The sequence below is a fragment of the Jaculus jaculus genome, chromosome 3, assembly GCF_020740685.1.
Source record: "Jaculus jaculus isolate mJacJac1 chromosome 3, mJacJac1.mat.Y.cur, whole genome shotgun sequence".
Taxonomy (NCBI): domain Eukaryota; kingdom Metazoa; phylum Chordata; class Mammalia; order Rodentia; family Dipodidae; genus Jaculus; species Jaculus jaculus.
In genome coordinates this window covers 97,869,992-98,014,170 of record NC_059104.1, presented here as the reverse complement: position 1 = coordinate 98,014,170, position 144,179 = coordinate 97,869,992, and the positions used below count along the sequence as shown (strand labels likewise).

At 41.9% G+C, this 144,179-nt stretch overlaps 1 protein-coding gene, 3 long non-coding RNA genes and 2 pseudogenes across 4 annotated transcripts; 4 read left to right on the top strand and 2 right to left on the bottom strand.

The window, feature by feature from the left end:
- Nucleotides 1-5,324: 5,324 nt before the first annotated feature.
- Nucleotides 5,325-6,785, bottom strand: LOC123459290. Its single transcript, XR_006636194.1, has 2 exons — nucleotides 6,606-6,785; nucleotides 5,325-5,567 (listed from the first exon to the last, which is right to left on the bottom strand). It is a non-coding gene; the product is annotated as an uncharacterized LOC123459290 (long non-coding RNA).
- A 38,656-nt stretch (nucleotides 6,786-45,441) lies between these two features.
- Nucleotides 45,442-55,175, top strand: LOC123459451 (annotated as a pseudogene).
- An 821-nt stretch (nucleotides 55,176-55,996) lies between these two features.
- Nucleotides 55,997-58,173, top strand: LOC123459525 (annotated as a pseudogene).
- Nucleotides 58,174-73,797: 15,624 nt separating this feature from the next.
- LOC123459377 lies at nucleotides 73,798-76,864 on the top strand. Its single transcript, XR_006636260.1, has 4 exons — nucleotides 73,798-73,866; nucleotides 74,328-74,355; nucleotides 76,405-76,445; nucleotides 76,846-76,864. It is a non-coding gene; the product is annotated as an uncharacterized LOC123459377 (long non-coding RNA).
- A 1,418-nt stretch (nucleotides 76,865-78,282) lies between these two features.
- On the top strand, nucleotides 78,283-125,313 carry LOC123459450. The gene is made up of 30 exons (XM_045146072.1): nucleotides 78,283-78,345; nucleotides 78,436-78,497; nucleotides 78,950-78,974; nucleotides 82,369-82,390; nucleotides 83,707-83,774; nucleotides 84,500-84,524; nucleotides 84,726-84,766; nucleotides 85,167-85,188; nucleotides 85,447-85,494; nucleotides 88,841-88,905; nucleotides 89,720-89,744; nucleotides 93,891-93,962; nucleotides 94,847-94,914; nucleotides 95,374-95,398; nucleotides 99,277-99,332; nucleotides 99,799-99,823; nucleotides 104,740-104,804; nucleotides 105,648-105,672; nucleotides 108,761-108,832; nucleotides 109,667-109,707; nucleotides 110,373-110,394; nucleotides 112,228-112,298; nucleotides 112,756-112,780; nucleotides 114,562-114,626; nucleotides 115,439-115,463; nucleotides 118,544-118,615; nucleotides 119,494-119,549; nucleotides 122,827-122,867; nucleotides 123,304-123,325; nucleotides 125,151-125,313. The coding sequence occupies exons 1-30, from the start codon at nucleotides 78,283-78,285 to the stop codon at nucleotides 125,310-125,312; spliced, it is 1,476 nt and encodes a 491-aa protein (XP_045002007.1). The 3' UTR covers nucleotide 125,313.
- Nucleotides 125,314-137,413: 12,100 nt separating this feature from the next.
- On the bottom strand, nucleotides 137,414-138,574 carry LOC123459376. Its single transcript, XR_006636259.1, has 2 exons — nucleotides 138,520-138,574; nucleotides 137,414-137,656 (listed from the first exon to the last, which is right to left on the bottom strand). It is a non-coding gene; the product is annotated as an uncharacterized LOC123459376 (long non-coding RNA).
- Between the last annotated feature and the right edge of the window lie 5,605 nt (nucleotides 138,575-144,179).

The following is a 144,179-nucleotide window of genomic DNA, read 5'->3' as shown; positions in this document are numbered from 1 at the left end:
TGGAGGGGAGGGTAAGTGTTGGGGTGAGGGACACAATACTGTGCCCAAATGGCAATAGTACCATATAATTCTCTGTCCTAAAAGACAGACTAAATGGCTTAACCTTCATCATGTCCTTAGAGGGAACGCCTGAAATCACAGGTCCCTGGAGACAGTATGATGAAGAGTAACCTTAGTCTTCTCCTATTTCTCTCTCTCTCTCCTGTTCTATTCCTTTTCTCTGTCACTTTTATATTACCTATTTTTTTTTTTTTTTGTCCTTCTCTTCCTTGGCGCTGACCTGTAACTCCCAGGAATAGCATGTGGTTAACATCCACAATGAGCTATTGATCAGAGAGACCTACAAGGTTTCCCAACAGATAGATTTCTGTCAGAGTACTTGATGACCCACCAAAGGTTAGTGGTAAGACCCTACTGCTGAACATGCTACATGCTATTGGTATGGAACATGGAGTGACCTGGCTGGAATCTGGGAGAGAGTCAGTCTCTGGACAGTTAGCTTGTCTATTGCCAGAAGGTGCTACATGAGCAACTGGGAGAAAATGACCAGTATCTCTCCCAACAACTTACGGTCTAAGCTACTCAGCAGCAACCAACGTGACGTGATGCTCACACAAGCGCAATAGTGGCACACAGCCATGGTGGGTAATGTACTGCTCTCGAGTTGGCTAAGTGATCTGCTCAGTGGAATGGAACCCATAGGTGCAGCTGGGAAACAAGTTAGAAATATGTTCCCCAAACAAGCCTGCTTTCCATTACCAAGCTCCCACCAATCGTGGCTACAAGAGGGCCTACACCTATTAAATTCTCTCTAAAAATCATAATGGTTATCCCGTTTATATGGTGCTGACTTCACTCTCCATTGGAGAATTTACTTGTCTTTTTCACGTGGATGCAGATCCTGAGGACAGAATCAGCACTTCACACCTCACCAAGGCCCCAGCTGAACCCAAGAGTAATTGGCAAAATGAGCAAGAGTGTTCCTTTCTTGGAGAACTTGGGCAAGCATAAGGGTGAAGGAGATAGTCAGAACATTCAACTCCTACCACACCAGATATCCAGAGACACAGAGGCTCCCAAGACCTCATCACTGAAGTAGACCTATAATGAACCCAACATGGCTCAGGGAAATTTGGGGAAGAGGGGGCGAAAAGATTGTTAGAGCCACATGTTGGGATATTATGCACAGAGACATTGCCTCTTACCCATAACTGATGACTAACCCCACAATGCACGATCCACACAACCCAGCAAGAAGGGTCCCTATAGAGTGGGAATGACAGGGAGGAGGCTAACGATGGTATGAACATCGCTGTATACATAACGAATAAAAGAAAAAGAAAAAGTGCCGGGCGTGGTGGTGCACGCCTTTAATCCCAGCACTCGGGAGGCAGAGGTCAGAGGATCACCATGAGTTCAAGGCCACCCTGAGACTACAGAGTTAATTCCAGGTCAGCCTGGGCCAGAGTGAGACCCTACCTCCAAAAAAAAAAAATAAATAAAATAAAATAAAATAAAAATAAAAATAAAAAATAAAAAAAAGAAAAAGAAAAAAGGAATGGGGTTCAGGAATGGAGATGGCGGCTCATGGGTTAAGATGCTTGCCTAAAAAGCCTAAAGACCCAGGTTTGAGTCCAAGTACCCACATAAAGCCAGATGTACAAGGTGGCTCATGTGTCTGAAGTTAGTTTACAGTGCCTAGAGGTCCTGGCATGCCCCTTTTTCACTGAGTGCCCCTAATTTTATACTTGGCCTCATTATAAGCATTAACCTGGACTTTGACAACCTCTCAACCTTCAGGTTGAGACCTGTGACCCGTACTTCTCTCTCCTGTCTTTGAGCTGCTATAGTGTCTTGTTCTAGGTCATTTTTTCCCGTTTGTATTTCACTGAGTGTATCCGCAAAGGATGTGTTCAATGTGTTTGTATTTTTCTCAGCATAATATAAGTGGGGTGGGGCAGTTTTAAATCATATGAGAGAGATTTGAAGTAGACTGGGATTGCAAATGCATGCCCACACAGTGAAATTGTCCCAGCAGCCTGATAGCAGGTGGCAGAGATGGACCCTGTTCTGCATGGCTGAAGGCAAAGCCAGGCAAAAAAAGCCAGAACATGCCTGGGTCTCATACAACTGCTCATCATTGCTACAGTCTGGCAGGCCTTGAACTTGTGACCCTCCTGCCTTAGCTCCTAAAGAGCTGGGGTTTCAAGCCTGTGTCTGATTTCTGCACTGGGTGCCCCATGGTCATGCTCTTGGCAGTTGCTTCCATGAAACTGTAGCCTCTTACTAAATGTTGAAAAGTTTTGCATTTGTTATTGACCCCAATTTATTTTTTGCAACAAATTGCGGGTGCTCCTGGGGAAGGCTTGCTTTCCATGGACTTCCTTTGCATGACCATGCTGAGTGCCACCCATGGCAAGTTAAAAGCACCACACTTTGTCAACTGAGGAGGAAATGGGATGTATGAGCAAGCAAAAGAAACCAAGCTAAGCGTAGTGGCACACACGTTTAATCCCAGTACTCCGGAGGCAGAGATAGGAGGATCACCATGAGTTTGAGGCCGACCTGAGGGCTACATAGGTAAGTCTAATTCAGCCTGGACCAGAGTGAGACCCTACCTCAAAAAAAAGAAAAGAAAAGAAAGAAAGAAAGAAAAAGAAAAAAGAAAGAGGGAAAGCGAGAAAGAAAAGAAAGAGAAATCAAAGGGCAACATAGCCAAGAGGCCACTACAAAGTCAAAAGTGTATGCTGCATTCAGCCATCAGGTGAAGGCAAGCCCCTGAGGGAAAGCCTCACTGGAGTAGGAGCAAGGCACCCAAGTTCTAGGTTATGGCTAGGGAATGTAAGCACCACTCACTTTCTAGAACCCTGTTTGGCATTTGACAGAATCTTGAGACTGAGTGACTGGTCTTAAGGATACACTGTATCTTTATACATTGTATTATTCTAGTTTTCTTTGACAAAAACTCATAATACTAATTTTATTGTGTTGATTTTGGAAGGGATAGAAAGGATCAGGGGCTATGAAGAATGTAAGTTTGAGCAGAGGGCCATCTGTTTTAATCCAAGAGGCTTGAACATGTTAAAATCTTGGTAAGAAGATGTGGATAGCAAGATTAAGAATTTGAAGAATGATTAAGAGAGAAAAGGATAAAATTACAAATGCACGCAGGAGGGTTTGCCTTCGTGTGGAGCAACAACTTTTTTGAGATAGGGTTTAGCTATGCAGCTCAGGCTATGCTTTAACCTGCAATCCTCCTACCTTGGCTTTCCTGAGTCAAGGAAAGACTTGTCTTTTGCAGAAAGGAGAACAAAGAGAAGTAACTACATTTGTGGTGGTTTGATTCAGGTGTCCCCCATAAACTTAGGTGTTCTGAAAGCTAGGTTCCTAGCTGATGGAGATGTGGGAATTAATGCCTCCTGGAGGGAGTGTATTGTTGGGGGCCGGCTTATGAGTATTAAAGCCAGTTTTCCCTTGCCAGTGTTTGGCACACCCTCCTGTTTCTATTGTCCATCTTATGTTGGCCAGGGGGTGATGTCCACCCTCTGCTCATGCCATCGATTCCCCCTGCCATCGTGAATCTTCCCGTCGAGCCTGTAAGCCAAAATAAATCTTTTTCCCAGAAGCTATTCTTGGTTGGGTGATTTCTACCAGCAATGTGAACCGGACTGCAATAACATTTGTTTAAAAGGGGAAGTGCTGAGTGTGGTAGTACACACTTGTGGTCCTAGCACTTGGGAGGTGGGGACATGAGGAACAAGTGTTCAAGGCCAGCCTTGGGTACATGAGACCTTTTCTCAAAACACTAAGAATAAACCACTCAGAGAAATAAAAAACAACAAAAAGGGAGATATGTTTATCCAGGCTGCAGAGCAGAAATATAAAGAGATCACACATGGTGATATTTCTTTTGTGTGTGTGGGTGTTTATGTGGTATGGTGTGGGTGTACTGTCATGTGGCACCTCACACACTCACTTGTGTCAGGAGACACTTGCTGCAGTGGCTGGAGTGCAATAGCTCTGCAGCACACGTCTATCCAGTCTATGTTTTGAGCCAGTTTCTTGCAGATTCCAACACTTGCAGGACTTTGACAATGCTTGGGTCTCCTCTGTGGGAATGGGTTACGGCTGTGCATGACTATGTCCACCTGTTTACATGGGATCTGGAGAGTCCAACTCTGGCTGTCTCGGGCATCCTAAGGCCTGCATGCTTGCACAGATGTGCAAATTAACTGACCTTCATTTTTTAAAAATATGATCTCAAGGACTCATGTTTGACTCTCCATGTCCCATGTACTCCCAATGCACATTCACACAAGCATGCAAGGTTGCACATGCACACAGGGTGGTGCACACATCTGGAGTTTCATTGCAGTGGCTGGAGGTCCTGGCATATCAACTCTACCTCTCTCTCCTCCTCTCTCACATACAAAGGGCATTCAGGTGGGCTAGCCTCAAATTTAAAAGAAAACAAACAAACAAACAACCTTTTGAGCTTCAGTTTTGGAAGGTTTTTGTAAGCCTTTATGACTAGTCAGAAAATTAGCCTCTTCTGAGCAAGGGTTGCTTGGAAGCTTCATTTTTACTATTTGTTCTTCCATCTCTTTCCCTTAACCCTCCTGCCCATTCTCCCTACACCTCTACTTGTTTATTGTTATTTTAGCTTTTTATTTTATTCCATTTGAGGGAGAGAGGAAGAAAGGGAAAGAGAGGCATATAAGGATAGAATGGACATGCCAGGCCCTTCAGCTGCTGTAAATGAACTCCAGACAGATGTGTCACCTTGTACATCTGGCTTACATGGGTCATGGGGGATTGAAACGGGGTCCTTTGGCTTCACAAGCAAGCACCCTAACTGTGAAGCCACCTCTCCAGCCCTGTTTCTTGTTGTTTATAATCTGTATATGTTAAGAATAGCAAGTAACACTTGTAATCCAACACTGAGGATGCAGTAGTATCAAGGTTATCTTCAGCTGCATAAAAATTTGTAACTAGTGTGGCTACATGAGACACTGTCTACAAAAGGAGCTAATTTCATGCCCCTCTTTAATCTAGATTCTACATGTATGAGAAAATGTTCAGTATGTGTCTTAGGGGGGCTGGATTATTTTGCTACACATGATCATCTACAGTTCTATCCATTTCCCTGTAAATAGCATGGTTTTATTCTTCTTTATGGCTAAATAATACTTCATTGTACATACATACCACATTTTCATTATTCATACTCCCATCTTTGGGCACCCAGGCTAATTCTATAATTTGGCTAGTATTACAATAAAAATGAGTGTACAGTTGGAACCTAAGACTTTCTGATGCTAGAGTTACTTTTCTTTGTGCAAGATTTTATTAAATGTCTTTACAGAGCAATATCCAGCCTCCAGCTGCAGTGGTCAAGACCTTGCTATTATGTAGGAACTGGCTGAGACATGGCTGAGAAGGGAGCTGTGGGAAGGATCTCATCTTTGGGTTCCACGATGGTCATGCGGTCAGACAGGGGCTTCTTATGGGCAATCTTGCCACTGGGGTCCCAGAGCAGCATGTCCTCACTTTGATGCCCAGCACACCTAGTGGACAAAATGATGACCCAGCTGGGTTTCATAGGCCTCCACTACACACCAGGACAGGATGAGCAGTAGCTTATTAAGAAGCTCCACTGGATCTGGAACCTTCTCAGACAAATACCTCTATCTCAATCAAGGAATAGGCACTTTTTTTTTTTGGGGGGGGGTTCGAGGTAGGGTCTCACTCTGGTCCAGGCTGACCTGGAATTATCTGTGTAGTCTCAGGGTGGCCTTGAACTCACGGCGATCCTCCTACCTCTGCCTCCCGAGTGCTGGGATTAAAGGCGTGCCCGGCTTGGAATAGGCACTTTTACTAAAGGTGGCAATACTCAGCACCCCAGGACCTGGCACTGACAAGGACCATGAGCAGGATATGTCAACACCATGTCATTATGGAAGTAAGGTTAATTCCTTAGCCACCAAATGATACCACCTGTCAAAGAACTAGCAAATTCTGGAATCGTGTGACTTTGTGTGTGTGTGTGTGTGTGTGTGTGCGTGTGTGTGTGTGTGTGTATGCATGTGCTTGTGCACACACTCATTTTGGAGCAGAAGGGTATTAATACAGCATTCTCTCTAGAGAACTATCATTGTGGCATAGCACTAATACTAATCACTGGTTTGTAAAACATAGGAGGCACTGATCATAAAATTTGTCCATGAGCTCTGTCTGATCATTCTACTCTTTTGTATCCAAGCCAATGTATACCTGGCTAGCATGGCTATGAAAGGCACTTTTTGTTTTGTTTTGTTTTTCAATGTAGGGCTTCATTGTAGCCCAGGCTGACCTAGAATTCACTATGTAATCTCATGGGAGCCTCGAATTCACAGTGGTCCTCCTACCTCTGGATCCCAAGTGCTGGGATTAAAAACTGTGCAGCACCAACCCTAGCCTGAATAAAGGTACTTTTATGAGGTAATACTCTGTAATGTGATATTTCCATTCCTGGCATGAGTACATACTAAGTCCTGGATGCCCTCCAGAAATGGACAAAGCTATTGAGCACCATGTCTACTTAATGGTTAAAGGCATTTGCTTACAAAGTCTGTTGGCCTGGGTTCCATTTCCCAATGCTGATATAAAGCCAGCTACATAGTGGTACATGTCTGGAGTTCACTTGCAGCAGCAGGAGGCCCATTTTCTGTCTAAAATACATGAAAACAAAGTGTAGTCAGAGGAAGGGATGATGGAGAAGGGGGGTGGGAGGAGGGTTAGTCAAAATTTATGTTATTTGTTGTAATGTTATTTATTCGAGATAATTTGAACTTCTATCAGTTTTCCCCCCATTATGGGAGACATGAAAACGCCCAGATATGTTTAGTTCATTGCTAACCAGCAGGTGGCAGTCTAGGATTAAGAGCTGTTTTTCTCTTGGTGTTAGAATGAATTTGCCCTCCAAGTAGTTGGTTTAACTCCCTGTGTTGAGCCCAGCTCATTTGTTGCTACAGTATTTGCCCATCATGCACAATACCTTGAGTTTGGTCCCCAACACTGCATAGAGCCACAAAAAGTTAGCTGTGATCATACACACTTGGAAAGTGGGGTCAGGGAAAGACCAGAAGTTCAAGGTCATCCTGGACCATATAGCAAGTTTGAGGCCATCCCAGGTTACATGAGACCCTGGCTTGGAGGGTGCAGGGAATTAAAAATAAGACTCAGGGCTGGAGAGACGGCTTAGCGGTTAAGGCATTTGCCTGCAAAGCCAAATGACCCTGGTTCAATTCCCCAGGACCCTCGTAAGGCAGAATAACAAGGGGGTGCATGCATCTGGAGTTCCTTTGGAGTGGCTAGAGGCCCTGATGTGCCCATTCTCTCTTTCCCTCTCTCTGTCTCTTTCTCAAACAAATGAATAAAAAGAAAAATTAAAGTTTTAATGAATAAGACTCAAGGGTTACCCCTCAATTTCTCTATAATATTTTTGACTTATTTTCCCACATCCATTTTTATTTAGCAATGCTTGTTGAATTTATTGAGTAGGTGAGTTCACTGTGCACATTATTTCTAATGTGGCCACCCTAAGTCTACATAGTGAATTCCAGGTCAGCCTGAAGTAGAGTGAGACCCTACATCAAAAAAAGAAAGCAGGTTAAGATGGCGGCGTAGGTACCACGCCAAAGCAGCCTAGGGGGGAAAGAGACCAAAAAAACTCAGCAAAATACACACTTTTACTAAAAAGTGAGGTGTATAGGAAATTGAGGCGGCAGCGGAGAAGTAGAAGAGTTCCAGAGCATCCAGAGCCTGCACAGGCGGGAACAGCGGCTCCGGGGCGGCTCGGCCACCCGCCGCAGCCGCGGAGCGGCAGAAAGCCGCTGGACTCTCGGCTCGAGCCGCAGGACAAGCCAGGTGCGGGATTATCCCCTCACACCGCGCTCTCCGCAACTCGGGAAACGTGAGGGGAGAGCAGCAGCGAGCAACGGAGGGAAGAGCAGACCGCGAGGTAGAAGCACACGTGGAACAGCAAGACAACCAGAGCAGCCGCGGCTCCCTCCCCTCCCCCACCACCTGAACCCAGCTCCAGTGAACACAGCAGCGGCCCGGGACCCGGCCACGCCAACTTGGGCTGACAGCAGGACCCAAGCAGGAGCAGACTTTGGCAGCAACTTCAGCGGCTCCAGCACCGGTACCAGTGGCCCCAGCAGCAGCGGACCCAGGAGCAGCAGCGGCGGCAGATCCCGCAGCAGCGGCTTCGGGGGGAGCAGCGGCGGTGGACACGGCAGCGGCAGCTTCAGCAGCGGGGTTGGCTCTGGTGGTGGCAGCTACAACAGCAGCAGAGGCAGCAGCAGCGGCTCAGTTTGCCCCGTAGGAAAAGCAAGTGCCTAGCTCCAGAAATCAGAACAGCAGCCCTACGACCCAGGCAGCAACTTGACTGAGACCACAATCACCCAAGGTAACTGGGATTGCACCAGGGAAGGGTCTCACTTGGTCACAAGCTGACTTGGATACCTCAACAGACCAGAAATCTAAACCTCTTTGTTGATAGAGGATCTGGTCATTATAATAACTACTCTTGCATACATACTCGGGGCTGTTTTTGATTGAATGTGTACAGTGTTTAGTTAAATTTTAGAATCTACCAGTATTTTATTCCACTCAGCCTGCTTGAATACTCCTATAGCAGGGAAACTCAACCCCTAAGAACATCTTTGTAGATACTCTGAGAGTCTTAAGAGCCACACCTAATACCTTAAGGTCCTACCCTGAAAATATATTACATCAAATCAATTGATACAGCTAAGAATACACAGCTAGCTAGAAAACCCAAGCATTAACTTAATCCAAGATGCAAAAATATATACATTATAACACAAGAAACACTAAAAACCAAGACGATATAAATCCACCTAAAAGTATTAATGCATCAGAAATGTCCTCCAGTGAGAAAGAGTTAGAGGAAATGCCTGAGAAAGAGTTCAAAAGAATAATTATAAATATGTTCAAAGAGGTCAAAGAACACATGAAAACAATCAAAGAAGAAATCAAAGAGGAAATCAAAGAGGAAATCAAAGGAATCAAAGAAGAGGCAGGACACCAATTTAATGAAAAAAAGAAGGCAATACAAGACATAAATAGGGAAATAGAAATAATAAAGAAAAACCAGTCAGAATTACTAGCAATGAAGAACACAGTTAATGAAATAAAAAACTCTGTAGAAAATCTCACCAGTAGGATGGATGAGGGAGAGGACAGAATATCTAAGCTAGAAGATCAGGTGGCAGACCTAATGCAGTCCAACAAAGAGAAAGACAAACTTATAGAAAAGTATGAGTGGGAATTTCAAGATATTCGGGACACTATGAAAAGATCCAATATAAGAATTCAGGGCATAGTAGAAGGAGAAGAACTCCACTCCAGAGGCATAGTAGGCATCTTCAACAAAATCATAGAGGAAAATTTTCCCCAAATTGGGAAAGAGGTGCCAATACAGATACAGGAAGCCTTTAGAACCCCAGCCAGACAAAACCCAGAAAGAATCTCTCCTCGCCACATTATACTCAAACTTCCAAACACACAAACCAAAGAAAAAATATTGAAAGCAGTTAGAGAGAAAAATCAAGTTACCTACAAAAGCAAGCCCATCAGGATTACAGCAGATTATTCAACACAAACTTTTAAAGCCAGAAGGGCTTGGAGTGATATATTCCAAGTTCTGAAAGATAACAACTGTCAACCAAGGTTACTTTATCCTGCAAAGTTATCCATCCAAATAGATGGAGAAATAAAGACATTCCATGACAAAAGCAGGTTAAAGGAGTATCTGAAGACAAAACCAGCTCTACAGAAAATACTTGATAGAATCCTCCATGCTGAACAAAAGGAAAAGCACACATATAAGGAACCTAGAAAAAACCAGCTATACTCAAATACCAGTTAACAGAAGAGAGCACAGGTAGAACAAGTAACACACACACACACACACACACACAAATGGCAAACATAAATACACACCTTTCAATAATATCTCTTAACATCAACGGTCTCAATGCCCCAACGAAAAGACATAGATTTGTAGACTGGGTTTAAAAGCAGGATCCTACAATTTGTTGTCTCCAAGAAACTCACCTTTCTACAAAGGATAGACATTATCTTAGGGTGAAAGGTTGGAAGATGGTGTTTCAAGCAAATGGGCCTAGAAAACAAGCAGGGGTTGCTATCCTAATATCAGACAGGGTAGACTTTAGTCCGACGTTAGTCAAAAAAGATAAGGAAGGTCACTTTATATTGATTAAGGGCACACTCCAACAGGAGGACATTACAATCCTAAACATATATGCACCTAACATGGGGGCTCCCAAATTCGTCAAACAAACACTATTAGAACTAAGGTCACAGATAACAACAAACACAGTCGTGGTGGGTGACTTTAACACCCCACTCTCATCAATTGACAGGTCATCCAGGGAAAGAATAAACAGAGAGGCATCTGGACTAAATGAGGTCATAGAAGGAATGGACCTAACAGATATATACAGGACATTTCATCCAAAGGCTGCAGAATATACATTCTTTTCAGCAGCACATGGAACATTCTCTAAAATAGACCATATATTAGGACACAAAGCAAATCTTAACAAATTCAGGAAAATTGAAATAATTCCTTGCATTCTATCTGACCACAATGGAATTAAACTACAAATCAGTAGCAAGAAAGGCTATAGAGCATACACAAAATCATGGAAACTAAACAATACACTACTAAATGATGAGTGGGTCAATGAAGAAATCAAAAAGGAAATCAAAAAATTTATAGAGTCAAATGATAATGAGAACACAACATACCAAAATCTCTGGGACACAATGAAGGCAGTTCTAAGAGGTAAATTTATAGCCTTAAGTGCCTATATTAAGAAATTAGAAAGGTCGCAAGTAAACGACCTAATGCTTTGCCTTAAAGCCTTGGAAAAAGAAGAACAAGGCAAACCAAAAAGTAGTAGACGGGAAGAAATAATAAAGATTAGGGCAGAAATTAATGAAATAGAAACAAAAAGAACAATCCAAAGAATTAATGAAACAAAGAGTTGGTTCTTTGAGAGGATAAACAAGATTGATAAACCCTTAGCAAATCTGACCAAAAGAAAGAGAGAAGAGACACAAATTAATAAAATCAGAGATGAACAAGGTAACATCACAACAGATTCCAGAGAAATTCAAAAAATTATAGGGACATACTATAAAAGCATATACTCCACAAAGTATGAAAATCTGAAAGAAATGGATGATTTCCTTGATCTATATGACCTACCTAAATTAAATCAAAATGAGATTAATCACTTAAATAGACCTATAACAAACATGGAGATCCGAGCAGTTATCAATAATCTCCCAACTAAAAAAAGCCCAGGCCCGGATGGATTCACTGCTGAATTTTACCAGACTTTTAAGGAAGAGCTAACACCATTGCTTCTTAAGCTTTTCCAGGAAATAGAAAAAGAAGGAATCCTACCAAACTCCTTCTATGTGGCCAGCATCACCCTGATACCAAAACCAGGCAAAGATAGAACAAAAAAAGAAAATTACAGACCAATCTCCCTCATGAACATAGATGCAAAAATTCTCAACAAAATATTGGCAAACAGAATACAAGAGTATATCAAAAAGATCATTCACCCTGACCAAGTAGGCTTTATCCCAGAGATGCAGGGATGGTTCAACATACGCAAATCTATAAATGTAATACATTACATAAATGGGTTGAAGGACAAAAATCACATGATCTCATTAGATGCAGAGAAAGCATTTGACAAAATCCAACATCCCTTCATGATAAAAGTCCTACAGAGACTGGGAATAGAAGGAACATATCTCAATATAATAAAGGCTATTTATGACAAGCCTACAGCCAACATATTACTAAATGGGGAAAAACTGGAAGCTTTTCCACTAAAATCAGGAACAAGACAAGGGTGTCCACTGTCTCCACTTCTATTTAATATAGTTTTGGAAGTCTTAGCCATAGCAATAAGGCAAGAGACACACATAAAAGGGATACAAATTGGAAAGGAAGAAATCAAGTTATCATTATTTGCAGATGACATGATTCTATACATAAAGGACCCTAAAGACTCTACTAGCAAGCTGTTAGAGCTGATCAAAACCTACAGCAATGTAGCAGGATACAAAATAAATACACAGAAATCAGTAGCCTTCGTATATGCTAACAACAAACACACAGAGGATGAAATCAGAGAATCACTCCCATTCACAATTGCATCAAAAAAAATAAAATACCTTGGAATAAACCTAACTAAGGAAGTAAAGAATCTATACAATGAGAACTTTAAGACACTCAAGCGAGAAATTGCAGAAGACACTAGAAAGTGGAGAAACATCCCTTGTTCCTGGCTTGGAAGAATCAATATCGTGAAAATGGCAATCTTACCTAAAGCAATCTACACATTTAATGCAATCCCTATCAAAATTCCAAAGGCTTTCTTCATGGAAATAGAAAAAACAATCCAAAAATTCATTTGGAATCATAAAAAACCTCGAATATCTAAAATAATACTGAGCAACAAAAAAGAGGCTGGTGGTATCACCATACCTGATTTTAACCTATACTACAGAGCCATAGTAACAAAAACAGCATGGTACTGGCACAAAAACAGACTTGTAGATCAGTGGAACAGAATAGAGGACCCAGATGTAAGCCCAAGTAGCTATAGCCACCTGATATTCGATAAAAATGCCAAAAATACTCATTGGAGAAGAGACAGCCTCTTCAGCAAATGGTGTTTTGAAAACTGGATAAATATCTGCAGAAGGATGAAAATAGATTCTTCTCTCTCGCCATGCACAAGAATTAAGTCCAAATGGATTAAAGACCTTAACATCAGACCGGAAACTTTGAAACTGCTAGAGGAAAAAGTAGGGGAAACCCTTCAACATATTGGTCTTGGCAAAGACTTTCTGAATACAACCCCAATTGCTCAGGCAATAAAACCACAGATTAACCACTGGGACCTAATGAAATTACAAAGATTTTGCACCGCAAAGGACACAGTGAAAAAAGCAAAGAGGCAACCTACAGAATGGGAAAAAATCTTCGCCAGCTATATATCTGATAGAGGATTAATATCTAGGATATACAAAGAACTCAAAAAGTTAACTAATAAGGAATGAAACAAGCCAATCAAAAAATGGGCTATGGAGCTAAATAGAGAGTTCTCAAAGGAAGAAATACGAATGGCATATAAGCACCTAAAAAAATGTTCTACGTCACTAGTCATCAGGGAAATGCAGATTAAAACTACATTGAGATTCCATCTCACTCCTGTCAGATTGGCCACCATCATGAAAACAAATGATCGTAAATGTTGGCGGGGATGTGGAAAAAAAGGAACCCTTCTGCACTGCTGGTGGGAATGCAATCTGGTCCAGCCATTGTGGAAAACAGTGTGGAGGTTCCTAAAGCAGCTAGAGATTGATCTACCATATGACCCAGCTATAGCGCTCCTAGGCATATATCCAAAGGACTCATCTCATTTCCTTAGAAGTACATGCTCAACCATGTTTATTGCTGCTCAATTTATAATAGCTGGGAAATGGAACCAGCCTAGATGTCCCTCAACAGATCAGTGGATAATGAAGATGTGGTACATTTATACAATGGAGTTCTACTCAGCGGTAAAGAAAAATGAAGTTATGAAATTTGCAGAAAAATGGATGGACCTGGAAAGTATTATACTAAGTCAGGTAACCCAGGCCCAGAAAGCCAAGCGCCACATGTTCTCCCTCATATGGGGATCCTAGCTACAGATGACTGGGCATCTGTGTGAGAATGAAAATACTTAGTAGCAGAGGCCAGTAAGTTGAAAAGGAGACATAAAGGGTGGAGAAAGGAAGGGAGGAGGATACTTAATAGGTTGATATTGTATATATGTAATTACAATGATTGTAGTGGGGAGGTAATATGATTGAGAATGGAATTTCAAACGGGAAAGTGTGGGGGTGGGGAGGGAGGGAATTACCATGGGATATATTTTATAATCATGGAAAATGTTAATAAAAATTAAAAAAAAAAAAAAAGAAAAAAGAAAAAAAAAAAAAAGAAATTAGAAAGGTCGCAAGTAAAAGATCTAATGCTTCGCCTTAAAGCCTTGGAAAAAGAAGAACAAGGCAAACCAAAAAGTAGTAGACGGGAAGAAATAATAAAAATTAGGGCAGAAATTAATGAAATAGAAACAAAAAGAACAATCCAAAGAATTAATGAAACAAAGAGTTGGTTCTTTGAAAGGATAAACAAGATTGATAAACCCTTAGCAAATCTGACCAAAAGAAAGAGAGAAGAGACACAAATTAATAAAATCAGAGATGAACAAGGTAACATCACAACAGATTCCAGAGAAATTCAAAAAATTATAGGGACATACTATAAAAGCATATATTCCACAAAGTATGAAAATCTGAAAGAAATGGATGATTTCCTTGATCTATATGACCTACCTAAATTAAATCAAAATGAGATTAATCACTTAAATAGACCTATAACAAACATGGAGATCCGAGCAGTTATCAATAATCTCCCAACTAAAAAAAGCCCAGGCCCGGATGGATTCACTGCTGAATTTTACCAGACTTTTTTTTTTTTTTTTAAATTATTTATTTATTTATTTGAGAGTGACAGACACAGAGAGAAAGACAGATAGAGGGAGAGAGAGAGAATGGGCGCGCCAGGGCTTCCAGCCTCTGCAAACGAACTCCAGATGCGTGCGCCCCCTTGTGCATCTGGCTAACGTGGGACCTGGGGAACCGAGCCTTGAACCGGGGTCCTTAGGCTTCACAGGCAAGCGCTTAACCGCTAAGCCATCTCTCCAGCCCAAATTTTACCAGACTTTTAAGGTAGAGCTAACACCATTGCTTCTTAAGCTTTTCCAGGAAATAGAAAAAGAAGGAATCCTACCAAACTCCTTCTATGAGGCCAGCATCACCCTGATACCAAAACCAGGCAAAGATAGAACAAAAAAAGAAAATTACAGACCAATCTCCCTCATGAACATAGATGCAAAAATTCTCAACAAAATATTGGCAAACAGAATACAAGAGTATATCAAAACATTCACCCTGACCAAGTAGGCTTTATCCCAGAGATGCAGGGATGGTTCAACATACGCAAATCTATAAATGTAATACATTACATAAATGGGTTGAAGGACAAAAATCACATGATCATCTAATTAGATGCAGAGAAAGCATTTGACAAAATCCAACATCCCTTCATGATAAAAGTCCTACAGAGACTGGGAATAGAAGGAACATATCTCAATATAATAAAGGCTATTTATGACAAGCCTACAGCCAACATATTACTAAATGGGGAAAAACTGGAAGCTTTTCCACTAAAATCAGGAACAAGACAAGGGTGTCCACTGTCTCCACTTCTATTTAATATAGTTTTGGAAGTCTTAGCCATAGCAATAAGGCAAGAGACACACATAAAAGGGATACAAATTGGAAAGGAAGAAATCAAGTTATCATTATTTGCAGATGACATGATTCTATACATAAAGGACCCTAAAGACTCTACTAGCAAGCTGTTAGAGCTGATCAAAACCTACAGCAATGTAGCAGGATACAAAATAAATACACAGAAATCAGTAGCCTTCGTATATGCTAACAACAAACACACAGAGGATGAAATCAGAGAATCACTCCCATTCACAATTGCATCAAAAAAAATAAAATACCTTGGAATAAACCTAACTAAGGAAGTAAAGAATCTATACAATGAGAACTTTAAGACACTCAAGCGAGAAATTGCAGAAGACACTAGAAAGTGGAGAAACATCCCTTGTTCCTGGCTTGGAAGAATCAATATCGTGAAAATGGCAATCTTACCTAAAGCAATCTACACATTTAATGCAATCCCTATCAAAATTCCAAAGGCTTTCTTCATGGAAATAGAAAAAACAATCCAAAAATTCATTTGGAATCACAAAAAAACCTCGAATATCTAAAATAATACTGAGCAACAAAAAAGAGGCTGGTGGTATCACCATACCTGATTTTAACCTATACTACAGAGCCATAGTAACAAAAACAGCATGGTACTGGCATAAAAACAGACATATAGATCAGTGGAACAGAATAGAGGACCCAGATGTAAGCCCAAGTAGCTATAGCCACCTGATATTCGATAAAAATGCCAAAAATACTCATTGGAGAAGAGACAGCCTCTTCAGCAAATGGTGTTTTGAAAACTGGATAAATATCTGCAGAAGGATGAAAATAGATTCTTCTCTCTCGGCATGCACAAGAATTAAGTCCAAATGGATTAAAGACCTTAACATCAGACCGGAAACTTTGAAACTGCTAGAGGAAAAAGTAGGGGAAACCCTTCAACATATTGGTCTTGGCAAAGACTTTCTGAATACAACCCCAATTGCTCAGGCAATAAAACCACAGATTAACCACTGGGACCTAATGAAATTACAAAGATTTTGCACCGCAAAGGACACAGTGAAAAAAGCAAAGAGGCAACCTACAGAATGGGAAAAAATCTTCGCCAGCTATATATCTGATAGAGGATTAATATCTAGGATATACAAAGAACTCAAAAAGTTAACCAATAAGGAATCAAACAAGCCAATCAAAAAATGGGCTAAGGAGCTAAATAGAGAGTTCTCAAAGGAAGAAATACGAATGGCATATAAGAACCTAAAAAAATGTTCTACGTCACTAGTCATCAGGGAAATGCAGATTAAAACTACATTGAGATTCCATCTCACTCCTGTCAGATTGGCCACCATCATGAAAACAAATGATCATAAATGTTGGCGGGGATGTGGAAAAAAAGGAACCCTTCTGCACTGCTGGTGGGAATGCAATCTGGTCCAGCCATTGTGGAAAACAGTGTGGAGGTTCCTAAAGCAGCTAGAGATTGATCTACCATATGACCCAGCTATAGCACTCCTAGGCATATATCCAAAGGACTCATCTCATTTCCTTACAAGTACATGCTCAACCATGTTTATTGCTGCTCAATTTATAATAGCTGGGAAATGGAACCAGCCTAGATGTCCCTCAACAGATGAGTGGATAATGAAGATGTGGTACATTTATACAATGGAGTTCTACTCAGCGGAAAAGAAAAATGAAGTTATGAAATTTGCAGAAAAATGGATGGACCTGGAAAGTATTATAGTAAGTCAGGTAACCCAGGCCCAGAAAGCCAAGCGCCACATGTTCTCTCTCATATGGGGATCAGCTACAGATGACTGGGCTTCTGTGTGAGAATGAAAATACTTAGTAGCAGAGGCCAGTAAGTTAAAAAGGAGACATAAAGGGTGGAGAAAGGAAGGGAGGAGGATACTTAATAGGTTGATATTGTATATATGTAATTACAATGATTGTAATGGGGAGGTAATATGATTGAGAATGGAATTTCAAATGGGAAAGTGTGGGGGTGGGGAGGGAGGGAATTACCATGGGATATATTTTATAATCATGGAAAATGTTAATAAAAATTAAAAAAAAAAAAAAAAAAGCAGAACAAAACAAAAATAGGAGGCACTCTCCATGATATAGGACTGGGAATAGACTTTCTCAACAAAACCCCAGTAGCCCAGGAAATTAAACAAGCACTCAACCAATGGGATCTCATGAAGCTAATAAGCTTTTGCACATCCAACATACCATAAGCAGAGCCAATAGATTACCTGCTAAATGGGAGAAAATCTTTGCTAACTATACCACAGACTGAAGCCTAATAATCTAGAATCTACAAAGAACTCAAAAAACTAAACAATAAAAAATCAAACAACCCACTCCAAAAGTGGGGCAGAGGACTAAGTAGGGAGTTCTCAGAGGAAGAATTACAAATGGCTAACACACAATGAAGAAAATGTTCAGTATCTCTAACCATTAGGGAAATGCAAATTAAAACAATTATGAAGCCGGGTGTGGTGGTGCATGCCTTTAATCCCAGCACTACAGAGGCAGAAGTAGAAGGGTTGCCGTGAGTTTGAGGCCACCCTGAGACTCCATAGTGAATTCCAGGTCAGTCTGGGCTAGAGTGAGACCCTACCCCAAAAAACCAAAAAGTAAATAATAAATAAAACAAAACAACTCCCCCAAACAACAACAACAACAAGACAACTGTGAGATTCCACCTTGCCCTTGTAAGGATAACAAATATTAAAAAATTAAATGAAAACAAATGTTGGCAAGGATGTGGAAAAATAGCAACACTCATTCATTGTTGGGAATTTAAGCTAGTACAACCACTATGTTGCCAAGCGCTTTTGGCTGCATTTAAGTTAATATGTCCTTGTGACAGTTTCATATGTTAAAAAATAATACTCATTTTTAATTCTTTAACCAAAGTCAGTCTTTTCTTTCGCTTTGAAAATTCAATGCTAATTTCATATGTATAAAAAGACTTTGGTTTTGAAATCAATCCAATGACACTTCTATTTTCTCCCATGAAAACCATAAAATGGGCGGTGGTGGGGTATCACAAGCTACTTTGCCACAAGAAGCAAACCCAATACATGAATGGTGGGTCCAATCCAAGTGAAGGCTTAACACAAAAGTGACTGAGAGTTTTTCAAGTATCGCAAGTAGAAACAAGTGTGGGAAGAATTACAGTTACTCATCAAAGAGAAAATTCTGCAAAAGGCATGCTGTCATAAATCAACAGATTTGCTACATGAATTCAATCTGCATAAGAAATTCAACTGTAATTTAATAAGAATTTTTTTAAAAAAGCTTTTTATTCATTCCTATTGTATTGATGGATACATTATTAATTCAAATAATGAATTTTAAAAAGTATTTAGCCAGGCATGGTGGCACATGCCTTTAATCCCAGCACTTGGGAGGCAGAGGTAGGAGGATCACCATGAGTTCGAGGCCACCCTGAAATGACATAGTAAATTCCAGGTCAGCCTAGTCCAGTGTGAGACCCTACCCCGAACTCTCCGCCCCACCTGAATGTATCTATTTTCAAGCAGAGATGTAGAGAAAAAGAAGGCAAAGAAAATGGGCATGTGAGGGCCTCCAGGTGCTGCAAACAAACTTCAGATGCATGTGTCACTATGCATCTGGCTTTATGTGGGTACTAGAGAATCGCGCTAAGGTCATCAGGCTTTGCAACTAAGTGCCTTAGCTGCTGAGCCATGTCTCCAGCCCTCAAATAATGACTTTTTTTGGGGGGGGGGGGCGTGTTTCAAGGTAGGTTCTTGCTCTTGATGAAATGTTTTAATAAGGTGAAGGCAGGAGGGTCTGGAGTTCTAGGCTAGCTTCTTCTACATAGTGAGTTACAGCCCAGTCTGACCAGCCTTAGACTCTATATCTCTGTCTTTCAAATAAACAAAAACTGACCATTATCTCCTCCTCTTTCAGCTTCTCTCTCTCTCCCCCTCTTCTCTTTCATCTATCGCTTTTATATCACTTATATTTTTCTTCCTTCTCTTCTTGGACGCTGACCTGTAACCCCAGGTACCAGCAGGTGGTTATCACACACATTGAGCTTTTGATCACAGAGACATACAAGGTCTCCCAAAAGACAGACAGATAGATATATGCCAGAACACCATAGGTTAGTGGCAAGACCCGACTGCAAAAGACACCGTACACTGTTGGTATGTATCATGGAGTGACATTGCTGGAAGCTGGAAGACAGTCAGTCCCCAGACAGTGCATCTAGTGCTGAAAGGTACTAACTTGAGCAGCTGGAGGATAATGACCAATATCTGCCCAAACAACACATGGTCTAACCTACTTAGCAGCAAACAACATGATGGGAGGCTCATACAAGTATAAAAGAATACAGACAGGAAGAATAAAAGGAAGCTGAGCTGGGAATCATAGGATGGGATCAGTGCATTCCTTGTGAAGCACTGGAATTCAGAAAGGTCGTGGTCAGAAAGTCAGAACAAACTGGGTGTGATGGCGCAGGTCTTTAATCCTAGCGTTTAGGATTAAAGATCTGGAATTCAAGATCTTCATCAGCTACATAGCAAGTTCAAATCCAGCCTGGGCTACACAAGACCCTGTCTCAAAAAGTAAATAGGAAAAAAAAAAAAAAAGAGGGGGGAAGGAGGGAGAGAAGGAAAAGAGTGAAAGACGAGCAAAATTTGAGTCTTGGAAACTGGGCCATCTAGGTGCAAGGTGGGACTGTGCTGCTAAGTGATTGGTAAGTAATAAGGTTTGGAAGAAGGAAGAATGCTAATAGTCATGAATCGGGTGATGAAGTCACAAAAGACGCTATAAGCCTGGCACAGTGCGCTGTAGTCCCAGCTTCTTGGAAGGCTAAGGCAGGAGGATCACTTGAGCACAAGAGTTTGTAGCCCGTCTGAGCAGTAGACTGAGACCCAAAGCCAAAGGACCCAGGTATGATTCCTCAGGATCCACGTACGCCAGATGCACTAGGGGGCAAATGCATCTAGAGTTCATATACAGAGGCTACAGGCCCTAGCATGGCCATTCTCTTTCTCTAAAATAAAACAAAAGTCAAAAGACTGAGAAGGAAAGTGTAACATTTAGTTTTTTATTTGTTTGAAAGAGACAGAGAGTGAAAGAGGCAGACAGAAAGAGAGGATGGGCGTGTCAGGGCCTCAAGCCACTGCAAAGAAATTCCAGACGCATTTGTACCTTTGTGCATCTGGCTTACGTGGATCCTGAGGAATCAGACCGTGGTCCTTAGGCTTCAGAGGCAAACTCCTTAACTGCTAAGCCATTTCCCCAGTCTAGGAAAAAAAATTTTTTTTTTTAAAAAAGGCTGGGTGTGGTGGCACATACTTGTATTCCCAACCCTCAGGAGGCAGAGGTAGGAGGATCACTATGAGGTCAAGGACACCCTAAGATTACATCATGAATTCCAGGTCAGCTGGGGCTAGAGTGAGATACTACCTCAAAAGAACAACCAACCAAAAAAAAAGCCATGGTAGTATACCCCTTTAATCCCAGCACTTAGGAGGCAGAGGTAGGTAGACAGGCATGAGTTCAAGGCCACCCTGATACTGCATAGTGAGTTCCAGGTTAGCCTGGACTATACTGAAACCCTACCTCAAAAAAAAAAAAAAAGTCAAAAATAAGCTGGGTGTGATGGTACATGAGAAGGGGAGGCAGGAGAATCAAGGGGTTCAAGAGAAGCCTGCGCTCCATAGGCAGTTCAAAGCAGTACCAGAAAAAAAAAAAAATCTGTTGTAATAATTAGAGGCCAGAACAAAATAAAAGCCTCTCTATATAAATAAATTAGGTCTGGAGAGATGGCTTAGTGGTTAAGGCACATGCCTGTGAAGCCTAAGGACCCATGTTTGATTCTCCAGGTCACATGTAAGGCAGATACACAAGGTGGCCCATGCATCTGAAGTTAGTTTGCAGTGGCTGGAGGCCCTGGCGTGCCCATTCTCTCTGTCTCTCTCTCCTTCTCTCTGTCTCAAATAAATAAGTAGATAGATGATAGACAGACAGACAGATAGATAGATAGATAGATAGATAGAAAGATAGATAGATGACAGATAGACAGATAAGATACATACATACATACAAACTAAAACTGGGTCTGGGGAGATGGCACAGTGGTTAAAGGTTCTTCTTTGCAAAAGCTGTCAGCCCAGGTTCAGTTCCCCAAGACCCATAGAAATCTAGAATACAGGGTTGGGCAGATGGCTTAATGGTTAAAGCACTTGCCTGCTAAGCCTACAGAGCCAGGTTGATTCCCTAGTACCCATGTAATCCAGATGCACAAGGTGGTGCATGTGTCTCGATTTTGTTTGCAGTGATTAGAGATTAGATTAGTGATTAGATGCCATGCCCTTTATCTCTGCCTTGTGTCCCTCTCCCCCCAATTAATGAAAATTTCAAAAAGGAAGCTAGGTCTGGAGAGATGGCTTGCAGTTAAGGCACTTGCCTGCAAAGCCAAAGGACCCTGGTTTGATTGACAAGGAGGCGCATGTGTCTGAAGTTTGCAGTGGCTGGAGGCCCTGGTGTGCCCTTTTTCTCTCCCCCTCTCACTGCCTCTTTCTCTCTCAAATAAATAATTAAAAATAAAGTTTAAAACAATAAAAAAAAAAAATGGCTGAGAGTAGTGACACACTCCTTTAATCCCAGCAGAGACAAAAAGGTAAGAAGATTGCCATGAGTTTGAGGCCACCTTGAGACCACATAGAGTATTCCAGGTCGGCAAGGAGTAGAGCAAGACCTTTCAGTAACAGTAATACACATACACACACTACAATGTCTGTTTTAATGCATTTTTCCTTCTGGTTGTTCTAGGTAGGGTGTCCACTGTAGCTCAAGCTGACCTGGAATTCACTATGTAGTCTCAGGGTGGCCTGGAACTCACAGAGATCTCTCTGCCACAGCCTCCCAAGTGCTGGAATTAAAGGTGTGTGATACCATGCCTGGCTGTGTTAACATAGCCTAATGAAAAAGTACTTTCCAATCTTTAAGTCAATTTACTTAGTAGAAAACACTGTTTAGACTTTTTAAAATTATTTATTGGAATGTATGTGTATATATGACCCTGTGTACAGATGTTCAGTTGTGTAGCACACATGCCACAGTGCACATTTGGAGGTCAGAGGAGAACTGTGTCTGCTCTCAATAGTCCACCTCATTTGAGGAAGGATTTCTCTCCTCTTGCTTTGCTGTGTTCTTTCTGCTGTGCTCCCTGAGAGTTAACAGAAAATTCTATTTTCACTTCCCAGCTCAGTTTGGATGCCAGGACTACAGAAGACCACACACCAGCTTCTGACTTTGTACATGGGTCTGAGGATCATACTGGGGTACCCAGGCTTGAATAGTATTTTAGCCACTGAACCTGTCCTTACCCCCACTATTTAGATGTTTATAAATCTCTAAAGGATGGACCTTAATTTTCCCTGCCTACTTTTGCATTTAATCAATTGCAAAAGAGTTTATGAAGTATATGAAGAAAAGTACAGTACCTAAATTAGAAAGGTAGGGAGTACAGTTTTTTAATAGTTTTTGAACTATTTAATTCTGTACTATGGATTTTTGAAAATACTACTCTAAAACTTATCAAGTGATGTTTCTTAAGGCTTAGTTACATAGTAGAATCGGAAACAGCATACAAGAACTTTTTGTGCTGCTATGTTAAAATCTGTTCAATTTTTCTTGTTTTTTGTTTTTCAAGATAGGGATTCATTCTAGTCCAGGCTGACCTGGAGTTCACTATGTAATCTCAGGATGGCCTTGAACTCATGGCACTCCTCTAACATCTGCCCCCAGAGTGCTGGGCTTAAAGGTGTGGGCCACTGCCCTGCTTGAAATCTGTTAAATTTTAAGAGTGTATTTTTGTGTACTGGAGATTGAACCTGGGGCCTCACATATGCTAGCATGTACTATACAGATGACATATATCCCAAACTTATTACTTAATTTTGAGATGGGTTATCTCTTCTTTATTCATTTATTTGAGAGAGAATAGACATGCCAGGAACTCCAGACACATGTGCTTCTTTGTACATCTGATTTTATGTGGGTGTTCAGGAATTGAAACTGGGCCATTAGTCTTTGCAAGCAAGTGCTTTTTACCACTGAACCGTATCTTCAGTTCCAAGACAAGGTCTCTCTGTGTTGATCAGACTGGCTTAAGGTGATTTCATAGCTCAGGCAGGCCTTGAACTTGAAATCCTCCAGCCACACCTTTACAGATAGCTAGCATTATAGCAAGCCTGACCAAAATCTAGGTTTTTTGCAGCAGCAAAAGGCTTTGGTGTGCCTATTCTCTTCCTCTCCCACCCTCCTTGCAAATAAACAAATAAAAATATTACACTATATTAAAAAGCTAGCCCCTTATTCAAACAAAACTCAGCTATTACCATGGCAATCTAGCTGGAAACCCTTGCCACTATGGAGGCTGGGTCAGGCTGGGCGTAGTAGTGCACATCTTTAATCCCAGCACTCAAGAGGTGGAAGTCTAGGATTGCTATGTGAGGCCACCCTGAGACTCCATAGTGAATTCCTAGTCATTCTGGGATAGAGCAAGACCCTACCAAAAGATTTAAAAAAAAAAAAAAAGCCAAGATTGGTGGCACATGCCTTTAATCCCAGCACTCAGGAGGCAGAGGTAGGAGGATCACTGTGAGTTTGAGGCCAGGCTGAGACTACATAGTGAATCCTGGGCAGAGCAAGAACATACCAAAAATTTAAAAGAAAAAAAAATAAGAGAGACTGGGTTAGCTGTTTGCACTGGGAACTTGAGGTTTGTGGCCCTAGCTTAACAGAGTTAGTCAGCTCACACTCCTGCTGCTGCTGTTGCCAAGGAGGTGATGGTCGGCCTTTGCTCTACCACCTTTCACCTGCCGTCAGAAGCTTACCCTAGAGAGGATAAGCCAAAGTAAATCCTTTCCCCCATCAACTGTTTTGGGTTGTTTCTTTTCTCTCAATTTTATTAAACATTTTCCATGATTATAAAAAATATCCCATGGCTGGAGAGATGGCTTAGCGGTTAAGCGCTTGCCTGTAAAGCCTAAGGACCCCGGTTCAAGGCTGGGTTCCCCAGGTCCCATGTTAGCCAGATGCACAAGGGGGCGCATGCGTCTGGAGTTCGTTTGCAGAGGCTGGAAGCCCTGGCGCGCCCATTCTCTCTCTCTCCCTCTATTTTTCTCTCTGTGTCTGTCGCTCTCAAATAAATAAATAAATGAAAATTAAAAATATCCCATGGTAATAGCCTCCCTTCCCCCCTTTTCCTCTTTGAAATTCCACTCTCCATCACATCCACTCCCCATCTCAGTAAGTCTCTTCTGTATTTGGATGCCATGATCCTTCCCTCCTCTTATGATGGTCTTGTGTAGGTAGGGTCAGGCACTATGAGGTCTTGGATATCAAGGGCAAATTTTTGTCTGGAGGGAGCACGATGTAAGGAGTCGAACCCTTCCTCTGGCTCTTACATTCTTTCCGCCACCTCTTCCGCATTAGACCCTGAGCTTTGGAAGGTGTGATCGAGATGTTACTCTGTACTCTAGTTACTTCTTTCCAGCACCATGATACCTTCTGAGTTGTCCCAAGGTCACTGCCATCTGAAAAGAGAAGATTCTCTATCCAAAGTGAGAGTAGCATTAATATATGGGTATGCATATGAAGAAGTGCTTACTGGGCAGTTTGATATGCATAGTATATACACGTATCCAGACATCAGCAGATGTTACAACCCTAGGGCTCATGACTATCCCTGTTTTAAGTTTTCAGTATCAGGGATGTATTCCCTCCCTTGGAGCAGGCCTCCAGTCCAACTGGAGGGCAGTTGGTGTCCACCATGACAGCCGTGCCACTATTGCACCCACTGGCTCATTTGGTCTGGCTCGGCAATGACAAGGCTTGCAGTGTCCACTGTTGAGTATCTTCACTGGTGGTATCTCTTTCTCCCATTGAACTACAGGTAGAATGGCTTCTTCCAGCTTTCTGTCAGTTGGTCTGCATGGAGGAGGTTATCAGCTTAGTTCCAGCAGGATTTCTCAGTGGCCTTGCAGACCAAGTATGTGGAGTCTTCAGCAACAGGGTCTTACCATCTATTCCTGGTGGCAAACCAAGGGCCTCGGCAATGACCTATAATGTTTTTGGGGCATCAGGGACCTCCCTGGCCAACATCTCACTGGAAGGTATCCCATCCCTGGCACTGAAAATCTTCTAGCAACAATATATGGCTCCTGAGCGTTCCATTGTCCAAAACTGAAGGATACCATTTGATTTATTTATATCCTCTCCGATTGTGACTAGCACTTCCTCCACATTTCCTTTACTCAATCTCCTCCCCTGACCTCACTTTGGGCCTTTTCACCCCCATTAATCTATTCTTCTACTTACATATATACAATACCAACCTATTAAGTACCTCCTCCCTTCCCTTCTCTTCCCTTTGTATCTCGTATTTAGCTTACTGGCCTCTGCTACTGAGTTTTTTCCTTCTCACACAGAAGCCCAATCATCTGTAGCTAAACTGAGCCTTCCTTATCTCAAAAGAAAAAAAAAAAAAGCTGCACTGGGGGATTGTATGGTGAACCACACATCAATAAAGCACAGGTTTTAAGAGCTCTGAGTGGAAGGTCGAAGTGCAGACATCTTGGCTTGCTGAAGAATGTGTGTCTCACTGATTTCCTGATACTGTGTCATTCTTAGTCCACTGACCGAGGAGGCTGCCTTGATGGACTTGACTGCAGCTTCAAACACTTCTTAGGTAAACGAAGGTTGGTGGTGCCACTGTCCACGATGCTCTTGTCATAGATGTACTAGGAAGGGGAGGAAAGGATGAGAAGAGCTGTGGTGGTGCCAGGCTCCAACAGCTGCGGGTCTTGCTGGGATTAAAACCTCAGCTTGGCCCTTTGTACACGTGCTTCCTTGAGCAAGTTACTTTACTTCTATACATCAATCTCCACCTCTCTAAAATGATGATAATGGCACCTACTTCTGAGGTTATCATAAGGATTCAATACATCAACATATTGAAAATAATTAAGAATGGTGCCAGGCAGATAAAAGATACTCAGGAAATGTTAACTGTTATCATTTTGGTGTGCAGGTATTCTGCAAATCTAAAGTAAACATGCCTTAATATAATGTCTTTAATTTTCAATTTGTTCTAATTTAGCATGCATAGAATCTAGGGAAGGAGACAAATGATTAGCACTTGTCATATACTGCCAACCCCAGAGATTAGCTCCTTGGAAGGTTTATGACCTCCACAATGTGGACAAGCTCTGTTCTGTACAAAAGGAAATAGACACATAATACTAGAAATGACAGAGCCAAAGTCAATTCCAGATCTTGGGGACTTCACTCTGACTTATGGTGTTGCCCACAAATGACGTGTCCAACGTTATGAAGTAAGGCAGTAATTTACAGCCAACAGGAATTAGTTCCATGCTGTTTTCATCTCTAAAATGTAAGCTTTGTGGTCTCTGAAAATGCTCTATCAGACCCTGGCCCTACACCTCAGGGCCTGTTCAGTGTGTTCATTAGGGTTCTGACTTTAAATCCAAAACTGAGCTCTTCACAGGTCCCATGACTCTGTCCTCCCAACCTCTTTTGCAAGGTCCTCCCTCACTCCATGGGCCAGCCTCTTCTCCCCCACTTGACTCCCCTTCTGTTTTCTTACCTCCTTGCAATCCATTTTTAGATCTTGTCCATTGATTTCCACACGTACAATGATCACCTCATAATACCACTCCCGCCGGATGGGTGTGTACCAGAGACTGCCTGTGTACAGTGAATGGTCGATACCCCCAATGATCTAAGAGAAAAAGAGGCAGGCATCTGTGTCCTAGAACAGACCAACAGGCCACTCAAAACTAAGCAGTAAGGTTGCAGTGGCAAGGCCCTCTACACTGGACCCATCCATGTCTTCTAATCCCATCAGGGCCCATGGGAATTTCTAAATTCTTAGACATGTTCAAGGGAAGACAGCCAGGATTATTTATTACAAAGGCTTGGGTAGAAAGTTATTTAAGACCAAGCTAGCACAATAAATGTTGAATGAATTGGTTATATGCTTCTGTTTCATTTCTCTGCTTGGTGGAGATTCATTCAACATTGTCCAAAAAAAAAAAAAATACATAAATAAATACATAATATGAGGCTGGGCATGGTGGTACATGCCTTTAATTCCAGCACTTGGGAGGAACAGGATTGCCATGAGTTTGAGGCCACACTGAGACTACATAGTGAATTCTAGGCTAGCTGCCAGACTCTACCTCGAAAATAAGACCAAAAAAAGGCCTAGGGAAATGGCTTAGCGGTTAAGTCGTTTGCCTTTGAAACCTAAGGACTCTGGTTTGAGGATCTATTCCCCAGGACCTACATAAGCCAGATGCACAAAGGCGCCCCTGGCATGCCCATGCTCTTTTTCCATCTGAGTAGGCAGGTGTTGAACACCAGAAGTAAAACATGCCTGTCAACATGAGATGCTCTGGCTGTGTTTAACCACGCCACTATGCAGGGCATGGACACACACCTGGAATGAATCCCTTTCACTGATCTTGGCCACGCCATCCTCCCTGTGTCCCTAGACAGGGAAAGGGGAAATATGAAGGTGGGCTTTTTCCCCCCTAGAAGTTAAAGATTGGGGTCTAAGGCTCCATCCTTCTTCACGTCTTCGTACGGAGATGCCTCCAGCATTAGATGTCCACTCACCACTACCTCACCCTGCTTTTACTGCTAAGGAGCCCTCCAGATCATTGTCACCCCTGCTCCCCCACCACCGAGGTGAACCCAGCTAATAGGACTTGGGGCGGTACCTGGAGGAGACAGTTTAGCCTATGGTCCCTGATACAGGTCCAAGAAGTAAGGGAAGATTCCTCCTTTGCATCTTAAAAATAATTTTTTTTAACTGGGGGCTAGAGAGATGGCCTAGCATTTAAGCACTTGCCTGTGAAACCTAAGAACCCCAGTTCAAGGCTCTATTCCCCAGTGCTTAGAAATGCCAGATGCTCAGGGTGGTGCACACATCTGGAGTTCACATGTAGTAGTTGCAGGCCGTGGTGTGCTCATTCTCTGTGGCACTCTCAAGTAAGTAAAAGTAAACAAAAAAATATTATTTTATTTGAGACATTAAGAGAGGGAAAGAAGCAAACACACACGCACACAGAGAGAGAGGCAGAGAGAAAGAGAGAATGGGTATGTACCAAGGCCTCCATCCACTGCAAAAAAAAAAAAAACACAAAAAAAAAAAACAACTCCAGACATATGAACCCCCTTGTACATCTGGTTTACGTGGGTCCTGGGAAATCGAACCAAAGGTCCTTTGGCTTTGCAGGCAAACACCTTAATGTCTAAGCCATCTCTCCAGCCCAGCTTTTGCATCTTTTTTTTTTTTTTTTTGAGGGGGGCTGCTCTTTGAAATAGGGTCTTCTGACAGCCCAGGAAACCTCAGCAATCTTGCCCTAAGTCTCCCAAGTACTAGGATTGCAGGTGTGTACCACCACACCCAGGCCTTCGAATGTTTAATCCGTGCAAAGTCACCCAGAGTGGCCTCTGAGTGAGAACACAGCACAGGAGATAACTAACCACTGAAGCCTGTTAGAATGAAATGCCTCCTGGCCCCTCTCCGGGAGTCAGTGGTCTGCAACCTTCTACTTTTTAACTGCCCCTCTACTTATCCTTTCCTATAATATGCCAATTATGCTGCTTCAAGTTACCCACTCCTTTTCCTTTCCCTTCCCCAGCAGGCAGTTATTTTCCATCCTCTCACTCTATTCAGAAAAGAAAGTCTCCCATGCCCAGCTTTCCCCAGGACTTACAGCAGCCTCTGGTGGTAGCCATGCAGAAAACGTGGGGGGCAGCGTCCACCACAAAGTTACTGCTTCCTGTGTCCACCAGGATGTTAAGCTGCCAGGAAAAGACAGAAAAAATATGTTGCAGATAGTTACCCCAGGCTTGGTGACCTTGCAGCCATGGGAACTCTCCATGAACAAGACTAGCCAAGCTGGCAACAGGTAGGACCAAGGCCACAGACAGAACCTGGGGGCCTATCACACCTCAACAGTCTCAGATCCTCTGCTTCTATCTGTGCAAGTCCTAGCATTCTCTATGTCACCAGGGCCACCTGTTTGTACGTGTGTCTCCCAGTCTTCGTGGCCACGAAATGGCCTCTGCTCTTGGTATAGCTGATCCATTCCAACTTCCCATCTTCTCCTAGTGTTTCCAGGAAGAAGCCTGGCCCATTCCCTTCAGCTCCAACAGGGGTAATTCTAGGAGCTGGCAATGGCAAGGAGAGCTGTGGGAGCTAGGATGGCATGTTGGTGCCCAGGTATGTGTTTGTGATCCTCCCTGCCATGATGTGGCTCCCCTTGTGTCTGAGTGCCTTAGGCCTATTTGTGCCACTTTCAGGAAGAATTTGGAGCCAGGAGGCCAGTGTGATGCCATGGTCAAACCCAACTTGTTAAGCCAGTTCTGGCTACATGAACACAGACAGGTGTCTACCACTGCTCATGGCTGTGCAGCTGCTACCATCCTCCACTTTGTCCCTCTTCTCGCCCTGTAACTCAACTTTATATTTTATTTTATTTATTTATTAGAGAGAGAGGATGTGTGTGCCAGGGCCTACAACCACTGCAAACAAACTCCGGATGCACGTGCCACCTTGTGAATCTGGCGTACATGGGTCCTAGGGATTCGAATTGAGGTCCTCTGGCTTTACCACTAAACAATCTCTCCAACCTGTAACTTAATTTTTAAAAATATTCTATTTATTTATTTATTTGAGAGAGAGAACGAGGCAAATAGAGAAGGGGTACAAGAGGTTTTCTAGCTACTGCAAACAAATCTCCAGACAAATGTGCCACATTGTAAGTTTGGCATTACCTGAGTACTAGGGAAATCAAACCTGGGTTTTGAGGCTTTGCAGGCAAGCACCTTAACTGCTCAGCCACCTCTCCAGGCTTTCACCTTGTAATATACAAGAAGCTTGAGCTGGGTGTGGTGGCGCACACCTTTATCCCAGCACTCAGCAGGCAGAGGTAGGAGGATCACCGAAAGTTCAAGGACAGCCTGAGACTACACAGTGAATTCCAGGTCAGCCTGAGCTACAGTGAAACCTTTCCTTTAAAAAAAAATTATAATAATAATTAATTAATCAAAAATAAAAGCAGCTTGAACTGTTTTCCTTCCCTTGTTGTGAAACACTAAGGAATATTCTCTGTCTCTTTTTTGTTGTTGTTTATTTTGGTAGGGTCTCGCCAAGGTGCAAGGAGGGGCCACCTAGCATGTGTGCATGCAGTTGTCCATACCAAACAGGGCCACTGCTTCACACTCCAATGGGGCTTGTGTGTGTGTGTGTGTGTGTGTGTGTGGGTGTGTGCATGTGGAAGCCAGAGGGAGACATCGGGTATCTTCCTTGATAGCACTTATTCTCTGAAACAGGGTCCTTGCCAAATCTAGACCCTACTGATTTGGATAGATTAGCTAGCCAGTGAGCCAGAGATTCCATCTCCATCTTCCTAGTGCTAAGATAGCAAGCACATGCCACAATGCCAGGTATTCCTTTAATAATATATTTAATATTTATTTGAGAGAGAGAGAATGGGCACACCTGGGCCTCTAGCTACTGCAAATGAACTCCAGACACATGTGCCCCTTTGTGCATCTGGCTTATGTAGGTACTGGGGAAATCGAACCTGGGTCCTTTGGTTTTGAAGACAAGCACCTTAACTGTTGAGCCCGTGCCAGGTCTTTCTGTGTGCATTCTGCAGAACTGAACTCAGATCCTCAAGTACTTTACCCAGTTGGCTATCTCCCAGCCCTGAAATGGAACTTTTATCCAGAGGACCCTGCTGCCCAGGTACATCTCTCTCTCCCCTCCCTATAGGGAGCTCCTGTTCTTTCAGACCCAGCCTTGCTCTTTCCTCTGAGGGAGGGCTTCCTCTTCTACCCAATGGGACCAAGCTCAGGAAAGAACAACCTGTCCATTCCATTCCACCTCACCTGCTCCACACCAGGATGTCAGGTTCCCACTACACTCTACCTCCCCTCTCAACAAAACAGGAAACTAAAGGCAACAGACAGAAAAAAAAAAAAACCAAAAACAACAACAATTGGACCTTTAAGACCACAGATCATAATAATTACATCGATCCTGTGCCAAATGGTGCAACTGTGGCTTGTACACGTATATTATGGGGGAAGCCAACTGTTCTCTAATTGGACTGGAGACCCACTCTATGGGAGGGAATACAAGCCTGGTAGTGAAAACCTATTCAAAAACTTAAGGCTAGGGAGGTCATGATGAGCCCTAGGGGAATAACACCTGCTTTTGTCTGGCTAAATATATATATCATGCCCACCAAAGTACCCTATAAGCACTTTTCTTTTTTCTTTCTTTTTAAAATTTATTTATTTATTTTTCAGTTTTTCAAGGTAGAGTTTCACTCTAGTCAAGGCTGATCTAGAATTCACTGTTTTCTCAGGGTGGCGTCGAACTCACAGTCACCCTCCTAACTCTGCCTCCCGCGTGCTGGCAATAAAGGCCTGCGCCACCACACCTGGCCTGATAAGCACTTTTCTTAATGTTAAAGTATTTTGTTTTACTTGAGAGAGAGAGAGAGAGAGAGAGACAGAAACAGGCAGGTAGAGATAGAGAATGGGCGCACCAGGGCCTCCAGCCACTGCAAATGAACTCCCGATGTGTGCGCCCCATGGTGCATCTCACTTATGTGGGTCCTGAAGAGTCGAACCTGGGTCCTTCGCTGTGCAGGAAAGCACCTTAACTGCTAAGCCATCTCTTCAGCCCCCTTAATGTTGATACACATATATTAACACTACTCTCAGTTTTGGCTAGAGAAGCTTTCCTTGTAGCAGTAACCACTGGGATGACTCGAAAGTCACCATAGTCCTGAGAAGAAGTGACAGTGGAATGTTCTTCATTGAGCACTGATACATCTCAGTCACACCTTCCAAGGCTCAAGATCCATTGCAGGTGAGGTGGCAGAATGCAAGAGCCAAAGAAGGGTAGGACTGATTACAATGCATTCTTCCAGACACAAAATGGCCTGGACATCCCCGACCTTGCTGTGCCTGGCACTACCTGCACAAGACCTTCATAAATGGAAAAGATGATGACATCAAAATAAAAGACTACTTGAAATAGGGAGAGATAAGATGGAGGGTACATCTGTGAGGTTCCAAGTGGGGGTAGGGAGGGAATTATGATTTATTGTCTTTGATTATGGAAGCTGTCAATTAAAACTTAAAAATGCATCAATCATCGCTTGTAGCTATTCTATCAGATAGTCAGAGGTATGTAAAGAGAGAAAAGAGCACACTATGAACAGGCATGGTGGCTCATGCCTTCAATCTCATCATGTTGAGGTAGGGCGATGGCCAAAAATTCAAGGAGGGGTTGAGCTACAGAGTGAGGTACAGAACACAACCTGCCACAGGGATTAGACAAAATGACAGATCTGTTCTTAAGGCATCTCTTTAAAGTGGCTTGTGCTAAATGGCTACATTCCCATGTCTCTGCTTCAGCTTCCCGTGTCAGCTGCGAAGACAACAGCAAAAGTCACGCTGCGTGGAAGACAAAGTTGTTCTGATCTTTGTCAGCATCAGACACAACAACATACAGCTGCAACTATACGTAACTGCTGGGAAATGCTCACCATGGAAAACTGACCCACGTCCTCCTCATTCAGCCTCCTCAGGCTCCGTCGTCCTTCAGTAATGCGGAGGTTCCACAGTTAATTTCTTTCATATTTGGAGAATGACTCAGCAAGTAAGCTTGTTACTTTCACTCAGTATTCTTACCTATTTTCAACAGCTGAGATCTCAATAAATAAGTATGTAGCTGGGCATGGTGGTACATGCCTTTACTCTCAGCACTCCGGAGACAGAGACAGGAGGATCACTGTAAGTTCAAGGCTAGCCTGAGACTACATAGTGAATTCCAGGTCAGCCTGGGCTAGAGTGAGACCCTACCTCGAAAAACACAAAAAAACAAAAACAAAAACAAAAACCCTTAGAGAGGTCTAAGCAAAATCTAAGAGGATATAAATTAAGTCATATGGAAGCTAGCCTACTTTTTGGGACAACAGAACACTCAGAAGCCATAGATTAATAGTAGTAAATTTGCAGTGCCAGGGATGGGATACCTTTCTGTGAGTTGTTGGCCAGGGGGGCCCCTGATCCCCCCAAAACATTACAGGCCATTGCAGAGGCCCTTGGCTTCCCAAAAGAAATAGATGGCAAGACCCTATTGCTGAAGACTCCACATACTTGGGCTGCAAGGTCACTGAAAAATCTGCTGGAGCTGAGCTAAAAACCATCTCTATGTAGACCAGCTGAAAGAAAGCTGAAGAAAGCTATGCTGCATGCAGTTCCATGGGAAAGAAATCAACAGTAGAGATACTCAACAGTGGACACTGCCAGCCTTATATTTGGCCATCCAGGCCAAATGAGCCAGTGGGTGCAATAGTGGAATGTCTGTTATGGGGAAAATCAACTGCCCTTTAATTTGACTGGAGGCCCACTCCATGGGAAGGACTATATCCCTGAAACTGAAAACCTACAACAGGGGTAAGTCATGAGTCCTAGGGGTGTAATGTCTGCTGCTGTCTGGCTACATGTATATACTATGCTCACCAAACTGCCCTGTAAGCACTTCTCTTAATGTTCAGACCTATATATTAATGCTACTCTCACTTTTGGTTAGAGAACATTCTCTTTTCAGAGGGCAGTGACCTTGGGATGACTCAAAAGGCACCATGGTGCTGAGAAGATATGACAGAGGAGTGCTCAGCACTGAATCTCAATCACACCTTCAGGGCCTCAGGGTCCATTGCAGAAGAACTGGCGGGAAGAATGTGAGAGCCAAAGAAGTGTAGGACTCCTTAAAAAGTGTTCCCCCAGACATAAAATGGCCTGGATATCCATGACCTCACAGTGCCTGACACTACATACACAAGACCATCATAATGTGAGAAAACTATCATGACATCAAAATAAAAAGTGAGACTTATTGAGAGGGGAAGGGGATATGATGGAGAGGGGAAAGCAGGAGTAGGGGGGAAGGAATTACTATGGGATATATTGTATATAATTATGGAAGTTGTCAATTAAAAAAAATAAAATAAAAAACAACCTTGGCTGGGTGTGGTGGCACACACCTTTAATCCCAGCACTTGGGAGGCAGAGGTAAGAGGAGCACTGAGTTCAAAGCCACCCTGAGACTACATAGTAAATTCCAGGTCAGCCTGGGCTACAGTGAGACCCCACCTGAAAAAACAAACAGACAAAAAACAACCCCTTCAGGCTAGAGAGATGGCTTAGCAGTTAAGGCACTTGTCTGTGAAGCCAAAGGACACAGTTTTGATTCCCCAGGACCTACGTAAGCCAGATGCACAAATTAGTGCATGCACCTGCAGTTCATTTTCCAAGGTCTGGTGCCACCATTCTTTCTCTCTCTCTCTCTGCCTGTTTTGTTTTCTCTCTCTCTCTCTCTTTACAGCCAGGTGTGGTGGTGCATGCATTTATCCCAGCACTTGGGAGGCAGCGGTAGAAGGATACCCATGATTTCACGGCTATCTTTAAACTACACAGTGAATTGCAGGTCAGCCTGAGCTAGAGTGAGACCATACCTCAAAAAACAAAACAAAAAAGGCCACCCTGAAACTACATAGTTAATTGTTAATTCTAGTCAGCCTCAGCCAGAGTGAGACCCTACCTTGAAAAACAAAAAACAACCAAAAAATCCTTCATGTTATAAAGCAAGTGCATTAAGTGTTAAATGCACATCAAAATCTTCTTTTCTTTCTTCTTCTTCTTCTTCCTTCTTCCTTCTTCCTTCTTCCTTCTCCTCCCTCTTCTCCTCCCCCTTCTCCTCCTCCTCCTTCTTCTTCTTCTTCTTCTTTTTTTTAAGACAGGGTCTCTCACTCTAGCCCACGCTGACCTAAAGCTTACTCTGTACCACCTCAGTGGCCTGAAACTCATAATCCTCCTACCTCAGCCTCCCCAGCAGTGGGACTAAAGCTGTGCACACCACATCTGGCCCACATCAAACTCCTGAATATGGGTGGGTGTGGTGGCACACACCTTTAATCCCAGCACTCAGGAGGCCAATGTAGGAAGACTGCCTTGAGTTTAAGTCCACCCTGAGACTACATAGTGAAGTCTAGGCTAGAGTGAGACCCTACCTTGAAAAAAAAATCATTTAAAAAAAATTTATTTTTATTTATTTGTCAGAGGGAAAGAGGAAAGGGAGGGAGGGAGACAGAGAGATAGGAAGAGAGAGAGAGAGAGAGAGAGAGAGAGAGAGAGAGAGAGAGAGAGAGAGAGAGAGAGAACAGCCACACCAGGGCTTCCAGCCACTGCAAACGAACTCCAGATGCATGTGCCACCTTGTGCATTTTGCTTACATCCTGGGGAAATCAAACCTGGGTCCTTTGGCTTTGCAGGCCAACTCCTTAACTGTTAAGCCATCCGTCCAGCGAACCCCCCTAATCTTAATTATACTTGCACCCCAACTCATTATCTATATGACTGTTTGGAGGTGGGGGGACTATCAAGGACTAACCCCAGTCCTAATGTAGTCTTGGGTTTTCCACCACTGAGCTATAACCCTAACCCCTTAATATTTCCAGATACTGTCTTTTGGAACTTTTCTTAATTAAGTGTAACGTAGGATACTGAGAATACCAAGCCACTGGAAAATCATTACTTGTGTGCTTCTTTTTCAAATAAAAAGAATGGATTGATTTAGTTTTATGGCTTATGCATTTAATCTCCACTGAGGTAGAAGGATCACCGGGAATTCAAGGCCAGCCTAGGCTACAGAGTAAGTTCCAAAGGCAGCCTAGGATAAAGTGAGGCCCTATCTCAAAATCAAACAAAATGAACCAAAAAAAAATAAAATAAAATAAAAAAAAAAAAGCACCACAGAATACATGGGCCCCTTACATCCAAAAACACACGTCCATTGCAGGGTTTTATTTTTAAAGCATCATTTATTTACCTTCTGCCTTTCTCACACAGGTTCTCAATTTCAGTTTTCAGGTCCTGCTCCTTTTGCAAAAACTCCTTCTTTTCTGTCTCTATTTTCTTCTTGGTTTCTTCCCACTTTATGGTCACATCCTGAATAGCCTTGAGTATCTCCTAAATCCCACAGCCACACACAAATAGAGGAGGAAAGAAGTTAGTTTTTTAATTATGAAAATGTTTTTACTTTGAATTCTTTTTGTGATGCTGGAGTTTAAGCCCAGCGCCTCATACATGCTAGAGAAACTCTACCACTAAACTACACCCCAGCCAGCACTAATGGTACTTTTGTTTTTCTTTTATTCATTTTTTTGTTTTTTTTTGGGGGGGGGGGGTTTCAAGGTAGGGTCTCACTCTAGCCCAGGCTGACCTGTGTTTACAATGGAGTCTCAGGTTGGCCTCGAACTCACAGAAATCCTCCCAACTCACTTTTTAGAAAAAGTGTGCATTTTGCTGAGTTTTTATTGGCTTCCTCCCCACCCCCCAGGCTGCTTTGGTGTGGTACCTATGCTGCCATCACAACTGGAAGCTGTTTATTTGTTTCTGAGACAGGGTTTCAGGATCTATCCCAGGCTGCCCTTGAACTCAATGTCACCCAGACTGACCTCAAACTTACGGCAACCCTCCTGCCTCAGCTTCTCAAGTGATTCATGACCCACCAATCCAAACCTAACTATTAATTACATACTGCCTTTATGGGCTCAAACTGAACTGAAAGAATCTGATGTGATGATCCAAAAGTAACCAGACCTCTGGCAAAAAGTTAGAGGAATACTAACTTAACTCACCAGGAGAAAGTCCTAATGGTCACTGTTCAAAATTGGATTGTGCCGACCGATGTTTAAATATTGCCAATAGTACCAGGAATGGCATTCTAGCAACCGCTGGATCCAACAGATAGGATCTCGTTTTGCTATGGTTCTGCTTATTATATGGAGGGGATTAATGTTTTCTTTTTTTCTGTGTAAGAAGATAAACAAATAAATATATATGCACATATATTTGTAGTAAGAAGCCAAACACCACAAAGGTGACAGAACTCACAATTACCCCAGCTCCATACCACCAGCTCATAAGGTAACCAATGTGCAACTTCACGATTTATCTACTCTCACACAAACATGTCTAGATTTATATATGTGTTTTTAAAAAGTTACCTGTGCATGCATGTATGGGTATGTATCTGGGTGTGCACATGCCACAGTGCATGTGTGGAGATCAGCAGACAACGTCAAGGTGTCTGTTCCACCTGCTCTTGAGAGAGAGTCCCTTGCCACAACAAGTAAGCTTTAGGTTCTCCTGGCTCAGCCTCCCACTGTTGCAGGTGCACTGGGGTCACAGATGCCTGAGCCTCTTGGCACCTGGCTTTGTGTGGGTGCTGGGAACCAAACCCCGACCATCAGGCAAGCACCTTTAATTGCCCCGGACTCCATGTATTTTGTTGCCTGTTTTGGTTGCTGATGTATTGGCTTGTTTTAAAACTTGTTTTGTCAAGGGATGAAACCCAGGGCCAGGAACATGAAAAGCACCCGTCCTATTACTAAGCTCTACCCATACTTCATTTTATCTTTTTGTCCAAGGGAGAGTCTCACTCTAGCCAAGCTGACCTGGAATTCACTATGCAGTCTCAGGGTGGCCTTGAACTTAAAATGGTCCTTCTACCTATGCCTCCTCAGTGCTGGGATTAAAGACATGCACCACCATGCCCAGCCGTTTCATCCTTTTAAAAAAATTATGGGGCGGAGAAATGGCTTAGCCATTAAAGCAATTGCCCAGAACGCCTAAAGACCCAGGTTCTATTCCCCAGGACCCACATAAGCCAGATGTACAAGGTGACACATGCATCTGGGGTTCATTTGCACTGGCTAGAGGCCCCGGAATGCACATTTTCTCTCTCTCTCTCTCATAAACAAAAATTTTAAAAAGGTGCGTACCACCATTGCAAAATAAATAAATGAAATTTGTTAAAAATTCTGTGTATCTGGGACTGGAGTGATGGCTTCACAGTTAAGGTGATTGCCTGCAAAGCCTAACAACCTGGGTTTGCCTTGCCAGTACCAGTGTTTGCAAATAAAGAAACAAAAACTTGCTGGGTGTGGTGGTGCACACCTCTAATCCCAGTACTCAGGAGGCAGAGGAAGGAGGATCTCTGTGAGTTCAAGGTCACAAAAAACAAAAAACAAAAAAACCACATCAAAAGCTTTAAAAAATTTCTGTGTACCTGTATGTATGTGTGGGTGGATATGAGATATGTGTATATGTGTATATGTGGCAGTGTACCTGGCCCATAAGCTTCAAATTTCTCTTGGCTCTGTCTCCCCTTGCCATAGGCAACTTGAGCTCACAGATATGTGTGCCATTTTAAATCCACCTTTATGTGGTTGATGGGGAGTTGAACTTTGACCAGCAGGTTTGCAAGCGTCTTTTACTGCTTTACCGCATCTACCTGGCCTCTTATTTTTCCATTTTACTCTATTTTATTATTATTATTGTTGTTGTTTTCAAGGTAGGGTTTCATTCTAGCCCAGGCTGACCAGGAATTGACTATATAGTCACAGGGTAGCCTCAAACTCATGGTGATCCTCCTACCTCTCTCCCTCCGGATTGCTAGGATAAAACGTGTGCATCACCACGTCTGCCTTTATTACTGTTACTGTTACTGAGGAAGGGTCTCAGGGTGCCCTTGAACTCATGGTGATCCTCCTACCTCTGCCTCCCAAGTCTGGGATTAAAGGTGTGTGCCATCCTGCCTGGCACCATTTTTCCTGTTTTAATGAAATCATTTTGTATTTAATTTGCATGTTGGTTTTTATCACTTTTCATGAGCATACTATATATCAATAACTGTGGACATAACTAAAAAAATCACTGCACACTATACCATCATATGGATATCTCTAAGCTGTCTAATCATTCTGCTTAAAGTTCAACATCTGTTTAAACTGCCACATCTAATTTTTTCTGGGTGTTGTATAGGTACATGTAGAGTATGGGTGTGATAAGGTGCATGCTATGTATAGCGTATGCAAGTGGGTCTAGTCTAATCTTTTTGTTTTTTGGCTTTTTGAGATAGGGTCTCACTCTGGCCCAGGCTGACCTGGAACTCACTCTGTAGTTCTTAGGGTGGCCTTGAACTCACAGAGATGCTCCTACCTCTGCCTCCTGAGTGCTGTGATTAAAGGCGTGTGCCTCCATGCCCGGCGCTCATGTAATTTTTAAAACAATACTACAATATACAATTAATATTCTCCATGTTAACACTTTGATACAAACATTATCTCCAGAATGGACTCCTAATAATATGACTGCTAGAATGAAAGTATCTGCATATTTTAAATTTCTTTTGAGACAGGATCTCATGTATCCCCCCCTGGCCTCACAGCAAACTATGGAGCCAAGTGTTGAGGCAGGATAAAAAGACAGGAAAATTATAAATGACATGGAAGAACAACACGGAGGGAGGAGGCTTTGTTCTGGAGTTGTGATCTGCTTTTACTAATAATGGACTTCAGACTTCAACCACCAGTGAAAGGAGAAAAACAGAAGGTTCTACATATGAGAAAAAACATTTGGTGAATTTTCCACTGGGTGCAACTTCTGTATCTCTGTCTCTCTCTCTCTATGGCCCTGGGAATTGAATGCAAGTCATTAAGCATCCCATCTCAAAAACTTCAATGAAGGAAGTACAATACCTGGTGATTCTTCATTTCTTCTTCTCTCCATTGCTGAAGTTGCTTCAATTGCGCTTGGAGTTGGTTTTCCACCTGCCTCTGCTTGTCCAGGACTTCTTGGTAACGCTACTTCAATGGACTTCTCTCTGTCATCATTTTGTCCTAACAAGAAATGCGAGGAAAGAAAGAAAGAAAGAAAGAAACATAAGATATGTTCAATTTTTGATTTAACCATAAGTAATACTATCAAGTGCCTGAGGATTTTTTTTTTTTTTTTTTGAGACAAGGAGTAATGTATCCTTGGCTGACCACAAACCCCTGTGTAACCAAGAAAACTTATGAACTTCTGACCCTCCTGCCTCCTCTTCCTGAGTGCTGGGATTATGGGCATGGGATACCACATCCAGTTTGCAGTGCTATGAATCAAAGCCAGGCTCTGCACATGCTAAGCAAGCAAGAACCCCACCAACTGAATTACATGTCCAGCCTCCGCCTCTATAGCTTCACTAATATGAAGGTTACTAAGCATATGTGGCTATACAACATTAAAATATGACACAGAAAAATTCAGATCTCAAGTACTTAAAAGTCAAATGTGGGCGGGAGGGAAGGCTTAGCGGTTAAGGTGTTTGCCTGCAAAGCCAAAGGAACCAGGTTCAATTCCCCAGGACCCACATTAGCCAAATGCTCAAGGGGGCATGTGTGTCTGGAATTTGTTTGCAGTGGCTACAGGCCCTAGCGTGCTGCCCATGCTCATTCTCACCCACCCCCTATTTCTGTCAAATTAAAGGAAAAAAGTTGAATGTGACTATGGTAACCACACCAGATCGCAGAGGTAGACCATTTCCATCATTTCAGAAAGTTCTATTACTAAATCCTGGTGTGGTGGCACACACCTTTAATCTGAGCACTCTGGGAGGCACAGGTAGGAGGACCCTTGTGAGCTGAAGGTCACCCTGAGACTACACAGTGAACTCCAGATCAGCCTGAAATCCAGAGAAACCCTACCTCAAAAAACAACAAAAAAAGTTCTACTACTCAACATTGCTCCAAGGCAAGGGTTGGTCACCTATATCATGTGGACCAAATACAGCCCCTTTTTTTCATTTTTATTTACTTATTTATTTAAGAGAGGGAAAGAGGCAGAGACAGAGAGAATAGGAGCACCAGTGCTGGAATTAAAGGCATACACCACCACGCCCGGCTTGGAAATAAGTTTTATTAGAACACACATGCATAGGGGTTCTCAGGTGGCATTCATGCGGGAATGGTTGCTACAAAAGTCCATGTAATGCCCACAGAACATGAAGTATGTCCTGCTTGACCCTGCTGACAGCTACGCTAGAGGATAACATAAGAGTTGTTTTGCTATCCATAACAATGAAAAACAAGGACTGGAGAGGTGGCGTAGTGATTAGGGTGTTTGCCTGTGAAGTCAATGGACACAGGATCGAGCCCTCAGAACCCACTTAAGTCAGATGCACAATGTGGTGCATGTGTCTGGAGTTTGTTTGCAGTGCATGGAGGCCCTGGAGTGCTGAGTCAACTCTCCAGCCAAAGTTGCCTACTTGTTAAAAAGATGAACTGGGACTGGTGAGATGGCTTAGCGGTTGAGCCGTTGGCCCACAAAGTCAAAGGGTCCTGGTACAACTTTCCAGAACCCACATAAGCCAGATGCACAAGGGGGTGCAGCATGTGTCTGGAGTTTGTTTGCAGTTGGGGAGTCCCTGGAGTTCCCACTCTCTCTCTGTCTCAAATAAATAAATAAATATTTTTAAAAAAAAATGAACTGTTAGCCAGGCATGGTGATGCACACGTTTAATCCCAACACTCTGGAGGCAGAGGTAGGAGGATCACCATGAGTTTGAGGCCACCCTAAAACTACATAGTATTTTCCAGGTCAGCCTGGGCTAGAAACAAACAACAAAAAAAGATGAACACTCGTTGTAAGTATGAGCCAGTGATCACAGGCACAATTCAGAATATCCATGTTTTTTTTTTTTTGTTTTGTTTTTTTTTCCCCTAAGGTAGGGTCTTACTCTAGCTCAGGCTGACCTGGAATTCACTATGTATTCTCAGGGTGGCCTCGAACTCTCAGCGATCCTCCTACCCCGGCCACCCAAGTGCTGGGATAAAAGGCGTGCGGCACCATGCCCAGCTTAACCATGTTTTTTTTTTAAAGCTTATTTATTTGGAGGGGGAGGAAGGGAGAGAGAGAATGGGTGCATCAGGGCCTCTAGCCACTGCTAACCAACTCCAGACACATGTCACCTTTTGCATCTGGCTTTTGTGGGTACTGGGGAATCAAACCTGGTCCTTCAGTTTCACAGACAAAACCTTCACCACTAAGCGCCTTATTTCTCCAGATCCCACATCAGACACAAAGGTGAGGCAAGTGCAAAGCTGCAGATGCCCACTAGGTGGCACAAGCACCTAGAGTTGATGGCAGGGGCTGAGGCCTTGGGCCATTTGACAATTCTCTCCCCTCTCTCACAGTCTCTCTAAAATAAAAAGAGGGGGAAAAAAAATAAAGTGAAAAGCAGGGCATGGTGGCGCACGCCTGTAATACCAGCACTCGGGAGGCAGAGGTATGAGGATCACCGTGAGTTTGAGGCCACCCTGAGACTCCATAGTGAATTCCAGGTCATCCTGGACTAGAGAGACCTACCTGGAAAAACCAAAAAAAAAAGTGAAAAAGGATGTGTGAACCTAAGGAAGATTGTGGCTTCCAACACTTATCTGGTTCTAGAACCTCAGACAAATCACTTCTCTAGGCTGCAAGAATAACACCTTCCTGTCAGGACCATCACTGGTACATAGTTGACATTTAATTTAGATTTATTTATTTGAGAGAGAGAGCTGGTACGTAGTTGACATTTATTTTAGATTTATTTATTTGAGAGAGAGAGAGAGACAAAGAGAAAGTGACAGAAAGAGAGGTAGAGTGAGTATGGGCATGCCATGGTCTCCTGCCTCTGTAAATGAACTCCAGACATATGCGCTACTTGTGCATATGGTTTTACACTGGTACTGAATAATGGAACACAGGCTGTCAGGCTTTGCAAGCAAGCACCTTTAACCGCTGAGCCTGCTCTCCAGCCTCTGGTGACGTTTATTAATTAGTTCCCCTATCACTCTCAAACAGCAGAGATTTTGTTTTGTTGTGTTGTGTTTTTCGAGGTAGGGTCTCACTCTAGCCCAAGCTGACCTGGCATTCACTATTGAGTCTCCTCTCTGGGTGGCCTCCACCTCACGACAATCTTCCTACCTCTGCCTCCCAAGTTCTGGGATTAAAGGCATGCACCACCACGCCTGGCAATAGAGATTTTTAAAAAACCACATGATGTGTAAAACACTACAGATACAGCCTGTGAAAGTAACAAGCAAGGAATTACAATTATAATAAGTGTTGAGTATATTCAGGCATGCACAGCAACTACTACTTATGTTTTCCTGTTCTCTCTCTCTTCTTTTTGAGGTAGGGTCTTGCTCTAGCCCAGACTGACCTGGAATTCACTATATAGTCATGCTGGCCTCGAACTCATAACAATTCACCTACTTCTGCCCTCCAAGTGCTGGGACTAAAGGCATAGGTCACCATGACCAGCTCATGTTCTTTCTTAACAACAAGCTTTATGGAACACATGTATTTCAAGGTTAAGCATTTTGCTGGGCTGGGGATGTGGCTCAATGGAAGAGTACTTACCCAGCAGGTGAGAGATCCTGTGTTCAATAACCAGAATTGGAAAAAAAATAATTTTTCAGCCAGGCATGGTGGCACAAGCCTTTAATCCCAGCCCTTGGGAGGTAGAGGCAGGAGTGATCACCGTGAGAAGCCACCCTGAGACTATATAGTGAATTCCAGGTCAGCCTGAGGTAGAGTGAGACCCTACCTCAAAAAGAAAGAAAGAGAGAGTGGGGGGGGAGGAAAAGAAAAGAAAAGCAAAATAAAGTCAAGCATAGTGAGTGGTGTACACTTGTTATCCCAGAGCTTGGGAGCTGGACACAGGTGGATCCTTGGGGCTTGCAGGCCACCCAGGCTAGCCTACTTGTCAAGCTCCAAGGCCAGTGAGAGATTGTGTCTCAAGAAGGTGGATGGTTTCTGAGGAATGACATCAAAACTGTCCTCTTGACTCCACATGCACATACACACACACACAAGCGGAATGTCAAAGGGAATGTGTTTGTTTGCAACATGGCTGTCATTAGGGAGACCATGATATTCCTCATGAAACAACTGTTTCTCAACAGCTATATTCATTACTAGTGACAAGGTAATGAGTTAAACACCTTGCAGTTTTTTAACTATTATTTTTTTTAATTTGGGGAGAGGCAGTTTTCAAGCCCAGACTGACTTGGAACTCACTGTGTAGTTCCAGACTGGCCTGGAACTCATAGTGGTTCCCCTGCCTCTGCCTACTGAGTGCTGGAATTAAAAGTGAGGTACCATGCCCAACTCTTATTAAATGCTTTTTTAAATTTTATTTATTTATTTATTTATTTATTGAAGAGAGAGAAGGCCAGTGTGTGTATGTGAGAGAAAAAGAGAGAATATGGGTGTGTCAGGCCCTTCTGCTACTACAAACTCCACATGCACTTTCTACATCTGGCTTTACGTGAGTACTGAGGAATCACACCTGCACCAGCAAACTTTAAAAAAAAGGAGGAGGAAGGCAGCTATGCTCACCACTATACCACCAACACTAATAAATTTTTAAAAAATTTAAAAAAGGAGGGGGGCTGGAGACATGGCTTAGTGGTTAAGGTGTTCAATTCTCCAGGACCCACATAAGCCAGATGTACAAAGGGGCGCATGCATCTGGAGTTCCTTTGCAGTGGCTGGAGGCCCTGGTGCACCCACTCTCTCATTCTCTCTCGCGCAAATAAATAAATTGTATTTTTAAAACAAGAAAAAAAATGGGCTGGAGGGATGGCTTAACGATTAAGGAGTTGGCCTGCGAAGCCAAAGGACCCAGGTTCGATTCCCCAGGACCCACGTTAGCCACATTCACCAGGGGGCGCAGGCATCCTGAGTTCCCTTTGCAGTGGCTGGAGGCCCTGGCGCGCCCATTCTCTCTCTAGGAGAGAGGACACTCTAGGCAGTTTCTTTTCCGGAATGAGTGTCCCGGAATTGGACAGCGGCTGCGGGTGCACAGTTCTGTGACTGCCGAGGGCCAGAGCCGGTCCGTTAAAGTAACGGCCGGCAGCGCGGCGGCGCGGGAGCCGTCAGACTCGAAGGAAGGCGGCCCTGAAGCCGCGGGCGCGGCGGGCAGGGGCGGCCATGGCTCCCGAACCCAGTCGTCGGCTCCGGGCGGAGGAGGCCGCGGCGCAGAGCCTCTGCTCCGCCCGCCCCTTCCTCCGGGACGGGACCCTGCCTGCCTGCCGGGGTTCCCCTCCGTCGGCCCGGCACCCCGGTCCCCACCGCAGGCCCGCTGCCCTCCCCGTCACGCGTGAAGCCGCCCGACCACAGTCCGGCCCGGGCCGCCGCGGTCCCCACCTGGGCCTCGGCGCCTCCGACCATCCGCGCAGGCCGACGCCGACCCCGGCCTGCTCCCGTACCTTCCTGCTTCTTGGCGAAGTCGCTCGGCTCACGCCCGAGGGTCGCGTCCCAAGCGCCGGCTGCTTACGGGGTCCCGAAGACGCGGCTCCCAGACACTCACCCTCAACTCCGCCACAGCAGGGAGGGCTTTCCCCGTCAGCCCGCGGCGCAGGCGCGCACGAAGACACGCCCACCACGCCCGCACGTGACCCTTACGGGGTGGTGGAGGGGGTGAGAACTGGACGCATGCGCGTGCTGCTTCAGTAGCCAGAGAAAAGGACCAGCGGTAGTGTGCTTGGCTTTGATCCCTGCAAAGTGGCAGTCTTGGTTTTTTGTTTTGTTTTGGGAGGTAGGGTTTCACTCTAGCCCAGGCTGACCTAGAATTCACTATGTAGTCTCAGACTGGCCTCAAACTCATGGTACTCCTTTTACCTTTGCCTACCTGAGTGCTGGGATTAAAGGCATCAGCTAGTGTTTTCTAGACCTGATCTGAGCACTGCTTATAATATGTAAATATATGTATGTTTTTTACAGGTAGGGTCTCACTGTAGCTTAGGCTGACCTGGAATTCACTATATAGTCTCAGGATGACCTGGAATTCAGGGCAATTCTCCTCCCTTTTCCTCCTCCTGAGTCTGGGATTAAAGACCTGCGGTACCATGCCAGTGTTTATTTTTATTTCTTATTTTATTTTTTTGTGGGGGGAGGGCTTCCACATAGGGATTCATGTTAGTCCATGCTGACCTGGAACTCATTATATAGTCTCAGGGTGGCTCTAACTATCAGCTGTCCTCCTACCTTGGCCTCCCAAGTGCTGGGAATAAAGTCCTGAGCTACCATGCCCAGCCCATTTATTTGCAAGCAGAAAGAGAGAGAGGCAGGGGGAGAGGAGGGAGGGAGGGAGGGAGAGAGGGACAGAGAGAGGGAGGGAGAGAGACAGAATGGGTGTGTCAGGGTGTCCTGACTGCTAATACATTCCACACGCAGGTGCCACTGTTTGCACCTGGCTTTGTGTGGATCCTGGAAAATCAAACCTGGGTCATTAGTCTTTGCAGGAATGTGCCTTAGCCTCTGAGCCATCTCTCCAGCCCCTTGGTTTACTTTTCTTACCTGTGGAATAGTATAGTGATAATAAAAGTCCTTGTAGACCAGTTGACAGAAAGCTGGAAGAAGCCATTCTGCATGCAGTTCAATGGGAGAAAGAAATCACCAGTGAAGATATTCAACAGTGGACACTGCAAGCCTTATATTTGGCCAGCCAGGCCAAATGGGCCGACCGGTGCAATAGTGGCTCGTCTGTCATGGTAGAAACCAACTGCCCTCTAATTGGACTGATGGCCTGCTCCTAGGGGGGAATACATCCCTGATACTAAAAAGTTAAAACAAGCCGGGCGTGATGGCGCACGCCTTTAATCCCAGCACTTGGGAGGCAGAGGTAGGAGGATCGCCGTGAGTTCAAGGCCACCCTGAGACTACAGAGTTAATTCCAGGTCAGCCTAGACCAGAGTGAGACCCTACCTCGAAAAACCAAAATAAATAAATATATAAATAAAAAGTTAAAACAGGGAATTATGTGGTTTAGGGGTGTAATATCTGCTGCTGTCTAGTAAGCACTTCTCAGTGTTCATAACCTTCTATTTATGCTGCTCTCACTTTTGGTAGAGAATCTTCTCTTTTCAGATGGCAGTGACCTTGGGATGACTCAGAAGGTATCATGGTGCTGGAAAGAAGTGACCGCAGTGCTCAGTACTATCTCTATCACATCTTCAAAGGCTCAGGGGCTATTGCGGAAGAGGTGGTGGAAAGAATGTAAGAGCCAGAGGAAGGGTAGGACTCCTTACAACGTGCTCCCCCCAGACACAAAATGGTCTGGATATCCATGACCTCACAGTGCCTGACACTATCTACACAAGACCATCATTATAGGAGGAAAAGATCATGACATCAAAATAAAAGAGAGGCTGATTGAGATGGGGAGAGGATGTGATGGAGAATGGAGTTTCAAATGGGAAAGTGGGAGGAGAGGGTATTACCATGGGATGTTTTTTATAATCATGGAAGTTGTTAATAAAAATTTGAAGAAAAAAATAAAAGTAATGAAGTCACATGGTTGCATGCTATCAGGCAAGCGAGAGATGCTGTATCTACCCTAAGTAGGAGCCTTGACATCGCCTTACTGAGGATTTTATCTCCTTTCTTACTTTCCCACACAAACCCCTGTCATATTTGGCTATTTCAGTTTGGTGGGATCATGGCACATGGCCCCCCAGGTGGAGCACTGTACTATGATGAGAGGCGTTGTTCATTGATTGTAAGAGATCAGCAGCCCTGCACAATGTTGTGCAAACTGTCTCTTGTCCAAAAATAGCGCTGTGTCATGTAGTTGAGTTTCTCATTACTTGGAAGCCCACGCCATCCTTTCTTTCTAACACCCATTCCCACCCCATATCAGTCACACCATTCACTAGTCCAGTCAGAAAGAGCCTCACAGATGGCTTTGTGGTGAGGGTGCTTGCCTGCAAAGCCTAAGGACCCATCTTAGACTCTCCATACCACACATAAACCAGATACAAAAAAGATTTTTGTTTTCGATGTAGTGGTGCATGCCTTTGATCCTAGCACTTGGGAGGCAGAGGTAGGAGAATTGCCATGAGTTCAAAGCCACCTTGAGATTACATAGTGGATTCCAAGTCAGCCTGAGCTACAGTGAGATCCTTCCTCAAAACACAAAAAAAGAAAGAAAAAAAAGAAAACAAAATTAATTTTTTTAATATTTGCAAGTCCCATAAATAAAAACAATATACTATGGTCATAATCCCCCTTTATTCCCCTACCTTTTCCTCCTACCAAATTCCTCCCCAACCAAATCCTTCTTTCCAACTAGTCCTTTTTTCGTCCCTCAAGGCAGGTTCTCACTGTAGAGCAAGTTGACCTGGAGCTCATTCTGTAGTCCCAGGCTGACCTGAACAATGATCTTACTATTTCAGCCTCCAGAGTGCTGGGATTACAGGCATGCAACACTATGCCCAGCCCAAGTAGTCTGTTTAAATTTTTTTTAATTTAATTTATTTGTGTGTGTGTGAGAGAGGGGGGGGGGAGGGAGGGAGGGAGGGAGGGAAAATGAATATGGGTGCACTAGGGCCTCTAGTCATTACAAACAAACTCCAGACACATGTGCCACCTTGTGCATCTGGCTTTATGTAGGGCAATTGAACCTGGATCCTTTGGCTTTTCCACAAAGCACCTGAACTGTTAAGAAGCCATCTTTTTGGTCTTGCGTAGGACATGCTCCTCCAGAGACAAAATGGCCTGGATATCCATGACCTCACAGTGCCCAACACTTCCTACATGTGGTCATTTCTTACATGGAACCTCTAACAAGCATCGAGATCGCTGTCGGACCTGCGGAGGGAAAGCCGGCTTCGTTACCCGGAGATCGCTGCAAAGAGAAGTCCAGTCTGACTTTCAGCAGACGATCTCCATGTGCTTGACAAGTTTAGTATTTGAATATTGTGCTTGCCCATATTGTATTAAAGTTTTCCAGTACGTAAAAAAAAAAAAAAAGAAGAAGAAGCCATCTTTTGCTGGGTGTGGTGGCTCACACCTTTAATCCCAGCACTCAGGAGGCACAGGCAGGATGATCACCTTGAGTTTGACCACGTTGAGACTACATAGTGAATTCCAGGTTAGCTAGTCTATTTTAATGTCTTTTTTTTTTTTTTTTTTGAGGTAGGGTCTCACTCTAGTCCAGTGTGACATGGAATTCACTTTGTAGTCTCAGGCTGGGCTTGAACGCCTGGCAATCCTCCTCCATTTGCTTCCTGAGTGCTGGGACTAAAGGAGTATGCTACACCTGGCTTGATGTCATTTTCCCCCACCTATTATGTAGGTCTAGTGTAGGTAGCAGAGATCCTCTTCAAAAGTAACCCAAGCAGCTGGGCATGGTGGTGCACCCCTTTAATCCCAGCACTCTGTAGGCACAGGTAGGAGGACTGCCAGGAGTTCAAGGCCACCCTGAGATGACAGAGTTAATTCCAGGTCAGTCTGTATCAGAGTGAGACCCTACCTCAAAAACCAAAAAAAAAAAAAAAAAAAGTAACCCAAGCTAACTCTTTACCAGTTGTTGTAATAAACATGTGCTTCATGCTAAGTGTGGCTTCAGACCAGGAGCTGGCAAGGACAAAGACTCACCTCAGTAGAGCCTCCAGCTAGTCATGGCCTCCTTTTGCATGGCTCATGAACTAAGAAAGATTTTGTTTTTCAATTCCTGAAAAATCAAAAGTAGGGCTGAAAAAATGGTGCAGCAGTTAAAGGTGCTTGCTTGCAAAGCCTTATGGCCCAAGTTGATTCCCCAGTGCTCACATAAAGCAAGATACACGAGGTGGCACATGTATATGGAGTGTGTTTGCAGTGGCTAGAGACCCCGGCACACCCATTCCTTCCTTTTCATCATCTCTCCTTGCAAATAATAAGTAAAAATATATCCAAAGTAGAATATAGCCAGGGGCAGTGGCACACATCAATAATCCCAGTACTCTGAGATTATGATAAAAGGATCACACCAAATTCAAGGCCAGCCTGAGTTTATACAGTCTCAAAAAGCAACACTCCACTCTTCAACTGATGAACCATTATTCTGGCCTCCTTTCTGTAAATCTTACAATCTGAGCATCTATTTTAGTTCAGGCAGCCATGGGTCAAAAATGAAAATGAAAATGGGGAGTTGGGTGTGGTGGCGCACACCTTTAATCCCAGCACTCAGGAGGCAGAGGTAGGAAAATCACTGTGATTTCAAGGCCACCATGAGACTAAATAGTGAATTACAGGTCAGAGTGGACCAGAGTGAGACCCTACCTAAAAAAAAAAAAAAAAAAGAAAAAGAAAAAAAGAAAAAAGAAAAAGGAAAAGAAAAGAAAAGGTGAAAGAAAGAAAGAAACTAGAGTTTGGGCCACCCTGAGACTACATAGTGAATTCCAGATCAGCCTGGGCTAGAGTGAAACTCTAATTCAAAAAACAAGTAAACAAAAGAAGGCAACTGGTTCCTACCACTGATCTAGGATCACCCTGACTATACTTTTTATTCTGCAGTTGGTTAGCTCCTATACTTCCCTACATCCCACCCCCCCACCATCCCAGGCTGACCTGGAAGTACTCTAGGCCCAGACTGACCTTGAACGCAAGGCGATTCCCCTACCTCAGCATCCTGAGGGCTGGGATGAATGCGGTGTGCAACCCTGCCTGGTTTATACTTATGTATAGGTGTGCAGAGTGGCCTGCAGCTGCAAGTGAACACCAGACACATGTGCCACTTTTTTCCATCTGGCCTTATGATGGTGGGTGCTAGGGAAATGAACCCAGGATCACAGGCTTTGCAAGTGAATGTCTATAACCACTGAGTGACCTCCCCAGCTCCTTTATACTTAAAACTTTATCCAGCGGTTCTAGTGTGTTCGTTCTGATGCCTTGTTCTGAAGATTGCGTCATTTCTTAAAGTGGGTCACACATCTGTCAGACATCTTGTGTGGGAGAGAGGTGCAAAGGAAAGGGTAGTTTTAGGTGTACACATGGCTATATCATTTCCTCTTCTGGGAGGCCTATAGTGTGAGGGCTGTGTTACTTTGATCAGCCCCAGGGTGTCACAGGTTTAAATTCCTCCCACCCCATAGGCTTAGATTGCAGAGTGCTTTCCCAGAGTGCATCCCACTCTTGGTTTTAGATCTTCTTTCTGTGTGATGCCTTGGAGCTGATTTTCTTCCCATGCTCCTGTCTGTTTCAGCATCATTATAATGTTCATATGCACAGCATGGAAGAGGGGTGGAGGTTGTTTTGTGTCCTGTCACTAGTTTGGTCTCTGCTCAGGGGTTGTTTTGTTTATGCTTTGTTTTCATTTTTCTCAGTGCAAGAGGGCTTCACCAAGACAGTAATAGAGTGTGGCACCCTACCCCAGTTTTGGGCTTTTGTGTGTTGGGGGAGAAGGAACAGGAAGTGACCCTTTCCCAGTAGATGCTGCTTTTCTCCAGGTTTTTAAAAAATAGGGTATTTATGTATGTGTGTGTGTGACAGACACAGAGAGAGAATGGACATGGACATGCCAGGGCCTCTACTGCAAACAATCTCCAGATGCATGTGCCACCTTGTGCATCTGGCTTACATGGGTACTGGGAAACCGAACTTGGGTCCTCAGGCCTCACAGGCTAGTGCCTTTACTGCTAAGCCATCTCTCCAGCTCCTTCTACAGGATTTTGTAAGGAGACACTTTGCGTTCCTGGTGGTAACTTCATATGGGGGGAGAAGACTTTTGCAGTGACTAGGTGTGCCCTCACCAGTTTTCACTCGTGTTACACCAGGAAGCCCCTTCCACCGCACACTTGTCTCTTCCTAGATTTGGAACCAGCTGATTGCCCTTTGACCTCAGCATTCCAGAAATCCTCTCATGAGCCCACCCCTCAGTCACAATTACTCAAGTGGGAGAAGCTGGACATCCTGCCTGCACCTATATTGGGACACTGTCAACAAAGAGAAAAGGGGAAATATCAAAACTGCTGTAACTGGAGAGTCTGATGAACTTGAAAAGTGAGTGAAGGATGTGTTTCTGATGGTTGGTGTAGGAGGCAGGAAGGCATTAAAAAAACAGCTATCTGCTGTGATAATTCAGGCAATTGGAGGGTGGCTGGGATGAGGGCTGTGGCCATATAGCTTGCTCTACAGGGCAATGTGACAGCACCTGTGACTGCACTAGGTGCTAATTAAGTGCTTATGCGATTTCATGTGACCTGTGTGCTTCAGCATGTGACCTAAAAGGAACCACATGGTACAAATGTGAATCCAGCCCACAAGGAGCTTCCCCGTTCAGCTGATCCTAACCCTGAAGCACAGTCTAAGCAAGTGGACCTAGAAAGCCATGTGAGGACAAGACCAGAGTGGCAACAAAAGCACAAGCTTAAGTGCTTGCTGTACAAGCACGAGGAGCCAAGTTCAGTCCTTGGAACCAACATGGTGTGTGCCTGTAATCCTCGTGCTGAGGAGGTGGAGAAGGCAGATCCTGGGTCTTGCTGGCCAGCCCCATCTGGCCTGTTGGGCTACAGGCCTATGATTATTAAAAAAAAAAAAAGAGGAGGCAGCAAGGTAGAGAGATGGCTTAGAGATGATGCTTACAGTGGCTAAAGCTAAGGCCCTGATGTGCCCATTCTCTTTCTCTTTCTGAAATAGTTTTTTTTTTCTTTTTTTTAAGGTAAATGGGGAGCCAGGAGTGGTGGTGCACACCTTTAATCCCAGCACTCAGGAAGCAGAGGTAGGAGGGTCATGGTGACTGAGGCCACCCTGTGACTACAGAGCAAATTCAATTTCAGCCTGAGCTAGAACAAGACCTTACCTTGAAAAATTGAAAAAATAAAATAAAATAAAATAGATGGTGTTCCTGAGGGCATAACACCAAGGCTGTCATCTGACCTCAACACACGTACTAGAGAGGAGAAAGTCAGACAGTCATGCAAAAGCTGCTTAGGAAGCATAAACAAGCCAGGTGTAGACAGTTCTGACCCTGGATGTGGCTCTGGGCACCCCGGTTCTTTCCTAGTGGTGTTTTTCTGCAACACCTTTACCGTTGTCAGATGCAATTACAGCCTATAATTACACACACACAACCTAGTTTGCCACTTGTTTATAAAACTGGGGTTTCACTATGTGCTTTTCTGACAGCATATACATCCACACAGCTTGTTTCTTACTTGATTGAGCACAGGACCAGCTCACGGATTCTACAACCCTTGCTGAAGGGAACCCTACATAGAGAGGAACACCAGAGGGCAGGCGTGGAGGCTCACACCCTGCAACCCAAGTACTCAGGATGCCAAGACTGCCCTAAGTTTGAGGTCAGCTGAGCTATGCAGTGAGTCCTAGACTAGCCTGTTTCAAAACAGAAAAAGCGCTTGGTAGGCAGTGGTAAGAGGATTGCTGAGTTCTTTAGTGATGACGAACTGAATTTGGAAGAGGAGAAAAAAAATTGTCCGTGAAATACCCTCTTGCCATAGTTATCTGTAACTCAGGGTACAGTTTCTGAGGTTTTCTTCCAAAGGTTATTTGATGAGACTATGTAGGTAAGAATCATACCTTGGGAGGGTCACACAGCGAAATATAAAAGCATTTGGGCAGCTGCAGCGAGGCGAGTTCCCAGTGCTCTGCTGCTGCGATGGGGCTTGGCTTGAAGGAAAGCCAAGGAGGTGGCTCCTGAGAGCAGACAAGAGCCTGGGAAAGGCTGTTGCGGAGAACCCCGCCTTCTGGCTCCTGGCGCTGAACTTGCTGCTGGCGCTGTGTGCCAGGCATCCGCCTGGGCGGATTCCATGCTGCCTACCGACAGGATCTCTCCACGCCCAGGCCCGCTGACAGGAGGGCTTCCCTCTGTCCCCACCCCTGGCATCGGAGGACTGAGGCGGCTTCCTGAAATCTATCCGTGCGCTGCTCACCCTGACGGACAGCTCGGACAATCGCCCGGCCCGTGCCCGCCGACCAGCCCAGCCGGCGGCTGAGAGCTCAGCGGTGCACGGGGCATCTTCTGGGGACACAGCCTGGAGGAAGGAGTACCCCGAAGCTTTTGGGGGGCGCGAGCCACGGCATGGTTGGAGACTGAACAGGGCGCCCGCGTGGTGGCCCTGGAGCATGGAGGCTGCTGGCGGCGCAGCTCCAATAGCCTGGCTCGCTGTGTCCATGGTACCCAAGCCTGCATGCGCTATGGCATCGACCCCCTAAGGCCCTGTCCTACTACCTGGCGAGCCTACTGAGCCTTCAGTGCCACGTGCAGCCCCTGGCAATAGCCCGGGTGGAGGCCCGGCGCACGCAGCGGGTGCAGGTGCAGGAGGAACTGCGCGCGGCTTGGGACCTAGGGCTGCGTGGTAAGCTGGACGCGCTGGCTGCCCAACCTCAGGGATGCCCTGGTGCCCAAGCTCTGGCGCTTAGAGGACAGCCGTCTGCGGCCACTGCGCGGTGCCCTAGGCGAGCTGGCCAACCTCAGCCATGCGTAGCTGGTGGATCTGGTGCAATAGACCAACCTGATCTTCAACCACCTGATGGCCAACTTAGACAGGCTGGAGAGCAACTTCTGCTTGCAATGGGACCCGCGCGTCCTGCAGCGTGCCACCACCAATATGCACCGAGGACCGGGCGGGGCGCCCGTGTTTCTGGACGGTGAGGCCGGCTTGGTGCAAGGCTATCTGTGGCGGGTTGTGGGACCAGAATGCGGAGCTGCTGTTGCAGTTTGTGTGCATGTTCCGTGAGCGGAGGGAGAGGAGGGTCCTGGAGCTGCACCGCAGACAGGTCGCTGTGGCCAGGCTGTTGCGCCTCTACTGGCACCATGAGCCCCGTTTCCCGAGCTGGCTGCGCTCGCCGACTTGCACACTCAGCTGCTGCAATGCCGCCTTGGCTTCCTCGCTGACCACATCTTTCAGGGCAAGGCCAAGTACTGACGCCAGTTCGGGAAGTAAAGGCGCCCCGAGGAAGAGGAGACCCGAGACTGGGCTATGGATGCTGGGGGGAAGGGCTGTCGCCTCTGCCAACCAACCAGGACCAGCTGGCCAATGCCCACCAGTGGAGCGCAAAGGTGTGTAAAAAACAAGAACAACAAAAAAAACTTGTGCTTCGCCCACCTGCCTCTTTCTTTTAAACCCGTGCTGTTTCTTTCCTTCACAAGTTCAGGAAGGACAAACTCACCGAGGTGAGAGGTGTATCATTTCCACCACCCAGTTTATAAAAGGACTCTTTCCTGTGCCCAGGACGAGACTGGATGGAAGGATGTGGCTGCTGGGGTTTAGCCCCAGAGCGGCTGTCTCTGTGGGAGATGCTGCCCATTCTCGCCTCCCTTCCCTTTCCCAAAAAGGAAAACTTCCCTTTGAGCCCTTGAGCTAATCCAGCAATTTCCTACCAAAGGCAGGGATGGTGGCCCAGGAGCCTGGCTGTGACATTGGCTGGTGGAGCCCCCTTTGCTTTGTTCCATCGCTGGTGGGGAGATCACTGTTGCGAGCCCAGAAACTGGCTCCTGATTGGAGGAAGCATTGGAGACCCCCAAGCCCTGGGGAGCCCTGTGGACCCTGACCATTTGTCTCTGACTCATGCCTGAACTCTTGTCACTATGGCCTGTCTCTTTCTCTCTCAAATAAGTAAATAAAATATTTTAAAAGCCAGGCATAGAGGCGCATGCCTTTAATCCCAGCACTCAGAAGGTAGAGGTAGGAGGATTGCCATGACTTCGAGGCAACTCTGAGACTACATAGTGAATTCCAGGTCATCCTCCTGAGGTAGAGCAAAACCTTACCTCGAAAAACAAACAAAAAAAGGGGGGGGAAGGGAGGTGGATATGGTGGTATGTGCCTATAACATGCCTATAATCCAATCCAATCCCTAGTGGAGAAGCGCCTGAGCTATAACCCGCAAAAATGTAGTAATGTGAGAGCCATGGTGGAAGGGGAAGAAATTTCCCCCCACATACAGCAGCTGGGATTGAGGCTAGCTTATCTTTCGTTCTTTAGTGATGACAAACTGAATTGGAAGGGGAGAAAAAAAAATGCCCATGAAATACTCTCTTGCCATAGTTATCTGTAACTCAGGGTACAGTTTCTGAGGTTTTCTTCCAAAGGTTATTTGATGAGAATATGTATGTAAGAATCATACATGGGGAGGGTCTCACAGCAAAATACCAAAGCATCTGGGATGCGTCTGCGAGGCGAGTTCCCTGCGCTGCACCACCACGATGGGGCTCGGCTCCTGAAGCCCGCGAACCGGACAGCTGGGGCCCGCACCTGGGCACCCGGCTTGAAAGAGAGGGGGACATCGGCCCTGAGCCAGGGAGAAGGAGCACGCGGAGCGCCACCACCGGTCTCTTGCTGCTGGCGCAGAGCTCACTACTGGCTCTGTGGGCCCGGCTCCCGCAGCCGCGGACTCCATGGCCGCCCGCCAACAGGCACTTCTGGAGCCCGGGATCGTTGCCTGCGCCGGGCTTCCCTGTGCCTCCGCCCCTGGTATCAGACGCCCTCCGCGGCTCCCTGAAAACTTTCCGGGCGCAGCTCACCCTGGCGGCCAGCACGCACAATCCGCCCAGGCCCGTGCCCACCTAGAGCCCCTGCCAGCGTCTGAGAGCTCCGCGGTGCATGGGGCATCTTCTGGGGACGCGGCCTGGAGGAAAGAGTACCCCAAGGCTTTTGGAAGGCTGGCGATGGCGTGGTTGGAAGCTGAGCGGGGCGCCCTGGTGGTGGCCTGGAAAGCAGAGGCTGGGGGGCGCAGCTCCAAATGCCTGGCTTGCTTTGTCCACGGTACCCGAGCCTGTGTGCACTATGGCATCGACCAGGATCAGATCTGGGGCGAAGAGCTGTCCTACTACCTGGCGCGCTTACTGGGCCCGAGCCCTGGCTCTCGGAGGACGGCCTTCTGAGGCCCCTGCGGCGAGCTGGCCAACCAGGCCAGGCAGAGCTGGTGGATCTGGTGCAGTGGAGTGACCTGATCGTCTTACACTACCTGAAGGCCAACTTCGACAGGATCCAGGATCATCAGCAACCTGTTCAGCTTGCAAGGGGACCCGCACGTCCTGCAGCGCGCCACCAGCAAGCAATTTGCACGGAGGACTGGGCGGGGCGACGCGGCGGCCAGGCTGCTGTGCCCCTATGGGCGCCACGAGCCCACCTTCCCCTAGCTGGCTGCACTAGGGGACCCGCATGCCCAGCTGCTGTAGCGCTGTCTCCGCTACCTTGCGGAGCACATCTTGCACTGCAAGACCAAGTTCGGATGCCCACCGGGAATTGAAGGCACCCAGAAAAAGAGAGGGAGACCCAAGAGTGGGGTATGGATGCTGGGGGGAGAGGCTGTCGCCTCTGCCAACCGACCAGGACCAGCATGTCAACGCCCAGCCAGTGGAGCGCGAACCTGTGTAAAAAACAACCACCACCACCAAAAAACAAAACAAAACAAAACAAACAAACAAACAAACAAAAAGTGTGTGTTGCCCACCTAACCCGCGCTGTTTCTTTCCTTCACAAGCTCAGGAAGGTCAAACTCACCAAGGCTAGAAGTGTACCATTCCCTCCACCCAGTTTATAAAAGGACTCTTTCCTGTGCCCAGGAGATTGAAGGATGTGGTTGCTGGGATTTGGCTCCAGAATGGCTGTCTCTGTGGGAGATGCCTCCCATTCTCGCCTCCCTTCCTTTCCCAAAAAAAACACTTCCCTTTGAGCCCTTGAGCTAATTCCGCAATTTCCTACCAAATGTTGCGCTTTTGGCCCCGGAGCCTGGCTGTGATATTGGCTGGTGGAGCCCCCTTCCTCTGTTCTCTCTTTGTTCCAGCGCTGTGGTGGAGAGATCACTGTTGTGAGCCTAGAAGCCAGCCTGCTCCAGATAGGACAAAGCAAACAAGACCTCCGTGCCCTGAGGAGCCCTGTGGACACTGACCTTTTGTCTCTGACTCATTCCTGAACTCTTATCACTATGGCCTGTCTCTTTCTCTCTCAAATAAGTAAATAAAATATTTTAAAAGCCAGGCATAAAGGTGCATGCCTTTAATGCCAGCACTCAGAAGGCAAGGTAGGAGGATTGCCATGACTTCGAGGCCACCCTGAGAATACATAGTGAATTCCAGGTCAGCCTCCTGAGATAGAGCAACACTTACCTTGAAGAAAAAAAGGGAGTGGGGAGATGGGTAGGTGGTATGCCTATAATCCAAATCCAGCCCTAGTGAGGTGGAGGCAGGAGAGGCAAGAGAATCACTACATGTTCACACCAAGCCTAGTCTACATAACAAATCCTAGGCCAACACCAGAAGAGGGTATGTGATGGTACACACCTGTAATCCCAGGACTCAGGAGGTGGAAGCAGGGAGAACAGAAGTTCAAGGTCAGCCTTGAGTACCGAGTTCAAGACCAGCATGATACTTTATTTAAATAAATAATAATTTTAAAATCCAGCCTGGTCAGGGATGGTGGTAGACGCATTTAATCCAAGCAATCAGGAGGAAGAGGTAAGGAAGATCACTGTTGAGTTGTGAAGGTCAGCATGAGACAACACAATAAATTCCAGGTAAACCTGGGCTAGAGCAAGACACTACCTCAAAAACAAACAAACATGCTAGATGTGGTGGCACACACCTTTAATCGCAGACTGGGAAGGCAGAGGTAGGAGGATCACTGTGAGTTCGAGACCACCCTGAGACTAGACAGTGAATTTCAGATCAGCCTGAGCTACAATGAGATCCTACCTCAAAAACTGAAGGAAAAATCAAGCAAAAAAAGAAAAGAAAAGAATAAACAAAGCCAAGAACAGAACTCACAGATTTTCTAAAAAGATACTTTCCCAATGAACTGACCTGACATCATATTGCCGCTGCTGACAGGTGTACTGCCCCATGACGTGCTAGATGAACCCATTTGAGCCTGGTCCTTTGCAGCAGTGTCTAGAAAACAGACAATAAGGTTAGGTTCTGTTTAGGGTGAAGTGATTAAGTTAGTTCGGGAAGGAACAGAGAAGGTCCTGTCAATCTTCACTTTTTATTTATGCTCTATGACTCCTAGAAGTTATGACAGCAAGGTAGCAACTGACATCACTGGGAACTGACAAATACTGTGAAACAGAAAAAACTTTCCGGTACAATGGTGGTAACCACGTTTATTAAAAAGTATATTTATTGAGCTGGAGAGGTGGTTTAGTGGTTAAGGTGCTTGCCTGCAAAGCCACAGGATCTTGGTTCGATCCCCCCCCCCATACTCCACATAAGCCAGATGCACCCATTCTTTCTTTCTCTCTCACTTCTCCCTTCCCTTCCTCACTGACCCCTTCCCTAGCATGGGAAGCCTAAGAACCCAGGTTCAATGCTCCAGAACACATGTAATCCAGAGGCATCTGGTGTTGGTTTGCAGGGCTAGAGGTCCTAGAACACCCATTCCCTCTTCACATCTCTTATAAATAAATAGAACAAATTAAAAATATTTGGCAGATGGAGAGAATGGATGCACCAGGGGCTCTAACCACTGCAAATGAACTCCAGGCACTTGCACGACCCTGTGCATCTGGCTTACATGAGTACTGGACAATTGAACCTGGGTCCATAGGTTTCATAGGCAAGTATCGTAACCACGAAGCAATCTCTCCAGCCCCCATGTTTGTCTTTTTTAAATACTTATTTGAGAGCAAGGGAGAGAGGAGACAGAGGGAGGGAACTGGAGGGAAGGTGTGTTTGTATGGGGGGGGCGGTGGCTTGCCAGGGCCTACTGCCTCTGCAACACCAGATGCAAGATATACTTGCCACTTTGTGCATCCGACTTTATGTGGGTACTGGGTATTGAATCTGGGCAATCAGGGTTTGCAAGCAATCATCTTTTTTTTTTTAATTTTTATTAACATTTTCAATGATTATAAAATATATCCCATGGTAATTCCCTCCCTCCCCACCCACACTTTCCCGTTTGAAATTCCATTCTCCATCATATTACCTCCCCATTACAATCATTGTAATTACATATATACAATATCAACCTATTAAGTATCCTTCGCCCTTCCTTTCTCCACCCTTTATGTCTCCTTTTCAACTTACTGGCCTCTGCTACTAAGTATTTTCATTCTCACACAGAAGCCCAGTCATCTGTAGCTAGGATCCACATATGAGAGAGAACATGTGGCGCTTGGCTTTCTGGGCCTGGGTTACCTGACTTAGTATAATACTTTCCAGGTCCATCCATTTTTCTGCAAATTTCATAACTTCATTTTTCTTTACCGCTGAGTAGAACTCCATTGTATAAATGTACCACATCTTCATTATCCACTCATCTGTTGAGGGACATCTAGGCTGGTTCCATTTCCCAGCTATTATAAATTGAGCAGCAATAAACATGGTTGAGCATGTACTTCTAAGGAAATGAGATGAGTCCTTTGGATATATGCCTAGGAGCGCTATAGCTGGGTCATATGGTAGATCAATCTCTAGCTGTTTTAGGAACCTCCACACTGTTTTCCACAATGGCTGGACCAGATTGCATTCCCACCAGCAGTGCAGAAGGGTTCCTTTTTTTCCACATCCCCGCCAACATTTATGATCATTTGTTTTCATGATGGTGGCCAATCTGACAGGAGTGAGATGGAATCTCAATGTAGTTTTAATCTGCATTTCTCTGATGACTAGTGATGCAGAACATTTTTTTAGATGCTTATATGCCATTCGTATTTCTTCCTTTGAGAACTCTCTATTTAGCTCCATAGCCCGTTTTTTGATTGGCTTGTTTGATTCCTTATTATTTAACTTTTTGAGTTCTTTGTATATCCTAGATATTAATCCTCTATCAGATATATAGCTGGCAAAGATTTTTTCCCATTCTGTAGGTTGCCTCTTTGCTTTTTTCACTGTGTCCTTTGCGGTGCAAAATCTTTGTAATTTCATTAGGTCCCAGTGGTTAATCTGTGGTTTTATTGCCTGAGCAATTGGGGTTGTATTCAGAAAGTCTTTGCCAAGACCAATATGTTGAAGGGTTTCCCCTACTTTTTCCTCTAGCAGTTTCAAAGTTTCCAGTCTGATGTTAAGGTCTTTAATCCATTTGGACTTAATTCTTGTGCATGGCGAGAGAGAAGAATCTATTTTCATCCTTCTGCAGATATTTATCCAGTTTTCAAAACACCATTTGCTGAAGAGGCTGTCTCTTCTCCAATGAGTATTTTTGGCATTTTTATTGAATATCAGGTGGCTATAGCTACTTGGGCTTACATCTGGGTCCTCTATTCTGTTCCACTGATCTACATGTCTGTTTTTGTGTCAGTACCATGCTGTTTTTGTTACTATGGCTCTGTACTATACGTTAAAATCAGGTATGGTGATACCACCAGCCTCTTTTTTGTTGCTCAGTATTATTTTAGATATTCGAGGTTTTTTGTGATTCCAAATGAATTTTTGGATTGTTTTTTCTATTTCCATGAAGAAAGCCTTTGGAATTTTGATAGGGATTGCATTAAATGTGTAGATTGCTTTAGGTAAGATTGCCATTTTCACGATATTGATTCTTCCAATCCAGGAACAAGGGATGTTTCTCCACTTTCTAGTGCCTTCTGCAATTTCTCGCTTGAGTGTTTTAAAGTTCTCATTGTATAGATTCTTTACTTCCTTGGTTAGGTTTATTCCAAGGTATTTTATTTTTTTGATGCAATTGTGAATGGGAGCGATTCTCTGATTTCATCCTCTGTGTGTTTGTTGTTAGCATATATGAAGGCTACTGATTTCTGTGTATTTATTTTGTATCCTGCTACATTGCTGTAGGTTTTGATCAGCTCTAACAGCTTGCTAGTAGAGTCTTTAGGGTCCTTTATGTATAGAATCATGTCATCTGCAAATAATGATAACTTGATTTCTTCCTTTCCAATTTGTATCCCTTTTATGTGTGTCTCTTGCCTTATTGCTATGGCTAAGACTTCCAAAACTATATTAAATAGAAGTGGGGACAGTGGACACCCTTGTCTTGTTCCTGATTTTAGTGGAAAAGCTTCCAGTTTTTCCCCATTTAGTAATATGTTGGCTGTAGGCTTGTCATAAATAGCCTTTATTATATTGAGATATGTTCCTTCTATTCCCAGTCTCTGTAGGACTTTTATCATGAAGGGATGTTGGATTTTGTCAAATGCTTTCTCTGCATCTAATGAGATGATCATGTGATTTTTGTCCTTCAACCCGTTTATGTAATGTATTACATTTATAGATTTGCGTATGTTGAACCATCCCTGCATCTCTGGGATAAAGCCTACTTGGTCCGGGTGAATGATCTTTTTGATATACTCTTGTATTCTGTTTGCCAATATTTTGTTGAGCATTTTTGCATCTATGTTCATGAGGGAGATTGGTCTGTAATTTTCTTTTCTTGTTCTATCTTTGCCTGGTTTTGGTATCAGGGTGATGCTGGCCTCATAGAAGGAGTTTCGTAGAATTCCTTCTTTTTCTATTTCCTGGAAAAGCTTAAGAAGCAATGGTGTTAGCTCTTCCTTAAAAGTCTGGTAAAATTCAGCAGTGAATCCATCCGGGCCTGGGCTTTTTTTATTGGGAGATTATTGATAACTGTTAGGATCTCCATGTTTGTTATAGGTCTATTTAAGTGATTAATCTCATTTTGATTTAATTTAGGTAGGTCATATACATCAAGGAAATCATCCATTTCTTTCAGATTTTCATACTTTGTGGAGTATATGCTTTTATAGTATGTCCCTATGATTTCTTGAATTTCTCTGGAATCTGTTGTGATGTTACCTTGTTTATCTCTGATTTTATTAATTTGTGTCTCTTCTCTCTTTCTTTTGGTCAGATTTGCTAAGGGTTTATCAATCTTGTTTATCCTTTCAAAGAACCAACTCTTTGTTTCATTCTTTGGATTGTTCTTTTTGTTTCTATTTCATTAATTTCTGCCCTAATCTTTATTATTTCTACCCGTCTACTAATTTTTGGTATGCCTTGTTCTTCTTTTTCCAAGGCTTTAAGGCGAAGCATTAGGTCGTTTACTTGTGACCTTTTTAATTTCTTAATATAGGCACTTAAGGCTATAAATTTACCTCTTAGAACTGCCTTCATTGTGTCCCAGAGATTTTGGTATGATGTGTTCTCATTATCATTTGACTCTATAAATTTTTTGATTTCCTTTTTGATTTCTTCATTGACCCACTCATCATTTATTAGTGTATTGTTTAGTTTCCATGATTTTGTGTATGCTCTATAGCCTTTCTTGCTACTGATTTGTAGTTTAATTCCATTGTGGTCAGATAGAATGCAAGGAATTATTTCAATTTTCCTGAATTTGTTAAGATTTGCTTTGTGTCCTAATATATGGTCTATTTTAGAGAATGTTCCATGTGCTGCTGAAAAGAATGTATATTCTGCAGCCTTTGGATGAAATGTCCTGTATATATCTGTTAGGTCCATTCCTTCTATGACCTCATTTAGTCCAGATGCCTCTCTGTTTATTCTTTCCCTGGATGACCTGTCAATTGATGAGAGTGGGGTGTTAAAGTCACCCACCACCACTGTGTTTGGTGTTATCTGTGACCTTAGTTCTAATAGTGTTTGTTTGACGAATTTGGGAGCCCCCATGTTAGGTGCATATATGTTTAGGATTGTAATGTCCTCCTGTTGGAGTGTGCCCTTAATCAATATAAAGTGACCTTCCTTATCTTTTTTGACTAACGTCGGACTAAAGTCTACCCTGTCTGATATTAGGATAGCAACCCCTGCTTGTTTTCTAGGCCCATTTGCTTGAAACACCGTCTTCCAACCTTTCACCCTAAGATAATGTCTATCCTTTGTAGAAAGGTGAGTTTCTTGGAGACAACAAATTGTAGGATCCTGCTTTTTAACTCAGTCTGCAAATCTATGTCTTTTCGTTGGGGCATTGAGACCGTTGATATTAAGAGATATTATTGAAAGGTGTGTATTTATGTTTGCCATTTGTGTGTGTGTGTGTGTGTGTGTGTGTGTGTGTTACTGGTTCTACCTGTGCTCTCTTCTGTTAACTGGTATTTGAGTATAGCTTGTTTTTTCTAGGTTCCTTATATGTGTGCTTTTCCTTTTGTTCAGCATGGAGGATTCTATCAAGTATTTTCTGTAGAGCTGGTTTTGTCTCCAAATACTCCTTTAACCTGCTTTTGTCATGGAATGTCTTTATTTCTCCATCTATTTGAATGGATAACTTTGCAGGATAAAGTAACCTTGGTTGACAGTTGTTATCTTTCAGAACTTGGAATATATCACTCCAAGCCCTTCTGGCTTTAAAAGTTTGTGTTGAATAATCTGCTGTAATCCTGATGGGCTTGCTTTTGTAGGTAACTTGATTTTTCTCTCTAACTGCTTTCAATATTTTTTCTTTGGTGTGTGTGTTTGGAAGTTTGATTATAATATGGCGAGGAGAGGTTCTTTCTGGGTTTTGTCTGGCTGGGGTTCTAAAGGCTTCCTGTATCTGTATTGGCACCTCTTTCCCAATTTGGGGGAAATTTTCCTCTATGATTTTGTTGAAGATGCTTACTATGCCTCTGGAGTGGAGTTCTTCTCCTTCTACTATGCCCTGAATTCTTATATTGGATCTTTTCATAGTGTCCCGAATATCTTGAAATTCCCACTCATACTTTTCTATAAGTTTGTCTTTCTCTTTGTTGGACTGCATTAGGTCTGCCACCTGGTCTTCTAGCTTAGATATTCTGTCCTCTCCCTCATCCATCCTACTGGTGAGATTTTCTACAGAGTTTTTTATTTCATTAACTGTGTTCTTCATTGCTAGTAATTCTGACTGGTTTTTCTTTATTATTTCTATTTCCCTATTTATGTCTTGTATTGCCTTCTTTATTTCATTAAATTGGCGTCCTGCCTCTTCTTTGATTCCTTTGATTTCCTCTTTGATTTCTTCTTTGATTGCTTTCATGTGTTCTTTGACCTCTTTGAACATATTTATAATTATTCTTTTGAACTCTTTCTCAGGCATTTCCTCTAACTCTTTCTCACTGGAGGACATTTCTGATGCATTAATACTTTTAGGTGGATTTATATCGTCTTGCTTTTTAGTGTTTCTTGTGTTATAATGTATATATTTTTGCATCTTGGATTAAGTTAATGCTTGGATTTTCTAGCTAGCTGTGTATTCTTAGCTGTATCAATTGATTTGATGTAATATATTTTCAGGGTAGGACCTTAAGGTATTAGGTGCGGCTCTTAAGACTCTCAGAGTATCTACAAAGATGTTCTTAGGGGTTGAGATTCCCTGCTATAGGAGTATTCAAGCAGGCTGAGTGGAATAAAATACAGGTAGATTCTAAAATTTAACTTAACACTGTACACATTCAATCAAAAACAGCCCCGAGTATTTTTTTTCTTATTCTATTTTTTACTTGTAAAGTAGTTACTTTATTAATAAATATACATCCATATGATGATGTAGATACAACTCATGAACAGTACTCCATTCCCATACACATAATTGCACATGAGTAGCTCAAGTTCATGGACATTGAAACAAGTCGAGTACCTATTCAGACTTCTTTTTTTACAGCAGAGGACAATGGGCATCATTATAATTGGTAATTACTTGTTCCACAATTTTCTGAGGAAAATAGGAACTGTAGAAGCATAAAATATCAAAGTGGCTTAATTAACACACACTTGATGTATAGCATATATTTTCCAAAAATTAAATACACTGTATGGGACAGCATAGATTTATCTACTTGGGAGGAAAAGGTAGGGGAAAGCAGAGGAAAGATTTCCATACATCCTAGAGTTTAAGAGCAAACAGGTATGCTATAATAATAACAGAATCATAAAGCATGGAAGCCTTTTCTGTTCAAGAACGGTTGTGATTTCTTACATTTCATTATAAAGGGATCATAAAATTTCACTGCATATGGAGACAGCGGACTGACAGAGTAGCAGTTATCAGTACCCCCTACTTAAAGCTTCTTGAAATACCAAGAAGTTTCTTGTGGAAACTAACACATGGATCATTCTTACACTGGACACGTCACCTCAGCAAAATCAATGAATCCAGATTTTTCCCTCCTTACTTCAAAGAAACTTTATTCTTATATCATGAAAATATAGATATAATTCACACAAACATTAGTTTGGAATGAATAAATACTACTTTGACAGATGTTTCCTTTAAAAAGTAAATAAAAATTAGAAAGAATTTTGAGTCTAATTGAAACAGTGATTTAAAAAGTATCCCAAATATTAACAATTAAGCCAAGTACTACTTATTTTATGTGAATACACTGTGCCAGTATAATTTTTAATATTCAGTGCAAAGCTCCAAAGATAGCATCAAAATCATCCCATACTAAAGATTAGTTAGGCAAGTTTATTAGATCTGTCACAAAATGAAAATGCATCTTTCCTAGCTCATTTGTTATAACAATAAATAATGCATATTGAAATATTTTTAAGAAAAATGTCAAACAAACTTACTTGAACAGCAGATCATTTTCTCACCAACAGTTTTAATAAGAATAGTGAAACGGCTCTTCCACTTCCTGGAGACGCTGGTGGCCAGTGGTGGTGCGTCCTGGAGCCCCGCTTGTGGGCGCCGCAGGGGTGGAAGCGACCCGCGTGCACAGCCCTGAGCGATTGGCAGCGCGCCTCTGGCCACACCAGGCTGGAGGCTCTGCCCGGTCGCTGGACTCAAGGGACCAGTTCTCCCTGGGGCGCGTGCGACAGGAGGCGCCACCCTCCGCTACCCGTCGGTCTCCCGGCGTAGCTTGGCACACCCAGTCCTGGGTGCCCTTGAGGAAGCTGTGCCCAGTGGCTCATCCCACGGTGCAGTCCAGAGCCTTCCCCCAGCACTTGGCGGCCACTGCGACATCTGCATGGAAACCAGCAGTGGCCAGACTCTGTGCTTCCTCCCGCCCGCGTGTCTACACCTGTTGGGCGACCGAGTTTGGTCCCGCTGGTGCCTTCCTGAGAGTTAGCCTGGCAGGTGCAAGCTGTGGCCGGGTCACTGGGCACGACCTTGGGCTTGCAGGTGTGCAGACAGCGGGAGTTGTGGCATGTGCAGGATTAGGCTGCAGCTTCCAGACAGCAGTCAGCACACGTGCGGGGACTCTCCAGGAGATCTGTGGAAGGCTCTGAAAATTGGCTGATCAGCTTGGAGCCTCATGTCCCACAGACATCTGTGACGCTAAAAGGAGCAGAGAAGGTGACAGAGTTGTACAAATCCTCAAGCAGCATGATGAGCACATGAGACTAGACCCTTGGGATGTCCTGGTGTTCTGCGACAGCTCAGGCCCTGGGAACCAGCTAGGATGTGTTCTGGATGACCCCGAGATCCTACAACTAAGGCTGCAGGGCACATGCCAGCCTTCATGAGGGCAGGGGTTTTCCAGTGCTTCTCGAAGGGCTCCCAAGACATCCTTATTTGCAGACACAGCTTCCCGTGGCCTGGTCAGCACCGATGTGGAGCTGGTTGTCAACTATGACTCCCCCCTACCCTGCAGGTTGATATCCACAGAGCAGGCAGCTGTGCCAGGTGGGTAGCAGGGTGCCAGGGAAGTTCCTCAGCTTTGTGACCCATCCCCGGATGTGAGCCTGGCTCTGAAGAGAGAACCTTTGCCTTAACAAGCCTGATTTTGGTTTGCTTCAAAGTCATGTTAGAGCAGGAGTCTTTCTGGGGCCCCAGGTGGATAATTACACTTGTCAGTAGAAGACACTGGACTACCATGCCTACTCTGAGGGCCTTAGGAGACAAGCAATGTGAGTTTTTCACAATACTAAAAAAAAAAATGGTAGATTTTACTTTATACCCTGTAGTAGTTTCTAACAATAAGTGATTTGTTGTGATTAATGAAACCTATTTTATGAAGAACAGAATCACACAGTATAAATTAGCAATTTACCTTTTAAGAAACAATCCGGGGTGGGGGGAAGGCTAGTTTTCCCCAACTGATTATACTGAAGGATAGGACTGTTTATCATGCTATTTCAGCGTTTATCATGAGGACAGACAGTGTTACAAAAGATGCACAATGTAGTCTGTTTTTAGACACTAGAAGCAAAAATAATTTTGTATTTTAACACCTCATTCATGTTATCACTTATGTCTTTCTCTTCAGCATGGCACCAGTAAACTAACAATAAATGTAACTTAATAAATAAGAAGGTATTTGAACTCAGAAAACTAAAAGCAAGTTTTAAGTCCCAAAGCACACTTCAGGAAAATTGTGAGGAAAACTCACATAGCTGTCACCTCATGTGACCTTGCTTATTAGCTTGCTCTTCTCCACCAGTGTAAATGCCTTGTAAAATAACCATATCACCTTGTAGGTTTGCCTCACAAACATAGATGTGGAACAGTCTCAGTGGCTTAGCAGAGAAAGCATCTATTTAGAATGGCCCCGAAGCGCTAATGGAAAACAAGACACACCCAGGACTCTAAAGGGAAAGCAAAGCGACTTAGCTGGGCAGAAGTGAACCTGTGTGCAGACTAACACAGTCCCCGCTCATGGTGAGAGCATCTTCTCAGCAAAAGCAGCAGAAAATTGTTTTTGGAAAATCGAGGCAGTCAAACTTGTCAAATTAAGCCAAGAAGCTTTGGGCTTGTTCACAATCTCCCAGGCTGAGGACAGTTCCTTCTGGGATTTTTTCTGCAATTGATTTTGTATATTCAGTAGGCCTCTAAACCTTCGTAGGATTCTCTAGAACAAAATACACCTAAAAATATGTTTTACATATGATCTGTTAAAGTACAGGTTTGCAGGGCATAGTGGCACAAACGTTAATCCCAGCACTTGGAAGGCAGAAGTAGTAGGATCACTGTGAGTTCAAGGCCAGCCTGGGAGTAAAGAGTGAGATCCTGAGCTAATGTGACACCTTACTTCAAAAAAAAAAAAAAAAAAAAAAGACAGGTTTAATTTTGTTAATATGCTTATGGCTTTTCAAATTCAATGTACAACAATTCCTCAGGAAAGTAGCTTGTTTCATTTATTTGGGGATAGGTTATGTTTCTTTTTATAGCTTGTTTTCATGAGCACATCATGAGAATATATTACATGAATAGCTTTTATTGCTATAGTATACTTAATTTTACATGTTTATTTGAAAATTTATATTGAATAGTATAATTATGTATTTATGCCTAAGATATTTATATCCACACAAAGATGTTCTTAGAATAATACTTTGTCTATATTACTCACTGACTATCCTATCATTTAACTACATAGTGATGTGAATATTTTTCAGTGCAGTCACACATTTAGAGATAAGAAACTTCATAATAATTTAAACATATGAGAAGAATACATCTACTTTGGTAGTTATAGTCTTAGGGAGAGAATATTACATGCACCCACACATAAAGTAACCTATAGAATGTCTTGAACTGACAGAAGCACACTTGGCTAATATCAGAGGTGGTTGTCATAGTAGCGATTGAGAACCCACTGAAAGTTCTATGGGCTATTGTGATATCTACCCTCTCAGTGCTGAATTCTGCCAGTATGTGTCTAGGCACTGAGCCATAAAGTCAGATTTCTGCCGAGAGTGTTAGTAGCGTTATTTTTTAATGGTATTTAACTATGGGCTGTTGTTCATCTAAAGGTATGTTGACTGGCCATTGAATGCTTTCCCTTCAAGTAGACTGGATAGTAAATGTTAAAATATTTTATATAATTAATTCTTCATGAATATACACTGATAATTCTGTTTATGCTATAATTTCATTCACTAAATTACATATATACTGCGGTGTCCAATGGGAGGAGGGACCCAGCACAGGTAGGCGAGCGGGCCAGGGTGGGGCCTCAGCGGAGGCGGGACCCTTGGGTGGGGGAGTGGCTGCTCAGAGAGCCTGAGAAAGGAGAGCCACCAGCAGCTTAGCAGGCCCAGCTGCTTGTTGGGAAGGTGGCTAAGATTTCATACCAGCCCAGGGAGGCATGGTGGGGCGATGGGCGGAGGCGGGCCCCTGTGGAGGTGGGGGTGAGGCAGCCATGCACCGCCTCCATCAGCCCTGGAGCCCACCAGCCAAGAGGAGATTTTTTTTTTTTCAGGGAATTTGTTTATTGAGCATTAATGTTAACAATTCTAAGTTAGGAATTCACTGAAGAATGTTTCTTTGTCACTGTCCTATCAATAGACATAATGGCAAATAGGCACAGCTCTCAGGTATGGAAATGATAACAAAAGATCTAGCCAATGACTATCTGCTTTACACTAAAAACAAATCCAAACAAAATAACTTGAAGTGCTCCTCTGATTTGGAGTCTTAAAATTTAATCTCTTTTTTTATTGGAGCTCTTTTTATTTTTTATTTTTTTAGCAATCTGACACTGTACAAAGAGTTTAAGTGGCCAGTAAAACTCATTCCTTAAAATTGTTGGCTTTTAAGTAACAGGCCACATTTGAATTCCTATCAGAGCTTTCTAACATGACAGCTGTGCAAGCCCATGACTTTTTCTTGTATCCGAAACTTGTTGTGGGTCTCCTGTCTGAGGAATAGAAATCGGGAAAGCCTTCTAAAGCTGCCACAATGTCCTCAAATGCATTGCAAAGTTGGCAAACTTCATTGCCCTTGTTTATCTTAGTAACACTGGGCTAAACATAAAAGGAAAATGCAGTGAACAGTAACGAAAGTAGGAGGTTAGGTCTGAACCTGGAAGGGTTGGTAAGGCTGATGACGATTCAGAATCATGTTCTTAGGAATAAAGCAGTTTTTCAAGAGTAGGCCAAAAAGCCTACATTAAAGGGAAAAACTGCTACTAATGAATTGAACATTCAGGTTTACCCGTTTCCTAGAAGACTATGAACAAAACAACAGAAGCCGAACCATCACACGTAGCTTAGCATGTATTCTCATAGAGTAATTTATAGGGCATATAGAACAATGCCTTTTCTAAGTTTTCACTTGATGTTTAAAATTTTTTGATTTATTATGTCACCATATTAAGCCAATTCAATCAATCATATCCAAAAGTACCTCTAAGAAGGACAAAGAATCCACAAATCCAAAAGGTAATTTCTGCAAGGCTTGTTTCCACACTAAAATACATAATATTATTACCCAAACTCTTTTCATGTTGAGCCATCCCATCTTGTTCAGGAAAGCATGATAATGAAAATCTTGAAGGACTGCACTGCTGCTAAGATGCTGCTTCCTATATGCACCGTTTTAGACTATGCTTTACCTTTGCACTTCCCTTGTAGTATTAAAGTAACAAATAAACAGTCCTTTAGCTAAGGGCCCCTGCCTTATCTTAAGTGAAACATAAAATAAGCTAACTGCATTAGTTTCTTGCTAGAATTGGTTTAAAATCTATTTACCAAAAAGAAATAGTAAAATTTTTTACATAAAATTTTACATTTAGATAAAATGGTGCTTTTAAAGAAATGATTCAGTATCTTCATTGTAGAATCATTCATTCTAGAAAAGAGGGTGAATTTCACTATGTATTATTGTTTGTATTTTCCAGATAGGGTCTCGCTGTAGCCCAGGATGACCTGGAATTCACTATGTAGTCTCAGGTCTGCTTCAAACTCATAGAGACCCTCCTATCTCTGCCTCCCTAGTATTGTGTGTAGTACCACATGCTGCTGTTAATACTTTTTTTTTTTTTTGCTTAGTATTAAATCTGTTTCATTGGTTAAAACAGTACATGTTGGGCTGTAGAGATAGCTTAGCAGTTCAGGCATTTGCCTATAAAGCCAGAAGACCTAGATCTGATTCTCCAGAACCCATGTAAGCAAGAGGCACAAAGTGGGACATGCGTTTGACTTCATTTGCAGTAGCTGGAAGCTCTGGTGTGCCCATTCTGCTCTCTCTCTCTCTCTCTCACACACACACACACACACATGCACAGTTTCTCACTCTCTCTCTCTCTCACACTCACTTGCTTGGTCTCTTTTTCCTGAGGATCCAGACCTGAGTCCTTTGGCTATGCAGGCAAGCATTTTAACTGGTAAGCCATCTCTCCAGGCTGGGTTTGTTAGTTTTGAGGAGGTTGGAGGCCTAGCCCTGGCTGACCTGGAAATCACTTTGGTGCCCAAGCAGTTCTGCATCTGACAGTGATGCTTTTACTTCAGTTTCCCAAGTGCTGGTATTGAAGAAAACTTACCTTTTGCTGGTAAGGCTGTGGTGGTGAGAAAGGTATTCAGAGGACAAGTATATATATTGGGGGAAGAGATCCTTTGCTTTTCCTTTCCCTTTTTTGGTTAATATTTCTTTGTTCATGTGTCTTTTTACTAAGTTATGAAACACACACACACACACACACACACACACACACACACACACACAGAGAGAGAGAGAGAGAGAGAGAGAGAGAGAGAGAGAGAAGAGAGAGAGAGAATGGGCACACCAGGATACTGTGTGCCAATGTAAATAAGCTCCAGAGGCATGTGCCACTCTGTGCATGTGGCTAAACATGAGAATCAAACTCTGGCCATTTTCCTTGGCAAAAAAGCATCTGTAATCACTGACCCATCTTTCCAGCCTGCCTTTTCTTTTTCAAAGGCATAAATCTATGCAGTAGTGCCTGGGACCTAACGTCCACCTTGTGTTGGGTGGTCATTTAAAAGAGATCTTTCCCAGCAAACCTGTTCCTTTCTGTTTCTGCCTTTGCCAAACTTCTAAGCCTTTGGCAGCTCTCCTGATAAATACAAAATGTTGTATTGAGTTTTGGGCACTAACCTATGATATAGGGAATGTGGCGGGATACAGGACTCACATGACACTCACGTGAACATGGACATAAAGTCTTAAGAATGAGTCAGTGAAGAAGCAGATCCCCCCTCTTTTCATCCAGGATTTAAAGTAGGGCCTTCATGTGCATCTCTCATGGATCCTGGTTCACAGGGCACACTGAAGTAACGAATGTATGATGAGGGGAGAATTTTGACAGTATTTATGGCTTCATTTCTCAGATGTCACTCACCAAGCTCTAATATTTTGAATTCTCTTGAAACATTGTCTATGAGACTTCAAGGAAGATTTCCTATAAAGTTTATATTAAATGCTCACTAGCACACATTATAACTTATAAAGTGTTTTCTTGGCACTAGAATGCCATCTATCTAGGTTCCAACATGCTCACTGTGAGTGAGAGGACACTCACTAGTACCATTTGGATGCTGCTATTTTCTGTTGTGTTGCTTCTCTCTCTCCAGGCTTTTTTTTTTTTTTTAATCTGTTAGTTACTTACTCTAGCCTAGGGTGAACTGGAATTCACTATGCAGACTCAGGATGGCCTTGAACTTGATTAAAGGCACGCACCATCAATCCCAGCAGAGAGAGACAGACAGAATGCGCATGCCATAGCCTCTAGCCACTACAAACTAACTCCAGATGCATGAATCAACCTGTGCATCTGGTTCTACATGGGTACTGAGGACTTGAACTTGGGTCTTTAGGTTTTGCAGGTAAGTGTCTTAACTACTGAGGCATCTCTCCAGCACACTCCCCCCCACCTTTTCTTCTTGGTTAGTCTCTGCTGTCACTTGAGGATGCTGCTGTAACAGCGCTGCTTCTGGTATTCAGAGCACAGCCATACATGCTGGCCTTTGTGTTGGCCAAGCTGTGCTCTCTGAGTAATGCACGGGCCTCATCACCTCTGAGTAACACTTACTCTGTTGTCTTCCTAGTGGAGGTTGTTACCACTCATGACAACAGTCTTAATAATAAAGATGAAGACACAGAATCCAGTGAAAAGGTAAAACAATCTTTCTTCATCTTTTATGTTGCTTTCTTAATTTCCTGTTTTTAGTTCAGGTCATCCATGGCCATTAAACCATGGCACTGAGTATTACAGATACTAATAGATTTCAGATTCTGTTTTCCAGAATGGTGGAAGGGTAGCCACTTAGCAACTGTTACATTTTGCAAATGGACAATTGCCTATGCAGGGTCAGGTGAAATGGTGTATGAGGGGTCATCCTTCAGCAAGGAAGCCTAGTCTTCTCCTGGGGATCTGCTGTAATTCATGAGGTAATGACAGGTATCAAGAGCTCTTCCTGGAAATGATCACTGTTTTGAATGGTGTATCTCATTCTTGTGTTGTAAGCTTGTAACCTTGCCAGTGATTGATGGTTTGTAATAGTCAGAATGAAAAATAAATCAAGGTATCAGTGAGTCCCATGACTTTTTACACTGTGTTTGCTTCTATAATTGTAGATGGAACCCACAAAAGATGATAAAAATTGTAAGTATACTATTATTAATATTTATGGAAATATGTAAGTCCTTACTGGATTCTCTTAGAATAGTGATGATGTTTATAATGTTTTACAGGTTGAAAGAGCAGGAAAAAACCTTCAAAATAAAGCTAGTTGTCTAAGTGAAAACTTGTTGGAATGTTTTCTCTAGTTCTTGGAGGCAATTTCACTCACTGCTCCATGATAGGATCTGGTGTGCTTCTGCATCTTGTGATTTGAATACATATGTGATTTTCCCTAAGGTCATGTTTTCTCACAAGATATTTGAAAGTTTAGTCACAATTACCCTCATCTTCTTCCTTAAAAAAGTCTATGACAAACATGTATATTACATGAACATTCTGTAAATTAAAGCATGCAGTGCACTATATTTATACCTGGGGTTGGTGTAGTATCACCTCTAATGCAGGACAAAATGAATAGTCTTAGCTCTCAAATTTCTATGTGGACAAACAAGAACATGAATCCAGAAATAGGGGCCATTGCTATTTCTCACAGGTTGTTATGCAGACAATACCCAGAGGAGAGCAGAGACAACACTGCCTGTGGACTCCTCAAGTACTCCCCCCTCTAGTTCCCAGGTCTAACCATTCTTAGAGAGGCTCCTCTGTCATCACCTAAGCTGTACCAGAAATAGGAATGGAGTGACAGACTTTGATTATGTCCATCCTTTCACCACTTAGAAAGATATTATGTTTCATGTGGGATGAAATGAACATAATCACATGGCCAAGAGTCAACTGTACTTTGGCATCATCTACAAAATCTGTGAACCACGGGAAAACTGAGGTTGGTATTGTGTGTTCCAGTGCAGCTTCATTGTTGTAGTTAGGAGTAGGGGAGTCACGAGCTCTGCTGACTTCTTCCAGATGTTAGTGACAGAGAACATTTGGATGTGTGCATTGTAAAGCCTGAAGTGAAACTCACACAAGCAAAAATACCTGTTTCCTCACTGTTCTGAGCTTTCATCAGAAAATGGATGATCATTTGCTCTGTGCTCCTTTTTGTGGAACTATTGTCATGAACTAGACATGTTTTCTTAATAGCTAATAAATAACAGAGAGTGAACATCAGACATATAAGCTGAATTCTGTGAAGACTTAATCATTTTGTATTATAGGAATTTTGTATTATAGGAATAAATGAGAATGCACTTTGTTAGATTTAAAGATCATGTTTCATCAGCAAACACCTGTTTCTGTTCATCTTAATATATTTTTTGAATGTTTCTGCCTTTCTTCCATAATGCCAATATCAGCTGTCTTCAGTTGTTGCTGCCTTCTGTCAATCATGATCATGTTCTTAGATCCAGGTTCTATGGACCTGGACCATGAGGTTACTGCCAGATCTCAAGAGTACCAGCATCACATAGAGTGTCAAAAATTCTATGACTGTTTGATCACAGGGGAAAAACATATTGTGCTCAAAGAGTTAAGCAAAACAGGGTGAAATTGGCAGTTGTGTACTATTATGAAATGCTTGTACTTTAAATAGAGAAATATTTATTGGTGATAATATGGACAGAAACTAGTTATAAATGTGACATAATGCAATTTGTACAGCAGATTCCCAACTGTTTTTGATCAACTTTCATAATCCAGTAAAAATTAGCAGCAAATCCAAGCATTATTGATCCTCATATATTGAAATGACCTGAAATGTCATGAGGATTAAAATACAGGATTTCTTAGAGCCCAGAGATTCCTGAAAATCAATGTGTACCTGATATTGGACTCAAATTCCCTTGCCTACACTTCCTCAGTGTTGAGATGACTGGCAAGTGCTATGCTATTCAGCAGAGCTTGATATTTGTGTATCATCTATGAAGGATATATTTGCAAAGACCAGTCTCCCATGTGTATTTTCTTTCTGCTCTTTTCTCATTCTTCTTTTAGCCAGAAGCATGAGCCTGTGACAGCTCAGTCCACAATCGCTAGTCATTCACTGCAGCTAGACTTAACAACATACAGAAAGCTCCCCAAGGGATTACACCTCATAGTTAAGGACATGCTGACAGTTGTATTCTTTCCTCTTAGGTTCACTCCCAACAATTTTGGAAAAAGGACCATCAGATGATGTAAGAGAATCTTTTTGTGACTTATGTAGAATCTTCCCTTTATATTCTTTCAGTGTGCATAATTCTTGTGCAGACATATTTCTGGGTGTTGTGGAGTTGAATAAGAATCTCCTGCAAATCAATTCATCACATCCAAGGATAGTTAATATGACTCCTAAATGGCAGAACAATTCCAGGGCAAATGATTTATCTTCTTACACTAAGGATTGTGTATTTCAAAGTGTAACTGTACTTGTGCATGAAATGTTCTTGACAGTTCAGCTGTTGGCTTTGGGAAATCTTTGTTAGTTTGTGAAAAATTTCATTTAACTCAGAATACCTGCTTTCCCAAAGTAATACAAAGAAAGCCTTGCCATGGTATTGCCTGCCTCTCACCGTGTTTTCTTTTCTTTAATTGCAGGAATCCTGTATGATGTCACTGGGTATGTATTCTAAAGCTATTCCTTTATTTTATTTTATTTTTATTTTTTTAAATTATTTATTTATTTATTCGAGAGTGACAGACACAGAGAGAAAGACAGATAGAGGGAGAGAGAGAGAATGGGCGTGCCAGGGCTTCCAGCCTCTGAAAATGAACTCCAGACGCATGCGCCCCCTTGTGCATCTGGCTAACGTGGGACCTGGGGAACCGAGCCTCAAACCGGGGTCCTTAGGCTTCACAGGCAAGCGCTTAACCGCTAAGCCATCTCTCCAGCCCTAAACCTATTCTTTATTGAGGAAATGCCTTTGGGTTTCAGTTCTTAAATCCTGGCATCTATGTTCCTTGTTAAGATGACGGCTAGGTATTGGTTGTGAGTAAGATGAAATGAGTCTTCTATGAAGACTGTCTGGAAAGTCTATGGAAACCTGAGGTTCGTTGTCTATGAGTTAAAGTGAGTGTGTTTTGTATATGCAAGAATGGGTGAAACATTTTATTGTCTAACATGCACTCATATCTTTATTATTGGTAAATGGGAGCCCCTAAGTATAACAAGCTTGGGGAGTAAAGACAATGCATGTATCAGACATCATTCCTGGTCAGATCTAATCAAATAGGCCCCCAGGAGCAGACAAATTTTACCTTTTGCTCAACAGCCTGAGATCCTGGGAAAGGCAACATGATGATCAGGAATTATGTGTGAAGGTTCCTATGCTTTTCCTTCTCAGGGGCTAAATTTTAAGCTGTTCTGTCTGTAACTTATGCGGTGTCTTGCTTCTTCCTGACATTTAAAGTTGATCTTTATTGTGAACCACTTCTCCTGCTTCTTGCATGGACAAAAGTCCATGCCTCTGGTTCTTAGCAATTGTGCCCAAATAGTAGTGTTGTGCTTGGTTTGGGCAATATGGTGAGGTCCAATCCTCACAGGGTACACACATGAACTTTGACATAAGGTCTAAGAGTCAGTCTAATGGAAACGCTGGTCCTGTCCCTCTCTGTCTTCAGGATTTTCACCAGTACCTTCATGTTCATGTGTGCCTTCATATAGTCTTGGCTTGAAGAACACATTAAGAACCTAAGATATGTTTAGATGGGAAAAATCTTGGCAGTACTTATGTTTTCATGTTCTCTGATGTCACTACTAAAAATCTATTTTTGGAATTACCTTGGACCATTGCTTAAGATCTATGAGAACATTTCTTCTAAGATATTGTATTCTACACCAGTTAAGAAATATAACTCACTGGTTCTTGCTCTTAGAATTTCACATGACTAGGATTCTAAGCAACTACTCTGGGTTATAGGACTATAGTTCTATTTAAAAACTCTTTTTGTTTGTCTTCCATTGCCATGATCAGACTTTCAAGGACTCAGACAGTTGCTGTTTCTCTCCTTGACTAGTGTTTGCTTTCACTTGACATGGCTGCTGTAGCAGCACTGATTCTGATGTTTAGAGCACAGCCATACACAGAGGCCTCCGTGGTGACTAAGCAGTGCTCTCTCAGTGAAACCCTAACTGCAATACCAACAACTAAGAGTGACTCTCTATTTTTTGTTTTTCCTTTTTTTTAGTTGAGGAAATTACCTGTCCTCAGGAAGAAGAAGAGGATAAAGTCCTTGAAAGAAAGGAAAATGTAAGGCAACTTTTCTTAGCCTTAAGTAAAAATGTTGCTGTCTTAAAATCCTACTTTTGGAAGAGTTTTGCCATAAAACATGACAACTGGGATTATATATACTGATTTATATATATTTTTTCTGGAATAGTAGTTCATTAGAACCTTACAAACTGTTAATTCATAGAAAAGGATATTGGCAAATGTATGCTCTGGTTATAAATTACATATTAGGTCTCCACTTACTTGCAAGCAAAGTTTTGTCCTTGGTTTTCTTTGTAATTCATGAAGGAATGACAGAGAGAAATTCTCCAAGAAATGATCACTGGATATCCAGTGAGCATGTCATCCTGGGATGTAAGCCTATGACATTGCCTGTGATTGACAATTTTTTACTGGTCAGAATGACAAATAAGTCCATGTGCCAATAATTTGTATGAATTACTTCTTTCAATGTGTTTGTGTAATTGCAGATTGACCTTGGAGATCCTAAAAAAGGTTAGTACTTTGGAATTCTTTTTTGAGAAAAATTGTAATATTTTCCTATGTTTCCCTTAAATAGTGACACTGTTTGTAGATTTCTACAGGTTAAGAGGGCAGGAAACAACTTACAATTATTCTGATAGTCTCAGTTAAAACTTGTTGGGTAGTTTCCTCTAGTTGCTGGGTGCAATTTTATTCACTGCCAGGTTTATGTGGGCTCATGTACATGTTGAATGCTGGGCCTGGTGTGCATCGGTGTCTTGTGATTTTTAAATGCATGAGTGATTCTGCCTGGGGCTTTCTTTGTCAGAAGATATTTTAAGCTCACATCACAATTACCCTCAACCTCTTCATGAAAAATACTGTGACCAATATGTACATTAAATGAACATTATGTAAATTACTACCTAAAACAATACTATATTTATACCTGGGGTAGATTTCATATCCCCTGTAATGTGAGAACATAATGAGGAATGTTAGTTATCAAATTTGTGGACAAAGAAACATGATCCCAGACCTGTGGGCCATTGCTGCTTCTCCCAGCCTGTCATTCAGACAACACCCACAGGAGAGCAGAGAGACAAAACTGCCTGTGGACTCTGGAAGAGCTCCTGTCTCCAGTTCCTAGATCTAGCACCCTTAGAAAGGTTCACTGTCTTCACATAAATATCACAAGAAATAGGAAGTTGGTAAAAATCTTGGGCACAGTCATTTATATGATCAGCACAAATATACCAGTTTCAGATCAGTTCCAGGTATTTGCTGGTAGACGTAATCAGTGGAACAGTGTGACCCACCTCTGTATTTTCTGGGCTTCTGTCTTAGAAACTGGCCCCAAATGTGAAAATTCATAAATTACTTTAAAACCCTTGATAATTTCAAAGTGAACACAGGAAATTTTTAACTCTTTGTCTACTTAAGACCTTGCTGATCTTAGAGTGAAACACTGAAATTGGTAGCAATCCTGTTTGCCACATTTATGAGCATACTCATGTGCTCCACCATTAAGACCATGGGCACCCAATCACTGGCCTTCCCCTTGATGATCAGTGTCAATACTGACTGATAGGGTATAGCCACTAAATCCATAGAAAGACAGAACACAGACACACAAGGAGTGAAGGAAACATACTCTATGAGTTGTCTTTGAGAATGTTCAACCCCCACATATATATGTATGTGTCAATTTCTCACCTCAGAATTTCTAGTTATAATACAGAAATTCCAGTGGAGTCCAAGAAAGAATGCTTTAAAAGTTGTAAGGATAGTACAGAATAGGGCATGGCAGTAGCAGCATAGGAGAGAACTGGTAGCTTTGGGACAGGCAAAGGACAGTGACCATATATTTAACTTCATAATGGGAAGAGGTAATGACCATACCCTGCTAAGTCACAGTATATAGTCAGTGCCTTGTATAGACTAAACAGCTCATGTGAAATACTGAGAAATCCAGAAATATATTTAAAGACTCAGATTCTCTGTTATGGCTTCATCCTGTCCATCCTTTCCGAACTTAGGAAGGTATCACCTTTCAGGTGGGATGAAAGCACCATATTCATGTGACTATCATTCAGTTGTACTTTGGTGCTATCTATGAAATCTCTGAGTGAAAAAGGAGAAAGATGAACTTGGTCTTGTGTAAGCCACCGTGCCTTCATTGTAGTCAGGAAGAGGTGAGCCACAAGCTCTGCTGACTTCTACATGTTAGTGAAAGAGAGCACATTGGTGTGAGTATTGTAACAAATAAACATAAACTTACACATAAGCATATATACCTGTTTCCTCACTGTACTGAGCTTTAATCAGTAAATTGATTGCTCTTTGCTCCCTATTATTGAGCCATTTACATAATCCAGACATGCTTTTTCAACAGCTGATATATCACAGAGAATGAACATGAGCTAGGGAAACTGAATTCTGTGAAGATTTAGTAATTATTTTGTGTCATTGCTTGGAAATAAATGGGAATCCATTTATTCATTTGATTTACAGATCATGTTTTCATCAGCAAACAACTGTTACTGATCATCTTAATACCCTTTATGAATGCTTCTTCTTTGCTTCCATAATGCCAATATCAGCTGTCCTCCTTCTTCGGCTGCCTGTTGTCAATCATATTTCTTAGATTCAGGCATCATTGGTATAGAAGGCTCTGTGAACTTGAACCATGAAGATAATGCCGCAGCTCAAGGGTACCACCTTCACAGAGTGAAAAAAAAAAAATACACCATGACTGTCTGAACACGTTAACAACACTGTGGGCACAAAGAAATATGCAAAGGATGTGATATTGGCAGTGTAAAATTATGAAATGCTTGTACTTTAAATTAACCTGTACAATTTGGTGATCTGTTGCACAGACACTAGTTATTAATATGACATAATGCATTTTCTATTTTAGAATCCCACTGTCTTTGAATCAACATTCATTATCCTGTAAAAAACATGGCAGCATATACCTGCATCATGAAACTCATGATATTTGAAAATGTCATGAAGGCCTTAGTAGTTCAGACGGCTTTTGATACATGAAGAAGGAAGAATGACAGGAGTGTGCCATTGAATGTCCCTGTGCAATATGAGTCATCTCATGTTAGTTTTTCTTAGTTATGAGACCAGAGTTCCTCTGGGCAAAAGATTCCTGAAGTTCAGTGTGTACCTGAGATTGGACTCAAACTCATGTGCTTCCTCCTGCTGTGCTGGTTAGTGGCACGTGCTTCAAATCTCAGCAGAGCTTGATAATTGTGTACCACTTACAGTGACTATATTTGCAGGAAAAAGGCTTCTATGTTTCTGCTCCTTTCTCTTCCTTCTCCCAGCCAGAAGGACAAGTCAGTCACTTCTTGGTCCACACTATCTAATCATTCAACAAAATTTAGTCTTGATGACATGGAGAAAGCTCCACGAGGGATTATATCTCCTAGTTAACAACATGCTGACCATTGCTTTCTTTCCTGTCAGGTTTCCTTTCCACAATATTGGAAAACGGACCACTGGATGATGTAAGAGAATCTTTTGGGGGGACTTTTGTAAAATTATCAATTTATGTTCTTTCAATGTGCATAATTCTTGGGCAGACATGTTTCAGGATGTGGTGGAGTTGAATAAGGATCTTCTACAAATCATTTCATCACACCATGGATAGTTCATGTGACTCTTGAATGTTAGAACAATTTCCAATGCAAGTGATTTCTCTCCTTATACTAAGGATTGTGTACTTCACAGTGTAAACGTAGCTGTGAATGAAACGTTCTTGACAGTTCTGCTGTTGTCCTTTGTGAAAATTTTGTTGGTTTGTGACAAATTTAGCTTAACTTAGTGTTCCTGCATTTCCAAAGTAATACAAAGAAAGTCGTTCCTATGGTATTACCAGCTTCTCACAGTGTTTTCTTTTCTCTAATTGCAGGACTCCTGTAACATATCACCAGGTATGTATTCTAAAGCTATTACTTTATTGAGGAACTATCTTTGGGTTTCAGTTCTTAAATCCCTGCATCTATGTTCCTTGTAGGAATGAGGTTTGGGTGTAGGATGTGCATAACATGAAATGAGTCTTTCATGAAGGCTGTATGGAAAGTCTATGGAAATGTGAGGCTCATATTCTATGACTTAATGTGACTGTACCTAGTGTATGCAAGAATGGGTGAAACACCTTATTGTTTAATGTACACTCATGTGTTTTTTATTGGTAAATGGGAGCACCTAAGTATAACCACCTTGGAGATGGAAGATCAAAGTACATATCAGACGTCATTCCTGGTCAGGTCTAATGAAATAGGCCTCCAGGAGCAATCATATTTTACTTTATGCTGTGTAGTCTGAGGTCCTGGGGAATGGTAACATGAGAACCGGGACTTATGTGTGGAGGTTCCTATGCTTTTCCTGCTCAGGGGATAATTTTTAAGCTCTTCGGTCTGTGAGTTATGCTTTGTCTTGCTTATTTATGGTATGTATAGTTAATCTTTCCTTGTGAACCATTTCTCTGCTTCTTGCCCAGACAAACCTCCATGCCTCTGGTACCTGTTTTTAGCAATTGTGCTCAAGTAGTACTGTTGTGTTTGGTTTGAGAACTGACATGTGACATGGGGAATGTGGTTAGGTAAAGCCTTCACAGGCACACACATGAACTTTGACATAAGGTCAAAGAGTCAGTCAAATGGAAAAGCTGGTCCTCTCCCAGTGTGCCTTCCGGACCTTCACCAGTACCTTCATGTTCATGTCTGCCTTCATATAGTCTTGGCTTAAAGAACACAGTAAAGAACCTAAGATACATTTAGAATGGGAGAGGTCTTGGCAGTATTTATGTTTTCATGTTCTCTGATGTCACTACTGAAAAATATTTTCAGAATTACCTTGGACCATTGCTTAAGATCTATGAGAATATTTCTTCTAAGATTCTGTAATCTAAAGCACTTATGAAATATAACTTTCCATGCTTTTAGAATTTCACATGTCTAGGTTTCCAAGATATCACTGTGAGTTATAGGACTATAGTTCTATTTAAAGACTCTTTTCTTTTGTCTTCCATTGCCATGATCAGACTTCCACGGGCTCAGACAGTAGCTTTTACTCCACTGCTTTTTGACTGGTGTCTGTTTTCACTTGAAGAGGCTGCTGTAGCAGCACTGATTCTGATGTTTAGTGCACAGCCATACACACCGGCCTTTGTTGTGGCTAAGAAGTGCTCTCTGAGTGAAACCCCACCCAGAACACCAATGACTAACAGTTTCTCTCTCTCTTTTAGTTAAGGAAATTATCCTTCTTCAGCAAGAATGTACGGAAGAGGACAAAATCCTTGAAGAAAAGGAAAATGTAAGGTTACTTTTCTTAGCCTGAAATAAAAATGCTGCTTTCCTAATTTCTTCTTTTTTTAGATGGCTTTCCATAAACATGACAAGTGATATTATATATACTGATTGATTTTCACTTTCCCCCCCTGGAATCATAGCAGAATAGTAACTTCTATTCTGTTAACTCATGCAAAATATGCACCTGCATATACATGTTCAGGTTATACATTATACACTAGGTCTTCACCTGCTTTTAAGCAATGTGTCCTCCTTGGTTTTCTGTGTATTTCATGAGGTCATGAGAGTAGGAGAGACATCCTGCAGTGAACAATCACTGGATTTCCAGTATGAAACTCATCCTGTGTTTTAAGCCTATGAAATTGAGTGACAATTTTTTAAAAAATTTTATATTTTTATGTTTGGAGGGGGGGATTGGCGGGTCATGGCCTCAGTGACTGCAATTGAACTCCAGATGCTTATGCCACCTAGTGGGCATGTTCAACCTTATTCTTGCCTCAACTTTGTGCCTCTGGCTAACTTGGGATATGGAGATTAGGACATGGGTCTTGGGCTTCTCAGGCAAGCACCTTAACCACTGAGCCATTTCTCTAGTTTCTTTATAGAAGTGTTTTTGTTTTTCTATTTTAGAGGATTGACAATTTTTTATGGTGAGAGTGAGAAATAAATCCATGTGTCCATAAGTTGTATGATTTACTTCTTACAATGTATTTGTTTTTATAATTGCAGATTGACTTTGAAGATCCTGAGAAAGGTTAATATTTTATAATTCTTTCTTACATAGAAATTGTAAAATTTTCCTAGATTTTCCTTAATAATATAATCTTAATATATAATATTATATAATATATAATATTATATAATATTATATAATCTTAATAACATAGAGCAAGCTCCCCAAGAGACTATAGCTCCTAGTTAACCAAATGCTAACCATTGCTTTCTTTTCTGTCAGTTTCCATCTCCACAATATTGGAAGAAGGAACACCCAGTGATGTAAGTGAATCTTTTTCTGACATGTAACAGTGTTTACTTTATGTTCTTTCAATGTGCAGAATACTTGTGCAGACATGTTTCTGGGTGCAGTGGAGTTGAATGAGAATCTTTGACCAATCAATTCCTCCCTCCCATGGACAGTTGATGTGAATCCCGAATAGGAGAACAATTTCCAATGCAAATGATTTATCTCCTTATACTAAGGATTGTGTACTTCACAATGTAAACATACTTGTGCATGAAATGTTCTTGACAGTTCTGCTGTTGTCCTTTGTGAAAACTGTTGGTTTGTGACCACTTTGAATTAACTCAGTGTTCCCTCATGGCCAAATTAAGATAAAGAACACCTTGCCTATGGTATCGCCTGCTTCTCATAGTGTTTTCTTTTCTATAATTGCAGGATTCCTGTAGCACATCATCGAGTATGTATGCTAAAGCTTTTCCTTTATTGAGGAAATATCTTTGGGTTTCAGTTCTTAAATTCCTGAATCTGTGTTCGTTCTACAAATGAATTTTGGGTGTAGGGTGTGGGTAAGATGAAATGAGCCTTCCATGAAGGCTGTATGAAAAGCCTATGGAAACCTGTTGCTCATTGTCTATGAGTTAATGTGACTGTATCTAGTGTATGCAGGAGTGGGTGAACCACTTTACTGACTCACGTGCACTTATGTGTATTATAGGTAAATGGGAGAACACAAGTAAAACAAGTTCAGGAAATGAAGATGGATGTAAGTAATAGACATCAGTTCTGGCCAGATCTTATTTAAAGATGGTTGTTTCCAAAAGACCAATTTTTCCTGCTCCTGCTATTTGCAAAACCCCAGGCTTTTGGTATTTCCTCTCAGTAATTGTGCCCATGTCATGTTGTGTTGAGGTTTGAGCCTTTACCTCTAATACAAGGAATGCAGTTGATCATAGCTTACATATGACTCGGGCATGAATCTGGAGATATGGTATTTTTGTGTGGGATTTAAACTGAGTGAGTCTAAGACCCCCATGGATTCTCTTACTTACCAAATTGTGCACTTAACCACTGAGCGATCTTTACTGTCTTCGCTTTTGATTTTTAATGTCTGTGTGATTCTGTCTGAGGTTATGAATTCTCAGAATATATTTATGGCTTACAATAAAATTAGCGATAACCAATTGGTAACACAAAGCCATGGCAATGCATAATTTACATCAATTTGGATTAACTCATGCAATCAACTAAATTTATTCCTGGAACAGGACAAAAAGAAACATTGTGGGGCTGGAGAGATGGCTTAGTGGTTAAGCGCTTGCCTGTGAAGCCTAAGGACCCCGGTTCGAGGCTCGGTTCCCCAGGTCCCACGTTAGCCAGATGCACAAGGGGGCGCACGCATCTGGAGTTCGTTTGCAGAGGCTGGAAGCCCTGGCGCGCCCATTCTCTCTCTCCCTCTATATGTCTTTCTCGCTGTGTCTGTCGCTCTCAAATAAATAAATAATTAATTAAAAAAAAAAAAAAAAGAAACATTGTGGGCTTCCAAATGTGTATGTGGGAAAGTGAAAACTGGAGTTCTGGTGTGTGGAGCAGTGGTTCCCCTCAGATTCTCAAACAGACCTTGGGAGTTTTCATGGTCTCAGTAGATTAAGAGCTGAAAGTCTACTTGTCGAGTAACCAGGGAAGTACTCCAGACTCTAGTTCATAGGTCCGACTCATCCCTGGCATATCCTGTTGTCACACAAGCTTTATAAGTAATAAGAAGGTGTTTCCACTAATGTTGGCATAGTCATTTATTTGAAAATTATAAATATACTCTCTTTCAGCTCAGTGTGCATGAATTGTGTGGATAAAGCAATCTGTAGTACAATGTGAACCACTCATTTAAGACATAGGGCTATGTCTTGAAAACTGGTCCCAAACATGAAAAGTAGTGAAATATTAGTATTCACTATAATTTCACCTGTGTTCAAATTTTGGAGGTAAAATAAAAACTCAAAGTGTGTTATCATCTGCTTTGCAATAATGGTGTACATTCTGTTGTTCTCTTGGCATGAGATCATGAAGACCTGCTCTGCAGCACTACCCTCTCATAAACTCTGTCAATGGTGACTAGCTCATGTGCTCTCTGTAGCTAATAATTGATCAGAAATCCAGGACGTGGAAAAGGAAGGATGGAGATCCTTAGTGTTTTCATTTGTTTCGTAATTTTTTTTTATTTCTGATTGTGGGATTACCAATTAGAATAGTAGCATTTTTGCTTGAATTAGTTCCAGGTCTCTGACACAAGCTTGCTTTACATGCTGTGGGAAGTGGATAGAATATATGAACACCATAGTAACACTTGTGGCTCTAATAGTTTGCGTCCATGTAAAGACAATGGCGGGACGTTAATTCACTTCTAAAGATTTAAGGGAAATGAACAAGTTCTGACATCAAATCCTACTGCATATTAAAGCCTTGCATAGATTGACCCTATCTGGTCTGTGCATGTATGTAGGCATACATGTTTGTATGTATGTATGTTTGTATGTATGCAGATAGATACAGAGATAGAAATATGTATCATATATTAAATATAACTTAGAATATATAATCAGTATGACCCACCTCTGTAAGGTCTGTGGTTGAGTCTTGGAATCTCCTCCCAAACATGAAAATTAGACAAATATTTCAATACACTCAATGACTTCACCTGAGCCCAAAGGAAAAGGTCTAATTATGCTTATTAAAACCTTATGGGGGTGACAAATAAGCCTCATTGTTCTGTAGTGGCTAGATTCCCATTCTACCCCAGCTCACAGTACTGTCACTGGCATAAACCTAGTAAGTCACAATTAGGAAAAATACACGGCATCATAAAGCCCAGAAGGAGAATAAGGTGACATGTGTCAGTGGTGGTGCCAGCCATTATGTGCAGCACTTGGGAGGCAGAAGCAGATGATCACGATGAGTTTGTGGCCAGAGAATAGCTAAGGAATTCCAGGTTAGCTTATGCCAGAATGTGCTCCTACCTCAATATTGACATATGTGTGAGTGTGCGTGTTTACATAATGCATAATAATGTGTACATCTTCCACTCTTAAATCATTTATTATTGTATGACAAAGGATTAATGGATACTTATCATTACAGCTTGTGACCAGTGATATTTTTCCCATAGTATAATCTGTGTCTTACCCAGGATACAATGGTATGCACTGAATGATGAATACAGAATTTGTATTTATGAACATCAGAAGGCTCAAATAATTTTTTTAAAACTTTTTTGGTTATTTATTTGAGAGTGACAGAGAGAGAAGGGGGGAGAGAGAGAGAAAGAGAAAGAGAGAATAGGTACACCAGGGCTTCCAGCCACTGAAAACGAACTCCAGATGTGTGCGCCCCCTTGTGCATCCGGCTAACATGGGTCCTGGGGAATTGAGCCTCGAACTGGGGTCCTTAGGCTTCACAGGCAAGCGCTTAACTGCTAAGCCATTTCTCCAGCACTCAAATAATTTCCCAGATGTGAAGACACTAGTGTCATTCCACTGGGCTTTAGGATGATCTGAGGAAGTGATAGAACACTGACATTTGATCATAACATGCTTCAAAGGATTGATCCCAAGAGGAAGGGTTGTTTCACAGTGTGTTAGGTTCCTATTACTAAGAAAGTACAAAGTACTGATTCCAAATTCTCTTAAACATCTCATGGTCTTTTTTTTTTTTCCCATTAGAAGCCAACAATAGTTATTAATCAGGTACACCTAAGAATTCTTGTTTCTTTTTTTTTTTTTTCTAAATTTTTTATTTATTTATTTGAGAGCGACAGACACAGAGAGAAAGACAGATAGAGGGAGAGAGAGAGAATGGGCGCGCCAGGGCTTCCAGCCTCTGCAAACGAACTCCAGACGCGTGCGCCCCCTTGTGCATCTGGCTAACGTGGGACCTGGGGAACCGAGCCGCAAACCGGGGTCCTTAGGCTTCACAGGCATGCGCTTAACCGCTAAGCCATCTCTCCAGCCCAATAATTCTTATACTATAACTAAGCCTTTGACCTTTCACTATATCAAGCATAGACCCTGATTCTGTAATAAGTGCACCATCAGTTGAGTTACTTTGTTTCCTTCTAGCTGATCAAAAGGAGGATGAAATAACTCCAGGCATGACAGAACATGCAGAGCCACATTTTGTTCAGGTAATACATCCTTTTCTTTTGCAAGCTTGAAAGGATACTGTCATGATTCCTTCATTATTGGTGGATATCATATAAACACTGAGGTTTATAATGTACATTATTAGTCTTTGCCTTGAAAGTGTACTAAATGGAATTTTACCCATTCAGCCCTGATTTCAAAAGTAATTGCCAGGGTAGGTGGATCACTGCATTACTCTGGCATCTTCCTTTGCCTGGAGGAACTGTTTATATTGAGACTAAAATGTGAGTAATATTTACTCAAATGTGGACAGGCTTGTTATGTATGGTCAAAAATGTATATGTGTTTTTCTAAGTACCCTCTTCTGATACTTCTTAAGGCTTCTATGTTTGGAATAGTGCATATGGTGTTCCTTGAGTTCTGTGTGGTGGAAGATTCTTATGTCCATTGTTGTGATATTGATAATACCTGTCAGTGATGAGGCCTGGTGTAGGCTATGGGACCATAGAGACCATTCGCTCCCCCCTTTAGAAAGGAGGAAGCTCACCCAATAGCAGGATGTTTCTGAGTTTCTCTATCTTATAGCCTTGTACATTAGGGACTCTCAATGAAGGCTAAAGATAGAGAACTGGTCTTTGTAACAGCTTAAGCATCAAAAGTACTCTATTTCACAATGCATCCAGCATCAAATGTCTTTTAACTGCAAGACAGAAGACACTAACATAGTCTTGGACTGACAGTTCTTTTCTGTCCTGGATCCCAGTTTCCCAAGTCACTGGGAGAACCAAGGAATCTGATCAAATAGAACCCAGCTTGATATGAAACTCAGATTGTTTTTTCCTCTCTCCATTACAGGTTGGCTCATGGAAGACAGGATTGTGTATGTATTTTGAAATCATTTTCTGAAGACATGCTTTAATTAAGAATGGTATAAATATTGGTTCTTTTATCTGTTTCACCACTATGATCTGTGACTTCTGCTGGGAAGGAAGATTGAGGATATGGCCCTTGGATTCAGCAGTGTTCCCTTCATTTTCTTTTGATTTTGTGAATGATTGCATGTCTGTGTATAGGTCTTTTTTTTTCATGAGGACATTAGTATTTATCCCAAGTACTTAACTCAATTTTCAATGGCAGTTTCATAAGAGAAAAAATAAATTCACAACACAGACTCTGCATACATGAACTAGTTACAACCTCATGAAATACATGTATTGTAGATTTATTTCACTGGGTTCCTCACCACAGATGAATAAACCACCACACAGAGGTAACTGACTGGGCTCAGCAACTGTAGGGGTGCAAAAGTTACAAAATATTCCCAAATATGTGCTCCAGTATTTCTTTTGAAGTTCCACCTCTATTTATTCCACCAGCTCAGTAGGCACTGTGTAAGAGTGCTAGACTATCAGAGTTGGTTATATAGCTTGATTGGTAGAGAGCTTCTTTTGCATGCAGAAATCCTATAGTTAATTCCCATGTTGATGTACAGAAAAAGATACTGTAATTGTTGTATGCATACCAGGGATACTGCAGTTAACAAAATCCCAAACACTATCATGTCTGCCACATTGGTTATGAGAGAGACTGGGCATGGTGGCATACTTATTTATCCCAGCACACAGGGGTGGGGCAGAGTTAGAATGATCTGCATGACTTGTACCAAGCGTGAGACTTCAAAGAGAATTCCAGGTCTCAGGAGTCAAAGTGAGAAACTATCTAAAAAATAAATAAATAAATAAATAAATATATATATATTTGTACATACATACACACACACACACACACACACACACACACACACACACATACATATATATATAAAGCTGTGGCAGCATTTACCTGCTGACATACACAAGAAAATGAAATAAAATCAGAGATTCTTTCAGTGAAATCATGGCTTCTGAAAATGAGAGACACTCCACATGAAAATTTGTAAATGTGTGGGGTGTGTATAATAACTGATTTCTAATAGGCATGTGTCATTATTGCTAGAACTTTTGAAATACATTAGCAAATTGTCCAGCATGATTAGGAGCACAAAGAGCAACAGAGCTTAGCGATTGTGTTTACTCAGATTGCCATTCAACAATTGTTAGGGTCAATCATCCTACTGGTAGCACACTTATGCAGGAAGCTGGACGCTGCTCAAAAAGTACTTTTTTCAGACTGATAATGTGCATGTTGACAGGGAAATGGAAGCCTACAGAGCCAACCCACTGTGTGTATTTGTGTCATCACCATTGAAAAGTGTGACTGGATGTCATTTTTTCAGAATACTTCATCATTAACGTGTATGTATGTGTGCAGGCCTTGGCTATGTAGGACCTTGGTAAGAGGAGTAAGAATCAAGTTTAAATGAAGACAGCATGCACCAATCCCTACATTCAAATCCTAGCACTTACCAAAAGCAGAACTAGTTGAGTAGTCCTGCAATCCTACACCTCAGGAGAAAAAGGCATTAGGATCAGAAATTCAAGGTTATCTCCAGCTACAATATTACTGTTTGAAATAATAATGTTTATAGAAGAAGGTGTTATGACATTTTTAGTGTCATAGTTCAAAGAACAGAACAGAGGCATCATATTAACTAGGTTTATTCTTTATAAAGGTTGAAAATGAAGTTGGATATTGGTCATTAGGTACCATACCCAAATTTCTGTCATGCTGGTCTTTTTCTAAATTATTTCTTCCACAAAATTATTGGTCTGAGGTATACTCCACATAAGGCAGATCTTACGAACACACTGAATATCATAATCTGCCTGAAGCCCCACTCAGGAAGAGATGTCTATACTTGGAGGCATGTAATGAAAACAAATGTTTGACCTTGGAATTACTCACTTCCCTCTGTTGTCCTGGCATTATGCTGGCATAAGTCTATTGGGAATACATTCTGAGTCTTGACCTTACTATGTACAACAAATTCTGGGCAGGTGTTGTAGCTTGTGTTCTATTGTATACTGTGAGTAAAAGTGGAAGAGTTGGAGTAGTGTATTTCAAGAAGCAAAAGTGTTAATTATCGAGCTCATTAGTACAGAGCCAGCCATAGAATTTAAATATGCATTTAAAATCCAAGTTTTGTTGGACCTTGGCCTCTCAAAGTCTGAGGTATGAGCCTCACTCGGTGTTACAGGTTAGCCAGAAAGATTTCCAGACTTTTGGTGCTCCATTGAGAACCTGTTTCTCATTGATTGGTAGGCTCATAGCTATCTATGTAATAGAGCCAGTTCACATCATTATGCTACACATTTTTCCAATGGGGTCAAGTCAGACCTGCATAAAACTGATATGATTATCATTTATGTTAAATACCCATGTCCACCCCTTGGCAAATCACTGACACAGTTATCCTTTTATTTGTGTCTTTCACTGCTTTTTACATTTGCTACAATTGGTAAACACAAATTGATACTTTCTAGCCTAGCTCAGCACTTTACATTGCTTCACTCCTTAGGATGGTTATTCCTGAGATTTGTATATTCACATGATCACTTTTTGGTATCACAATATTAGTCATTTTTGTGGCAAACCAAATAGATTGCCTATTTTAAAATAAGAAGGTCAGTGAGATATGAGAGAGAGAGGAAGACAGGGGGGGAATTGGTGTGCCGTGGACTCCGGCCACTGCCAGTGGACTCCCGATGCATCTGCTGTCTGTGTGCATGTATGACCTCGTGCCCTTGGTTCACTGTACATCTAGCTTACATGGCAACTGGAGAGTCCAATATAATTCACTGGGCTTCACAGGCAAGCACTTTACCTGCTATGCAATCCGTCATGCCCATCAGTGCTTTTTAAGCCATACCCAGCCACAATACTCCAATAACCAGTTTTTACCCAGTTGCTCAGAAGCCCTGGACACACCTTAGATTCTTTTGGTCTTTTTCATGTCATTCACTAGGAATCAGAGTACAGCTTTTCCATGCTACTCTGTTTTACTAACCAATATATATGTAAGATTCTGCCTTTTTCATTAATGAGTGCACATGAACTGAGTGGTGTCCAACTATTTAGCTTTTCAAGGAAATCATGTTTTATTCGAGTATGGGTGACTACAGTTAACACTGGTATTGCTGTTAGCTTCTTCTTGCTGGCATCGGGAGGGGGGGACACACCTGACAAAAGGCAGCTCATGGGAGGAGGGTGTTTGTTTCAAGTTTACAGTTTTGAGGGGAAGTTTCATTGTGGCAGGGAAAGTATCACACAGCAGACACTGGGCATCACATCCTGTCATATCAGCTGGAAGAGAGCAGAAGGAATGATCTAGCTCTGAACACCAATTGTGCTGCACTAGTAAATCCTCAATGTCTACTCCATAGTTTTACACTTCCTCCACTAAGGCTTCACTGCCCATGGACCCTACCAGCTGAGCATGGAATATTAGGCTTAATCACAAACTTAGAAGGCACTGGGGACATCTTACATTCCAATTTACATTCGGTGTTTGCTTTCCTAGGAATGTTTTATTTTATTCTTTATTTTATTTTTCAATGTAGGGTCTGCTCTATCACAGGCTGACCTGGAATTCAATCTGTAGTCTCTGGGTGGCCTTAAATTCATGGTGATCCTCTTAACTCGACCTTGCAAGTGCTGGGAATAAAGGCATGCACCACTATGCATAGTACTAAAATGATTTTTTTGTGGACTTAGCTCTGAATCTCTCCTAGAAAAATATGTTACATCATTGGTGTTGCATTCCATAATGCAAGTATGTTTGCTCTTATAAATATTTAAATATTTATGTTTAAATTAAAAAATATTAGGCAGTTGTGGTTCCAGATAGGGTCTCCTTGCTCAGGCTTATCTGGAATTCATTCAGTAGTCTCAAGTGGTCTTGAACTCACAGTGAACCTCCTACCTCTGCCTCCCAAGTACTGGGATTAAAGGCATGTACCACCATGACCTAAGCCTTTAAATTATAATTATTATACCCTTTCTAATGAACATTTTAGTTCTATGCACCTGCATATCATCATTGCTTTGTTGCATTCCACACGTTATTCTAAATTGTTGTTTTCTTCAGGTCAACATATCCGCAGAGCTTTTTCTACTCCTCACCTTTCAAACTATGTCGTTCCACTGTGTACTACAACTGGTAAGTATTTTGTAGATTTCAACCTCATCTCTTGTCAATTTCTGATTAAGTTGCATATTGGTCTGGTATTTTATGTTCATGTTGTGGAATTGTACATGTTCACTTGTGTGAAAATTTGTTTTTGTTTTGGATATCTTTGAGATAACTCTGAAAACATTTAGACATAAACAGTTATGGGGAGAGATTTCAGTCAGATTCACTAGTGATAGTTCTCCTGCAAAGCAGCCCTGAAAGAGTACAATCCAGTACATCCATGCATGGGTTTTCAGGGTTTGAATTTTCTCTATGATGGGACAGCTACTGTCTAATCCAACTCTTTAACTAGAGAGTGGAGGTCTGTACAGGGTAAATTAGGATGCCATCAAGCATATTGATCATGAATAATTATTCCTTCAGTATATAAGCATTGGTTATTTTCCAGGATCCTGAAATACATATGATGTATTGTGGATGGGAGAAATTTGGGCAGTCTTTATGTTTTCGTGTTCACAGATATCACCCAATTAACTATATTTTTTGAATACTCTTAGAACATAGTTTGTTTTTACAATATCCTAAAAAATTTGTGATTAGATGCCACAAGGATGAATTTTAACTCACATTGTTTCATGGCTTTGGAATTTCACCCACTGAGGCTCAGAAGTGATCATTATGAGTGATAGGTCACTTACACACTTTCCTGTTGTCTTTCCTTGACATTACCAGAATGCCAAGGGATAAGTTTCTTATTTCTTTGCTACTTTTTCTTTAGTATCTGATTTCAATGATTGGGTGCTAGAATGACTACCTAAGCTCTATTGCACAGCCCTGAAGCATCAAGTGTATTCTAAGTAAAATGTGAATCATAGCACCAAAGACCAACAGTTACTCTGTTGCGTTCCTAGATGTAGCAGATACCTCAGCAGAGGTGGAATATATGGACAAGGAAACCCCAATTGAAGTAAGCGAAAAGGTAAAGCTACTTGCTCTTGCTTGAACTAAAAATGTTGCTTAATTTCCAGTTCTTATTTGATTTTGACATCAAAATATGAAACCGAGCATTAAGGATACTCAAATATAGCAGATCCTATTTTCTGGAATAGTAGAAAAAACAATAACAACTGTTTAATTGTTTGAAATGGCATTTGTAAGATGTAGCTTCAGGTTCCACACTGTGCACTAGGCCTATTCCTACTTGGAAGCAGTGTCTTGTCCTGGGATGAAGTATTTTGAATTCATGACCTAAAGACAGATAGAAATAACTTCTCCACACAGACACCATGGGCTCCCAGTGATGTATCTTATCATTGTTTGGTAACCCTTTCATTTGAGTGCTTCCTGTATATCCTCAATATAAGTAAGAGAAATGATACCATGTGCCAACAAGTCACATGACTTAGTTCTTACAATGTCTGTGCTTCTATAATTGCAGATGTACACTGATGAAAATTTAACTGGTAAGTATTCTAGAATTCCTTTACAAAAGAAAACTTGATGTTGGAATACTCACTGAATTCACTTTGAGGAGAAATGGTAATACTTGGTTTCTCAAGGCTGAAAGGATTGAGGACATTTTGGAAAAGAAAAAGCACTTTCTATTTCAAGAATTATAGTTAGCTGTCTGAAGCAGTTGACTCAGGATAGATTTACTTGGGCTTGTGTACTTGACGAATGCCAGGGACTTTTGTGCTAATATGGCTTTTTATTTTGAATATACGTGTGATTATGTCTGAGGTTATGTTTTCTCAGAAGATATTGGAAGTTTTAAACACCATTGCCCTCAACCAGTTCCTTAAAAAAACATCTATGGCAAACATCCTTTAAATGAAATCTATGTAAACTAATCATTCAGTCGTGAGTACATTATGACTAAAGTTGGTTTGATATCCCCCTGATGTCGACCCTGAGCTCTCATATTTGTATGTAGACAAGTGGAAAGAAGACTTCAGACATTTGGACATATCTGTTCCTCTCTGATTCACTTTCATTCTTATACCTTTATGTACATAGTCTGTATACAGTCATGTTGGTACCATAGTTAGCCTCCTCCTTTCATTTCCCCTCTGCTGGGACCTCCCTTGTGGGGGAATGTGGATCGTGCATTGGGGGGTTAGCCATCTGTTATGGGTAAGATGTATTGTCTCTGTGCATGATGTCCCAACATGTGGCTCTGACCATCTGTCAGCCCCCTCTTTCACAAAGTTCTCTGAGCCATGTTGGGTTTATTTTAGGTCTACTTCAGTCAGAAGGTTTCGGGAGCCTCTGTGTGTGGATACCTTGTTTCATAGGAGTTGAGTGTTCTCTGTGTGTATCTCCTTCACCCTTTTGCTGGTACTAGGTTCACCAAGAAAGCAGCACTCTTGCTCATTTCTTCAATTACTTTGGTTTCAGCTGGGGACCTGGTGAGTTGTGATGTGTTAATTCTGTCTTCAGTATGTGTCCATCTGAAAAAGAGAAGGACATTCTCCAGTGGAAAGTGAAGTCAGCACCAGATAAATGGGATAACCATCATTATTTTACAGATAATTTAATAGGTATGGGCCCTCTTGTAGCCCATGATTGGTGGGAGCTTGATAAAGTAGAGTAGGCTTGTTTTGGGGATATGTTTCTGACTTGTTTCCCAGCTCCAGCTATGGGTTGCATTCCACTGAGCAGTTCAGTTAGCCAAATCAAAAGCATTTGGTTACCCACCATGGGTTTGCATCCACTGTACTTGTATGTACATCATGTCAGGTTATTTGTTGCTAAGTAGCTTAGAACATGACTTGCTTTGACAAATTTTTCTCATTTGCCCTTACTCACTCATATAACATCTTCTGTCTCTAAACACGCTGACTATCTGGAGCCTGGCTCTCTTCCAGATTCCAACCAGGTCACTCCATGTTCCATACTAACAGCACATGGTGTCTTCAGTAGTAGGGTCTTTCCACTAACGTTTGGTGGGTCATCAAGTACTCTGATGGAAACCTGTCTTACTTTGGGAAACCTTGTAGTTCTCTCTGACCAACAGCTAATTGTAGATGTTAGCCATGTAGTGGTACTGGAGGTAACCCAAGGAAAAGAAGGAAGAAATAGTTAGGTAATATAAACAAGGTGGAGATAGATGAGGGAGAGAGAGAGAGAAAAACAGGAGAAGATTAAGGTACAAAACTGGGCACCAATGGCAATGGTACTATAAAGTTGTACATCCTAAAAGATAGACTAAATGGTTGAAACTTCATCATGTCCTTAGAAGGAACACATGAATTATGGGGCCCTGTAGAGACTATGATGAAGACCAATGTTAGTTCATTTTTATTATTAGGTATGGATATATTTTGTATGTAAACATCACATGTTGGTACCATCCTTTCCCTCCTCCATACCCCTTTTCTGAAAAGGCCTTTCAAGTTGGGAATACAGATCCACCCCATGGGGATTGTGGGTCTTGTATTGTGGGGGAGGACAGAGGCCATGTCTCTGTGCACAGCATCCCTCTAACAATCTTTCCACCCCTCTTCCACAAAATTCTCTGAGACATGCTGGGAGCATCTTAATCTCCTTCAGTGATGGGCAACTAGGAACATCTGGATCTCTGGTTTGGTAGATGTTGAGTGTCCTCAGTATGTTTCTCCATCACCCTTGTACTGATATCAGCTTAAGTAAGAGAGCAGCACTCTTGCTCATTTCCCTAATTCCTCTGTGGTTTCAGCTGGGGCCGGGGTAGAGTGCACTGGGTTGTTTATCTCCTCAGGTATAGTTCCCATCAGAAAAATAGAAGCAGATTCTCCAACAGAGAGTGAAGTCAGGACTGGTTAAGTGGAATAACCATTATTAATTTACAGAGCATTAAAAGAGTTTAGACACTCATATATTCATTATATTCATTCATTGGCTTAAGCAGATTATGTACTGTGGGAGCCTTGAACGAGTAAGCCCTTCAAGTCTGTGCATCTCATCTAGGTCAAATTGTGGCTGTAAAACACTTTACACTATGTCTTTTGATGCTTTTCATAGTCATGTGGTCAGCTCTGAGAGTCATTATGTCTGTATGCTTGAGGTCTCTAGGTCCCAAGTCTGGCCAGGCTCTGCAGTGTGGTGGCTTTATGTTTATTGTGACAGTGGGAAAAATAAATATGTCTTGCTTCAGTAGCATTTGGTAACTCTGTGGATATGTGGTCTGGTTTCATTTGCATTAATTTTGTTTATTTTCTACTTTTACAGAACTCATGTTTTCTGATTTCTCAAGTTTGAATTACTCTGTGATTTACCATTCCTTTATTAAATCTTTAAATTTTAATTATTATACTCATTTAATGCATTAATGCACATAACAGTGCTATATACTTCTATTTCAACAATATTTATGGTGCATTCCACACTTAATTCTAAATTCTTACTTTTTTCAGGTCGTTATATTCACAGAACTTTTTCAGCTCCACACTGTTCTGACAGATTCTTTCCTTTGTGTCCTTCAAATGATAAGTGTTTTGGAGGTTGAAACTTCATTTTGTCAATTTCTAATCAAGTGACATAGTGGTCTCGTACTACATGTTCATGTGGTGGAATTGTACCAGTCCTTTTGTATGAGAATTTTTTTGTTGTTGTATTGCTCTGAGATAGCTCTGAATACTTCCAGATGTAAACAGTTATCTATGAGTCAGATCAAGAAATGATAGTTCTCTTGGAATGTGACTCTGAAGGTGTACATTAGAATTCTCTCATGCACACGTCTTCATGGTTTACATCTTGTCCATGGTGGGACTGCAACTGTCTAGTCCAACTTTGACCTAGAGAGTAGAGGGTGGTGTTAGGAGACATTAAGATTCCATGAAGCATCTTGATCATGAAAAATGCTTCCTGCAGTATAGAAGAGTTGGTTATTTTCCAGGATCCTCAAATACCTATGATGTATTTAGGAAGGGAGAATGTTTGGCAGTCTTCATGTTTTCACAATCACAGATGTCACCCACTTAACTGTTTTTTGAATACTTTGGATCATAGTGTTGGTGACAATATCTTAAAATGTTTGTGATTAGCTGCTACATAGTAAGAATTATAACTCTGATTGTTTCATGGCTTTAGAACATCACCCATGGAGGCTCAAAAGTGATCATCATGAGTGAATAGGACACTTACACTATTTCCTGTTGTCTTTCTTTGCCATTAGCAGAATGCCAAGAGAGAAACTACTTATGTTTTTGTAGCTTCTTGTTTAGTGTCTGATATGACTGATGAACCTGCTGGAGTAACTACTCTATCTAAGCTCTATTGAACAGCCATGAAGCTCCAAGTGTATTCTAAGTAAAACGTGAGCCATAGCAGAAAGACCAAAGTTACTCTGTTGTTTTCATAGGTGTACCAGACAGCTCTGCACCTGAGGAATATATGGACAAGGAAACCCCAATTGAAGTGAGTAAAGGTTAAAGGTAAAGGGACCTACTCTTGCCTGAAATAACAATGATGCTTTATTTCCTGATTTGTTGAGGTTGGTATGAAAATATGATACCAAGCATTATAGATACTTAAGTATAGCAGATCCTATTTTGTGGAATAGTAGACTATTCAATACCAACTGTTGTCTTATGTGAAAGCACCTTTGGAAATGTTGGCATCCCGTTAAACACAAGGCATCCTCCTACTTGGAAGCAGTGTCTTCTCCTGGGATGAAGTATATTGAATTCATGACCTAAAGAGAGAGAAAAATATGTTTCCCATGCAGAGTTCATGGGTTCACAATGATATGCTATTCTTTCTTTGTAAGCCCTTCACTTTTCAATGCTTCTTATATGTCTTCACTATAAGGAAGAGAAAAAACACCATGTGCCCACAGGTACATGACTTAGTTCTTACACTATTTTTGTTTGTATTATTGCAGATACATGCTGATGAAAATTCAACTGGTAAGCATTGTAGAAATGTTTGGCAAAAAGAAATTACATATTTGTTTGTTTTTGGTTTTTTGAGGGAGGGTCTCACTCTCGTCTAGGCTGACCTGGAATTCACTCTGTATTCTCAGGATGGCCTTGAACTCATGGTGATCCTGCTACCTCTGTCTCTCGAGTGCTGGGATTAAAGGCACGTGCCACCACACTGGCTTCCCACATTTGGAATACATACTGAATTCTCTATGAAGAGAAACTGTAATTCTCACTTTCTGGAGGGTGAAAGTATTGAGGATGTCTTAGAGAAAAAAAAAAAATGCTTTCTAGTTCAAAAATTCTAGCCAAGTGTCTGAAAGTAGTTACACTCACAGTACGTTTACTTGGGGTTGTGTACTTGAAGAATGCTGGGACCGTGTGCTAATATGGCTTTTTATTTTGAATATATGTGTGGTTATGACAGGTTATGTTTTCTCTGAAGTTATATGAGGTTTTAAACACATGTGCCTGCAACCGGTTCCTTAAACAAATCCATGGCTAATATACTTTAAATGATGTCTATGTCAGGTATTCATCCAGTGCTCAGTACATTATGGGCTGAAGTTGATTTGATGTCACCCCTGATACGGTACCTGAGCTTTCATATTTTATGTGGGCAAGTGGAAACATGAATCCAGATGTGTGGACCTATCTGTTTCTCTCTGGTTTGCAGTTAGTTGTACTTATGCCTTGTTATGGAGACACTAGCCCGAGAGCTGAAAGTCTATAGAGCCTGTGTATTCCTGAAGTACTGCAGGCTCTACTTCATAGATCATATCTAACCACAGAGTTCCTTCAATTGTCACATAAACTACACGTAACATGAAGGTGTTTCCACAGACTTTGGCATAGTTGTACATGTGATGAGCAGAAATGTAACTTGTTGAATCAGTGAATAGGTTTGACGGTGAGCTCAATTTGTTAGGTCAACATGCATTCCCTATGAAAATACTTAGGGCACCTCTTAGAAACTGACCACAGACCTAAAATTAGTTCAATAATTTTGTGCACTTGATAATTTAACCTTAAGATAACAAAATGCTCAAGTGTTTGCCTATTAAAAACTTTAAGAGTTGGAATAAACAAAGGCTGAAAGTGGGTTCTCTGCTTGGTTTTCATACTGGTTCAGATTCTGTTATGCTTCTGGGTTAAGGGCACCAGGACCCAAACCCTGCCACCCCCCATACGAACATGGCTATGGTGTCTGTCTAGTGTGGTCTCTGCAGACACTAACTCAAGAGACACAGGGCATGGAAAATGAAGAATGGAAGGAAAGTTGTGATTATCTTTTTTAGGATTTTCAACACTTTTGTCACTTTTCTTGTATATTCATGAACCTAGGATCAGCAGGTAATATAATGGAGAGTTTCCACGTATCATTTCCAGAATGCTGTAAACATTTCATTGTAAGTTCTATGGTCATTATATAGAATGGTGAAATACAGTTGTAACATAGGCAAATCTGATGGTTTTGGTCCATGTAAAGAGCACATGACCTTTTTATTGACTTCCACATGAGAAGAATTTACCACAGTGTTACTGGATCATTGTATGTAGTTGAGGCCTTGTGTAGATTGACCATCTTGACCCACCAAAATGTGGACTGTGAGCATAAATACAAATACTTCCACCCTCATGGCTTGATTCTCTACCCACACTTCTTCCACCAAGAACATAGTAGAATCCAATTAGAAAGATATGACCACCTTCTTCTGCCAAAGAGTCAATTATAGTTAGTAATCAACTAGCAAAACTGCAAGGAGGGCAAAGGTGAGCTCACTCAGGATAGCCCAGGGAAGCCATTCTCCTGACCTGCTTCTTCATCTGCCCCCGGCTTTTATTAGTAAGTGGTTTGGTTGCTGTTCTGTGTGTCCTTTTGTGGAAACCATATAAATGATCTACAGATGCTTATTTAGTTAAAAATCAGCATGACCATATGTCAAACACTCTAATCTGTGACAATTTAGTAAATTTTTCTTTGCCTAGAAATAAATATATCTGAGGTTGTCTTATTAATTCTAGGTTGATGTTCAATGATCCAGTACTGCCTCATCTGGTGTGGGCAAGAGTTAGTGATCCACTCTCTCTATTGACCTTTTGTAATAGTAAGACAGATCAATGAAATTTCATAAGTCTTTTGGGAGTGTAAAGAGTGAATATGGGTGTAAATGATCATGTTCGTAGTCAGATCTAATGAGAGAGAGTCCCAGGAACGGTCTGGGATTGCCTTCTCCTCAAGTAGCGAGAGTATCTGAAAGGTATCAGTGAAAATGAGGAAACATGTGCAGGGGCTTTATGCCTTTACCTTCTCAGAGACATCATTGAGAGAGTGCTATCTGCAAGCTAAGGATGCCCTTGTTTGGGCTACTATTTAAAGATAGTTGTTTCCAAAAAACCTTTTCTTCCTGCTCCTGCCATGGCAAAACCCAAAGCCTTTGTATTTCATCTCTGTAATTGTGCACATGATATATTGTATTGAGGTTTGAGCCTTGACCTCTGATACAAGGAATGCAGTTGTTTACAGCTCACACATGGCCCTGACATGAACCAGGAGTGTGGGATATAAACTCAGTGAGTCTCAGATCCCTGTGGATCCTCTTCCTTACCCAAAAAGTGCAACCTTTACAGTCCTTCCTTGTGATTTTTAAAAAAATGTATGTGTGATTCTCTCTGAGGTTATAAATTCTCCGAAAATATTTATGGCTTACAACAGAATTACCCAGAACTAGTTCTTAATACAAAGCCACAACAAATGCATAATTTACATGAGTTTGGAGTAACTCATGCCATCAACTAAATTATGCCTGGAATAGGATAAAAAGAAATACTGTGGGCTTCCAAATTTATATGTCGGCAAGTGAAAACTGGAATTCTGATGTGTGGACCAGTGGTTCTCAGATTCTCAAGTATATCTTGGGATTTTTCATGGACTCACTGGATGAAGAGCTGAAAGACTACAGTGCCAGAGTCCCCCTGAAGTACTCCAAACTCTAGTTCATAGGTCGACCCATCCCTGGCATTTCCTCAGTTGTCACACAGGCTATATAAATAATGAGATGGTGTTTCTATAAGCATTGGCATAGTCATTTATTTGAAAAGCATATATATATACTCTGTTTCAGCTCAGTGTACACGTGCTGTATGGAAGAAGCAATCGATAATACAATGTGAATCACTTATTTAAGTCATAGGGCCATGTCTTGAGAACTAGCCTCAAACATGAAAACTCGTGAAATATTAGTATTCATGATATTTCCACCTGTGCTCTAATATTGGAATTCAGATAAAAACTGAAAGTGTGTTGTCATTTGGTTTTCCATAATGCTGCACATTCTGTTGTTCTCATGGCATGAGATCATGAAGACCTGATCTGAGTCACACCCCATGATGAACTCTGTCAATGGTGACTAGCTAGTGTGCTCTCTGTAGCTAAGAATTCATAGGAAATCCAGGTCATGGAAAAAGATGGATGAGTAGAAAAAGATTGTTAGTGTTTTCACTTCTTTTGTAATTTTTGTTATGTCTGATTGTGGGATCATCAGTTAGAATAGTAGCATTTTTGCCTTGAATTAGGTCCAGGTCTCTGATGCTAGCTTGCTTTCCATGCTGTGGAAAGTAGATGGAATGAATGAATGCAGTAGTAACAGGTTGGTCTGATGGTTTGGGTTCTTGTAAAGAAAATAGCAGCACTTTAGTTCATTTCTAAATGTGTAGAAGAAATGACCAGGTTCTGACATCTAATCATACTGCACTTTAAAGCTTGCACATATTGACTCTCTTTGGTCTGTGCATTTATGTAGTATGTATGTATATATGTAGATAGGGAAACATAGATATACATTATATATTGTATATAACTTCAAGTATGTAATCAATATGACCCAACTCTGTAAGGTCTGGGTTTGTGTCTTAGAATCTCTTTCCAAACATGAACATTAGAGAAATAATTCAATACACTTGATAACTTCACCCTGAGCCAAAAGGAAAAGATCTAATTATGCTTATGAAAACCTTATAGGAGTGACAAATAAGCCTCATTGTTCTGTAGTGGGTAGATCCCCATTGTACCCCAGCTCACGGTACTGACACTATCTAAACCTAGAAAATCACAATCAAGACAAATACAGGGTATAATACAGAAAGCCCAGAAGGACAATAAAGTGACATGTGTCAGTCACTGTGGCACAGTACATTATGCCCACACTTGGGAGACAGAAGTGGATTATCGCTGTGATTTTGTGGCCAGAGGATACATAATGAATTCCAGGTTAGCTTATGCTAGACTGTGACCCATCCTGAAACTTGACACACACACACATATATATTACTGCTTTTCATAAAAGCATAATAATGTGAACATCTTTTACTCTTATATCACTTATTGTATGATGAAAGATTAATGGATGTATATCATTCCAGCTTGTGACCAGTGATAAATTCTTTTCCCTAGTATAATCTGTATCTTATCCAGGATAAAATCATATGCACCAAATGATGAATACAGAATTTGTATTCATGAATATCAGAAGGCTCAAATAGATTTAACAGATATGAAGACACTAGTGTCATTCCACCAGGCTTTAGGATGGTCTGAAGAAGTGATAGAACACTGACATTTACCATAACATGCTTCAAAGTGTTGATCCCATTGGAGAAGTGTTGTTTCACATTGTGTTAGGCTCCTATTACTAAGAAAGTAAAATATACCGCTCCCCAATTCTCTTATTGGTTCTCATGCTCTTTTTTTTCTTGTCAGAAGCCAACAATTGTTGTTATTCAGGTACACCCATAAATTCTCATAGTATAACTAAGTCCTTGACCATTCACTATACCAAGCAAAGAACCCTGATCCAGTAATAACTGCACCATCAGTTGAGAGTTACTTTGTTCCCTTCTAGTTGATCCCAAGGAGGAGGAAATTACTCTATCCATGACGGAACATAGAGAGACACATTTTGTTCAGGTAATACATCCCTTTCTTTTGCAGAGCTATAAAGGATACTTTCTTGATTCCTTAATTTTTGGTGGATATTATATGAACACTGAGGTTAATTACATACCCTACTGGTAGTGGAGTTTTTGCCTAGGAAGGGGATGAAATGGAATTTTACCCACTCACCCCTGATTTCCAGAGTAAATGCCAGTGCAGGTGCATTATTCAGGCAACTTCCTTTTCCTGGAGCAAGTGTTTATATTGAGATGAAAATATGAGTTATTTTTACTCAAATGTGGACAGGCCTGTTGTGTATGGTCAAAAAAGTATATGTGAAAAAAAAGTCTATGTGTTTTTTCTAAGTACCCTCTTCTGATACTTCTGAGGGCTTCTATGTTTTCATAAAAGCATAATAACATAGAACTTAGGGTGTTTCCCAACTTCTGTGTGGTGGAAGAGTCTTCTGTCCACTGTTGTCATATTGATAATACCTGTCAGTGATGAGGCCTGGTGTAAGCAATGGGGCCATAGAGACCCCTCGTACTCCCCTGTAGAAAGGAGGAAGCTCACCCAATAACAGGATGTTCTAAGTTTCTGTGTCATGCAGCCATGTTTATTAGGGACTCTCAATGAAGGCCAGACAGACAGAACTGGTCTTTGAAACAGCTTAAGTGTCAAAAGTACTCTCTCTCACAACGTTCCCAGCATCATGTCTTTTGACAGCAAGATAGAAGAGACGAAGACCGTCTTGGACCAACTATTTTTTTCTATCCTCTATCGCATTTTCCCAAGTCACTGGAGAACCAAAGAATCTGGTCAAATAGAACCCAGCTTGATATGGAACTCAGATTATTTTTCCTTTCTCCATTACAGGTTGGCTCATGGAAGACAGGACTGTGTATGTATTCAGAAATCATTTTCAGAAGACATGCTTTAATTAAGAATGATATAAATATTGGTTCTTTTATCTGGTTCACCACTATGATCTGTGCCTTATGCTAGGAAGGAGGATTGAGGATATAGCCCCTGGATTCAGCAGTTTTCCCTTTATTTTCTTTTGATTTTGTGGATGAGTGCATGTCTATATATAGGTCTTTTTTTCTCAAGGACATTAATTGTTTTAATTTTGTTTTTCTGAGGGAGGGTCTTGCTCTTACTCAGGTCGACCTGTAATTCACTATGTCATCTCAGGGTGACCTCAAACTCACAGCGATCCTCCTATCTCTGAGTGCTGGGATTAAAGGCGTGTGCCACCATGCCCGGCTCGAGGACATTAATTTTTATTCCATTTACCCAGCATAATTTTCAATGGCAGTTTCTGTAGAAAAAAGTTTATTCCCAACACTGACTCTACATACATATCTAGTTCCAACCTCATCAAAAACGTATTTGTTAGATTTATATGCCCTCCACAGATGAATAAACCAAGACACAGTGGTAATTGTCCAGGCTCAACAACCTAGGGGTGCAAAAGCCACAAGATAATCCCAAATGTGTAGTCTAATATTTCTTTTAAAGGTCCACCTCTATTCCCCCAGGTCAGTAGGCCCTGTGTAAGAGGTCTGGACTACCAGTGTTGTTTATATAGCTCAATTGGTAGAGAGTTTCTTTTGCATGCAGGAATGCTATTGTTCAATTCCCAAATTAATGTGCTGAAAAAAAGATACTCTAATTATTCTACGCATGCCAGGGATATTGCAGTTAACAAAGATCCCAAACACTATCATGAATGCCGCAATGGTCATGAGAGAGGCTGTGCATGGTGGAATACTTATTTTATACCAGCACACAGGGGTGGAGTCAGAGTTAAGAGGATCACTATGAGTGGAGGCCAGCCTGTGACTTCAAAGTGAATTCCAGGACAACATGAGCCAAAGCAAGAACCTATCTCAAGGGAAAAAAAAAAAAAAAAAAAGGAAAGAAAGAAAGAAAGAAAACGACAAAGGATAAAGAAGCTGAGATAGCATTCACCTGCAGACATTTATAGGAAAATGATACCAACTCCCAGAACATTCCTGTCAAATCATGGTTTCTGAAAATGAGAGACACCCCCCATGAAAATGTATGGGTGTGCAACGTAATTGATCCTTATTAGGCATGTGTCATTGTGGCTAGAACTTTGGAAGTACTTTAGCCAATTGTCCAACATGATTAGGAGCCCAAAGAGCAACAGAGCTTAGACATAGTGTCCACTCAGAATGCCAGTCAACAATTGTTAGCCAGGGTCAATCATTCTGTTGGTAGCACACTTATGCAGTAAGCTGGACTCTGCTCCAAAAGTACTTTTCCCAGATGATAATGTGCATGTTGGCAGTGCAATGGAAGCATACAGAGCCAACCCACTGTGTGTATTTGTATCAACAGCATTGAAAAGTGTGACTGGATGTCATTTTTTTCAGAGTGCTTCATCATTAGGGTGTATGTGTGCATGCAGGCTTTGCAATGTAGGACTTTGATAAGAGGAGTAAGAATTAAGTTTAAATGAAGACAGCATGTGCGAATCCCTGGATTCAAATCTTAGTACTTACCAAAAGCAGACCTAGTTGAGTAATCCTCCAATCCTACACCTCAGGAGAAAAAGGCAATAGGATCAGAAATTCAAGGTTATCACCAGCTACATTGTTACAGTATTACATTTGCTACAACTGGTAAACACAAATTGATACTTGCCAGCCTGGCTCAGCACTTTATATAGCTTCACTCCTTGGGATGGATATTTGGGAGATTTGTGTATTCACATGATCGTTTTTCAGTATCACTATAATGGTCCTTTTTATGGCAAGCTCAATAGATTGCCTATTTTTAAATAAGAAAGTCATTGACAGAGAGGGAGAGAGAGAGAGAGAGACAGACAGACAGACAGGGAGGAAGAGAGGAGGGAATTGGTGTCCCACAGGCTGAGCCACTGCCATTGAACTCCCGATGCATCTGCCCCCTCTGTGCATACATGACCTTGTTCCCTTGTGTCACTAGTTTATGTGGGACTGGGAGAGTTGAATATGAGTCCTTAAGCTTCACAGGCAAGTGCCTTACCTGCTATACCATCCATCCATCTAGCTGTCAGTCCTTTTGAAACCATACACACTCACTATATTTCAATAACTAATCTTTACCAAGTTGTTCAGAAGCCTTGGATACCTCTTATATTCTTTTTCGTTTTTATAATGTCATTCAGTGGAAATCAGAGTTCACCTTTTCCATGCTACTCTGTTTTACTAACCCATATATATTTAAGATTCTGCCTTTCTCATTAATGAGTGCACATGAACGGAAAGGTGTCCAACTATTAACCTCTGCAAGGATATCATGTTTGATTCCAGTTTGGGTGACTACAGTTAACATTGGTATTGCTGTTAGCTTCTTCTTGCTGGCCTGGGGAGAGGGGACACACCTGACAAGAAGGAGATCATGGGAGGAGGGTGTTTGTTTCAAGTTTACTGTTTTGCGGGGAAGTTTCACTGTGGCAGGGAAAGTATCACACAGCAGACACTGGGCATCAAATCCTGTCATATCAGCTGGAAGAGAGCAGAAAGGATGATCTATCTCTGAACACCAACTAAGCTGCAGTAGTAAATCCTCAAGATCCACTCCGTAGTTTCACACTTCATCTACCATTACTTCATGGGCTAAAGACTCCAACAGCTGAGCATGGAATATGAGGAGTCTTCATAAACATAGGAGGCTCTGGGGACATTTTACATTCCAACTCACATTTGGTGTTTGCTTTTCTAGGAATTTGTTTGTTTCTTTGTTTGTGTAGTTTTGTTTTTCAAGGTAGGGTATGACTCTATCCCAGGCTGACCTGAAATTCACTATGTAGTCTCTGGGTGACCTTAAAGTCATTGTGATCCTCTTACCTGTACCTCACAAGTGCTGAAAATAAAGGCGTGCACCTCTTTGCAATGCACAATTTAGTCCTATACACTTGTATATCAGCATTGTTTTGTTGCATTGCACACAGAATTCTAAATTGTTACTTTCTTCAGGTCAACATATGTGTGGAGCTTTTTCTACTCCCCACATTTCTAACTATGTCGTTCCACTGTGTACTACAATTGGTAAGTATTTTGGAGATTTCAATTTCATCTCTTTTCAATTTATAATTAAGTTGCATATTTGTCTGATACTATAAGTTCGTGTGGTAGAATTGTACAGGTCCACTTGTGTGAGAATTTTTTTGCTTTTGTATATCTTTGAGATAACTCTGAAAACTTCCAGACATACACAGTTATGGGGAGAGATGTGTCATTCAGATCCCCTAATTATAGTTTTCCTGGAAAGCATCTCTGAAGGAGTACATTTCAGTTCTCCCATGCATGGGACATCAAGATTTGAATTTTCTCCATAATGGGACAGCTACTGTCTAATCCAACTCTTGAACTAGAGAATGGAAGACTGAACAGGAGAGGTTAAGATCCTATCAAGCATCTTGATCATGAATAATCCTTCCTTCAGTTTATAAGGATTGGTTATTTTCGAGGATCCCCAAATACGTATGATTTTTTTTGTGGATGGGAGAATTGTTCTCCGTATTTATGTTTTCCTGTTCACAGATGTCACCCACCTAACATGTCATATTTGCTGTGCACCCAAGATGGCCTCAAACTCTCATGAGTCCACCTTCTGAGTTCTGGGATTAGAATCATATGCCACCCCACTCTGCTCAGCTTGATTATTGCATATAAGTTACAGTGACTTTAGCATCAAGTCCAAGTCTTCTATGAGTGATTACTTTGTGCACTTTCCCCATCTTTCTTCTAGTCAGGAAGTTGGTACTTCAACAGCTCACACTTTCTATCCAGTGCCATACCCACATGTATACATATAGAATAGCCATGAGTGACTGATAAACACTCACCAACAAAACTAACATTTGTTATGTTTCCTTCTAGATGTTATGCCAGGCAAAATGGTAGAAGAATCAGAAAATACTGTAAGAGCACTTTAAAACAATTACATAGAAATGTAAATCCATTGTCAGTCAATGTGCATTATTCTTAGAAATATGATCTGGGTGGGTGCACTTGACTGGTAATCTCCTATCAACTGATTCATTACTCTCTTCTACAGTTAATGTTGTCACATCTATGATAAGTGAACAGTACCGGGTTTAACCCACAAATGATATTCCTTCTTGTTCTAGGAATTGTGTATCTGAGGGTTGGGGAAATGACTAAGTGGTTAAAGGAACTTGCTTTTAAAGTTGGCCAGCCCAGCTTTGATGCCCCAGTACCAACATAAAACCAGATTCACAAAGTGGTGCATACATCTGCAGCTTGTTTGCAGACACAAAACGTGCTGGTACTCCGGGAACAGCTATACTTACTCACTCAGTCTCTTTGAAATAAATTTTTAAAAGAAATTTACAGAAAAGAATTTTAGTTTGAATGAAGGTAGAAAAGAAGTTGTGAAAGATACTGAATGTGAAATCCACTAGCCTTTTGGAACAGTGTCTTATGCGAAAGCTTTGTAGCTATGTTACCATTGTTTAAATGTACTGTTTCCCTGTCTGTTGTCCTACACTATCAAAATAAGCCAGACCTATATAAAGTGTATGGCATACCTTGAACAAACCATATTTTTTTTCTATCATTGCAGGATACCACCAGATCAGAACCTGGTATGTATTCTGAATCAAGTCATTTGTTATGGAAGTATCTTACTGTTTCAGTCTTGAGATGCCTGGATCTGAGTTCCTGCTAGTAATGAGGGTTGAGGGTGTGGTGTTGAGGTGAAAAGGTTCTGCCATGATATGTATGTTGAATGCCTATGGAACACTGAGGTTGATCCTGTATGAGCCAAAGTTGCCTTTTAATGTGTAGGATGGAATAGATTCTCCATTGTCCTTATTGACTTTCTTCTTGTAATGTAGATCAATGGAATTTCACTAATGCCACATGTATCAAGTGTGAAGGTGGGCTAGGGAAATGGCCTCACAGTTAAGGCATTTGCCTGCAAAGCCTAAGGAGCCAGAGTCAATTCCCTATAAGTCACATGAGCCAGATACACAAGAAGGCACATGTGTCTAATTTTCATTTGCAGTGGCTATAGGCCCTGGCATGCCTCTTTTCTTTTCTCTCTCCCCATTTCTCCTACTCTCTCTCTCTCAAATAAATAAATAAATAAATAATAAAATACTTAAAAACAGTGAAGATTGCTATCAGAGGATCCTTGTCAAATCCAATATGGACAGTCCAGTATCAGTTAGCTTGGGCCCTCTGCTCAGGAGAATGAGGGCATGTGAAATGTACCAGTAAAGACAAGGAAATATGTATGGAGGCTCTTGTGCTATCCTTTTTCAAAGGCATGATTGTAAGCAGTGCTGTGTACTCATTGGATGTGCCTTGCTTCTGACTTAACAATGACCTTTCCTTGAGGACCTATTGCTACCTGTTTCTGCAACTGCCAAAATTACATGCCTTTTGTAGTTCTCTTAAAGAACTGTGTCCATGAAGTGTAGTATTAGGTTTTGATCAGTGACCTACTTATAAGAAATGTAATTCAGCACTGAAGCAGACCAAAAATGAACCCAACATGGCTCAGGGAAATCTTGCGGAAGAGGGGGTGGAAAGAATGTCAGAGTTACATGTTGGGTCATGATTTTCAGAGACATTTATCATACTAATAACTGGGGGCTAACTCCACAATGCACGACCCATTTTCAATAACAAGGAGGGTCTAATGGGAGGGGGTAGATCACAGATGAGCCTAAATAATGGTACCAAACTGCCTGTATTTACTGAAAAGAAAACTAATAAATTAAATTAAAAAAAAAAAAAAGAAATGTAATGGAAAAAGTCTCACATAGCACTGACATGAACCTGGGCATAAGGGCTTAAAGTGTGAGCCAAAAAAGAGAGAGATGTGCTCTCTCTTCCTACAGTGACCTATAGCATTAATTATTGTAATTAATTATTAAATAATTAAATATAATTAAATAATATTATAATTAATTATAACATTATACATTAATGTTCCTCTCTCCATCATTGATCCTGGTCAGAAGGGCATGCTCAAGTATCTAAACTGTATTTTGGAGGGGATCATTTGGACCTGTGTGTTTTCATGGTCTCTGATGCCACTCCCTAAACCATTTTATTTTGAATACCCTTGAACCATTGTTTATGAGAATGTGAGGATAATTCCTTTAAGAATTTTTGTTAGATTTCACTTAGCATGCATTATGACCCATATGGCTTAATGGTTTTAAAATATCATCCATCTGGTTTTCAAAGGGATGACCATAAATGATAGGACATTAGTCCTCTTTCAAGATTATGTCCTGGTTTTACATTAGCAGACCATGAAGGGCCCAGGGAATCATTTCTTTGTGGCATCTTTGCTGTTGCAGCCACTAAATCTGGTCTTCAAATCACAGTAATATACACAGTATGTTCTGAGTAAAACATGAGGCTCTCACCTATGGTTAACAGTTATTCTATGGTCTTCCTAGTTGGCGATGGTACTGTTTATGATCAGTCACACACCAATAATGATGATGAAGACAGTGAGGCCAATGACAAGGTAAGGCAACCTTTCCATACCTAAAATATAAATGTTACTTTCTTCATTTCCTATGTTAGTTGAACTTGACTGTAACTACAAGATACTAAGCATTATAGATATTTACAAGTATTATATTCTGTTTTCTAAAATGGTTGAAGAATAGCCCATTCCAAATTGTGCAAAAGGTCATTTTTCAAATGAAAGCCTCCGGAAACATGAACACTGGGTCTCTACTGGGTTGAATGCATTGTCATTGCTTGTGTTCAATGATTTATAATGCATTATCTACAGAGCCTTACAGATACATTCCTAGGAAAACATCATGGCTTTTCAATGATGTACCTAAGCATTGTTCGTAAATCTTTGACTTTGGTAATGTTTCTAGTATGTCACCAACATTAGGAAGAGAAACAATATCATTATCAACAACTCCCATAACATAGTTATTATAATGCCTTTGCTTCTCTAATTGCAGGTGGCTGCTGTTGAAAGTGAAAACTGTAAGTAACCTAGAATTCCTTGAAGAAGAAAAACTAAATCATAAGATATGTGCTGTATCTTTATTACGTATTCTTTAGAGAGAAACTGGAATTCTGTGTTGCTGGAGTTGAAAGGGTAGAGGGTAGTTTGAAAAAGATGGTGATTGTTTAGGTAAGAACTTAGAGTCAAGTTTTCTTCATTTCTTGCATGCAGTTGCACTCATTTTTCAATTATGTGGCTCTGCATGCATGAATAGTGTATGGATCTTGCCCTAATTTGAATACATGTGGTGTATTATGTTGCTCAAAAGATATTTCATACTCACAAAGTGCCCTCAGCCTTTCTAAAAAATATTCATTGCAAACACATCCTTTAATTGAGTTACACAAATTAAGTCATTCAGACTTCCAAACATTTAGTCCTACAGATGACTTGTTTCCAAACAAAACCGCAGAGCAAAATGCACCAAGTTTGCTGTCAAATTGTGCATGGACAGTTGAAATCATGTTGCAGGACAATATGCCAGTGCAGTTCCCTTGACTCCATCATTGAGGCATGAGTCCCAGGGCAGACTGATTCCAATTTCTCTACAGTCCCAAAGAACTCAAATTTACACACGAGACCCATCCATAGAGACTTGCCTCAGTTCTTACATACAGTGAAGAAGCATTTGGACCATATTTCCACAGACGTTGGCATAGTCACTATGTGAAAAGCTCACATATGCCCTGATGTTTTATGTCATTTTGCAAGTCTTTGTAGATGGAATCAGTTGAAAGGACACTATGATCCAACACCATGAGGCCTGTGGTTGTGTCTTATAATCTCCTCTCAAACATGAAAATTAGAGAAATATTTCAATACACTTGATAATTTCACCCTGATCCAAGTAGGGCAGGGGAAGCCGTAATTGTGCTTATTAAAGATGTTACACAACTGACAAATTTAAAGGCATTGATCAGAGAATTACTGAGTTCAGGGCCAGCCTGAGAATACATAATGAATTCCAGGTTATCCTGTGCTAGAATGTGTCCCACCCACACAAAGGACATTTACTGGATCTTATTAAAGCATAATGTTGCCAATATCTCTCACCCTTTAGTCATTTATTATTAGCCCGGTGTGGTGGCACACGCCTTTAATCCCAGCACTCAGGAGGCAGAGGTAGGAGGATCGCAGAGAGTATGAGGCCACCCTGAGACTACATAGTGCATTCCAGGTCAGCCTGAGCTAGAATGAGACCCTACCTCGACAAACCAAAAAAAAAAAAAAAAAAAAATCATTTATTATTGTAAGACAAAGGATTTATAAATATATATCATTACAGTTTGTGACAAGTGTTAAATTCTTTTCCCTAGTATAATGTGTATCTTATCCATGACAAAACCTTATGCAGTGGAAGATGAATACAGAACATTTATCATGAATATCAGCAGCTTAAAATATGACTAACAGATGTGAAGACACTAGTGTCATTCCACTGGGTTTCAAGATGGTCAGAAGAAGTGATAGAACACTGACATTTAATGCTAACATGTTTAAAAGCGTTAATCCCATTGGAGAATGGCTGCTTCACATTATATGTCGGGCTATTACCTAGAAAGTAAAAAATACTGTTCTCAATTCTAAGGCACCTCATGGTTGGTATTTTTCTGTCAGAGGACAACAATGGTTATTCATCAGGAACATCCATGAGTTCTTGTATTATAACTAAGCCCTTGACATTTTACCATACCAAGTAAGAAGCCATCATTCAGTAATAAGTGCACCATCAGTTGAGAGTTATTTTGTATCCTTCTAGCTGATCCAAAGGAGGATGAAATTACTCCATCCACAACTGACCATACACCAACCCATTATGTCCAGGTAATACAGCTTTTTCTTTTGCAAAGCTACAAAGTATACATTCATAATTCCTATAATTTTGGTGGGTATCATATATGAACAGTGAGGTTTGTAATATACACTATAGTTATTAGAGTGTTTGCCTAGGAATGGGGTGATAGAAATTTACCAACTCACCCTTGAATTGAAGAGTCTTTGCAAATGCTAGTGAAGCTTGCACACTGCATATTCTGTTCTCTTCCTTTGTCTGGAGCATTTCTATTTAGATTAAAATTTGACTTATTTTTACTCAAATGTGGACAGGCTTATTATGTAGGTTCAAAAACAGCATATATGTTTTGTCTACGTACCGTTTTCTGAAACTTCTATGGTTTGAATAGAGTTAAGGGTATTCCCTGAGGTCAGTGCAGTGGAAGATTCTTATGTCCAGTATGTGGTATTGATATTACCTTTCAGTCATGAGACTCAGTGTAGACAGTGGGAACATACAGACACCTCACCCTCCCTTTGGAACTGAGGAAGCTCACCCAAGAACAAGATGTTTCTATTTGTCTCTATAATGTAGCTACGTATCTTAGGAACTCTCAGTGAAGATTGAACAGACAAATTGCTGCTGGGAAACAGCATAAGTTTCAAAGTACTCTTTTTCACAAAGTACCCCCATCACATACCTTTTGGCTTCAAGACAGAAGAGACTAATACAGTCTGGGACTGGATGTTCTTTTCTATACTGAATCCCATTTTCCCATGTCACTGGGAGACCTAAAGAATCTGAGCAAAGAGAACACAGCTTGATCTGGAAGTCTGATTGTTTCTTCCTCTCTGCATTACAGGTTGGATCAAGGACCCGGAGATTGTGTATGTATTCTGAAATCACGTTCTGAAGACATGTTTTAAATAAGAATGGTGTAAATGTTGGTTCTTTTAGCTGGTTCACCACTGTGATCTGTGCCTTCTGTTGGGAAGGCCTATTGAGAGTACAGTCCCTGGATTCAGCAGATTTTCCTATATTTGGTTTCAGATTTTGTGAGTGCCTGTGTATCTATATGTAGGTTTTTTTTTTTTTCTTCCCCTAAGGACATGAATTTTTATCCCAATTACTCAACCTAATTTTCAAAGGCAATTTGTCAAGAAAGAAAGCAATTCAGTAGATCAACCTACATTAATTCCTTCCAACCTCATCAAATACATTTATGGCAGTTTTATTTCCTGGTGTACCCTTCGACAGTTTGATAAACCAATACACAGAGATAAGTGACCAGGCTCAACACTGTGGGTTACAAAAGCCACAAAAGATTTCCAAACACATGTTCCAATATTGATCTTAAAGTACATCTCTGTTTATCCCACCAGAAGTTTAGAAGGCACTATGTAAGAGTTCTAGCCCATAAGAGTTGGTTATATTGCACATTTGGTACAGGACTGATTTTCTATGTAGGGAGATTATGTTTCACTTCCCAATATTATAGAAAAAAATTGTAGTAGTTTTATGCATACCAGGGATATTCCAGTTTACAAAGATCCCAAACACTATCATGATTCCCTCAGTGGTCATGAGAGAAGCTAGGTATGGTGACACACATATTTATTCCCGGCAACCAGAGGTTGGTTGGGGCTGAGGTTAGAGGATCACCATGAGTACAAGGCCAGCCTGAGACTGTGTAGCAAATTCCAGGTCAACATCATCTACAGTGAGACTCTATCTCCAAAAAACTGAATGGGAAAAAAAAAAAAAGGTGAGATAGCATTCACCTGCAGACATTCCCAAGTGAGTGATATAATATCCCAGATTCTTCTGGTAGATAATGGCTTCTGAAAATGGGAGACAGTCCACATGAAAAGGTGGTATGTGTCATAGTGAATTTTTAGCCCAGCTCAACTTATTACATTGCTTCATTCCTTGCAATGTATATTTCTGAGATTTATACATTCACATGATTATTTTTTAGGATCACAATATCAGTCCTTTTTTGAGGCAAGCCAAACACGCTGCATTTTTTTATGTGAAAGTAAGAGAAACAGAGAAAGATAAGGAGAAAGAGAATTGGCACTGCAGGGGCTCCAGCCACTGCAATGGAACTCCAGATGTGTCTGCCCTTGTGCCCGTGTATGAACTTGTGCATTTGTTTCACTGTACATCTGGCTTTCGTGAGACCTGGAGAGTCTAATGAGTTCTTAGACAACATAGGCAAGTGCATTAACTGCTACGCCAACCCCCTAGCCCATTAGTCCTTTTTAAAGCATAACAACCACTATGTTTCTATAACCAATCTTTACCCCGTTGCTCAGAAGCCCTGGAAAGACCTTATATACTTTTGTCTTTTTCATAATGTCAGTCAGTGGGAACCAAAGTTCATCTTTTCCTTGCTAGTCTGTTTTACCTATCCATATATATATATATATTTAAGATTCTGTCTTTCTCATTAATAAGTGCATATGAATTGAAAGTTGTTCAACTATTTACCACAGCAAGGAAATCATGTTTGATTTCAGTTAGGGTGACCATAGTTAACACTGGTATTGCTGTTAGCTTCTTCTTGTTGGCATGGAGAGGGGGGACTCACTTGACAAAAATAAGCTCATGGGAGGAGGGTGCTTGTTTCAAGCTTACAGTTTTGAGGGAAAGTATCATCATGGTAGGGAAAGCATCACACAACAGACACTGGGCATCACATGCTGTCACATCAGCTGGAAGAGAGCAGAAAGAATGACCTAGCTCTGATCACTAAGCGGCTGGAATAGTAAATCTCAAAGTCCAGCTCCTAGTTTCACAGTTCCTCCCCCAAGTCTACAACCTCTCAGAGACTCCACCAACTGAGCATGGAAGATGAGGCTTAATCACAGACATATGAAGATCTGGCAGGCATGTTACATTCAATTCCACAGTTGGTGTCTGCATACCAAGGAATGGTTTCTGTGGACAAAACCCTTCACCTCAACTGGACAAATATGTACATCACTGACATTGCATTCCATAGGTCAAATATATTTGGGTTTAGAAATATTTGTTATGTTCCTTCACTGACATTGTTGGGACATGGCACTTTCTTTTTAGAAATATCATTCATTTTGCTCAAATAGATGGGCTTAGGCAGATTTTCCCCTGTGTGAGCCTTGTAGGAATAAGTCCTTCAAGTATGTCCATCTCATCTAGGTCAAATTATGGCTATAGCCAGGCATTGTGGTGCATGTCTTTAATCTTAGCACTTGAGAGGCAGAGGTAGGAGGATCACCATGAATTCAAACCCACCATGAGAATACATAGTTAATCCCAGGTCAGCCTGGGCCAGAGTGAGACCCTACCTCAAAAAAACAAAACATAATATGGTTATAAAACTCTTTAAACTATGCCTTTTTATGCCCTCCATAGGCATGATGTCAGCTCTGATGGCCAGGGTGTCTGCATGCTTGAGGTTTCTTGAGCATAGGGGTATCAAGGCTCTGTAGTGTGCTGGCCTTATGTTCCCTGTGACAGTGGGAAAATACATGTGTCTTCCTTCAGTGGCATTTGGAAGTGGGGATAAGTGCCTGATTTTATTTTATTAATTATGTTTATTTTCTAATTATACACACACACACACACACACACACACACACACACGTATATGTACATTTATATTTGGTTTTCTAGGTAGGTTCCCACCCTAGCCGAGGCCAACCTGGAATTCATTCGGTAGTCTCAGGGTGGCCTTGAACTCGGTATTCCTCCTACCTCTTCTTTCTTAATGCTGGGATTAAAGGTATGCACCAATGCACTGCCTCAAAACTAGTATTTTTTAATTCTTTATGTTTGAATTATTCTATACTTTAATATTCCCTTATTAAATCCTTAAACTGCAACTATTGTACAATTTTAATGCATTTTTCAGTTCTATACACTTCTATATCAGCAATGCTTTTATTGCATTCACTTAATTCTCAATTCTTATTTCCTTCAGGTCAATATATTCGCAGAGTTATTTCATCTCTCAACTTTTGTGACTGTCTCTTCAGACAGTGTATTTCAGTTGGTAAGTGTTTTGGAGGTTTCATCTTCATCTCTTGTCAATTTGTAATTACGACACATATTGGACTGATACTATAAGTTCATGTGGCGGTATTGTACTGGTCCACTTGTATAAGAATGTACTTGTTGTATGGTTTTGAGGTAGTTCTGAAAAATTCGAGACATAGACAGTAATAGGGAGACATCTGTCAGTCAGATCCAGTAATGATAGTTCTTCTGGAAATCAGCTCTGAAGGGAGTACATAACAGTTCTCCTGTGCACGTGTCTTCAAGGTTTGTATTTTTACACGACGGAATGCTACTGTTTAGTCCAACTCTCGACCTAGTGTGTGGAGGATGGTGCAGGAGATGGTAAGATACCACCAAGCATCATCCAACATTCTTCCTGCAGTATGTAAGCATTGGTTACTTTCCAGGATCCCCAAATATCTATGATGTGTTGTGGAGGGGAGACTTTTTGGCAGTCTTTGTTTTCATGTTCACAGATGTCACTGCATTAACCATATTGCTTGAATACCCTTAGATCACAATCTTTGTGACAATATTCTAAAGAGTTTCTGATTAGATGTCACATAATATGAATTATAATTCACATTGTTTCATGGCTTTAGAATATTACCCATTGGGGCTCAAAACTGATCATTATGAGTGTAGGACATTTACACTATTTTCTGTTGTCTTTCCTTGCCAATAGCTGAATGCCAAGGAATAAGTTTCTCATTTCTTTGCTGCTTCTGGTTTAGTGTGTGAGTTCAATGACAAGGTTGCTGGATTAACTACTCAATGGAAGCTCTACTGCACAACCATAAACCTCCAATTGTATTACAAGTAAAATGTGAGCCACTGCATCAATGACTAACAGTTACTCTGTTGTGTTCTTAGATGTAGCAGACAGCTCTACAGAAGTGCAATACACAGACAAGGAAACCCCAACAGAAGTAAGTGAAAAGGTAAAGTGACATTTTCTTGCCTGAAATAACAAGGTTGCTTAACTTCTTGTTTTTGGTTGAGGTTGACATAAAAATATGCCACTTAGCATTATGGGTACTCCAAGATAGCAGATCAAATTTTGTGGAATAAGGGAATAATCCATGCTAAGTGTTCTCTTATGCAAAAGGACATTTGGAAATGGCAGCATCAGGTTGCTCACTGTACAGTAGCCCTCCTATTTGGAATCTGTGTCTTCTCCTATGATGAGGTATTTTGAATTCATGACATAAAGAGAGTTAGAGATATGTTTTCCATGCAGAGATCATGGGTCCCCGATGCTGTATCTTACCCTTGTTTTGTAAAGCTTTCACTTTTTCACTGCTTCTTGGATGTCTTCTATATAAGGAAGGGAAGTGATACCATGTGCCCACAAGTCTCATGACTTGATTCTTACAATGTCTTTAATTGTATAATTGCAGATAGATGCTGATGAAAATTCAAATGGTAAGTATTATAGAATTGTATTGAAAAGGAAAAGTAGATGTTTGGAATGCTTACTGAATTCTCTTTGAAAAGAGGCTGTATTTTTCACTTTGGGGATGTTGAAAGGACTGAGAATTTTGGAGAGGAAAACAAAATAAGTTCTGTTCAACTACCAGTGTCTGGAAGCAGTTGCACACATGCTAGGATTGCTTGGGCTTGTGTACTTGACGAATGCTGGGCCTTGTGTGCTAATATGGCTTTTGATTTTGAATACATGTGTGGTTATGTCTGAGGTTTTTCTTTCCTCAGAAGATATTTGAAATTTTAAACACAATTGCCCTCAACAAGTTCCTTGAACAAATCTATGGCAAACAAACTTGAAATGAAATCAACATAAATTATTTACCCAGTCTTCAGTATATTTATGACTGAAATTGGTGTGATATCAACCTGATACAGGACCTGACCTCTCAACTTTGTATGTGGACAAGTGGAAACATGACTCCAGATGTGTGGAAGTATCTGCTCCTCTCTGATTCCCAATTATACTTATGCCTTGTCAGGGAGACACTAGCCTGAGAGCTGAGTCTATAGAGCCTGTAAATTCCTGAGTACTCCATGCTCTACTTCATAGACCCTATCTATCCATAGAGTTCCTCAGTTGTCACCTAAACTATACAAGCAACCGAAAGGTGTTCCACAGACTTTGGCATAGTCCTTCATGTGATGAGCACAAATATTGCCTGGTTAAGCTTTGTGCATACGTTTGAGGTGAAAGCAATCAGTAGAACCACATGAATTACCTCTGAAAAAGTCTTAGGACATGTCTTAGAAACTGGCCATAGACATAAAATTTATTCAATATCTTTTGTATTTGACAATTTAACCTTAATATAAAAAAATGTCTATTAAAGACCTCAGAGGAGGCATAAACAAGAACTGAAAGATTGTGGTCTGCCTGGTTGCCATATTGGTTCAGATTCTCTTATGCTTCTGGGTAAAGAGCATCAGGACCCAAGCCATGCCAATTCCCAGATGAACAAGGCTATGGAGACTACTGTCTAGTGTGGTCTCTGTAGCCACTTACTCAACAGAAACACAGGGCATGGAAAATGAAGAATCAAAGGAAAGTTGTGATAATCTTTGTTAGGATTTTTAACACTTTTGTAACTTTTTGTATATTCGTGAACTGAGGGTCATCAGTTAGTACAATGAAGTTTCCTAGTATCAGTTCCAGGACCCTGAAAAAAGTTTATTTAAAGTGTCATTGGAATTATATAGAATGGTGCATTATAGTAGTAACATAGGCAGATGTGATAGTTTTGGTCCATGTAAAGACCACATAACATTTTCATTGACTTCCAAATAGGAAGAAGAAATGACCAGAGCATAGTTTGTAGTTAAGGCCTTCGGTAATTGACCATCTCATACCACCATTTTGTGGACTCTAAGCATAAATACAGAGACTTATTTCCACAGTTAAGGCTTGATCTTCTGTCCATACTTCTTCCACAAAGGAAAACAGTATAATACAGGATGAAAGAAATGACTACATTCTTCTGGCAAAGAGTCTAATGTAGTTAGTCATCACCTAGAAAGTCTAAAGGGAGGGCAATGCTGAGTATATAGGATGCCCCAGGGAAGCATTCCTTCCCACCTGTTACTTTATCTGCACCCTGCTTTCATTAGTAAGTACTGGTTACTGTTTTGTGTAGCCTTTTTTGTAAGCTAAATAAATGATCTAGAGATGATAGTTTAGACAGTTGGTAAGTCGGCATGAATATATGTCACATAAACTCAAATCTGTAAAGATTTAGCCATTTTCCATTGCCGAGAAATAAGTGGGAAAGCTCCATTTGCTATAGGCAAAGAGTTGAATGTTTCATCTTAGGATAATTTAAATTGTAATTTTTTTCCTGTGCCAATTTTTGTGAATCAAGTCTCTTAGCATCATGCGGCAAACACAGAAGGCTCTGTTAACTAGACCCCTGAGATTTAAGGAAGATAACACAAAGATCTGTTTCACAGATTGTGACAAAATATCTACTGACAATCCTGATCTTAGTGAAACAAAACAATGTGCCCACAGTTCATAAAGACAACATGACCTTGGAAATGGTAGTGTAGGATTGTTGAATAGTTGGACATTAACTTGAGACTTCTATATTTGAGGATTATGTAGCAAAACTCTTGGAATATATATAATTCAGTTGCTAGCAAGGAAACCATTTCATCATCAAAACTAGCATTTAATCAACTACATACCCTGTGCAAAATGGCAGCCTAGGCCAGCATTCCAGATCCAAGTATATTGAAATGGCCTTGGAAATGTCATGAGGACCTTACCAATTTAGATGGGTAAAAACGTGAAGGAAGAAAGACAAGAGTCTTCCATTGAATGTCAGTGTGCAGTTTATGTCATCACAGCCTCATTATTTGTTTTAATTGTGAGACAGAGATTTCTGTAGCCCAGGGATTCATGAAATTCACTATGATTTACCTCAAACACTTCTGACACCACTCTCTGAGTGCTGGTATCATAGACATTTGTCACCCAGTTCAGTTCACTGTGATTATAGTGTATCATTTACAGTGCTTGTAAATGTAAGGCCAAGGTTTTTATAGGTCATTCGTTCCTGCTCCTTTCCCATACTTTTCTAGCCTGGAGGAGAGCCAGCCAGCAGCTTAGTTCACAATTGCTAATCCTCCACCTTCTTTTACCTTTGTCCACATATCTAAAGCTCCTAATGTGATTTATAACCATCAATTACCAGCATACTGACAGTTGCTGTTTCATCCTAGGCGTGTCATCAGCACAGTCACCAAAGGAACCACAGCACGAGGTAAAGCACAGTTCTTCACCTTCTATAGAAATACAGCTCTGTGTTTCCATCAATGTGAATAATTCTTGCATAGACATTTGTTACTTGGAGGTGTGGAGGTGAATTGAACTCTCCTACAAACCAACTCATGGCTAAGACAATTAATGTCACCACATCCTGCTCAGTGAATGGTAGAACGATTTCCCCCAGGGATGATTTTCTTTCTCATAGGAAGGATTTTGCACTGTCTGTGTAAATGTTCTTGAGAAGTACACTGTGCATGATAAGCATTTTCCTTTGTAGTGGTGTGTTTTGTGAGTTTCTAGCTGCGTGGCCATTGACTCAACCCACTGTTCCCCTACTTGTTTGCCTAAGTGATCTAAAGAAATCCAAACCTATGTAAGTAAGTGAGTGTTATGTCTTTATCGTCACCTTGTTTCTTTTGCTATACTTGCAGGACTCTACCAATGCGAAGCCTGGTATGTATTCTAAATGAGTCATGTGTTTAAGAACTATCCTACTGTTTCAATGCCAAGATCCCTGACCTGTATCCCTGATAGCAATGAGGATTTGGTGTAGGATTTCATTGAGATGAAATGATTCTTCCATGAAGTCTGTAAAGACAATCAATGTAAAACTGAGGGTGATGCTCAATAAGTCAGTATTCCCTCAGGTAGGGTCAGAAAGCTTAGTGATCCACTCTTTCTACTGCCTTTCTTATCGAGGTTAGTAATGTGGATCAATGGAATTTCATAAGTGGTGGGATTGTCAAATGTGAAGATGGATTAAATGATCATGTTCCTAATCAGATCCAATGGGAGAGAGTCCTAGAAGTGGTCAGATTATGCCTTCTGCTCAGGTGACAGAGAGTCTCTAAAAGGTATCAGTGAGCACATGGAAATATGTGCAGAGGCCTAATGCTTTTACCTTTTCAGAGACATCATTGAGACAGTGGTGTCTTCAAGCTGAGGATGCCCCTGTATAAGCTACTATTTAAAGATTTTTTTTCCAAAAGACCTAATCTTCCTGCTCCTGCCATTGGCAAACCTCCAAGCCTATCTTATTTGCTCTCAGATTGTGCCCATGACATGTTGTGTTGAGTTTTGTGCCTTGACCTCTGATACAGGGAATGTGGTGGGTCACAGCTCTCACATAGCATGACGTAAACCTGGAGATAAGGTCTTCTTGGGTCAGCCTATGGAGAAGCAATGTGTCATGCATTGACTTATGTTCCACCTCTCTGACTATATCCTGCAAACACTTTTCTCATGACTACCTCTTACCCAGAGGTTTCTCCACCATATTTCTCCTATTTCCTGAGTGACCTGGTACCTTTGGATACTGTGCCTGGCCAACCACAAAGACTTTAGGATTCCTTCAACTCCTTCTTGACCTGAACATGGATGCTAGGTGGATATACCCAAAGAACCTGGCCTAACGTTCTTACATAGAGTTCCCCAGACACAGTTCTCCTGAATGGGCCTTTGTTTTATCACCATTTTCTCTCTTGCTGTCCCTTTCTTCCCACTATATAAGGTATAGACCCACCTTCCTCTCTCACAAAACTAACTAGACACACAGAAATTGAATTGGAAACAACACAAGATCAACAACAACAAAAACCCAGAGCATTCCAGTTTTTAGGAAAAACATGTCTAAAAAGACAATTGAGTCTTAAAACCTTATTGGATTTAGTTCTTTTACTCAGAGAACAGAGGTGAAAGGCTGCTGATGACCCATTGAAGCAAGCAGGAGAACTGAACAGGTGGGAAGGCCTCCATGTCCCAGCATCACCCAGAAGAGTTGTCTCTAGGATGGGACAAGTCCCAGAAAGAGAACCAAAATGTGACAGAAAATTTTCTAAGACCTTAGGGACAGCTAGAGTGAAAGGGTAGAGTCCCTTACCTGGATGCCCAACATAATTCCTCCAGGGAGCATTCAGTATTGTGATGTAAAATTGAATAAAATTCTTCCCTAACTTGACCCTTTCGGCCCTCTGTCCCCAATGACAGCTTCACTGGAAGAACCAATGAACCAGCAACACATACATTAGAGCACAGCAGTGGTGCTGAAAGCTGATCATTCATACATTCCCCAGAAGTATTTACATGTCCTGGGAACCTAGAACATGTATGGAAAGGTTGATTAGACCCAAACATCTTATTTATTGAGGTGTTATAGATTTTACTTATGGATTATATTTATTGTAGTCAATTCATACACTTGTCATATAAGTGTCAGAAGAAAGGAGTTTATTAACCTCTTTGGTATGGACCAAATCACTTGAGTGTGCTCTTTTTCTAGGTCACAAGGACTCACCACCTCATGTGGTTGGGGACCTTGGCTTCGCCCCCCAAAAATGACAAAGTTTCAAAGCTGGTGACTCCATCTTCACTGGGATTAAATCTTATCCTTGATGGCCAGCTCACACAGATGAAGTTCCTGGTGAAGATTAAAGCCACCTAAACCAACCCCCCAAACATGCTATGGTTATTTTAGGACTAAAGGATGAATATCTTTACTCAGAAAATAAGAAAGATTATGGTAAACCAAATAAATGAAGAAGATTTAGTGAAGATTTTTCTGATAGATAACAACCTAAAAAGCAAACTTATAAGACAACAGGCACCAATTTAACAGATACATTGATTATTTGAAACTTTCATGGAAGAAAAAACCATAATGTTTAAAGGAAGCTACATATTGTGAGATCCAACAATGAAAATGTGACTACAGAATAGTAAGCCCAAACACCATCTGAAGAAGAAGGAAGAAAAAGGGAGAAAAAATGGAAAAGACAGAAAGGATGACAACCTGTGGACCCCACCAGATACGAAAGACAAACCAAGTTCACTGCAACAAGAGAACAACAATGCTGGGTATCCACCCCAGCAGGCAGACCACGCAGGGTTCACACCCTTTCAGGAAGATATCACAGGCACCCACCATAGAAGGAAGACCACATAGGACATTTTCCCCAAGAGGAAGAGCACACAATGCTCCGACCACAAGTGGAAGGCCTTGTGGGCACCCACGTCAGGAGTAAGAACTTGTGGGGCACCTACAGAAGAAGAAGGCCACATCAGAGACACCACCACAGGTGAAAGACCATGCAGGAACCCCAATTTCCAGAGGAAGACCTCACAAAAATGCCCACCCTAAGAAGACTGTGTAGAAGCCCCCACTCCAGAAGGAAAACCTCACAGTAATTCCCACCATAGGAAGACCATACAAGAACCCCCACCCAGGAGAAAGACCTCAAAGTAATGCCCAACGTAAGAATGAGACCATGGAGGAACCCCACCTCAGGAGGAAAACCTCACAGTAAATCCCAGCCTAAGAAGACCATGCAAGAGTCCCCACCACAGGAGTAAGACCTTACAGTGATGCCCACCCTAAGAATAAGACCGTGCAGGAGACTCCACCCCAGGATGAAGGCCTCACAGTAATGCCCACCCTACAAAGACCATGTAAGAACCTCCACCCCAGGAGGAAGACATCTTGGTAATTTCCACCCCAGGAGGAAGACCTTAATATAATGCCCATCCTAAGAAGACCATGGAAGAACCTCCACCCCAGGAGAAAGACCTCAAAGTAATGCCCAACCTAAGAGGACCATGCAAAAACCTCCACCCTAGGAGGAAGACCTCATAGTAATGTCCACCCCAGGAGGAAGTCCTCAAAGTAATGCCCACCCTATGAAGACCATACAAGAACCTCCACCCCAGGAGGAAGACCTCAAAGTAATGCCCACCTTAAGAAGACCATGCAAGAACCTCCACCCTAGGAGGAAGACCTCATAGTAATGTCCACCCCAGGAGGAAGACCTCAAAGTAATGCCCACCCTATGAAGACCATACAAGAACCTCCACCCCAGGAGGAAGACCTGAAAGTATCAAAGTAATGCCCACCTTAAGAAGACCATGCAAGAACCTCCACCCCAGGAGGAAGACCTCATAGTAATGTCCACCTCAGGAGGAAGACCTCAAAGTAATGCCCACCCTAAGAAGACCATACAAGAACCTCCACCCCAGGAGGAAAACCTCAAAGTAATGTCCACCCTAAGAAGACCATACAAGAACCTCCACCCTAGGAGGAAGACCTCATAGTAATGTCCACCCCAGGAGGAAGACCTCAAAGTAATGCCCACCCTTAGAAGACCATACAAGAACCTCCACCCTAGGAGGAAGACCTCAAAGTATCAAAGTAATGCCCACCTTAAGAAGACCATGCAAGAACCTTCATCCTAGAAGGAAGACCTTATAGTAATGTCCACCCCAGGAGGAAGACCTCAAAGTAATGCCCAACCTATGAAGACCATTCAAGAACCTCCACCCCAGGAGGAAGTCCTCATAGTAATGTCTACACCAGGAGGAAGACCTCAAAGTAATGCCCACCCTAAGAAGACCATGCAAGAACCTCCACCCCAGTAGGAAGACCTCATTGTAATGCTTACCCCAGGAGAAAGACCTCAAAGTAATGCCCACCCCAAGAAAATCATGCAAGAAACTCCACCGAAGGAAGAAGAACTCAAAGTAATGCCCACCTGGAGAAGATCATGAAGGAACCCCCACTATAGGAGGAAGAACTCACAGTAATGACCACCCTCAGAAGAAGACCACAAAGTAATGTCCAACCTAAGGAGAAGACCATGGAGGAGGCCCCACCTCAGAAAGACAACCTCACAGTAAAGCCCAACCTAAGAAGAAGACCATGCAGGAACCCACACCCAGGGAGTAAGACCCTACAGTAATGCCCATCCTATGAGGAAACCCTCAGTCATGCCCACCCTAAGAAAACCTCACAATAATGCCCACTCTAAGAGGAATACCTCACAGTAATACCCACCCTAAGAAGGAGACCACACAGGAGCCCACACCCAAGGAGGAAGACCTCACAACTGTGCCCATCCTAAGGTGTTTGTTCATGGATATGTTCTTACAAGTGTGTGGGATTGTGCCATCACTCAGATCCCATATCAAAATGTTAAGGCGAGTTAGCTAGCTCACCAGCCCATGGCACAATCTCAGACTCAGGTGCTTGACTTGGAACTCATCCATCCCCTCTGAAAACCACCAGCTCACTGGGCACTAAGCACATCTCCAAGATGATAAGAAAATCCAATCCAAGTCACCAGGTGGATCGACCTACTGTTTTCTACTCTCAGAGTAAATATTTTTCATATTCTACCTTTTGTGTCTATGCTTGTGAATTTTTTACTGGTTAAAATTCAAGAGCTTGTGGTGCCTTGGTTTTGGAATTACAGTGCCCAGTGTTGTACCCCTAAACTACGTCTTCCAGATCTGAGAAAAGCTCTGTGGCTCCCAATTTCCATAACACTAAAATGCAGACAGACTTGCATTTAAAGTACAAATGCTGACCAGACTATGCTGGGTGCTGTGATAAATCCTCTAGTCCTGTTTCCCCATAAGGGATGAGCACCTGCAGTCTCACCCCGCCCCAGGAGCCCATGTCAAGGCTCAGGATCTGTCTCTAAAGTGAGTTGCTGTATCTGCCTTTAAGAAACTACCCTCATTTTAAAGAATTTGTAAGGACTTTATATCCAAGGAATTCCAGAAAGCATTTTTTAAATATTTATTTTATTTTTATTTCTCTATTTGAGAGCAACAGACAGAGAAAGGCAGAGGAAAGAGAATGGGCATGCCAGGGCCTCCAGCTACTGCAAACGAACTCCAGACGCATGCAATCCCTTGTGCATCTGGCTAACATGGGTCCTGGGGAGTTGAGCCTTGAACCGGGGTCCTTAGGCTTCACAGGCAAGTGCTTAACCACTAAGACATCTCTCCAGCCCGCAGAAAGCATTTGTATAGTGAGTTTATAGAAACCTTGCCAGCAGTTTCAGAAGTTCCTGGCTGAGTTGTTAAAGGCATATGCTTGCAAAGCCTGCTGGCCTGAGTTCAATTCCCCTATACATAAAGACAGATACACAAAGTGTCACATGCATTGGAGTTTGTTTGCATAGCAAGATGCTGTGGCTTCATGAACTTTGGGTTCTCAAGTGAACACTTGGGGAATCTGAGTCAAAATAACAAAATGGGGTGGGTCACTGTATCATTAGTAGTGCTTTCCTATCTCTAGATTCTATTGGTGAACTCGATCTCAGTCATGTGCCAACTATTGTCCCCTAGCTGAAAACTGCAAGAACAGGAACATCCAGCCTCACAGGGTCTGGGGTCCTTTGTGGGACACAGAGTCTTACATAGACCCTGTGTGTGTGTGTTGTGATGGTAAAATAGAAGGGATGCTTGGGAGCCATGAAGTCAGCTAGTAATCCTCCCAGGGTGTCCCAGAAGCAGGGGAGAATGGGAAAGTATTTGAGGCTGAGCTCTTGGGAGGATGCTGAGCCAGACATTTGATGATTATGAGATCGCACTATGAAAGGAGGGGGAAGCAGGATTTGGTTGAGGAAGACATTAAATGGATGTATAGACTTCTCAATCTTGACCAAACAACGTGTCCTCTGGAGAGCAGACTGGCTGACAAATTCCTGAGTCAGCCTGACACTGCCAAGCATCCCTATCCCCACCTGCTAGGTCTGTGCACATGGAGCTGACAGCTGAGTGGCACTTGCTCATGAATCACCCACGTAGCTCTTTCCTTGGAGGTAGATCTAGGCAACCCAGAAGTATGGTTGCCTCAGTGAACTTAGTGGCCTTTTCCTAGAATGAGTAGAATCTAAGGTAAGACTTGAAAAACAAGCATCAGGTGGAAAGTGGAATGAGTTGTGTGTTAGTATGTAGAACTGTGTATTACATTTCTCATTGCTATGACAAAATATTTGACCAAAGAAATGCAAATATCGTCCATCATGGTGGGGCAGGCATTGTGGCAGAAGTGAGGCAGATGGTCATATTGTGTCTGCAGTCAAGGAGCAGAGAGAAATGAATGTGGGTGCTTAGCTTCCTTTCCTTTTATTCACTTGGGGACACCAGCCAATGAGATGGTGCCACCTGTAGTCAGGATGAGGCATTCCTCCACAGTAAACAATTCTGAAAACATCCGCAGAGAAACATTCCTGGAAATGTATCTCCAAGGTGATTTTAAATCCAGCGATGTTGACAATCAAAATTAACAAGTGGAAGGTGGGCAATGGCAGAGGACATTGATGTTATGGAGTTTGGAGGAAGCCACCAGGTTCCTGGGAGGGGCAGACTGGGAATATGATGAGAGTGCAAGAGTAGAGAGGGCAGTGGGAAGGGAAGAGGGGCTGGGCCTTGCAGGGCCAAAGCAAGCAGTTTGGATAAGACCCTTCTGGTCTGAAGATGCACTGAGGGGTAACTTGAGGGCATAGATTGTGGTTGCTACACGAAGGTGGTGCCCTGAGGGCTCCAGGCAGAAGACCCAGTTGGCCAGCTATTAGACAAAGAATGTTCTCATTGAAGGGTGTCTCCCTCGAAGAGTCCCTGATGTTCACATACAGATTGGGATGGCCTAGGATTCCCATGGGCCATAGGGAAGTGGCAGTAGACCCCTAGGCCTCAGCAAGGTCTAACAGTGTCTGCTTTTTCACTCCTGGGAGAAGTTAATCATTGCAACAATATTAGCTCCTCCCTCCAACCTCATACCAGTTCCTTAGGCATTCAGCCCCTTCTCCTATCATTATGCAGCAAATCCCAAATACAATGGCACTTGAGATGTATCCTTCTAAAATGAGAACACATGTTAAAATGTATTACCCATGATGATGGCTTAGTGGTTAAGTTGCTTGCCTATGAATCTTAAGGACCCATATTTGACTCTCCAGATTCCACATTGGCCAGATGCACAAAAGTGAGGCAAAGGCAAGGTTGCACATGCAAATTAGATGTCACAAGTGCCTGGATTTTGATTGCAATGCCTGAGGCCCTGGCACACCAATTTTCTCTCTGTCTCCCTCTCTTACTAGCTCCAGAATAAATAAAGAGTAACCCTAGCATTTTGAAGATACCAGGGAGTGGGAGTTTTAGGTGGGGACTTGTCGTGGCCATAGATAAAGCACAGAGAAGGTGTTGCAAAAGTGGCAGCTCCTGATTTGTGGGCAAATGTTGTGTAGAGTGGGAAAGAACACAGGGCTGATCTTGCAGGTTGTGTTGGGGCACTGTTCCTTCCTGAAGCCCTGTGAGCATAAGAATTCTGCTTTAGACTACCTACAAAAGACCATCATAATAAGAGGAAAAGAGCAAGATATCAATATAAAAGAGACACTGATTGAGAGAGGGAGGGGATATGATGGAGAATGGAGTTCCAAAGGAGAAAGTGGGGGGGGGGAGGACATTACCATGGGATGTTTTTGACAATCATGGTAGGTGTTAATAAAAAAATAAAATTTAAAAGATCCTGATATTTATTCTCAGGTTCTTAAGTATGATGCAATAGATGAAGAAAATAGTGGGGTCAGCTTCATGGTACAACCACTATGGAAAGCAATATGAAGACTACTAAAATGGTTGCCCATAGAGTTTCCAACCGACCCAGTTATTCCCTTATTGGGAATTTACCCTAAAAGCTCCACACCTCAGTTCAGAGAGATTTGCTCAACTATGATTATACCTGCTCAATTCATAATAGCTAAGAGCTTGAATCAACCCAGATGTCCATAATTACACAAATGGATAACCAAGATGTGATACATCTACATGATGGAATTCTACACAGCACAAGGGATAAATGACACAAGGAAACTTGAAGAAAAATGGTTGACCTGGAACAGATCATTCTCAGTGAACTCACCAAATCATAGAAAGGTAATTGTCACAGGGTCTCACTCATCTGTGGCTCCTAACCTGAATCTGCCTGAGATGCTGACATATCCCTAGGACTGAACAGCAGGGAGGGTGGAGTTGGAGGGGAGGGTAAGTGTTGGGGTGAGGGACACAATACTGTGCCCAAATGGCAATAGTACCATATAATGCTCTCTCCTAAAAGAGACTAAATGGCTTAACCTTCATCATGTCCTTAGAGGGAACGCCTGAAATCACAGGTCCCTGGAGACAGTATGATGAAGAGTAACCTTAGTCTTCTCCTATTTCTCTCTCTCTCTCCTGTTCTATTCCTTTTCTCTGTCAGTTTTATATTACCTATTTTTTTTGTCCTTCTCTTCCTTGGCGCTGACCTGTAACTCCCAGGAATAGCATGTGGTTAACATCCACAATGAGCTATTGATCAGAGAGACCTACAATGTTTCCCAACAGATCGATTTCTGTCAGAGTACTTGATGATCCACCAAAGGTTAGTGGTAAGACCCTACTGCTGAACATGCTACATGCTATTGGTATGGAACATGGAGTGACCTGGCTGGAATCTGGGAGAGAGTCAGTCTCTGGACAGTTAGCTTGTCTATTGCCAGAAGGTGCTACATGAGCAACTGGGAGAAAATGACCAGTTTCTCTCCCAACAACTTATGGTCTAAGCTACTCAGCTGCAACCAACCTGACGTGATGCTCACACAAGCGCAATAGTGGCACACAGCCATGGTGGGTAATGTACTGCTCTCGAGTTGGCTAAGTGATCTGCTCAGTGGAATGGAACCCATAGCTGCAGCTGGGAAACAAGTTAGAAATATGTTCCCCAAACAAGCCTGTTTTCCATTACCAAGCTCCCACCAATCGTGGCTACAGGAGGGCCTACACCTATTAAATTCTCTCTAAAAATCATAATGGTTATCCCGTTTATATGGTGCTGACTTCACTCTCCATTGGAGAATTTACTTGTCTTTTTCACGTGGATGCAGATCCTGAGGACAGAATCAGCACTTCACACCTCACCAAGGCCCCAGCTGAACCCAAGAGTAATTGGCAAAATGAGCAAGAGTGTTGCTTTCTTGGAGAACTTGGGCAAGCATAAGGGTGAAGGAGATAGTCAGAACATTCAACTCCTACCAAACCAGATATCCAGAGACACAGAGGCTCCCAAGACCTCATCACTGAAGTAGACCTATAATGAACCCAACATGGCTCAGGGAAATTTGGGGAAGAGGGGGCGAAAAGATTGTTAGAGCCACATGTTGGGATATTATGCACAGAGACATTGCCTCTTACCCATAACTGATGACTAACCCCACAATGCACGATCCACACAACCCAGCAAGAAGGGTCCCTATAGAGTGGGAATGACAGGGAGGAGGCTAATGATGGTATGAACATCGCTGTATACATAATAAAAGAAAAAGAAAAAGTGCCGGGCGTGGTGGTGCACGCCTTTAATCCCAGCACTCGGGAGGCAGAGGTCAGAGGATCACCATGAGTTCAAGGCCACCCTGAGACTACAGAGTTAATTCCAGGTCAGCCTGGACCAGAGTGAGACCCTACCTCCAAAAAAAAAAATAAATAAATAAAAATAAAAATAAAAAATAAAAAAAAAGAAAAAGAAAAAGAAAAAAGGAATGGGGTTCAGGAATGGAGGTGGCGGCTCATGGGTTAAGATGCTTGCCTAAAAAGCCTAAAGACCCAGGTTTGATTCCAAGTACCCACATAAAGCCAGATGTACAAGGTGGCTCATGTGTCTGAAGTTAGTTTACAGTGCCTAGAGGTCCTGGCATGCCCCTTTTTCTTCCCTCTCTCTTTTTCTGATAAATAATTAAATATTTTTTAAAGAATGTGGTCCAGCCTTCTGATTAAGCTGAAAATCAGAGGTGGTCTTCAATGGATTCACAAGAAGACAATGCAGAAGGAAAAGATTAAGAGACATGACTTGTACCCCGCAGAGAAGGGTGACAAGAGAGATGATCATGAAAGGACCTCCAGCAATGAAAAGTGACATGTCTCGCAGCATCTGACCAGGGTACTCAGAAGCTCATGGAGGAGGAGAGGAGTGCAGAGAGAAAGGGGAACACAAGTTGCTGTGGGGAAGTGGAGATGAGTGAGCCTTCTTCATGGACATGTGCACCCGGGTGAAGCGAAGCTCCATTGTCTTGGACACAGAAGGCTTTCCTGCTCTGCCTTGGCACTGCACTTAACCCCTTGTCTCTGTGCCCTTCACTGAGTGCCCCTAATTTTATACTTGGCCTCATTATAAGCATTAACCTGGACTTTGACAACCTCTCAACCTTCAGGTTGAGACCTGTGACCCATACTTCTCTCTCCTGTCTTTGAGCTGCTATAGTGTCTTGGTCTAGGTCATTTTTTCCAGTTTGTATTTCACTGAGTGTATCCTCAAAGGATGTATTCAATGTGTTTGTATTTTTCTCAGCATAATATAAGTGGGGTGGGGCAGTTTTAAATCATATGAGAGAGATTTGAAGTAGACTGGGATTGCAAATGCATGAACACACAGTGAAACTGTCCCAGCAGCCTGATAGCAGGTGTCAGAGATGGACCCTGTTCTGCATGGCTGAAGGCAAAGCCAGGCAAACAAAGCCAGAACATGCCTGGGTCTCATACAACTGCTCATCATTGCTACAGTCTGGCAGGCCTTGAACTTGTGACCCTCCTGCCTTAGCTCCTAAATAGCTGGGGTTTCAAGCCTGTATCTGATTTCTGCACTGGGTGCCCCATGGTCATGCTCTTGGCAGTTGCTTCCATGAAACTGTAGCCTCTTACTAAATGTTGAAAAGTTTTGCATTTGTTATTGACCCCAATTTATTTTTTGCAACAAATTGCGGGTGCTCCTGGGGAAGGCTTGCTTTCCATGGACTTCCTTTGCATGACCATGCTGAGTGCCACCCATGGCAAGTTAAAAGCACCACACTTTGTAAACTGAGGAGGAAATGGGATGTATGAGCAAGCAAAAGAAACCAAGCTAAGCGTAGTGGCACACACGTTTAATCCCAGTACTCCGGAGGCAGAGATAGGAGGATCACCATGAGTTTGAGGCCGACCTGAGGGCTACATAGGTAAGTCTAATTCAGCCTGGACCAGAGTGAGACCCTACCTCCAAAAAAAGAAAAGAAAAGAAAGAAAGAAACAGAAAAAAAAAAGAGGGAAAGCGAGAAAGAAAAGAAAGAGAAATCAAAGGGCAACATAGCCAAGAGGCCACTACAAAGTCAAAAGTGTCTGCTGCATTCAGCCATCAGGTCAAGGCAAGCCCCTGAGGGAAAGCCTCCCTGGAGTAGGAGCAAGGCACCCAAGTTCTAGGTTATGGCTAGGGAATGTAAACACCACTCACTTTCTAGAACCCTGTTTGGCATTTGACAGAATCTTGAGACTGAGTGACTGGTCTTAAGGATACACTGTATCTTTATACATTGTATTATTCTAGTTTTCTTTGACAAAAACTCATAATACTAATTTTATTGTGTTGATTTTGGAAGGGATAGAAAGGATCAGGGGCTATGAAGAATGTAAGTTTGAGCAGAGGGCCATCTGTTTTAATCCAAGAGGCTTGAATATGTTTAAATCTTGGTAAGAAGATGTGGATAGCAAGATTAAGAATTTGAAGAATGATTAAGAGAGAAAAGGATAAAATTACAAATGCACGCAGGAGGGTTTGCCTTCGTGTGGAGCAACAACTTTTTTGAGATAGGGTTTAGCTATGCAGCTCAGGCTATGCTTTAACCTGCAATCCTCCTACCTTGGCTTTCCTGAGTCAAGGAAAGACTTGTCTTTTGCAGAAAGGAGAACAAAGAGAAGTAACTACATTTCTGGTGGTTTGATTCAGGTGTCCCCCATAAACTTAGGTGTTCTGAAAGCTAGGTTCCTAGCTGATGAAGATATGGGAATTAATGCCTCCTGGAGGGAGTGTATTGTTGGGGGCCGGCTTATGGGTATTAAAGCCAGTTTCCCCTTGCCAGTGTTTGGCACACCCTCCTGTTTCTATTGTCCATCTTATGTTGGCCAGGGGGTGATGTCCACCCTCTGCTCATGCCATCATTTCCCCCTGCCATCGTGAAGCTTCCCCTCGAGCCTGTAAGCCAAAATAAATCTTTTTCCCAGAAGCTACTCTTGGTTGGGTGATTTCTACCAGCAATGTGAACCGGACTGCAACAACATTTGTTTAAAAGGGGAAGTGCTGAGTGTGGTAGTACACACTTGTGGTCCTAGCACTTGGGAGGTGGGGACATGAGGAACAAGTGTTCAAGGCCAGCCTTGGGTACATGAGACCTTTTCTCAAAACACTAAGAATAAACCACTCAGAGAAATAAAAAACAACAAAAAGGGAGATATGTTTATCCAGGCTGCAGAGCAGAAATATAAAGAGATCACACATGGTGATATTTCTTTTGTGTGTGTGGGTGTTTATGTGGTATGGTGTGGGTGTACTGTCATGTGGCACCTCACACACTCACCGGTGTCAGGAGACACTTGCTGCAGTGGCTGGAGTGCAACAGCTCTGCAGCATACGTCTATCCAGTCTATGTTTTGAGCCAGTTTCTTGCAGATTCCAACACTTGCAGGACTTTGACAATGCTCGGGTCTCCTCTGTGGGAATGGGTTACGGGTGTGCATGACTATGTCCACCTCTTTACATGGGATCTGGAGAGTCCAACTCTGGCTGTCTCGGGCATCCTAAGGCCTGCATGCTTGCACAGATGTGCAAATTAACTGACCTTCATTTTTTAAAAATATGATCTCAAGGACTCATGTTTGACTCTCTATGTCCCATGTACTCCCAATGCACATTCACACAAGCATGCAAGGTTGCACATGTACACAGGGTGGTGCACACATCTGGAGTTTCATTGTAGTGGCTGGAGGTCCTGGCACATCAACTCTACCTCTCTCTCCTCCTCTCTCACATACAAAGGCCATTCAGGTGGGCTTGCCTCAAATTTAAAAGACAACAACCAACCAACCAAGCTTCTGAGCTTCAGTTTTGGAAGGTTTTTGTAAGCCTTTATGACTAGTCAGAAAACTAGCCTCTTCTGAGCAAGGGTTGCTTGGAAGCTTCATTTTTACTATTTGTTCTTCCATCTCTTTCCCTTAACCCTCCTGCCCATTCTCCCTACACCTCTACTTGTTTATTGTTATTTTAGCTTTTTATTTTATTCCATTTGAGGGAGAGAGGAAGAAAGGGAAAGAGAGGCATATAAGGATAGAATGGACATGCCAGGCCCTTCAGCTGCTGTAAATGAACTCCAGACAGATGTGTCATCTTGTACATCTGGCTTACATGGGTCATGGGGGATTGAAACGGGGTCCTTTGGCTTCACAAGCAAGCACCCGAACTGTTAAGCCACCTCTCCAGCCCTGTTTCTTGTTGTTTATAATCTGTATATGTTAAGAATAGCAAGTAACACTTGTAATCCAACACTGAGGATGCAGTAGTATCCAGGTTTTCAGCTGCATAAAAATTTGCAACTAGTGTGGCTACATGAGACACTGTCTACAAAAAGAGCTAATTTCATGCCCCTCTTTAATCTAGATTCTACATGTATGAGAAAATGTTCAGTATGTGTCTTAGGGGGGCTGGATTATTTTGCTACACATGATCATCTACAGTCCCATCTATTTCCCTGTAAATAGCATGGTTTTATTCTTCTTTATGGCTAAATAATACTTCATTGTACATACATACCACATTTTCATTATTCATACTCCCATCTTTGGGCACCCAGGCTAATTCTATAATTTGGCTAGTATTACAATAAAAATGAGTGTACAGTTGGAACCTAAGACTTTCTGATGCTAGAGTTACTTTTCTTTGTGCAAGATTTTATTAAATGTCTTTACAGAGCAATATCCAGCCTCCAGCTGCAGTGGTCAAGACCTTGCTATTATGTAGGAACTGGCTGAGACATGGCTGAGAAGGGGGCTGTGGGAAGGATCTCATCTTTGGGTTCCACGATGGTCATGCGGTCAGACAGGGGCTTCTTATGGGCAATCTTGCCACTGGGGTCCCAGAGCAGCATGTCCTCACTTTGATGCCCAGCACACCTAGTGGACAAAATGATGACCCAGCTGGGTTTCATAGGCCTCCACTACACACCAGGACAGGATGAGCAGTAGCTTACTAAGTAGCTCCACTGGATCTGGAACCTTCTCAGACAAATACCTCTATCTCAATCAAGGAATAGGCACTTTTACTAAAGGTGGCAATACTCAGCACCCCAGGACCTGGCACTGACAAGGACCATGAGCAGGATATGTCAACACCATGTCATTATGGAAGTAAGGTTAATTCTTTAGCCACCAAATGATACCACCTGTCAAAGAACTAGCAAATTCTGGAATCGTGTGTGTGTGTGTGTGTGTGCGTGTGTGTGTGTGTGTGTGTGTATGTGCTTGTGCACACACTCATTTTGGAGTAGAAGGGTATTAATACAGTATTCTCTCTAGAGAACTATCATTGTGGCATAGCACTAATACTAATCACTGGTTTGTAAAACATGGGAGGCACTGATCATAGAATTTGTCCATGAGCTCTGTCTGTTCATTCTACTCTTTTGTATCCAAGCCAATGTATACCTGGCTAGCATGGCGAAGAAAGGCACTTTTTGTTTTGTTTTGTTTTTCAATGTAGGGCTTCATTGTAGCCCAGGCTGACCTAGAATTCACTATGTAGTCTCAAGGGAGCCTCGAATTCACAGTGGTCCTCCTACCTCTGGATCCCAAGTGCTGGAATTAAAAAGTGTGCAGCACCAACCCTGGCTTGAATAAAGGTACTTTTATGAGGTAATACTCTGTAATGTGATATTTCCATTCCTGGCATGAGTACATACTAAGTCCTGGATGCCCTCCAGAACTGGACAAAGCTATTGAGCACCATGTCTACTTAATGGTTAAAGGCATTTGCTTACAAAGTCTGTTGGCCTGGGTTCCATTTCCCAGTGCTGATATAAAGCCAGCTACATAGTGGTACATGTCTGGAGTTCACTTGCAGCAGCAGGAGGCCCATTTTCTGTCTAGAATACATGAAAACAAAGTGTAGTCAGAGGAAGGGATGATGGAGAAGAGGGGTGGGAGGAGGGTTAGTCAAAATTTATGTTATTTGTTATAATGTTATTTATTTGAGATAATTTAAACTTCTACCAGTTTTCCCCCCATTATGGGAGACATGAAAACGCCCAGATATTTTTAGTTCATTGCTAACCAGCAGGTGGCAGTCTAGGATTAAGAGCTGTTTTTCTCTTGGTGTTAGATTGAATTTGCCCTCCAAGTGGTTGGTTTAACTCCCTGTGTTGAGCCCAGCTCATTTGTTGCTACAGTATTTGCCCATCATGCACAATATCTTGAGTTTGGTCCCCAACACTGCATAGAGCCACAAAAAGCTAGCTGTGCTCATACACACTTGGAAAGTGGGGTCAGGGAAAGACCAGAAGTTCAAGGTCATCCTGGACCATATAGCAAGTTTGAGGCCATCCCAGGTTACATGAGACCCTAGCTTGGAGGGTGCAGGGAATTAAAAATAAGACTCAGGGCTGGAGAGACGGCTTAGCGGTTAAGGCATTTGCATGCAAAGCCAAAGGACCTTGGTTCAATTCCCCAGGACCCTCGTAAACCAGAACAACAAGGGGGTGCATGCATCTGGAGTTCCTTTGGAGTGGCTAGAGGCCCTGATGTGCCCATTCTCTCTTTGTCTCTCTCTGTCTCTTTCTAAAACAAGTGAATAAAAAGAAAAATTAAAGTTTTAATGAATAAGACTCAAGGGTTACCCCTCAATTTCTCTATAATATTTTTGACTTATTTTCCCACATCCATTTTTATTTAGCAATGCTTGTTGAATTTATTGAGTAGGTGAGTTCACTGTACACATTATTTCTAATCTGGCCACCCTAAGTCTACATAGTGAATTCCAGGTCATCCTGAAGTAGAGTGAGACCCTACATCAAAAAAAGAAAGCAGAACAAAACAAAAATAGGAGGCACTCTCCATGATATAGGACTGGGAATAGACTTTCTCAACAAAACCCCAGTAGCCCAGGAAATTAAACAAGCACTCAACCAATGGGATCTCATGAAGCTAATAAGCTTTTGCACATCCAACATACCATAAGCAGAGCGAATAGATTACCTGCTAAATGGGAGAAAATCTTTGCTAACTATACCACAGACTGAAGCCTAATATCTAGAATCTACAAAGAACTCAAAAAACTCAACAATAAAAAATCAAACAACCCACTCCAAAAGTGGGGCAGAGGACTAAGTAGGGAGTTCTCAGAGGAAGAATTACAAATGGCTAACACACAATGAAGAAAATGTTCAGTATCTCTAACCATTAGGGAAATGCACATTAAAACAATTATGAAGCCGGGTGTGGTGGTGCATGCCTTTAATCCCAGCACTACAGAGGCAGAAGTAGAAGGGTTGCCATGAGTTTGAGGCCACCCTGAGACTCCATAGTGAATTCCAGGTCAGTCTGGGCTAGAGTGAGACCCTACCCCAAACAACCAAAAAGTAAATAATAAATAAAAACAAAACAACTCCCCCAAACAACAACAACAAAACAACTGTGAGATTCCACCTTGCCCTTGTAAGGATAACAAATATTAAAAAATTAAATGAAAACAAATGTTGGCAAGGATGTGGAAAAATAGCAACACTCATTCATTGTTGGGAATTTAAGCTAGTACAACCACTATGTTGGCAAGCGCTTTTGGCTGCATTTAAGTTAATATGTCCTTGTGACAGTTTCATATGTTCAAAAAAAATACTCATTTTTAATTCTTTAACCAAAGTCAGTCTTTTCTTTCGCTTTGAAAATTCAATGCTATTTTCATATGTATAAAAAAGACTTTGGTTTTGAAATCAATCCAATGACACTTCTATTTGCTCCCATGAAAACCATAAAATGGGTGGTGGTGGGGCATCACAAGCTACTTTGCCACAAGAAGCAAACCCAATACATGAATGATGGGTCCAATCCAAGTGAAGGCTTAACACAAAAGTGACTGAGAGTTTTTCAAGTATCACAAGTAGAAACAAGTGTGGGAAGAATTACAGTTACTCATCAAAGAGAAAATTCTGCAAAAGGCATGCTGTCATAAATCAACAGATTTGCTACATGAATTCAATCTGCATAAGAAATTCAACTGTAATTTAATAAGAATTTTTTTAAAAAAGCTTTTTATTCATTCCTATTGTATTGATGGATACATTATTAATTCAAATAATGAATTTTAAAAAGTATTTAGCCAGGCATGGTGGCACATGCCTTTAATCCCAGCACTTGGGAGGCAGAGGTAGGAGGATCACCATGAGTTTGAGGCCACCCTGAAATAACATAGTAAATTCCAGGTCAGCCTGGTCCAGGGTGAGACCCTACCCCGAACTCTCCGCCCTACCTGAATGTATCTATTTTCAAGCAGAGATGTAGAGAAAAAGAAGGCAAAGAAAATGGGCATGTGAGGGCCTCCAGGTGCTGCAAACAAACTTCAGATGCAAACAACATGATGGGATGCTCATAAAAGCATAAAAGAATACAGACAGGAAGAATAAAAGGAAGCTGAGCTGGGAATCATAGGATGGGATCAGTGCATTCCTTGTGAAGCACTGGAATTCAGAAAGAAGGTCGTGGTCAGGAAGTCAGAACAAACTGGGTATGATGGCGCAGGTCTTTAATCCTAGCATTTAGGATTAAAGATCTGGAATTCAAGATCTTCATCAGCTACATAGCAAGTTCAAATCCAGCCTGGGCTACACAAGACCCTGTCTCAAAAAGTAAATAGAAAAAAAAAAGAGGGGGGAAGGAGGAAGAGAAGGAAAAGAGTGAAAGATGAGCAAAATTTGAGTCTTGGAAACTGGGCCATCTAGGTGCAAGGTGGGACTGTGCTGCTAAGTGATTGGTAAGTAATAAGGTTTGGAAGAAGGAAGAATGCTAATAGTCATGAATCGGATGATGAAGTCACAAAAGACGCTATAAGCCTGGCACAGTGCGCTGTAGTCCCAGCTTCTTGGAAGGCTAAGGCAGGAGGATCACTTGAGCACAAGAGTTTGTAGCCCGTCTGAGCAGTAGACTGAGGCCCAAAGCCAAAGGACCCAGGTATGATTCCTCAGGATCCACGTAAGCCAGATGCACTAGGGGGCAAACGCATCTAGAGTTCATATACAGAGGCTACAGACCCTAGCATGGCCATTCTCTTTCTCTCAAATAAAACAAAAGTCGAAAGACTGAGAAGGAAAGTGTAACATTTATTTTTTTATTTGTTTGAAAGAGAGAGAGAGTGAAAGAGGCAGATAAAAAGAGAGGATGGGCGTGTCAGGGCCTCAAGCCACTGCAAAGAAATTCCAGACGCATTTGTACCTTTGTGCATCTGGCTTACGTGGATCCTGAGGAATCAGACCGTGGTCCTTAGGCTTCAGTGGCAAATTCCTTAACTGCTAAGCCATTTCCCCAGCCTAGGAAAAAAAAAATTTTTTTTTTTAAAAAAGGCTGGGTGTGGTGGCACATGCTTGTATTCCCAACCCTCAGGAGGCAGAGGTAGGAGGATCACTGTGAGTTCAAGGACACCCTAAGTTTACATCATGAATTCCAGGTCAGCTGGGGCTAGAGTGAGATACTACCTCAAAAGAACAAACAACCAAAAAAAAAAAAAAAAAAAGCCATGGTAGTGCACCCCTTTAATCCCAGCACTTAGGAGGCAGAGGTAGGTAGACAGGCATGAGTTCAAGGCCACCCTGATACTGCATAGTGAGTTCCAGGTTAGCCTGGACTATCCTGAAACCCTACCTCAAAAGAAAAAAAAAAAAAGTCAAAAATAAGCTGGGTGTGATGGTACATGAGAAGGGGGGCAGGAGAATCAAGGGGTTCAAGAGAAGCCTGCACTCCATAGGCAGTTCAAAGCAGGACCAGAAAAAAAAAAAAAACTGTTGTAATAATTAGAGGCCAGAACAAAATAAAAGCCTCTCTAAATAAATAAACTAGGTCTGGAGAGATGGCTTAGTGGTTAAGGCACATGCCTGTGAAGCCTAAGGATACATGTTCAATTCTCCAGGTCACATGTAGGGCAGATACACAAGGTGGCCCATGCATCTGAAGTTAGTTTGCAGTGGCTGGAGGCCCTGGCGTGCCCATTTTCTCTGTCACTCTCTCCTTCTCTCTGTCTCAAATAAATAAGTAGGTAGGTAGGTAGGTAGGTAGGTAGGTAGGTAGGTAGATAGATAGATAGATAGATAGATGGATGGATGGATGGATGGATGGATGGATGGATGGATGGATGACAGATAGATAGATACATACATACATACAAAAACTGGGTCTGGGGAGATGGCACAGTGGTTAAAGGTTCTTCTTTGCAAAAGCTGTCAGCCCAGGTTCAGTTCCCCAAGACCCATAGAAATCTAGAATACAGGGTTGGGCAGACGGCTTAATGGTTAAAGCACTTGCCTGCTAAGCCTACAGAGCCAGGTTGATTCCCTAGTACCCATGTAATCCAGATGCACAAGGTGGTGCATGTGTCTGGATTTTGTTTGCAGCGATTAGAGATTAGATTAGTGATTAGATGGCATGCCCTTTATCTCTGCCTTGTGTCCCTCTCCCCCCAATTAATGAAAATTTCAAAAAGGAAGCTAGGTCTGGAGAAATGGCTTGTGGTTAAGGCACTTGCCTGCAAAGCCAAAGGACCCTGGTTTGATTGACAAGGAGGCGCATGTGTCTGAAGTTTGCAGTGGCTGGAGGCCCTGGTGTGCCCTTTTTCTCTCCCCCTCTCACTGCCTCTTTCTCTCTCAAATAAATAATTAAAAATAAAGTTTAAAACAACAATAATTTAAAAAAAAAAGGCTGAGAGTAGTGACACACTCCTTTAATCCCAGCAGAGACAAAAAGCTAAGAAGATTGCGATAAGTTTGAGGCCACCTTGAGACCACATAGAGTATTCCAGGTCGGCATGGAGTAGAACGAGACCTTTCAGTAACAGTAATACACATACACACACTACAATGTATGTTTTAATGCATTTTTCCTTCTGGTTTTTCTAGGTAGGGTGTCCACTGTAGCTCAAGCTGACCTAGAATTCACTATGTAGTCTCAGGGTGGCCTGGAACTCAGAGATCTCTCTACCACAGCCTCCCAAGTGCTGGAATTAAAGGTGTGTGATACCATGCCTGGCTGTGTTAACATAGCCTAATGAAAAAGTACTTTCCAATCTTTAAGTCAACTTACTTAGTAGAATAACACTGTTTAGACTTTTTAAAATTATTTATTGGAATGTATGTGTATATATGACCCTGTGTACAGATGTTCAGTTGTGTAGCACACATGCCACAGTGCATGTTTGGAGGTCAGAGGAGAACTGTGTCTGCTCTCAATAGTCCACCTCATTTGAGGAAGGATTTCTCTCCTCTTGCTTTGCTGTGTTCTTTCTGCTGTGCTCCCTGAGAGTTAACAGAAAATTTTATCTTCACTTCCCAGCTCAGTTTGGATGCCAGGACTACAGAAGTCCACACACCAGCTTCTGACTTTGTACATGGGTCTGAGGATCATACTGGGGTACCCAGCCTTGAATAGTGAGTATTTTAGCCAC

Coding starts and splice junctions, on each gene's coding strand:
- LOC123459450 (XM_045146072.1), top strand. CDS start 78,283: ATGGCTGCTGTAGCAGCACTGATTCTGATGTTTAGAGCACAGCCATAC. Junction 94,915..95,373: donor CAATTGAAGTAAGCGAAAAG/GTAAAGCTACTT, acceptor CTATAATTGCAG/ATGTACACTGATGAAAATTT. Junction 123,326..125,150: donor CTCTACCAATGCGAAGCCTG/GTATGTATTCTA, acceptor CTCTTTTTCTAG/GTCACAAGGACTCACCACCT.